The sequence below is a fragment of the Chroicocephalus ridibundus genome, chromosome 11 (genome assembly GCF_963924245.1).
Source record: "Chroicocephalus ridibundus chromosome 11, bChrRid1.1, whole genome shotgun sequence".
NCBI classification, from domain to species: Eukaryota; Metazoa; Chordata; class Aves; order Charadriiformes; family Laridae; genus Chroicocephalus; species Chroicocephalus ridibundus.
This window is the reverse complement of record NC_086294.1, coordinates 2,364,418-2,506,454: the sequence shown is the minus strand read 5'-3', so window position 1 is coordinate 2,506,454 and position 142,037 is coordinate 2,364,418. Positions and strand designations below refer to the sequence as shown.

Genomic DNA, 142,037 nt, shown 5'->3' with positions numbered 1-142,037 from the left:
TTTTCTCTCCTGGGAGCTGGTTGCTGCCATGGGATCCTTCCTATGAATCATGGTGCTGGGCCAAATGGGTCTATGGTTGAAGGAGCTTGCTCTTGTTGTTAAGGAGGGTCCTTTCTTCCCCAGCCCCACAGACACAGCCATTTTCCCCTGCTGTCCTTGAAACTTTAGTGAAACTGTGCCCTTTGGACAGGCAGCAAATAGCTGCAATATCAAGCCATAGGGCTATATGTTTTGGTTGATCATAATTCATTAACGAAAACCAGAGAGACGTGGGCACACGGAAAAAGTTATACGAGCAGGCAGTTGCCTGTTGCCACTTGACTGAGGTTAGCATCACAGTTAAGCTACTGGTTTTATAATAACCTCATTGGGGATTTTCGATGGGAGGAGCGCCTTGCTGGTACACAAATACTGACACATTATGCCGGCAACACCCCTTGCACTGATGAAGCTATCCCAGGGAAGCAGCCGTTTATACCTACCACAGGAAAACCAAACCAAGCGAGCCAACCCACCCAGACCACAGAATGCGCAGCTCTGCCCAGGAATTGCTTCTGCAGGAGGGGCTTCGTGTGATCCCACACCGTCCCCTCTGCCAGCAGCACTCCTGCCTGCAGATGCCTGCAGGGTTTAGCTGCATGAAGAGCAATGCCAGATCTCAGCTGACAAGCTGCAGCATCGTAATTTAACATTCAGGAGAAACACCTTTAGTTTGACAAACCCTGCTCCTGGTGCTTGCTTGTACACTGGGCAATTGCACCAGCTGCAAAGATCCCCGAGAGCCAGGGCTGTGCACAGGCGTGCCTGGATGGCGGGGACAAGACCTGCTGACACCAGCTGCTTGTTCAGCTGCATGAAAGCCCTGGTTGTTACTTGGAGTCGTCAATGGGGAGCATGAAGAAGTCAGCAGGAGGAAGCTGGACACTGCAAACTTGGACAGCCAGTTTTTGAAAGCTGAGAAATGGGAAGTGACAAAAGCTGGGCTCCATTTGTCCAGGGAGGAGATGTTCTTGGCACTAACCTCAGCATTTCTCACAGCTGCAGTTCAGTGCTGGAGGCCCTGCCCTGGAGCTGATGCCACTGCGGCACAGGCAGAATCAGAGAATCCCTTTTTTCCTTCCAGCAGATTTGCTTCTGCAGCCAGTGAGGCACAGCACGTGTGTGTGTGGTAGGAGATCCAGGCATCGCTCGCAGGGAAAGGCAGAACTAGACTGATGACTGTAACAGGTTACATGCTGCTCCAACACGTTTTACCAACCAGGTTGCAGAGGAGTTTCGTGTCTTTAGCCCAGAGCGCATGGTTTAGCCCCAGCACATGGTTGCAAATGCTAGAGGCAACCAAGTCACCTGGAGAAACTCCAGAGATGATCAAGAGGCTGTGTGGGATCTGGACAGAGAGACTGAATTTTCCACCGCTGTCCTGCCCCTCCAGTCACCCTTACTGGTACATACTGGCCCATACCATGCCTCCACCTTCTGTATTTAAGCATGATAGCAGCAAGGAGGAGGAGAAATGGAGGAGAATCCATGTGGGATAGTGGGACACCAGCCCAGTCATGGAGATGTGCTCATGGACCAGGGAGCTCCCCACCAGTAGCCTCCACTTTGGAGCTCTCCGTGATTCTGGGCTTCAGGAGCCAGGGTCTGGTCCAGTTACATGGTATTTCCAAGTTTTTTAGGAATAGTTGGCAAATTCTTAGTGTCTGAAGAGCACATATTAGTGACAGGTGTCCAAAATTCAGGCTCTGGGGAAGCTCCATGAACTCCTTTGACTCTTTCATTCCCTAGTTCAAAGATGTGCAATGTTTCCAGCGCTTCAGGCTGCTTTGGGAACTAACCAAAAATTCCTAGGCTACACCTCATTATATACAATATAATCTGCATCTGAGTTTTGTTGCTAGATAAATGCGGGCTGGCAAGAGGACACAGTTGTTTATAGACCGGAGCTGGTAAGAATAGATCTTTGCAAACACAGAGAAACTTTCTGTGCAGGGTGAAGGGGCTGTCAGGGTGGAAATGTAGCTTCCTGAACCTCTGAAAACAAATGTTTGCTCTTCATTTTCCCCTTGGGTCTGCACAGTGTGGAAAGAGGGTCAGGCAAAGGCGTCCCTTCTTTGGTCACATTCCCATAGGAAGCATCTGCTACTAAACATATGTTGCTGAAAAAATCCCCCATATATACAAACACAGTCTTTTAGTTTGTTTCTGGTTCACAGGCACTTCTGTCAATTCGGGACAGGGTTCTCTGAAGCTGGTAGATGACCTGTCGGTTGTAGCCTGCATGGCAATCTCAGAGTCAAACCTGCTGGGACCTGGGCGCAGCATCAGTGGAATCTCTCCATGGATCCATCAGTTGAAGGTCAGGAGCAAGCTCCGACCAGCTGTAGAAGAGCTGGTGTCTATCCCAGCTGTGTCGGCTTCCCAGGAAAATAGAGCAAGAGAGTGCAGGGAGAAGGGTGAGGGAAATGGAGGAACAGGGGCTGGCATGGTGCAAGCGTGATGGAAGACAAGGGGCTTTCTGAGGGTCTCCAGTCTGAAGTGCATCTTCTGGGCAAAGGGCTTATTATAGCTGCTGCTGCTGCAGACATTTGATGCCCTTATTCAACACTGGGACCTACGAGAGATGGGAACATGTCTTCTACACAAAGCTTGGGCATGAGCCTAGAGGGATGTGATTTTGCACCCCCAGTGTCTATGGCATGGTGCCTCATGGTGTCAGGTAACTTGTGTTTGGGAAGAGACCTAGGCCTGCTGTCTCATTCCTGTCCTTGTGGCGGGACACTCAGTCTGGGCACAGTGGTAGTGTGAGCACCACCTCCAATCACGTGGGATCCTTCAGAATCAAGGTCATGCCACGTCATATGGGGCACATCTGTTATCTTCTCACCCACCCATCACCACCACTATACTGCCTCGTACCAAACCCAAATAGCTGCTTGGGAGTGATTTCCATTCCATCCTGGATGACAGTGCCGGTGGCTCCAGTGCCGATCCTCTCTCACAAAATGCCCACCACCTCTGCCTCTCACTGCTGTACCCACTTGCATTTCAGGGGACCCTTTCCTGATAAAGAGATTAGGAATTTAAAATAATTTTGCTTGTCCTGATTCAGCAGAGAGCCCAGCTTAGTGGAGAGGGGTTTCTAGTTGTTGCTAATAGAAAAGAAAAATTTCCCTTTTCTTAAGCAAAGAAAATCAAGAGCTGGATTAGGAAATAAGGAAAGTGCAAAGTTCAGACGTGGTAATTCCAGAGGTGCTGGTCCCCACAACTCTTTTCCCACCTCTCCAGAGGAAAGCTTTGAGCCCCACAGCAAGGCACAGCACAAGCCTCCCGGGGCATTAATGGGACCTGAGAAAGGCAGAGGGATGGGGAAGCAACAGAAGGTGCTGTAACTCCTCCTGTGTGGACCCCCAGAGTGTGGGACCCTCCCTCCTTGTCCCTGGCAGCAGGGTGACCTGCACAACCCAAAAGGCTCTCTTTCCTAAACAGCGAAAAGGCTCTGAGCCAACCCCTCCCTGCTCCTCTCAGGAGGCTTTTCCACAGCCACCCTGATCTTCTGATGTCTTCAGCAGTTTTTCCAATTTCTACTCAAAATATATTCATGAATAGTTTATCCCATTTGCTCTTGTGCCAGCACTGGCCTATAGTTTAAATAATAAGCTGCCGTGCTGATGTTTACCCTTCCCTCCCTTTCTTTCTCCCCAAAATATTTATAGAGAGCTATCGTATGTCTTTCAGTGATCATTTTTCTGAGTTAAAGATTAGGGGCAGTCCCACGGCTTATACATGAGTTGAGCCAGGAGAAGTGTCCTGCAGGGCCAGCAGCTCGGGTGAACGTGTGCACTAAGCAGCCTGAGGTGCACGAGGAGGAAAGCATCCCACAATGGAAGTGGCTCAACAGCCTCATGAGATGCCAACACAAAGGGGCAGAACAGTGTTACCCACTTTTAAAGAGAAGAATCCTGTGCATCCAGTGCATCCCTGAAACGGTTTCCAGCAGGTGGGAGGCTTGGAGGGGGGTTCAGGCCAGGAGTCTCAGCAGGAAGGGAGGGTAATTTTGTGGTTGTTCCATGTCATGTGCTGCACAAATTGCCCTTGGTTCCTCCTTGCTTGTGTTTCCTGTTTCAGTATACTGCTAACAGTCTCTCTTCTCCAAGCTCTGCAGATGTCCTGGCTGAGCTTTCCTCAGAAGGGATCCATCTGGCTGCTGTCCTTGCAATTGTCCGTGCTTTCTCTTTCCTGGATGTCCATCCATTCTTTTTTTTTTTTTTAAATTTCTTCTCCCTGGGTGTTGAAATCAGAGGCAGAGATGATGTCGGTCCTTTCAGCCTTACTCTGGTGTCATCTGATGACTGATTCTGTCCAACATGCCAAGCTTGTTGGACCAAGCCTTCCGGTGCCCTCTGAAACCTCTAGCACAAAAACATGTCTGCAAATACATGATCTTCGCACGCAACAGCACTAACTGGCACCATCACCTCCGTGGCACTTGTGCTGACCTAGACTGAACTGCCCAGCTCCCCTGTATGGAGATCCTGCTACCTGCACCGTGAGTGGTGGGGAACCACCCCTGGACAAGAGGCTCCATCCTGGGAAGGTTTAGACGTTTACTTGCGGTGGGTGTGTGGGCTTCATGGTTCCCTTGCCCAGACTGCATTTCCAATAATTCCCTTCTTCTAGACCACATCAGTTCTCGTGCCCACGGGAGTCTTTCACTGGGCTGAAGAGGTGGCTGACCAGAAAGAGGAAAAAACAGGATCTGGAGAAAAGGCGACTTGAGACCTGACCTGAGCAATAGGCCAGGCTTTAGAATAGATTTTAAAGGAAATTATAATTAAAAGCATGGAAGTAAATAGAAAACGGGATTAAATACCACATGGATTTACCAAAGGTATACTGTGGCAGGTTGGCTTGATAGCTTTCTTTAAGAAGGTGTCTGCTTTCCCAGACAAAAGGATTGAAGTAGATCTCATCTCCCTGAACCTCAGTAAAGCAGTTGATGTAATGCACATGAGAAATTATTAATTAAACTGGTGAAGATGGGGATTAATGGAGAAATGATAAGGAACAGGGGTAAGATGGGAAATGGCTGGAGGGGAGGCAGCAATGGATAGTGTTAAAACAGCAAGCACTAAGCTGCAGGCAGGCTACTAATGGAGTTTCTCAAATATCCATTTGGGGTCTGATTTTGCTTAATATTTCCACTAATGATCTTTGCACAAAAGGTAGGAGACTGCTGATAAAACCTGCTGATGATTCAAAGGAGGAAGCCAATGCATGGCAGCAGTGGAATATCAAACAGAAGCGATTGGGTGACCTTAAAGACTGGAGTGAGAGACCTGGAAGGAAATTCAATAGTACAAATGTGAGGTCAGGTACTTAGGAACTGATGCAGGAAGTTCAGCTGTAGCTGGAAGTAAATGAAAAGCACAGGGAGCTTGCTGGGGGAGTCAGTCACCTAAAGGCCATAAACTGTCAATTTTGCTCAGCAGTGAAAAAAGGCATGTGTGAGCCATGCTGAAATATTTCCTGGAGAGAGAAACCCATCAGCGCCGCAAACGATGCATTAGTGAGGCTTCATCAGGAAGAGTCTTGCCAGTCCTGCTCACTCCGAGACTCCCAATGTGGCCTCCCTCTCCATCTTTGGAAGGATTTGGCCTGTCTACCTACCAGGATGGCTCAGAGGGCAGCCTACTCCCCAGAAATGCTCCAGGGAAGGTGATGGAGGAGAATCCTTTGCGCTAATGGGTAATGTTGGCACAAAGGAAAATAGGCTTGAACAAGTCACAGGTCCTCTGGGGCTGTTCTGCAATAACCTGCTAGCAGCAGGGGGAGGTGGGGGGACAAGAAAAGTCACAGCAAAGTGTATTGGACGGTTTGTGCGATGGGCAACATACTGCGGTATAAATGCGGGAAGGGGTCTCGGACCCCACAGCTCTGCTGACCCCCACGATATCTCCAGCCCTGTGACCATGTAGAGCTCCATGAATGAGCCAGCTGGTATAATGCTGTTGCCGTCCCATATAACTGCACTTTTCCCTGCCTGCTGTCACAGGGTGCTGTTTGGCACCAAAGCAGGTGAAAAGGACATCTATGAAAATATGTCACCTGCCACGCAGTTGGCTTCTTCTCCCAAACCTGACATGACGAGCCACTATGTGACGTGGTGGCCCAGTCATCTCCTCCATGGCTACTCATTGAGAGCAGGCACATCTTGGCTTTTACTGATGGGTGATAGAACACCAGTGGAGCCGTGCAGGTGTGAAGCCCAGCTGTCACCCATCCCCGCTGAAAACCCCACTTCCCTGTGCCAAGCCGCAGTGACGCCTCCCTTCAAGATGTCATTTCTTTTGGCCTCCCCAAAGCCCATGGGGCCCTGCAGCTGGTGAGAGCGGTACATGCCGCTGCTGACACTCTGTGTTCCCGCCACGACGTGACCTGATGAGGCTGACGTGGCACTTCTCCATCTGACCTGACAGCTCAGGAAATTCAGTCGGGCTGGCAGGACTCACACGCCACTCGCCGAGCACAGCGGGTCCCTGGCACCGGCGCCAGCTGTTTCTGCTTCCACTTCATCACTCCTCTTGGACCAGCTCTTCAGCACTGGCAGCAGCAGCAGCTCCTTGACTCGAGACCTCGCGGACGTCAGCTCTTGGAGAAAGCCTGTGCATCTGTGTCAGGCCGGTGACAGGGATTGCCAGGCATCCCGCAGTGACATGGCACCACTGCGGCACAGCAAAGCGGCTGCCGGGGCGGGATGTGAGCCTGGCTGTGGGATGCCTGGAGAGGAAGCTCTGCTGGGAGAGGGCTCCAGGTGCTTACAGCTCTTGGGGTGCCTGAGTCTGCAAAGCCCAGCCCAGAGAGGATGGGGAGCCCCATGGCGGGTTGGCTGGAGGAACGACCCCTTTTCCAGGGCAGAAGATGGCTGCTAATGCTGCTGCCTCCAGCTGAACTCTTGGAGAAAAGCCACGAGGCAACCGTCATCCCCCCGCCTCCTAGAAGGGTCTCTCACCCGTCTTCTGAAGCATATTTACTCTATGTTTTAGGGATGAAAACACAGCCCCACGCCTCTACTTGTGAGCAGAGAGTGAACCCAAACTGCCACCATCCCTCTTCAAAGCAAAGCACTGTGGACTGCCTGGGTTCTGCTCATGGGAGCAGCCAGAGCAGGCTCTTGGCAGAGAGAAGTGTTTTCAAAACTGCCTGGGCATCTAGTTTGGTCTTGAGAGACACACATCAGCCGGAAGAGGAGCCCCAGATACCTGCTGAGACTCATCCAGTCCAGGCTGTCCACATGAGCTTCCAGCTCCCAGCTCAGCCATGGCACCCATCACCCTGTGGCACAGGGCTGTCTTAGCCAGTGCACCCACCAGGGGTGCAGCATCCGCGCTCAGCCTGCACCCCAAACCGCCTGCCAACGGGCATCTCCCAGCAGCTTGCCCTGCGAGCCACCACCTCTGCTTCCCATGCCGCTTGCGCTGGGGAGAGTTTGGGAATGGGGGAGGGTTGAGGGGTGCTTCTGTCCCCTGGTGCTGAGGGCACGCAGCATCCTTGTTCACTCCTGCAGCCCTCCCCTGGCACCCACCGCCCTGCATCCTCTGCAGGGTGACCCGGCTGCTGCTGCAGGTGCAGCGCTCACTCCTGACACATCAGCGATTCCTCCATGGTATTGCTGTTATGATGATCTCCAGAAACCTGATTTGAGATCCTCGAAGCCTAGCTGGGAAGTCAATCCCACACAATATTGGCTTCATTACTTGCTATATATTCCCAAGTACACGAGAAGAAACAGTCATTCAGCGGCTAAGCAATTCTCTGCCACCTTGACGTGCCTGTAAGTGCTAGAGAAGCAGGTTTGCAGCTGGGGTGAAAGGATGTGCCCTGAGAGCATGCAAGATCTGGGAGCGAGTCCTTTATAGCCTTTACAGCCCATCCTGCAGAGAGGAATGTTTTTCCACAGTGTTAAATATTGATTCATGGGTTAGGAGGCACTGAAACGATGTCTAGCTGCCTGTACCAGGGTAGGGAAGGGCTGCCTGACGTGAGGCACGGCTGGTGACGCAGGTACCTGCCAGCACCCAGGTGGACTGATGTGACACCTGCTTGTCATCACTGTGTGTGCTCACTCCCGCAGACGGGGACATTTGTTCCTTGGGGTCAAGTGAACCGTGAGTCAGCCCAGAGCAGCGTTTGCCTGTTTCTTTTGTCCTCCCGCCTTCCACTCTGCATCTGCCAGTAGAAATATGAATCTTTGCCTGGTTAGATGGCTGCTTTTCTCCTCTCTATAATTAGATCTTCTCATTGTCCGTTTGGTGTTTGTGCGACCATATCTGAGGTTGGCTTCTGCTGTCAGGCAACCACAGGGCATTCCAGTCCAAGTGCTGCTGATTTCTGCTTTTATCCACCCCCCCAAAAAAAAAAAAAAGAAAAAAAAAAGAATAAATACACTGACATGCCAGTCCTGGCACTGGTTCACGCCGCAGCCAGACGCCTGTGGCTCAGCCCTGCTTGGGAGGAGCGCTGGGAGGGGATGAAGCCAAGCTGCCCTTGTGCCGCCCAAGCCAATTCTGCTCACGGTTGTGGGAATTAGAGATGCTGTGTGTTGCGTGGGGTTGTGCATGGGATAAAGTCTTTGCTAGCCTCTCGGTGCCTGTGCTCATCCCTCTCCCATTTCCCTTCCCAGGGTATGCTCTGGGAAAGGGAGCTGGTGTTTCTTCAGCTTCACGAGCATGGCAGGAGATTCTCAAGTGCGTTGACGGCCAGTAATGAAATTACAACGGCTCATGTGGGAGACAGGCTCCCGCCTGGCTTCTGACCAGGATCCTGGCTGCTGCAGGGTGAATGATGCCGTCACCGGCACGGGGCAGGGCAATGCAGGCAGCGGCCAGCAGTGATCAGCAGGCAGGGAAGCACGGGGCTCCTGGCCTGCCTTCCGTATGCAGTCTTGGCTTCCTTTTAGGCAGGGTCTGCATTTTACAGCTGCTGGCAATTTAGATGAAAAGTCTCATCGCTGCAGTCAAAACGCGTTGGCTAAATACCATGCAACTTTGAGTAAAAAAACCCCACCAAAACAACAAAGCCATGTAATGCTTTGGTCGACGGATAGAAAACCTGGGGAGCCTGGAGATAGAGAGACGTAGGAGCTGGAGAGATGGCGATATTTAGTGCTCTGGAGCCAGGAGTTCTTGTGGGGATGGCTGAGCCCAGAGAGGAGTGAAGAGAAGAGCTAGTGGGTGGCAAGGTGTCTCAACCCCAGGGAACAGTCCTGATGGGGAAGGCAGGGATCCTCCGCACCGGGGGAATGGACATTGCAAATACGAGGGGCTGACACGCACATCAAAGTTTGCGGCATGGGGAAGGGCAGCTGCGTCGCAGGGAGAGACCTAAAACCATCCTGAGCGAACAACAGGGGAGAGGATCCCCAGCTGCTGCCGAGGAGACTCCATTTTGCTCATTTCTAACTATCTGGACACACAATTTGTGCTTTGGCAGCTCCAGCTCATGATAATATTTTTTTTTCTCCTAACTTGATTTTGCTCTGAAATGAACTGACACAGAAGTTCATCGGTCTTACAAGACCAGAGTCGTCCTAGAGAGGCAGCACTGGGGTGACATTCCTGCTTTGGGGCAGGTTGCGGGTGTGTAAAGGGTGAAGAATTTATCGGCAGTGCTGGTGAAAATCTGACAGACCTGAGGTGCTCTAAGCAAAACATTCCTTGCTCAACAAATCAGCATTTCATGATGTGTCCCGAAAAGGGATGTTTGTTTTGATTGGATTATTTCAGAGACACTTTAACAGCACAGCGTGCAATGTCCACGCGGTGACGCAGAGCTGCTGCACCCACGGGATGATACCGTGGGTGCACCCAAGACACCGTGGGCAGAGTTGGCACCTCCCAACACAGCATCCTGTGGGAGGTGGGATGGTGGAGCCCCGTAACTGCTTCCCCCCTCCTGACCCGGTCACTGCTACAGCCCCAAATGCCTCCAGCACAGAGTAGGGGTCCCATCATCTTGCTTGGAACACACAATGCTAAATGGCTCTCCCAAAAACTTTGGGTTTTTATCTTTTATGATGGTTTTGCCCAAATCAAAAAATGGAATAAAATGTGTCTATTCCTACCTTATATTATTTTAATAGGATTAATGATTCTGGTGCTATCAAAATGTCTGTTTCAACATTTCCAGGCTGAGGAATTTCTCTCTTTGTTCAAAATGACATTTAGGAACAAATTTAATTTAAGTGTTCTTTCTACTTCTGTTTGAAAAAGTCCAAATTGCAGTGACGTATTTTGGCTTTGTTGACACCGAACTGTTGGACTGATCCAAAAGGAATGCTTCCAGAACTTCATTTCTAGAAAAAATTCAGACTGTGATGGGCCTGTTTCATTTGCAAATGAAGGAGGAAAAAAAAAAAAAGTCACATCCTCAGCATTTCCTGTAAGAATACAGCTCCTTTCCTTCCCCCTGTGGTCTCGGAGGCTGCATGGAGCAGAGGGGAGATGCTGTTTCCTCAGGGTAACCAGCTGCTTCCCGCCTGGGGGTACATTTGCAGCTGGGGATGTTGGTGAGGAGCCCCGTGAGTGGTGAGGAGGGTGGTGGGGATGCAGGTGCAGGCAACTTTAGGGCAGAGCTGAGAGGTTGGGGTACTCCCAGGACCCCCCCAGCACCATGGGACCTCCCGGTCTGATCCAAGTTGCTTTTCAGTAGAAGCCACCCCTGGCAGATGCCACCCATCCTTCTCCCAGCCGACTCTTCGGTAAGGCCCCGTTCCTACAAGCTCGGTCACCAGTGTACCAGTTATTACCATGTTTCAAGGGATGGGGAGCTTTCACCCCCCCACACCCTCCCCCCGGCTAGCCCCTGGAGTTCTTCAGAGGGATTTGCAGCCACTGGGATCTTGTGCCATAGAGGGGACTTCAACTGGTGATGGATTAAGCCTAATATATTTACTGTTGCAGGTCAGTCTCGGCACTTTTCTCCTGCTCTTTAAGTGATGTTTGCTTATCAGCTTACTCCATTTATCATGGGTTAGATGGTGTGTGCTAGCAACTCCAGGTCTTGCCTGCAGAGTACAGTTGATTAGGAGAGATTTCCTCTCAAAGTCTAGGGCTGCCCTCCCAGCTCGGGGAGGGATGGCCCTTTGCTGGGCTGTAATTAATAAACCAGCAAGCTACGGACCCTGCATTGTGCCCGTCACTCCCCTGCCTGCTGGCGAGAGCTGTGAGGAGGAGAAAAAGGTGTTATTTTTTTGGGGTGGCATGGGGGAGAGTCTGACATCCTCCTTCAACAAGGGGGCAACTTCCAGCAAGTCACCTAACAAGAAGCACCACAAAGAGCAGGCAGCAAAAGTGCTGGGAGATCTGCTGGGATGGGACGTGACTGTCCTGGAGACAGGGAGGACAGTGACTGCCTTCAGCCTGCTGGAGACAGGGAGGAAAGACAGAGTGAACTAACGCTGCCAGAGAGGTTAAAGGGAATAAGATGGTTTTTACAAATATACCAGGGGAGTCCTAAATACTGGAGAGAAAGTAGGAGCCATTAATAAATTAAGAAGAAGATTAAATTAATGATGACTCTCAAATGGCTGAACTGCTGCACAGCCTTCTAAAATCTGCCTTTAACCAAAAAAAAAAAAAAGAAAAGCTAAAGAGCATCTACAGACAATAAGAAAACAAAGAAAGCCTTGTCAAATTGTCTAATATAATTCTTGAGCAAAGGCAGGGTGAACCTGTATCGGCTCAGCAGGGCTGGGGGCATGCAGCAGGGAACGGGGTGGGACTGAGCTTATGAAATAAAGCAGGGACCGACAATAGAGTTGTTTAAGTTACAGAGAAGCAGGAAATTACCAGAGGATTTGGAAAAAGGAAGTACACCAGCCTTCATGAAAAGACAGTGATCCCAGCAGCGATAACTTTACGGCTCCATCTTCAACCCAACAATAGAGCCCATAGCTAGGGAGACTTCTGGAAAACAACAAAATTGCAGCAGTGCCCAGTGGGGCCGGGAGGGCAGAGGGGGACAGCAGGCACAGGACCCACAGCGTTTTTGCCCTCATGACTTACCCCTGGCACTCCTGCCCTCTCCCCACCCAGGCTTTTGTGCCAGCGATCAGAGGGCTGGTGCTAAAACACACCCCTGGTAGTTGGGGAGATGTGTTTTCTGCTTTCAGGCCCTCTCCCTGGCAGCCAGAGGAAGGTCCTAATCAGATAGCAAGGTAGAAACAGCCATGGTAGGTACGTCTGTTGGATGACTGTGACAGAAACATTGAATTCTAGGTCATCTGGACAAAATGCCTTATTGCACAGGAATGGGAGAAGAGTCCCCAAAGCCCTGACCGAGAGGGGGAGGACAGGTTCGTGCTCCTTGACCGACAGTCTTGGTCTCTGCAGGATCAGGCAAGCCTCACCAGATCAGTCACACATCCTCACCGTCATGAGATCTTTCTCCACAAGTATGAGAAACATGGCTGGGTTTAGCCTGGAGCAGAGATTTTGGCCCAAACTTTGCAGCGAGAGGACTCAGGAGCAGTGAGTACTTATGAAAGCAGAGCCCTGGGTTTGCCCAGAAGCAGCTCTCCAGTGCCCGGTCCTTGGCTAGAGATGGAGCAGATGCCGGGGCGCACAGAGGGGCTGTGCCAGAGAGGGGATGTTGTGGCACAACAGGCACCAGCATGGAGACCTGTGCGATCACAGCTATGCCGCATGCCTCCTCTCCCTGTCCTGGTGCTGTCGGCTTGGGCAGCTCTTTTCTGCAACACTCATCAAGGAACAAGCGATAAGAAGGGTCTGATGGGGGCGCTGAGGACTGCCCATCGCATGGGAGGGTCTTGGGCTCGGAGCAGCGTTTGCAAAGGAGGCTTCTACAGGCAGAGGGGATAGCCATGAGCAAACAGTGCCTGGCATGCAAGGTGCCCCCAGGCATCCTTAGGGACCCCACAGGGAACATGAGGTGCCCTGGTGCAGCAGTTGTGCCACACGCACCAGGGCTGCCAGGCGTCGCGGTGGCCCCGGCAGCCCCTGCCTGCAGCTCGTATGCCTGGGCACAGCTGGAAGCACTGCTGTCCCAAGGAGATACAGACACAATAGAGAGACACAGGGAAAATGATGAAGGGGCTGAAGGATGGGATTTAGGAGGCAGATTAAATGAACTAAATCTGTCTAGCTTTGCCGATCAATCATGCAGGCAGGAGCCGGATAACTGTCTCTGAGTGCCTGAAGGGTGCAAACACTGAGGGAGAAGGAAATTACTTAGGGGACTTCAGGGTGTCAGAGGGGGAAAAGGAATGCCAGAGCTGCTGACTCAACTCTTCCTGCTGTTCGTGATGGGTCTTCAGGGCCAGGGAATGGGACTGTGCCCCAGCCACAGCATGCCTGGGCTGCAAGAGAAGCTTCTGGCCCATGGTCAAGGAGGTCTGCAGAAATCGTATATGGGATGAGAGGAGGATGATGGAGCAAGGAGAACATGGTGGGATAATGGGGCCGTGCAAGCAGAGCAGCGGGGTGAGGAAGGTGGGATGGGACTGCTAAGCAGCTGCAAAGACTGCATTTTCTGTTGCGTCTGTGTTGTTACAGACCTTTGACAACATGGCTCCATGGGATGCTGCCATCATGCCTGCATGGAGTTTGTCCAAGTCAGCTGTCTGTCCTGGAGATCTCTGGGCAGGAGCTGTAGTGGGAGAGCCTCGCAGAGCCCAGCACAGGGGAAGCTGGTCCTCTGCACAGCAGTAAATACACAGTCCCTGGCCATACCCTCTTCAAATGCTACAGGGATGAAGCTGACCCAAGTCTTCATCATCACGGAGAGACCTTGGCCCAGTTGGTGCTGGGGAGGGATGGATTTGGGTGCCCTCCCAGCAGAGAAGAGCCACCACTCCTCCCCAGTGCCATTCATAAGGCACACCTCCCAGCGCTGTGGACCGAACCTGCTGCCCTCCATGCTGCCTTCCCCAGCTGCAGAGCAGGCAGCAGCGCTGGGTGCGGGATGGATCATTTTAACTTAGCCCGCCCCATGCCAGCCTCCCCTCATCAGCCCAGCCTGCTGGTTTATTAGGGCCTCTGGCGGAGCTCTGCCTCGTTCAGGCTCTTTATCCGTTTTCATTTTCTACGCACACCTCTGGGGCACTGTACAGATATAAAATAATCAAAATGACAGTCCCCAGATAAAGGCCACTTTTGCAAGGAATACACCAAGTTCTCACGTAAAAGCGTACAAATGGCGATTTATTTTCTATCTCAGCACCTTTTGGGTCTTGCAAAGCACTGAATACCTTGTGAGTCCAAAGAAAAATATCCCGGTCAGCTCTTTCACACCCGTGAAACATGGTGCAGTGCATAAAGTTCAGAGCCAGGAGTGAATAACAGCAACTTTCATTAACTGTCAAGTGAAACCAGAGGCAGGCTGAAGTGCTAATTCCAGTTGGGACCCGTTCAATAGCAAATTAACCTGCCAGTGATCTCCCAGTAGGCTACTGAACAGAGCAGAAGGAATAATTTGAAACTAGGTTTGTAGAGGTAGGTAATATCTTTTTTATTAGATCAGCAGATAATTTGTAGCCAGATATTTATTCAATGAGCCTCTGTGTGCGTGAGTGGCCGTCTGCCTCTCCTTCTCCCCCTCACATCTGAACAAACAACGAAGATCTTTTCAGATCTTGCCGTGAACCGTTCGCACATAGGCAAAATCTGAGCGGGAGGTCCGTGATGGACCTCGCGCACAGGGAGACAGGGCTGGCGACCCGCGATGGGAAAGGACCCGAAAGCACTTTTGGTGCCGACGCTGAAGCTGGTTTCTGCAAACCCTTGCTCGCTGCACCCATAGGAGGGGAGGGAGTGCAACGCAGGTTGAGGAAGGCCACAGGAATATCTGTTAGGGGTTTTGAGTTTTTCCCCTCCATCGCTGGCGTGGAGAGACAGGGCTGGCCGGCAATGAGCGGCGCCGGAGGAGCATTACGTCACCGGTGCAGAGCCGCGTTGGCTGCGCAGCGCCCGAGGAGGAGGATGCTGTCTCCTGGCAACCCCCGCGCCTGTCACATACATCAGCATCAGCAGCGGATGCAATGCAGGACTGCTCGTCTCTTGCAGCACCCCTCCGCCAAGAGGGGAGCTCGCTGCCGTAAACCAAGGGTCCTGCGGCTTTGCTGGGTGCTAACGAGGTCTCCCGTCTAATGTGGCTTCCTGGCTGCAACTCGGCTCCCCACCACCCCTTGGAATGGGCTTTTCTGACACTGCGGGCAAGAGTAAAGGCAGCTCTGGGGCTGGGCAGTGACAAGGCTTCCCAGCCAGCAACAGGAGCAAGCGCAGTGTCAGAAATCAGACTCTAGATAGAATGGCTCACTCCCGAAAGTGAGCACCGCACTGGGCCCAGATGCCGAAACGCTGTGATGCCCCAGCTGATGTGTTTAAGGTACCCATCTTTGCTGTCCACACACAGCATAGAGGGGGCTGCAGTGGCATTGAGGGTCTTTCCCACAATACCAGCTCCGATTTTCTCCATGCTGGGAGGCAGGGACAAGGATGCAGAGAACTGCCAGCTGCAGCCAGCACCGGGTCTTGCAGGTACCCTCTTCCTCCAGGGTCAGGGGAGGGCAGCAACTGAGCAGATACCATCTCCACGCAGAGCTGCCATCAGTCTGGGCCGATCGATTCCTCTGGGTGCTTGAGGCACGGAAGCCACTGCCAGCCCATTTCACTTATCTGAGTCCTCCAGCACTCCAGACTTTCACTTTCTGGCCCCCAAAAGGAGGGAGATGAGGCAAAATATTTGTGCCTTCTCTGCTGGGGGATGCAGGTTATGTCTTCATCCATCCTCTCCCTTTAGCCAAAGGTGCCTTCCAGAGCGTCCCTCCATGCTGTGCCTTCTTCCCCTGCCTCAGACCAGATCCACCAGCAGCTCTGCTCGGGGCCGTACCCTTGCTCCGATCTCTCCCATGTGGGGTTGGCGAGTGCAGGGCTGTGCAGGCGGAGGCACCCCGGCAGGAGCAGCACAGACGCTGGGATAAGAGGCAATAAAGGCTGTGAATCGGCCTGGGGCTGTCAGCCAGGGCCTCTTCTGGCAACTGGCAAGCTGCCCTCAGTCTCACAGATGAGTCCTACAGCACCAGCCTATTCAGGGACTTCTACTACTAGCCTGGAAAGGGAATGGGGATGAGGCACAAGATGAGTGCTTTCCCTGCCGGAGAATGCATGCTGGGATGGACTGGAGGAGAAGCAAAGGGATGGGGAAGCGGGAGTAAGGCACGAGCATCCAAGGGGATCTGCTCCCTCTCAAAGGAGATGTCAGCTCCTGAGCTGCTTCGAGCCAAGGGCTTAATTTGCAACCTATTCAGCAGCATCCACACCAGTGGGGGGACCGGAGGCACTCAGCATCCCCAGGCTGCTCCTGGCAGCTGGGAAAATCCCCAGTGCCTGGCAGCCGGGGCAGCGATGGAGACAGAGCGGGAGAGCTTGGAGGGCTGGTGACTGAGCATCCACCAGCTCCTGGAAAAAAGCCACAGTGGCCCCACGCTTCCTGACCACTCCATGCCCAGGGGCTCCCACAGCAGCAGGGGAGATGAGACAGAAGGGAGGAAAGCTGCATGGAGGGGAGACGGAGGGAGAGGAGGAGAGGGAGAGTGGGGGAGGGTGGGAGAGGGAACGCCTGATGAAGAGTACGGGAATGGGAGGCAGACAGAAAAACTAATCGAGGATGATTGAGGGAGAGAAGGAGGATGAGTGAAAGATTGAGACAGAGTGATAAAGAATATGTCAGACGGACAGGAAAACTAATAAAGAATAATAACCGCCCCAGCCGAATGCAGCACACGCACCTGCCTGTGGCTGTGTGTATGAGCCCAGGCAGCGTGCCCCCCCGGCCCTGTGCCCAGGGAGGACACAGAAGGACATGCTCTGTGGCCGGCCACATGCATGGCCCGCCCCCCCAGGACATATGGTCACACATAGAGCATCTCTGCCGGCGCAGGCTTGCCCGCACACAAAGCCCTATTGGTAGCCCCACAGAGTGCTCTCAGCTGCGGGGGGAGGAGGGTGGCACATGTACGCAAATCTGCCAGTAGCCACTGCCCACACACTGGCGCTGGTCACTACCTCCTGGAATGTGCTGTATGCGGAGTACCACGTACCCCCACGGTACCCAGGTTGCTGTGGGCATCCCTTCATCACAGGATAGGGGAAGGATGAGGGTGCTTGGAGGAAGGTTTGCCCTCAAAGCGGTGCCTGGGTTAGTGGGCAAGACCCAGCTGCACAGCCCAGGGTGCAGGACCCCACAAAGCCTGTCCTACCTTGCTGAACAGTCTTTCCTTCAGCAGATCTACACATGCCACCTGGTCTCTGCCCATCTCTTCAGCAGCTACATACACTGGCTGGTCCTGGCATTGCTCCTCTGTTTCTTTTACAACCTGAGATGCTGAAAGAGCATGGGCATGCCCTTTCTGTTCCTCCCTCTTCATAGCCAGCCTCCCTGTGCTTCCCTCCATCCCAGCCCTTGCCTGGCTACCCTTCCTGCCCCAGGGATGCTATGGGCCAAGGGGAGAGAGCTGCTCTGGCTACCCCTCCCTTTGCACAGTGCCAGGCCACAGAGCTGTCCCAAAAAGGGCTGCATGCCATATTTGCTGGAGGGGCAGGCACAGCCTCCCACTCCTTTGCTGTCTCCACTGAGCCTTGCAGGATGCTAGTTTAAATGGGAGCTGACAGGGTAAGTGGAGGATTCCTCCCGGAGCAATGTCTACCCTGCATCGATATCCCCCTGCCACCACTGACCTCTGGCCCTGGAAAACTCCCAGAGAGTGTCCAGCTCCAGACAAGGGAGGAGCTGATTAACTGAGCCCAGCTCTGGCGTGTGTGGGAGCTCTGTTGCCTCTCGTTTGGCTGGGGGTGGTGGGATGCTGATGTCAAACTGGCTGAGAAAAGTCCGGTGCCACAGGATAGGAATGAGGAAGGGCAAACCTCAGGCTGGTCAGGCTCTGGATGGTGACTCATTGTAGGTCACGAGGACTGGGGACAGGCTGATACCTCTCTCCAGGCACTAGGCAGGCTTGGGGGTCCTCAGGGGCTGGGTGCTGGGCAGACCTTGAGGAAGAGGATGGGAGGACAAACACAAGGGATGAAGAGAGACAGGAGGGAGAAAGCCGAACAAAACAGCCCATGATTTCAGTGTGAGAACTGTGGTATTTGGTGTTTCCTGGTACCTCCCAGGCAGGGTGAGGATCTCACGGAGCAAGTGCTCAGCTTTGCCAGGAGTGGGGAAAACCAGCTCCCAGGAGGCTCAGCTGTGGCTGTTTTTATTTCACGTGTGTGACCCATTTGGGATCTCACCATGTCCCAAAGGCTGTTTGACAGGACACATCTGAGAAGGGTTCAAGCGTTGCCTGCGGTGTGCTGCTGCGCTCAGCCGTTGCTGGTGGCTGTGCTGTTGGAGCATATGCCAGCATCGCATCGGGCTGGAGGCGGAGCCCTGGCACAGCAAGTGGGATTTTATCATCTCTTCATCTCCTGCAAATTTGAGTCATGAGCATAATTCAGCAGGTTTCAGGCTATGGAGAGCTACGCAAGGCAGGGGAAAACAGCCTCTCCTTTGTTTTTTGCTCTTTGGAAATGGCCAGTCCTTCCCTACCCGCCTTACCCCTAGCAGAAGCATTTTGGGGTGCAGGCAGTGTCGTCAGCATTTCGGATGAGCTGGTCCACATGGTGAGGGGGCTGTGCCGTGGCAGACCTACTTTGGCAGCCAGAGAGGCCCTGGGAAAGGTGCCATCCTCTCCAGCAAGCTTGCAATGGGCTGGGATGAGCACAGCTTATCCCAGGAAAGGAATGCCGTGCCCTCGCAGCCGTGCTCGGAGGTGGCTTCTGGGCTGCGCGATATAAATAAGGCAGGGGGTGTGGTGCCGCTGGGCCTCCCACACAGGAGTGACGGGTCTGCTCGCAGTAAGCAAGCATGGCGTGTGGGAGCTGCTCAATCTGTATGCCGAGAGTGCACAGAGGAGTCTGACCTGCCAGGGCCGGAGGAGGAGAAGGTCCCCTGCAAAACTGGAGACAGCAGGAACACCGGGCAGCACCAGGAGCAGAGGAGTGAGTGGGATGGGATGGAGAGTATGGGGAAGGCTTTAGTTGGAGATACAATAAAGTAGGGAAAGAAGGCTCCATCCTTCCCAGCACCTTCCCACTCCCCTCACTGCATCACCCTCCTGCCTCGTTGCTTCCCCTGGTCATCCCTTCCCTGCACACAAGCCTGCCCCCTGGGCACGTCCAGCTGTGTCCAGCACCATCCCCACTGTCCTGCCCAGGCTTGGCACAATTACAGCCAGTCACTGCTGGCACACAGCCATTTGCTCCCTTCAAGGATTTCCTCCTGCTTTTGATTTTTGTTGCAGCAAGGCAGTACGTACGCAGGGGTAGGGGGAAGTGGTTTCTCGGAGCGGAGCGCACAGGATGCGCCGTCAGGGTGATGTGTTTAGTGTGTAGGCAAGGCAAATGACCTTTTTTACCCATTTCCTAATGACGGACACCCTCCATTTGCAAACCTCCACTGTGCTTGGGTAGAAAGCACTGAGCTTTGGGGGTTTCCCTGGTTTTGCGAGTGGTTTATGAAGGATGTGCCACTGGGCTGCGACATCGCCATGCAGGCAACAAATTGTGAGTGAGCAGAGCAGCCTGCCCCAGTGGTTTCTCCACATCAGATCCATATATTCATAGGGAAACTGAGGCCTGACCCACTCCAGCTGACTCCACAGATGTTGTCCAAAAGCCACGAAAAATCCTGGGAGAGCCCATCATCTGCTGGACCAGTAATGAAGGACTATCCCAGGTCTGTGAGGTCTTTGGAAAAGCAATTTAAGTCACTCACTCCCTGCTACCTTTCTGAGTCTGGAAAGCAGCCTGCGCAGCCCTTTCCTCAGATCTGGAATTATTTCTTAGGGCTGGGAGACACAGCAGCAAGACATCCGTGAATTTCCCCTGCTGACTGCGAAGAGGCTCAAAGATCATCTCCAATGGGTGCGGACATGCTGCTGCAGCTCACTTCCATGATCTGGCCACGCAGCTGCCCGCAGACACCTTCTCCTGTGTGGTTGGAGACCCAGGAGCAGTTTCTGCAGCAGCATCCCTCCATCCTCTCCAACCTGCAGCAGCCAGCAGAGGGTGGCTGGCACCACACTGCCAGGACACCACCCTGCCCAAGATCGCTTTGTGTGACAATCACTATCAACTTTGCCTAATTGCAGCCATCCTCCAGCTGACAGCTATCTTTGTACCATCTCCAAGGGCTCATCTCAGCTGTAGAGTTACAACCCCTGATGTCCAGGTTCAGCCTACATGTGCAGCATCCTGCTCCCAGCCAGTTGAGCTTCCCAGGCAGGGTAGCTGGTGGGGAAGGTGTCTGCTTGGGGTTGTGGTTGCGTGGGTTGGTAATCTGCCCACACCCCAGCATAAGCATGTTATAAATCACGTCAGTGTGGCAATGCCAGAGAAGCAAACATCTCTGGTCTGTGTTTGCATGGGACTGAGCATAACACCGCAGTGGTTTACCATGGGAGCCTCCATGTTATTGCAACACTAGCTAATCAACAGTAGGTGCTAATGGTCCTCTGGACCCTTCTCATGCTGCCCAGAAAGCAGAGCATTGCGGGGCTCCAGAGCACCCCAGCTTCCTGCAGCACTGGAGCCACGGCAAGGCTGCCGCACAGAGAGAACTGAGGAAGGGCTTTGTGTCCACCCTGACATTGCAAACCTCCATTTTTTGAAGCCTTTGGAAAAACTTCTCTCCAGAGTCAGATCCGGTAGTTTTGCAATTTGGGGCTGTTTCACAAGTGAAAGTGGGACTCAACAGAGTTCTGCAACAGAAGCTGGCTGTCCGTAATGAGATCAGGGTGGAGAGACAGGCTCAGGGAGCTAAGGTATCTGATGCAGCTCATCTGTTAACTTGGAGGAGCCCAGGACTGCGACTTTTAGAAAGCTGCCTTTCCTGAGGAGTATGGGTGCTGAGATAGCTGGTGATTGGCACCCCGCTCGGGGTTGATGGACAGGCGCGGAGGGAAAGGCGAGCTCAGGGAGGAAAGGCAGGCGCGCTTCCCTCTCTGCTGGAGTAGAGCGTGGCTCCCATTTGTGCTAATCCCATTAGGTCTGTTTGCACTAAGCCCCCGCGAGTGCTCCCTTGTCGAGAGAGTCACTGCCTTTGTGTGGGCCAGGCTCAGCTCCACGATGGCCAAGAGCAGATGGGGAAGAGGAGCACGGTCCAACTGACCGTGCCTCCTTGTGTGATTAAATCATGGTGCAAGGCCATCCCAGCATGGGAGCTCGGAGGTTCACGGCAGGCTAAAGTGTGCTTGCAGCACTGCAGAGGGGCTGGGATCAGCTCAAGAAAGGGATGGGAACAGCAATATGGGGTGAAAGCTGCTGGGGGCTGATCAGCTGGCTGTGGAGGAAACTGATAGACTCTCCCTGTCTTGGATGATGCCAGTTCCCTGCTAGCAGAGGGGGGAAAGCTCCTGCTCTTAGATTAGCTGCTGTTAGCGGCACCCCAGCCTTCTCTCTATCAATCTGCCCATGGGAATAAACTGAGCTACGTATTCTGCTGGGGCTTCAATTTGAGACCCCCCCGGAGAGGGGGCTGGTCTTGCTCTAAATCTCCTAATCCCCTTCATCATACTGCCAGACAACCAGAGACACGGCGGCAAAATGCCTGGGGCTGGGCCCCCCTGCCTCCCCTGAGCTGCTTGCAAATCCCAGTCATCCTGCTGGCGATTACAGGGGCTTCTCCTGTAGCACAATATCCAATCTCCCCCAGAGGCCACCGCAGCATATGCGGGGCTGGGGTCCATGTCTGCCGCAAGCAGAGGCAACCCCGCTCATCCTATTAACATCAGTACATGGGAGGGATGAGCGGGGCAGGGGCGACCTCCCCGCCACCCTAGAGCCAGCCGGGGAAGGATGGCTTTGCAGCTTCCCCATACCATGGTCCCGCTCCTCCTGCACGGTGGGTTCTGTTCTTCAGAGTCTCACCGTGGGGTATGGTTACTGAAGCCCATCACCTCCCTCTCCATGGCCAGCCCTGCTCTTGTGGCTCTGCAGCTGCCTGTGGGCATCATGGCATAGAACACATTCCCTGCCAGAAGAGACGGTGTCAGCTCTTAAACTGCTTTCAGCTCTTTTTGACCCTCTACCCCGAGCTGGCACAGCAGGAGCCCAGCGCCCTGCTCCCATGCCAGCAGTGCATCTGTGGCCACCATCACAGCACAAGTGGGCAGCAAAGGCTGTGCTGTCCCATCGCTCACCCAAGCAAGAAAGCTACCCTGGTGGGAACTCATTGTCTGGCCACTCCAGACGTCTCTGTGCAGAGCTCTACTGGCTCACTTAGTCCTCCCACCAGCTCTGCTTGGCCCAGGAACCATCTCAGGGTCCTTTTATTGCTTTAAAGATTCAGTGAAAATAGATCAGGCAGTTCTGAGATTTCCACTTGGTTCCCTGTTTCTGGCTTGCAGAAATGCCCATTACTCTAGAAGTGACGAACTGAGACAAGGAACCAAATAAGCACAGATCTTCTGTGGTTACTGACAACACTGCTTTTAGCTTCATGACTGAGCAAATCCATGCTGGGAAAAAGCCTCAGGAGAGGTAACCTCCATGAGGAAAATGGTCCTGCTGCACCTGGTCACTCCTGATTAGAGCCAGACAGAGATCCCAAATCTTACCCATTTTACTGTGCAAGCACCGAAAATGAATCTGCCAGATCTGTGCAGGCAGCTGGACAGCTGAAGCTGCAAGGTTCAGCTCATGAGACACGAAAATTAAGTTTTCCATCAAAATGGATGTCCCTGGCCTGGCACATTCCCAGTTCCTGCTATAAGCCGAGGACCCTATTAAATCAGATGTACTTGAAAAACCCAGGTCAGAACAAAGCTTATGCAGCAAACGGTTCCTTGCCCAGCCCATCTCCCTTCACATGCTGTCCCCACCTGGCAGCCAGTCAGACCATAGCCCCTCTTTGCAGATGCCCCCACCCTAGGGGAGGTAGCCAAGGAGCAGGTAGGAGGAACAGCTTCCCATCTCTCCACCTTAGGCTAAGAATGATTCTTGTGGAGCCCCAGGCTGTGCAAACCTCCAAGGACCAGTGGACTCGGCAGGGGCACCAAAGCCATGTCAGTTAATTCCATTTCGGTTGCTCATGAGACCAGCCTGGTGGGACCATGAGACCAGCTGCACCTCCACTGGGCACTGAAACGCATCCCGAGGGCAGTACTGACTGGGAACCCTTGTGTCGAAACCCCAAGCCATTCTGGGCAGCCTCAGCATCCTCACCAGCAGCATCCGCGAGGCCCCGTCCCACCCCAGTAATCGATGTGTGCTGCCATGGAAACCAAACAGTTTCCAGACCAGCACATAGCTGTCTGGATGTGATGCTCAGGGCTGTGCCAGAGGACCAGGAAGGTTCACTGCACTGGGGTGGGGCAAGAGGAGGGCAGAGGGTGCCGAGGTGGGAGCACAGTGGAGCAGGGAAGGATAGGCAAGGAGGAACTGGAGGATCTGGGGGAGTCGGTGGGATGGGGCATGCTGGGGGGGCAGAGAAGGGTAGACGAGAGGAGGGGAAGGGGGCACAAATGGGGGGCACAGGGGTTCTGCACAGACTGGGCTCACTGGGGAGGAGGAGGGAGCATGAGGAACAACTGTAGGTCATGGCACAAGGCCAGGCTTATTCAGGAGGGACAGGGATGTCATGGGACTGTGTCTCTGCCTGGAACTGTCACCGTTTGGTGATCCCAGTTATCCCAGGGGCAGGTGAGAACTGACAGCTCTGTGTGGGTGCTACCTGCCCCCCCTGTGCCAGCTGTAGGACTCTGGAACCATCCTCAACATCTGGATCCTCTTTCCCTGGCATGAGCAGGCAGCAAGGCCGCTTGGTTCCCCGGGACCCCTGGAGATACATCCCTGCTGCCCAGCTGTTGTGTGCCTGCACAGAGGGGCAGCTGAGAGCCCCCCACCCCCTAACCTGTGAGGACATGATCCCTTGGCAATGGAGGGCATCAGTTCTCCTCTACATGGCCCAGAGGAGAGCCCAGGGAGAAGGGAATGGTAGAAAAGGAGTCTCTACAAAACCCCCACTGATGGGACAATGGTCTACATCTTCGCTTGGAAACTCTTCCTTCCCAGGGACACTTGCCGGTGTCTTCCGAGCTGAGGGTGAGTCTTGCCTTTGCCTGGTGCTAAGGCCGTGGCAAGCCCAGTGCCTGCAGCTCAGCAAAGACAGAGGTATGGTGTTGTGTGCGAGCCCAACACGGCTGAGACACATACCACCCATACGTAACCCGACTAATGAGGGAAGCATCTCTACCCTGAGCTATTGATCTTGCCTAGCGCAGTCCTGCACAAAGGCGAGCAGGAAAACACAACAGCCACAGCTGAGCAAGATCCCTGCAGCTGCGGTAGGAAGCAGCCACAAATGTGGCCTGGTTTGAAGTGGCCCGGCTGTTTCCAAAGGGTCTAAACTACCTAAAAAAAAATCAACCATGCTTGGTAAAGGAGATGGTGAAATGGTGGGAAATGGCATCGGGTCTCCAAGGAGCAGTGATGGAGGTGGGAGGGAGTCTGGAGCTGGTTGGTGGGTCTTTCCCTGGTTTCCACCTTAGCTGGTGGCAGGCACAAGTGCAGGCAGCTTTGCGGCTGAAGATGTCTTTTCACTGAAACATTTTGGTTTTAAATAAAGGAGACTGGTCAGGGTCAAACTGCTTTGTGAGGTTATCTTACTCCTACCTGTGCAGAAACATCCTTAAGCTGGAAAACAGGAGTGGGGAGACAAGGGCGGCCACACCAGCGCTCCTTGCACCTGAAGGAGGGCAGCAGGAGCAGGTATCTCCCCACACCCACCAAGGCTCTTCACTGCCTCCATGTGCTTTCTTCCCTGAGAAAGCCCCAAGCAGCCCCCAAGGATGCGACACGTAAGAATTCGTTAGGCACAGGCACCCGGGTTTTCACACTTTTATTGTAAAGCTTTAGGAAGGGCTAATTACAATGGAGTTGGTCATCTGACAGCTCAGCAAACAAACAGAACAGGAGAGAACGGAAAGGGGATCACGACGGTGTCATGCTCACTGCTCTGAACAGAAAGAATTACAAGGGAATCAATTGTGCTCACAGCGCCCGGGGAAAACCAAGCCCAAGGCCCAAAGCCTTCCCCGCACAGGGAAATGCATCACACATTGAGAGCAATACAACCTTAGCAAGAGGCATTGCCTTAGACATAGGTCACCATCTGAAAAATAGTTGGGTACTTTACTCTGCCATAGGATTTCTCCTTTAGAAAAGCTACACCTGCATGTACATAAAACTGTACAAAAAACAAGGCATCACAAGCAAGGAAATGAAATCTCGTATAAATAGAACCAACACTGAAGAGCTACAAAGGGGTCACTTAGATCCTTCCCACGCAGCCCGCCTGCTCCCTGGCTTCCACCTTTGGTTTTACCCCTGGCTTGTCCTAGTGCAGTGTGAGATACAGTGAACCCCTCCGCAGAGGCATTGAACCCCCCTCCTCTTCCCTGTGCTTGTCTAGACTGGAGCCCGTGGGGAGCTTCCCCCTCCACGTGCACAGAGGCTTTATCCTTCTGGCTTATAATTGTGCAAATGAGCTTCTTTCCAACAGCACCTCTTCTTCGCCCTCCCCCAGGACTGATCCCCAGTGACACTGTCAACTTCACCCTGGGACAAATCCCCAGCACCCCCTTTCCCAGGACCAATGTCCAACGCCTTCTCCTCCCCAGGGACCCATCCCCGCTGCACCCCACAGAGCCTCCCACCCCTTGGCACCCCACCGAGGACCCAATCCCACTCTGTTCTTCCCCACAGACCCGCCCTCGCCCCCCCCATGCTCCCCCTAGACACCCATACCCTCGCCACCCCCCAGAGACCCTCTCCCCACTGTGCTCCCCTCCAAAGACCCAGCCCCACCATCCCTCTGTGCACCCCCATGAGAATCATCCCCTCAACCCTCCCTCCCCATGGTACGCATCCCTAGCACCATCCCTCCCACCCTTTGGGGACCCCCACTGCACTCACCACCCCCCTTGCGCCACGCTCGCACTGAGAACATCGCCAGGTGCTCCAGGAGACAAGACAGCAACTCCAGCCTCAGGGCTTCGAGCTTCAGGGTTCCTCTGGTGACCCCCAGCAGAAGGTAGGGAGACCACCTGCAGGCGAGGGGCTGGGGGAAGCTGGTCTTGGACAAGCACCCCTCAGATGTAGCTACGTCGATCTCCCAGGGGGTCCCCAAGAGGGGCACTGGACACTGCCGCTGCCTGAGCCAAGGGGAGGCGTGAGCAGTCGAGTTGGCAGTGGAGTCAAAGATCCTGGCCAATGCGGCCAAATTGCACATTCTGCCCAGTTTGGCCCTGAAACTACAGAGCTACAATAAAAACAAGTTCAGGAGCGTGACCTGCTCAGGCAGCCAGGCCAGGGGAATGCGGGCCCTGCCGGGTGGCCACCACGGGCAAGGGTAGAGCAGGAATGCCCGGACGGGCGGGTGGACATCCACCAGGAGCATCATGCCTGCCTTGAGGGACCCCCAGCCGGTCGGTGGGGAGCAGCAGCAGGAGGCTGGGAGGAGGGTCCTGCCTCCTCCCAGTGGCACCCCGAGGTGCAGGGGCTGAGGACGATGCAGTGTGGTGTGGTGCCGCCTGGGGAAGGTGAGGAGCAGGGCTGGGGCACGAGGGAGCAGGCGCGAGCAGGCACCTTCTGCCACCCTTCCCTTATCACCCGGGCTCAGCTTGCACCACATCCCCTCAGGTCAACAGGGAGCTGGCTGCATCTTGCCACTGCCACCGAAGCAAAGGGAGAGGAGCTGCTCAGAGAGAGGGATGCTGGACGGGGGGAGGAGGCTGGGTAGGGGGTACCCCGGCGCACTGCACCCCAACAGGCACTACAGCTATGGCAGGGCAGTCTCTGACCCACAGTGGCTGGGGTGCCCTGTCCCTGCCGTGTTCCCGTGACAGTCGAGCCTGGCAGAGCCATCCGTGAACCCCGCGGTGATGGACCACGTGGACCGAAGATGAACTGCGGGGGAAAGCGTCCTGCAGTTACCACTGGCCTCGCTCCCTAAGGAAGATCCCAGAGATGAAGACGATCGATGCGCGCGCGAGTACGGGAAGAACAATGGTGCAGCACAGTCTCTCCCTGCATCCTGGCGGGGGAGGACCAGGAAGGGCTACCCAGGAATGAGGCGTGAGTCCCCCGGACCCCTCCTGCCAGGGGTGCACATGGAGCCCCCCAAAACAGGATTGTGGCCCAGCTCCCAAGGGAGCAGAAAGGCTCAGGAAAGCACCCAGGCATCCCCTTCTGGGGAGTCCCTTAAGGGGCGAGGGGCCCCTCTCCCCACCGCATGGGCAGCGTTGCCCTGCATGGGTATCCTGCAAGGGAGCTGAGGATGCCGGGGCCACGGGGATCTGCTGGGGAGACCGGTTGACCTTTGACAATGGAAGAGAAAGCTGGATCCCGTGAAAGTGGCCCTGTGGCCTAAGGGCAGCGGGAGTCCAGTGGGCAGGGGCTCGGTGGCCCCCGGTGTGACCCTGAGACAAAGCTCCTCCTCACAAAGGCAATGGTGGCTTACAGGCGGACGGGATGGAGGTCGAAGGCATGGCACAGCCGGCCTCATGGGCATCCCCTGCCCCGGAGGAGGCACAAGGCGATGGGCTGAGACACCACAGCCGATGACGACCTCCCTGCCAGCAGAGTCGGAATGAGGGCTTCTCCGGACCCAGCCGGTCCCTTCACTGGGGGCTTCCCCATCCCTCCTCCACCCGCCGGGTGCAAGGCCACCACCAGGGAACCTCCCCCTGCAAAGCAGACCCCGCCTATGGCACCAGGCAGTCCCTAGGGACCCTGCAGCTTGTGGGCACAGTGACAACGTTCATAAAGAGATCCAGGCTGAAAAACAGCAAAGTCCCTACAGTCCGGCTAGGATGCTGCCCCTCTCCTCCAGCTCCCCAGCTGCTGTTTCAGGGACTGGTCACATCTCTATTTACAATATAGAACATGAGTGCGGGCCGGACGCTGCGCTCCTGCGGGCTCTTCCACGCAGCAAACCATTCAAAGCTGGAACTTGCTCCCTGTGGTTTGTTTGTTTTCTTTTTTTTTTTCCTCTTTTTTTTTGTGTTTTTTTTTCTTTTTGTTTAAATGTCTTTTGTTTCAAGGACAATAAAAAGTTTTGATCAGGCAGGACTTGAATGTCATTCCTAAGATTCGTATTTACAGGAGTCTACAGCAAAGAGACAGGCAGCTTGCTCCCCGTGCGCGGGGACACCCCTCGTCCTATGCCCCAGGAACTCCACCAGCTCTGCATGGACCTTTGGTACGTAAGCCCTTCTCCCCAGCCATGCCCTCCGCACCAGGAGCCTGCCCAGCCCTCCCCGGCGACACAGCAGTTCGGAGACATGCACCCGCAAGTGCTTGGAAATCGGGTTTCGGATGCTTTCATCCTTCCCACCCACCCCCGGCCCCAGGAAACAACAGATTAAAAAGACGCTCCTCTCATCCCTGCCTTGCCCTGCCCTGCTGTCCACCGAGCCCACTGCCTGGAGAATCGGCCGCTGGAGCGATAAAGCATTGAAGTTTAAAATGTTCCTCTGGACACTGGCCTCAGAAGTGTGTCTGCTCCCTGCCCCTCACGCCCAGCCTCACAGGTATATCTCCCTCTTGGTGGTCTGGGACGAGGGGGTGGTGGCTGGCTGGAAGTCCGAGGTCTGGGTGAGAGGAATTTCCTCCATGGGAGAGTCCTTGCAGGGCTCATGGCTACTATTGGAGAAGGCACTGTACGTGGGGAGCAGGCGAAGGTTGGCCATTTTGGTGCTGCGCTCTTCTGAGAGTCTGGGGCTGCCATTCCCGACTTGCTCTTGACTCCCTCTGTCTTGGTAAGGCACAAAAGTGGAGAGTTTGAGGGCGTTCTTGGGCCTGCGGCTGGGGGAGGACTGGCCGGGCATCCAGCAGGTATCGGAGTGGCCGAACTCTGTGCACTCCCGGGTACAGGTCCCAGTCATGGCTACATCGGGCAGAGGCCGGAGGTCTGCAGAGAAGCAAGCGAGAACATTGTTATGCACACCCGGGTATCACCGGCTTGGGATGTCAGGATGAAGCACAGGGAGAAGCAGCAGAGCCTGGACATCTCCATCCTACCCGCACCCTCCCACGGTGGGAGGGGACAGCTGGACCCATGGCCACCCAGGGAGATGGACCCATGGCCACTCAGGGATCCAAGGCAGAGCTGGGAGGGGAACCCAAGGCTCCTGGCAGCCATTGCCTCCCGTCCAAGCTCACAGCCCCAGCTCCCCCTGGACAAGCATCTTCCCTGCAGCAGGTGCGTGCAGAGAAATGGGAGGCAGAGCACGGGGCAGAGCTCACTGAGCCTACCCCCTTTGGAGATGAGCATTGCACACGAGGGGCTCCACAGCCTGGATTTGCACAGCAGGAGACAGGCTGCCACGAGACTTGTCACCCCACAACTGTGGGCACCACCTGGACCCTGCTAGACTCCAGGAACTCCTTTGGTCCAGCACCTTTGGATGTCACTGTCAGCTTCACCATGCAGAGAGAGGGAACAGCCCTAAATGCAGCCAGGGTCTTCTCTGCCCTGAGGTACAACCATATTTCCTGGGCACCATCCTTAGGCAGCCCTGCCCTGCTCACCATCAGGCATGCCAGGCCACCTGCAAGCCTCCCTAAGCATCCATCGGCAGGAGCCCCAAGCCCAGCCAGAAGCCCTCAGACATCATCTGGTCTCCTGTGGAACCTGAAATCCCTGAACACAGCAAAAAACACATGGGCAAATCCATGTCTAATCCCAGAGAGGTTGGACATATCTGATACTCATGAGTCCCTGTCCCAGGAGCATCAAACACCTGCCCCTGAGAGCCAGGTATCTGAGGGCATCAATAGCTCCCTGCTCCCGGCACGGTCAGGAAATTCTGAGCACCAGCTACACCAGTCCCTGGTCTGGTGTCCTCACATACCAGCCACTGCCTACCCCAGACACTACAAGACCTTCTTGAGCCTTGGCCATGCATCCTTTATACATGGAGTACCTGCCACAAGTCTTCAGAGGCCGAAACTTGGTATTTCCACGCAGACATGAGTGTTTCTCTAAGAGCCATCCCAGACACAAGTCATTCCTTAACATCTACCGCAACTTGGGACACAACATAGCCCCCTGTCACTGCCCACTACCATAAGCACCTGCTGGCAGATCAAGCCTGGTGCTGATGCTGGGATGAAAGGGGAGGCTGCTCATGACCTTGAGACTGCTCTGACTTTCAGACATCTGTTCTGGTTCACGGAAGTCCTCTCCAATTCTCCACCCAGCAGCTCACTCACTGCATTGCTGACAAACAGCCCTGCAGGTGGGTGGAGGGAGATACTAAGGAGCTCTGGGGACTTGAGACATATGGGGCTTTCACCAGCTCAGGGGAAGCCCCTTTCCAGCAGATACACGCTGGTATGCCTAATCCCCTCCTCTCGAAAAAGGACAGACCCGCTGGCTTTCCCTCAGCCCTGGGAAGAAGCAAACCAGAGCCATTCACACTGTGCTGGGGGCTCTGCCCTCATCAGCACGTCCCACATGCCACCAGTTCAGAACTCTCAGACACAGGCATCCCCAAGTCACTCTGGCACAATTTTCACACACAGGCAACCCTGGGATGTGAGGAAGGTCTCTGCAGGAGAAGGCTCCATACAATGTCGGGAACGGTTGACAAGGGTCATACAAGACAGCTAAAGAGACGGGCGTGGAAGAAGGGGCAAAGTGAGCAGTAAACCGGTGCGTGAGCATATCTTGCCCTGAAGCAACCCCCAGTGACTGTATCACAAATTCTCAGCTCAGCTTTGGGGGCTGAGGCACCCCAGTTTTTCCCCTCTGGTTCCTGTGGAGGCTCTTGCATCCATGCTGCTCCCCGTGCTGGGAGCCGCCTCCCGTGTCCCATCCCCTGGCACACAGGTAAGCTGTGATATCCTGGCAGAAGCCATAAGGACATACCTCAGCGCAGACCCCCTTCACAGCCTGCTCCGCTCAGGGGACTCTAATGAGGAGCAGAAAAAGGACGAGAGGTTCACATCATTGCACAGTCCCCATCCTCCACACCCACCCTTAGGATCCTTCTGGACCCTTCAGCCTCTGCCAGCCCTCCCCATAGCATTGCATCGAGCCCCACAGCATCCCTCTGGTACCCACTGCCTTCAGGAGTCCCTTGGCCTCTCCCGGCCCTGCTCCAGCCTCCTTGAGGCTGCTTGGCCACCACTGCCGATCTCTCACTAGTTTCTCCAGCCTTATCCTGGCCTCCCTGGAGCCCACTGGCCCTTGCAGGATTCACACGGGAACCTGAGGCAAAGCTTGAAGCCACCTGGCTTGTGGCACCCCAAGCCCCTGCGTGCAAAGGGACTGGGTCTGTGTGCCACATGGCAATGTGCACACACGCACACGGATACAGCCCAGTTGGATGCACGCTGACGTGCTCATGCACCACAGACGGGCACACTCAGATGAATTCGTGCGCAGGGGACAGCCATGCTCACGTTGCAGGGTTCAAAAGCAGGAGCATCACAAGGGACAAGATGCCCACACAGGCCAGTGTGAGGGCACAGCTTGCCTGAGCAGGTCTTTGGGGTCATTCTCAGGGCTGGCCACAGACCAACTGTCCTGTTTCCTGAGCATGGTGAGGGAAAGTTGCCTCATTTCTTTCTCCTAGCTACAGATAGAAAGCAAGATACAAAACCAGAGGCAAGACAGCTCAGTTTTCATCACTACTCTGTGCAAGTTAAAGCAGAGACCGGAGCCCATGTCCTAGTGATCCACCAGGTCTTCCTCTCAGGTCAACAGGATGCCCCAGTGGCCACTGGCCTTGTCATTTTAAGGTTGTGTTATGTTGTCTTTCACTTCTGTTCAAGAGGCAATATCGCTGTCTCTCTCTCTCATCTACTTTCCGGCCAGACAAACAGGAGGGCTCATCATCATTTCCACTTCCAGAAATGCCTTGGTGCTCTGCGCTCCCAGGTTGGGGAGTAGACAAGGGCCACCTCTTCTTGCCCTGGTGGAAGGTGCTTTGCGGAGGGTACTGGCGGGACCGAAATAAAAGCTACCTCTCCAGTGAACAAAGCTATGGTGATTTCCTCGTGCCAATGGCGGCTTAGAAATCGCAGGATCAAGCAGGAACGCTGTGTTCAGAGTCTTTTATTCTGCTTTTCCCATTGTCTGTTTCTGGCACTAAAGTCTTTTTCCAGCGTCGTCCCTTCGCTTGCAGTGAGATGCTGGCATGGGAGCTCTGCCACTAAAGGAGCGTATTATGTGCCATGAACACAACCCGCTCTGCTTTAAGAGCTCGGGAACGGGGCAGGGTGTAATTCCTGAATAGCTGTGATTTAGAGCAAACACGACCCTACAGCCTAATTCTCAGCACACGCTGGTGGTTCAGAGACTTCAATGTGCCTCCGCAGACAAGCAGAAATCTTCCTTTGAGGATAAACTCTGGTGGAAATTTTACCCACAAAATGCTGATTCTGGATGCCCTGCAGTGTGGTGAGGAGGCAGAGCCCAAACCTCACCTCGGGATCAAGGTGCCCACTTCACCTTACGAAGTGTACTCGGTGTGTCAGATCCCTCCCCCACCCCAGGAATGCAGTTTTGTGGCCCTGAACTCCTGAAATCTGACAAAGTTCCCAGGTGATGAAGAGTATGGTCATGCCTCTCCAGCATCTCATTCCTCCACAGCATCCTGGCCATGCAAAGTAAAAATCTATGCCTGAGCAGCTGCCATGTTTTCCTGAGCTTTGCCCTCTTGCTGTGCTCCTTCAGAGGGCTGGCTGTTCCTGTTATCGGCATTTCCATGCCACAAGGCTGTACTTCACTGCCAGGAGGGTTGGGTGGTTGTTTGGACATTCACAGTCCTCACAGTCTTCTGGCTCCCCACTTTCTACAGCTTTGCATTTCTCTGGCATCCTCTTGTTAGCTGCCTCCGGGCTGCTCTGCCTCGGCACATTGCATAGGAATGAATCCAGGGTAGTAAAAGTCGCATCGCTTTGAACTCTTCAGATGAAAAGGGGGCACGGTTGGGGCTTTACACCAGGACGAACCCTGGGCCCTCCTTCTGGCTGGAAGGAGGGGGAAGTTCTCTGGAGCCACGGCTCTATTCTGGATGCTGGCATGGTTGTTCTCGTCTCCTGACATCCAGGGCACCTCTGCTCTTTGTGAAGGAGACTGTGCCAGGCTGTCTCCTCTGGGAAGAGGCACATATTGGTGCCACTGCTAATTATTTCTCTCTATATATCCCCATGCAGGGCAGGAACACATCTTGTTGCAGCCACTTGCAAGGGCTCCTCTAATAGTATTATTGCTCTTAGTGGGGAATTTCAACAGTGCACTTAAGTACTGTTAGACAGGAGACAAAAGCAGGCTGCCTCATTCAGCACGCACTTCTGTCTCCTGCAGTAGATGTGCAGAGGTTCACTCGCCCACTACAAGCCAGGTAGCTTCAAGCAGAGGCCGAGAGCCAGCCTCAATCACTTTTTTTTTTTTTTTTTTTTGCCACCATCTGCAACATCCGCAGTCTGGTTTGGTTCTCCTTGTCTTCCGTTCGCGTCAGACATCAGCACCGTATGCGTGGTGTACAGCGGTGGGCGAGCAGGGATGATGCGGCACAGGGGGCCAAACCTTGCGGGTGAGGGGATGTAGTGCAGACGCTCTGGGAGGGAGGACAGTGGGACTGTGGGGATGTGACACAGCAGAGCACGGCAGAGGACGCAGAGAAGCCCGGGAAGGGAGGAGGAGGGAAGCGCAGCATGCTAGGAGGGGCTGGAGAGGTTCAGCACTATGGAGAAATGGGGAATATGAGAGTGTGGGGAGAGCAGCTTGGAGGCAAAGCAGGATGCTTTCCTGAAGCGTAAGATCAGAAAGACTCCTCTTCCCTATCTGGTGGCACGGGGCACATCGGCCACTAATGTCAACCAGCTACCCCTGTTCAGAGACAAAAGCACTGTACCTCTTTTAGCCTTGGTCAGGGGGTAGGAGGGTGGAGCACGCCCCACGCTGCAAAATGAGGGCTGGGGTGCAAGGCGCTTCTTTCAAAATGTCTGCCTTTCAGCCAGGGAAGGATGCAGCGTTTCCAGCACAGGCAGCTTTACCACCTCTGTTGCCCTGGTGTGGACACCTGAAAACATCCCTTCTCCCACACTGAGCCCTCAGGGCTCTGCAGATCACTCCTGGGACACCCTTTACAGTGGTGACCTCCCAATGACATCATATCCCAGCAGCACTGTTCTCCCTGCCTGTTCCTACAGCATCTGTGTGATGGGAACAGCCTCCCTGGCGCTGCTCTTTCCAATTGTTCCCTTCCTACAGCACTGCTCCTGAGAGCAGGCACCATTCCCCAACTCCACCATAGCTTACTGGTGCCATTCTCCTGCACCATCGCTCCCTCCAGGTACCACTCCCTGGAGTGCTCACACCTACAGGTACCGTCGTCTACAGCGCTGTTCCCTACAGGCACCATTCCCCTACCGCGGTACTGCTGACAGGTACCATTCTCTCCCATGCCACTCTTCTCTATAGGTACCACTCCCCTACAGCGCGACTACCTACAGGTATCGTTCCCCTACAGCGCTCTTCCCTACAGGTACTGTCCCCCATGGCGCGGTTACCGAAGGTACCACTCTCCCGTGGTGTTGTTCTCTACAGGTGCCGTTCCCCCGCAGCGCCGTTCTTGGGAAGCACCATTCCCCCACGGCGCTGCTGCCTACAGGTACTGGTCCCCCATGGTGCCACGTCCTCCAGGTGCCATGTTCTGTGCTGCTGCTCCCTCCAGGTATTGCCTCCCCCCGCTGCTGTCTTCCCTCCAGGCACCGCTGCTCTAATGGTGCCATTTCCTCCAGGTACCATGTTTTACAGCGCTGTTCCTTCCAGATACCACCCTCCTGTGGTGCTGCTTCCTCCAGGCACCACTGCTTCATGGGCTGCTCCCTCTTCACTACGCCCTAACAGTACAGCTATTTGGATAGTGTTACCCCAATATCCCATTTTCTTATACTGGCAGCCCCATTGCTTTGCTATTCTATTCTATTCTATTCTATTCTATTCTATTCTATTCTATTCTATTCTATTCTATTCTATTCTACTCTACTCTACTCTACTCTACTCTACTCTACTCTACTCTACTCTACTCTACTCTACTCTTCACGTCTTTGCAACCTGGCAGTGCTAGGATGACTCCCTTGTACCATCCCACCCCTTAACTCACCCCTCTGTGCCTTTCCCCTACAGCAGCACGCTGGACCCAGTAGCCCGGAGGAGTTCCCCTACATCGGCAGCAAGAGATGCTCAACAGCCCGTCCCCAGCTAGCCAGCTCAGCGTGGGCTTCCTTTGGTGTGCAGGAGCTCGGTGGCTCCTTCCCAACATATCTTCCCCTCGCTTTTGGGAGAGGGGAGCTGTGCTGTAGGTGGCTGCAGAGCCATGATCTCCTTTGCAAAGCCCAGAGACAAGGTCCCCCTTCGTGGTCCACAAATGAGGTGGGCACAACCAGTGTGTTATCCCCAGCAGGGAATGCCCACCCTCCAGACACAGGGGACCAGAGCGGGCAAGCTCACCTTCTGCAGCTCCTCAGTCCATCTCCTTTCTGGCCCCTGATTCCCACATCACATGTGGACGTGACCAGAGCCCTCTACCTCCAGAGCAGCACAAGCACAACACCAATTTCACTTTCCAGGCCTTGGGGAAGGCTGTTGGACTGCTGCCCATTTCCACAGCAATGCTCCAGAGATCAATGAGTACAGAAATATCGGAAGCTGAAAGCACAAGCAGAGAGCTCCCCGCAGTCCACGTTAGTCCCTATTTTTCCTAGACTGAGCTAACACCATCCCTACAACACCCAGGCAGACGGTTTGCAGGACCATTCCTAGCACTACAACACCCAGACAGACGGCTTCGGGGACCAATTCTAGCACTACAACACACAGACAGATGGCTTTCCAAACTTAACACCGTCACTACAGCACGCAGACAGATGGCTTCTGGTATCTGAGACCGACCCGACACTGCCCATAAAGGTGGTTACTGCAGTTCAACGCCACACCTACAGCTCTCAGGGCAATAATGAGCAACACCCGCTCTTACAATAAATACCGAGAAAGATCCTCAGACTCGTGCCAGCACACAGATGGATTTCTCCTAGGCACCAAAGTCAAGAGATATAATGTGCACAGCCATTTCCTCCAGACCCTACAGCACTAAGCATCTCTCCCCTCATGCTAAACAATAGTATCTAAACACCAGTACAGACAGCTTGCTCCAAAGTTAATGGCCTGTCAGCCCCCAGATGCATGCGCGGATCAAACCATGGCCTCTGGAGTATATTACAACAGCACACACTAACTGCAGCACGGAAGCAAGTGACTTCCCAGATTCCGCCGAGGGTATCACAGCAGAACCAGCATGTAACTAATGTGGACAGATGCACCCACCAGCCTCACCGGCACAGGTAGCGCTAAACCACTTTGTCGGCAGCGAGGGCCTGAGCCCAGGCTCCCAGGGGACGTGTTCTTCCCTCGCTCGCCGTAGCTGGAGCTGGAGGGACCACCTCCCCGCTGCCACTATGCCTGCAAACTGCAGGCGGCTGCACGACGGCGGCTGGCTGGGAAGCACAGGCATCCCACAGCCAGATCGCCACAGCAACGGGAGGTGATCCGATCTGTACCAGCAGCAGGAGCACCCAGATGGATGGCTCTGGACATTGACGGTGTTCCTGTAGGGACCAGGCAGGGCTCAGCGACAGACTATGGCACCCGCAGGACTCCCAAAAGCACCATCTGCCCCCCCCACCCCGGCTTCGCTGCAATCCCTGTGAGACCCAGTGAAACAAATTCAATCCCACTCTAACAGATTTTGTGCTTGTGGTGCCACTTACATGATCTCCCACCCTGGCACAGTGGGGCTTCAACCTTCGCTGGACTATAAAAAGCAGAATTATTACATTAAATTACTGAATAATTATGTTAAGTACTACCTTAATAGGATTACGGGGTTCAAAGGTCAGGAAATGCCAAAATTAGGATTGTCCGTGCTGTCTTAATGCACTTCGTGAAAAGTCTGCTTTGTGATGCAGACCAGAATTATGCTCTGGTGGAAATTATTTTCCCTGGGGTCCCTTTGTGCCACTGGGGAAGAGGACAGAGCCACCTGGGAGATATACCAGGCTTTTCGGGAATAATAGGCTTTGCCAATGAGACTCTACCCCACAGGCTGCAGAAATTGGGGAAGGTACAATGAAAGGCTCAAGAGACCAGAGAAAATTACTTCTCTAAAGCATGGGGCTGGAGGAAAGGGGGGTTGCTTTACTATTGAGAAAACAACTAGCAATTTCCTTTCCTACTTCCTTCTGGAAGTGAAATATCTGGACAGATTTTAACTGCCACTTTTTTAAATATCTGTTAAGTGGCATATGTCCACTATGAAAAATTGTGTCCTTGCAGTTAAAGTTTGCCAAAACTTCAAGCAACTGAAAACAGTCAGGTAATGAGCATTACCGGGCAATCCTCTTCACCCACTTTGTATTAAACACAGCAACAAGTCTAGCTCTACAATGAAATCCTGTTTCCTGTAATATCCAAACACTGTCCTCTGGCCAACCAAGAACTTCTCGTGACACCTACAGACAGCAGATATTCAAAAAATAACCACCAGAAAGGACAAGGAGTCACACAATAACCAAACCAAACCGTGCAATAGCCGAACCATCCTCCAAGGTGTGTGATTTTTTCCTGCAATATCCAGCCCAGGTGAGCAACTATTTCTCTAGTACCTTCAGGAGCGCATGAAGGTCTTGACAAGAAGTTGTGGGCAGCGGAGCAGCCACCTTTCTTCCTGCCCTGGCAAGGGGGAGGGGCAGGTAGGAGCACAGGGCTCTTCTGGCTTTTGAGTCCTCTCTTGCAAGGGCTAATGATGGTTATGTAAATTAGCAGAGGAACACCACCTGCTATCCCCAGGGGCTGTCAGCTCATGCATGCCTTGTATGCGCATTCCTGCTACGCAAATACCTACACAATTGCTCCTTCCACATTCCCACCTTGCCTTTGCTGATGCCTCCAGTGCATAGGATTTCTCCCAGCCCCTCCCATTGGGTCTCCCAGCCTGGGTCTGTGGGGCTGGCCTGTCCCCCTGTCCAGCCAGAGCTCCCCAGGACACAGGGATGCATGGCCCAGAGCCTCCTGGCATGCCCCAGGTACTGGTATGCTGCCAGACGATGGGAGGGGGGTGACCAGAAGGGGCTGGGCCACAAGGGCAGAAGCAGTGACACCCATGCCAGTGAGAGCTCTGGCTACCCACCGACCCGGCTACTGGGTTTCTACAGCTGAGGCACCCTTGCCCAGCCCGCCGGTGCATTGCATTCTCCAGCTGGGGTCTACTGCACCTGGGGGAATGGCAGGAGAGCTGAGGTTGTGGCCTTTGGGGCACCAGGTCCTGGGGAGCTCCTGGTCCATATTATTATGGGTTGCTGACACACTGTGGTCCTTTTACCCCACCTCCCTCCTCCCCTCCCAGAGCATCACTGAGACACATAGAATCATGGAATCATTGGGGTTGGAAGGGACCTTTGAGATCATCAAGTCCAACCATTAACCTAACACTGCCAAAACCACCACTAAACCATGTCCGTAAGCACCACGTCTGCCCGTATTTTAAATACCTCCAGGGATGGTAATTCAACCACTTCCCTGGGCAGCCTGTTCTGATGTTTGATAACCTTCCTGTGAAGAAATTTTTCCTAATATCTATCCTTAACCTCCCTGGCACAACTTGAGGCCATTTCCTTTTGTTCTAATGCTTATCACTTTGGAGAAGAGACTCACCCTCATCTCGCTACAACCTCCTTTTCAGGTAGTTCGTGGCTTCTGTAGGGGACCGGAGACTTGTCCTATGGCTCCTGCAGGAGGATTGTGCCCTGCGCTCCTGCCACTGCTCGAGAGGCTGGTGATACAGGTCTGCTTGCAGTGAAGGCCTTGGGGCAGCAGCGAGGACATGTGCAGCAACCCACACGCCCCAGGTCACCCCACAGCTGCCAGGCACAGGATGTGATAAAGCAGCAAAACGCTTCTTAGGGAAGGAACTTGAGCTTTACCTTGTGCCTGAGCCTTGGAAAGGCACGGATCTGATCCTCTCTGACCCAGCCCCTCTGCTCAGGCACAGGGTTTGGGGGGAGCGCACGGAGGGGTCCCCTCCAGCCCACATCCCACACATGCTTCCAGGGGAATTGCAGCCCCCCATCTCTGAGGCTGGCCTCCACACCCTCCATCTGCTGCAGCCCACCGCTCCAGCCAGCCTCCCTCCAAGGGTTAATCTTCCTCTCTAGAGCTTCTCAAAGCTAATTAGAAAGAGCCTGGGCAAGTGTGGTGGCAGACACCGCTGCTGCACTTATCTCTCCACTTCCGGGGCTCTGTCCTTATCATTTAATTAAAGCTGCAGCCGTGCTTCCCTTCCTGGCAGCAGCTAATCAGGGAGGGCACTGGAGCTTGAGGCAGCCTTTGCCAGTTCGCCAGGGAAGAAGCAGGAGAAGGGCAGGGAACATGCCCCAGGAAGGACAATAAAAGGGAGAAGAAGATAAAGAAAGAGTCCCTTTGTGGTGGCAGCCGGGGGACTGGGAGGGCAGTGAGGGACCAAGCCTCAGCCTCAGTGCTAGTCTGCCAGCCACGGTGCTGTGCAGGGGGGAAGACGCAGGGCCCGCTCGGCTCTGGATGGACTTCTGCCATGTCAGCCTAGGAGTGAGCCAAGAAAGCTGCCTCCACCACAAGCTGGCTCCATCTCCCAGCAGGAACAGGACCCTGGACCCTCCGCTCCAACCCAAAGAAGCTCTCCCAGCAAGGCACACTGAGATGCACCCTGACACCAGAGCCCATGCATGCCACAATGCCCCAGCAGCAGAGCAAGCCACACTCAATGCTCCCATAGGCAAGGAACAACCCGTGCCATGCAGTACCCAGCATCCCAAAGAAACGTGGGGACCCCCAGAGTGCTGGGGAAGGACCATGTCCAGGAGGGATGCCACCAAGGAACAAGAGTCATGTCCATGAAGCAACAGGAGAGATGTCCAAGACGCAACAGGAGAGATGTTCAACAAGCAACAGCAACTGCAGCGAGCTCCTGCACCAGGTCTCTGAGGGAAAGCAAGGATGCATAAGCCCCAAGAAATGCTGTTGTTTGAAGGCCACACAATGGTGTGTGGGCGCAGCTACACAGGGATATGTGCTGGCATACATTCAATGAAAGACTCAGTCATTTTGGGGCAAACAACCCCCCACCGACAGCTTCCGTGCCAAATTCCACACCTCTCTTCCAAAGCATGGTTAGGCTAATGGGTCTTGAAAAGAAACTCATAACCAGTTTGTTAGCTGGGCTGAGACAGCATGTCATGTTCTCAAAAAACAGCTGGAACACCTCTGCTAAAACTTAAGAAAAAAAGAAAAAGAAATCATCCTGAGGGAAACCCAGCATGGAAAATTGAAGTTTTAGTGTTGGAAATCTGCTGAAGTGACAAGCAATCGAGAATAAGTCTGTATAATACAAAATGTCAAGCAGCCTAAGGCTGCACAGTCTATATAATGATCTTCATTGCAGGTTCCAAAAGCTGCTCTGAAGGCGCAGCCTGGTTGAGATGTATGCGTGTTCTTGGCATGCTCTGAGTGGGAGGAACAGTGCAATTGTTTTCAGCCTTATGCCAACAATGTCCTGTCCTTGCACTGATCCTGCAAAGGGTGGTCTTCTCCCACCGTTGCTCACCTGCTAGCTCCTCGGTCGTCCTACTGTCCTAATCGTATGAGCAAGCATTAACGCGTGATATTTTGACTTTTTTTTTTAATTAGTTTTCAGCAAGACCAGTTTTCTCGCCTCACCTACAGGCTTGTGTCGGAGCGGGCAGTCATATGCGCAGCCTAGGAGTGCATTGCAAGGTGCGCCAGTTCATGTGCATGGGGACTCAGGAATACGGGTCCGGTTTTATGAGCACTCTCTGTGTTTCCTCCTTGGTGGCTGCCTTTCATTGTACGCTTGTATTAAAGCTCTTGTGTCAAGGAGAATGGACTGGCATACGCATGTCTGCCTTTGAACAAAACCATTGTTAAGCTCCATCAACAATTTAATAATCTTTCACTAGCAGGACAATGGATCAGGGGAAATTATTCTTGCAGGGGGGCCAGTAGCCACACAGCAAAGCGTTGTTCGAGGCCTTTGAAGTCACATAGGTGTTTAACTGACAAAAGAAATCACAACTTTATGAAAAGGGCTTGCCTCAACAAGGGGATTGGGAAACAAAGAAAACCAAGACCACTCGGAGAGAAGCAGAGCAGGGGAGAAGGAAGAGCCCTTGGAAGAGAGTCAAGCCAAACCCCAAGGAAACTGGGAGAGGAAATGACAGTATGGATTTGCATGCATACGCTTTGTTTTCTTTCCACAGATCTTTCCTGGGCTGTTTAAGAGTAAAGTGAGCACATTCACTTGTCATTTCAGCTTTTTTACAGTCTGTTCTGACTGTAGAAACATGCTGGTTGCCTGAAACATAATGCAGACATTGAGGAGGAAGAAGACAGATCCTTGCCAGAATTTGTGGTGAATATTTGAAGGATCAGGGAACGGGCACTAAATCCAGGACTGATGGTCTTGGGCTGCCCTGAGGAGGAAATGGCTGTCTGCTGATGGAGAATGCACACACAGACCCGGACACCACACCCAGGCACAGAGAACCAGATGCACATGAAATCCAACGTACAGCAGTTTTGCGAGCATTAGACCGGGGGGTATGGTCATGAAAATTTGGAGGAATGATCCAACAATCTGACACCAAATGAAGGTGCCTGACTGCTGATTGCTTGAAGATCAAGAGCAGCCCACGCAGGAGAGCCTGAACTGCTGAACTACCCAGCCCATTTCTCTGCAGTGAAGAGACATGCCATAAACCCAGCTGAAAATGCACGTTATTGACACCTCAAACACCCACAGACTCAGAGGCTGAAAATCTGCAGTGGAAGCTAAATGGGGAGAGATTTTTGTGGCTGGCACGTGGCAGAAGCAGCATATGCACTGGTCAAATCCTCCTGTGGTGCAGCCAAAAATACGTGCCAAGAAATCAACCCAGGTGGTTAACATTTCAGAATTGAACCTCTTGCCATCTTGCTGGCCTGATTCCCCACTGAGGCATTGAAAGGATTTGAAGTGCTGATGGCCATGGCTGGGGAGGAGTCACCTTCTCATGTAAAAGTAGGAGGTATCGATGCCAATGCGGCTTGCTAAAGGTGCAGCTCTGAGCAAACGGGAGGATATCTGTGTGCTGGATGCAAATGGTGAGGTTTGGGAATGGGGCAGACTGGTTATGGTTTGTTTGGGGAGACACAGGAAAAAAAAAACAGATCCTAGTGAATACTGCTCTGCCCTATATTTGTTATTAGGGTGGCAGAAAGGCGTTCCTGTGGGAGAGTGGAAAAAAGAAGGATAATCGCTTCCGATAGGGAATATCAACCTCCAGCTACCCCTGGGTGCTGCAGTTTACAGACTGCTGGAGGTTAGATGCAATAAAGTTTGCACCACTCAAGGGAGACCTGCCAACAGCAGTCCTAAAGGCGCAGAATGAATAAAACATGCTTTAAAGAACAAGCGAGGATTAAACCTGCTGCCTAACATCCTGGCAGGACAACGGGGATACATCATCACCTTGCATTAGAGGCAGGTTGGCAAAGGGGATTTGCCAGCTCTGTCACCCCCAAAGCACAGCACAAGGGAACAGCAGGATGATCACGAGAAGATTTTGATTTCATGGTCCAACAGAGATGTATGAAAACTTCCAGAATCAATCCAAGGGCATAATTTTTACAGATAATTTTTCGAAGGGGAGAAGACGGTAATAGCAGGTCTGCTCCTTGTGCATAGTCCATAGCAATAGAAAATTTGCGTGTGGCATTGAGTAAAGCAGCGGTGTACCTGTTTGAAAGAGCAGCTCAGAACAGAACAGGTAGAGAGCTCAAAAGGACCTGTGATTTGAGAGGTCTAGAATCAGCAATTGACCCTCTGAAGGAAGCCATTAATCATCATTAAGGAGGTTTATGTCCCAACGGACCAAGAGGCACAACAACACCGGTCTCGTGTCCTATGATGTGGGTTAGCAAAGATAAAAAACAGGGCTTGGAGAATGAAAAATAAAATGCATGTGGGCAGCAGGGTTTACCTGCAGCAGGGAACTGCCTGAACACGGGAAGGGTTCGGGATCCAGCTGCTGAGGGAAACTGATAGGGCGAACAATACCTTCGAAGCAGCATTGTTTTCAGGAAAAGGCAAGATATTTGCCTTCTCTCGCTGATTTATCTGCATCTCTGTGGGTGCCCCTTCTGTGTGGCTAATAAGCGGTAAGACGCTAGACATGGAATACACAATTTCTTTTGCTTTTATTCATTTTCTTTCTCAATATAATAAGTCTTGCTTTTGTCAAGGTCCCTGTTGTCTGGGTAATTTCATCTAGAGATCCTCAAGGAACAGAGATCTCCATATCCCTCAAAGTTTAATATCTTGGTTTTAGCTGGCATATTTTCAAGCAATAACTTATACAGCTGAAGAAGAAAAAAAAAAGATTACTTATGTCTAATTGGCGTTATACTAATTACCAGCAAAATACATCAGGCAAATATCACATCTACTCACTCTCTGTCATTTTACATTCCCTACTCCATCTTCTCTTTCCTCGGCAGCTATAAAACAACACGACATGCTGTTCTGACACTTCCCTGAACAAAGATCGTATCCTAACCCTCTCCTCCTTTCTCTCGCTGCCTCCTTGTTTTTTCATTTCCAAGCAAGGTCGTTTTAAAGCAGACACAGACATATAACTGATTGAGAACTGATGGCTTTATGAACTTGTGCCCATTTACTCCAGCATCCTGTTCCTCTCTCCCTGATCCCTTCCCCAGCCTCTCCCAATGTTTCTTGTACAGACGGTTTATGTCTGTTTTACTTTTACCTTACCTTAAGAACGTTTTACCTTTTATATCTGAATGAGTATATGACTACAGATAGACTAAAACAGGGACACACATCCTCTCACACATGGGCCATCTGAGCCAATTTATTCCTGATGCATAACAGTTTTGCTGGTTTACCCTAAATGATTTTAAAAGTTAAATAAGTTAAACCTGATAATGCCCATCTCATGCTAAACTAAGGGTCCTGAATGTAAGTCTAAGCATCTCTGGGGCCCACCAAGAGCACTGTCCTCATCATGCACCTCATTTTGAGGTTAGCCTGCTTTTGCCCAGTGCAGAGCACCTCTCTGACAGACAGAGCCCTGGCACAGTTTGGGGGTCAACACTGCGGAGGAACCCTTCCCAATGGGCAGGAAGGATGAAGCAACCCCGACTGAAAGAATTTAGCCCAGTGGACATGAGCTGTGCTGGGGCAGTTGGCCTCAAAGCCCAAGAACAAGCTCTGGCTCTTTGTATTTAGTGATACAACAGTGGGAAGAGCACCCATGTAGGACTCGGTATCCATCAGACTCTGGGCAGTCCCGTTCTTCCATCAGTGAGGTGCAGCCCTCTTTTCCCATGAGGAGCACAGCTGAAGCCCATCACAGAGATTATCTGGGAATTCTGGTACCCAGTGCAAAGACAGAGCCCCTTCTCCATGCCCCTGTGGTCTCCAGTAACAACAAACATGGACAACTTGTCTCTGCATGCCTCTGAGACCTGTCTAGATGTGCCTGCCTGGGAAAATGGAGCCCACCAGCTACAAAGCACATAATTTTCCCCCATTTCTGCTTGTTGAAAGCCTGTCGTCCTGCTGAGAGAGAAGAGAGGGCTGAGGTGTTGGAAAGGGAGCCCAGGTCCAACCACTCTGCCCGGGGAAGAAGGAGCTGACCACCATGTGACTTCTCTATACTGCTGTTATGTTGGCCCTGAGCAGACTGCATGGTTGCATCTGCTCACATGAAATGAGCCCTGGTTCCTGCAGGGGAACCTCAGCTCTCCGAAAGGAAAGGCACATGCAGGGGCTGATACGGTTAGATAACCTCTGAGTCAAAGCAGCCTATCGTCGGTATCTCTCGCCAGATGCCATGACTAATGTTAGATTTATGGAGTGTCCTCTCTGCAAGTAAAGCAAAGAGCTAGCGTTACAACCACTTAATGGAGGTGACTTCAAATCAGGATGGATGAGAGCTTGTGGGAAGGAGACAGGAGGAGAGATTCATTGATAGTGAGAGCACAAAGGATAAAATCCTGGGGAAGAGCGAACAACTGAGACTGACATTTGACCTGTCTCAATAGCAAAGCCCACATTGATTTCACTGAGGACAGGAATGAATCCCTTATCCTCTATCTCATGCCTAAGAGAGGGATTTTCCACCTGAGGGATCTACACCTGACCAATCCTTCAAACTCAGGCACATGCTATTTTTATGAGAAAGAAAATGCAGTGCGAAGTCCTCAAGAAGCTCAAATAGGAGACTTCATAAGCTTCCCTAGCATTAAGTTTGAATCCCACACTAATGCAGGTCCCTTTACATGGGAAGAGGTACTGCCAAGCAGGAAGGTTTATAGAGACATTCAGGAGCATTCAGAGACAGATGAAGGGGAAATAACTGAGTTAGATCACACAGGAGCTGGAAATGGCATGTCAAATTACTTCAAAAGGAGCTTTCTAAGGAAGCAGGTCTTTGAAAACAACAAATAGTCTGGGACTGCTGAGGGATCCTAGTTGTCTGTTGCTTTTACACTGGGTTGCTTTTTCTGGCTTAGACGTATTCTAAACCTGAACGCCAACCTCACCCGGCTGCTCACTGCCCCTCTGCAAAATCCCTGCTTTCTGCAAGTTCAGCTCTTTGTGGAGCCACCGAGTAGTCAGGTTAGGAAAATTGCTCTGACTGAAGAGTAATATGGCAAAAAAAAAAAGATCTAGCAAAGCTTCAGTCTTACCAGCTCGTCAATCCAGTTTGCCATGCAAGCAGACAAACAGCTGTGTTGGCACAACAGAGCACATGGCACAGGGACAGTGATGAGCAAACCAAGACAGCGAGGAGGGGAGCTGCTGATTTTGGCACTCTTGCTAACAAAACACGGAGGGTGCTGGCTGTGGTTAACAGGTTCATCAACAGAAATGCTCATAACTCAGCTGCTGGCCCTTCCCCATGGATGTCACATGGGCCATCTGCAACTACTCCAGAGCACCTGTCCAAAGGCAGGACACTGGGTCTCAAGCCCTGTTCAAATGCATATTTTAAAGTGTTATAGGAAACTCAAAAGAAGAATCTGAAGGAGCTTCATCCAACCCCTCCTCATTCTGAGGAAGTGTCCTCTCTGGAGAGCAACATGGTACAAATGAAGAAGGAACCCCCACTCTTGTTCCTCTGGAGGATCTAATTAGTGAACTTGAGTTGAACCCATGACTAGTTTGAGGATGACATAAACTACTCTTTGGAAAATAGACTTTATACCAAAGAAGGGGTGTTTAGGTTTGGTCCTGATAAGAATAGCTGTGCATGACCATTTGCATGGGCATTTGCATGGGCATTTGCAACCATTGCCAGGCAAAAACAAAAAACGAAAGTCCTGTGCAGACTGAGTGGCAGCAACCTATATCTCATCTTGTAGCCACCTTGTGAAGGCAATGAGTTCCCTGTTTTAATGCCACTAGGGCTGCAGGAGCGCATGTCCTGCCAGGTGAGAGCTACAACCCAGCCCTGGGCTTGCTGAGATGAAATGGTGGTGGAAAGCGTGCCTGCCCTGGACTGGAGGAGGTACGTGACAATGCTTGGTCTCCCTAGTCTGGAAGACTGGGAAATCGTCCTTCCCCTGTGAGAGTAGAAGTCATCTTGCCTGCATAGGCTCATTTATAATTCTTAGATAAAAATTACATGCTTCTTCCTGTTTGCAGTTGGTTCCTATAAGTCTCGAAGTCTGCTGTGGAGCTGACAAAGCCTAGTGAACAGGGGAGAGTGATTCCAAAAAGCAAGGTGACTTTTGGGCTAATTCTCAGCACGTTTTCCAAGCCTGTGTTCTCTGCAGTATTGCCCAGTAAATCAGCAAATTTAGAGCAGGGTCACCTCCCTGAGGTGTGCACTCACAATAGTGCAGGGATAGGCTCGTGTTGGGTAGGGCTTCCAAATGGAAGAAAGAATAAAGATTAAGAAAAATGACAGGATTTTCTCCATCCAGTAAGTTCAGAGCAGGAAGAATGTGAAGGACATAAAAGAAGGGAGATGACATTCACTAATTTTCATCGTCTTGCCACAGACAGCAAGAGAGAATGGAAGATGTTACAGCCCAGACCAAAATCACAAGGAATAGCAGAAAATTCAAAAAATTCAAACTCGAATGCAGGAGGTACACATACAGCCATAGGGACCTATACATTCTCCAAGAGAAGGCACGTTCCAACCGAAATATGAAGCTTTTTATCTCTTGAGCATTAACTCAGAACAATTGTCCTGCCTAGATTTTTCATAATCACATAATGCAACTACAGTTCAGGGACAGAAAGGGTGAAAAAAGTCATCAGAATCCAACAGAGAAATTTGGGTCCTTCAAATAACTCCTTTAGAGATGCGCAGGATCTGCCAAGGATCTTTGGAGAACTTGAGGACAATCTTACATGTGCACTACCACATAATCCTGTGAGACAAGAAAGACACTGTCAAATAAATTATTAAAGCTATTTTGGACAACCTCTGAAGCAAGTAGCATCCTTCTTAGAAGGTCTTGAGAGGATTAAAGGCATTCTCTGTAGCTAGTGGCAATGTACTTGTTACTCAGCCTGGGGAAGAAAAAAGACCTGTACCCTGTTTACCCTGGGATCCTCGGTACCATTAAAGAAGGTGACCTGGTTGATGTGTCATGCCACAACAGCTCTGACCTAAATGGCTCTTTTGTAAAAGAGTTTACCCAGAAACGGGTACTGGAAAATAAGGAAAAGAAGAAATAGGGTGAGAACAAGTTTGAAATTACAGCTCGGACAGAAGTGGCATGTTGAAACCAAGATGGTGTAATCCATGACTATTTGCAATCTGTCGGATGTTGTCCCTCGTGATAAGAATCTTTTCCCACATCTCTCTTCAGTAGCGATTAGGAAAATCAGAAGCTGTCTTTGGGGATGAACCAACATTAAGTGAAGAAATAGAGAAGCTTGTGATTTCTTATGAAGAAATAGAGATGCATGTAGAGCTGAAGATCACCGAGAAACCCAGACATAATTCGTAGAGGTAGATGAGATGCAGAAGACGGTCACAGAGAGTACGCATAACCTTAATAAGGGCAGGATTTGGAAACTACTGGTAATGACAAAACATCTGCAATAAGTAATTCCAGCCCTGATGTCAATAGTCAGTGTTAAAACGGAAAGGGCTGCAAATCAGTTAAAAAAATCCCACAATGTCTCAGCTAGAGAGGAGTCCAAGCACCAGTCAGACCCAAGCCAATGGTCCTCAGCTGGTCAGACGTGTGACCTGCTGGTTCAAGGAGGAGAGTGGCGCACAGTGCCAGACAGAGACCATCTTCCTTTATTCCACACACAGCAGCACTTACCCTCTCCTACACCATACCTTCAGGTTTCTCCCACAAGGTGTGAGACCTTTCAGTAACAGAAGAGGTCTGTGTACCAGACATCCTATCTGGGCTCACTGGAGTTTGACCGGGAATGGCACAGAGCTAGCTCGAATCCCACATCCCAGACAGCAGCCCAGTCAGAAGCATTCCTCAGCACTCTACAACAAAGCAAAAATGCTGCAGGGTACAGTTGAAAAAAAAATCCCCAGACTGAACATGTGCCTGGAACACTTTCTGCAAGACAAAAGGGACATTTAAAGATAATGCAAAAAAGAAGAATAGGTTTTAAGATTTAGAGACTTCACTCTGCCAGAGGAGGAGGCAGAAAGTAATTTTTTTGTCCCATCTGCTGGCTGGAAGGAACTGAACAACAATAGCAGTGAGAACCTTAAAAAGAAGCTCATGACAAGACTGACACTAGGCAGAAGACAGGAGATAGTGGCTGCCCAGTGCTGCAAATCCATCTCAACAGCATGAGCAGTGAGAAGGAACCATTGGCCTGGCAGTCCTCTTCTGGGCCACCCGCCTTCTCAAGGTGCTGTGAAATTGCAGGGTGGACACGCAGCCCAGTCCTAGCCAGAAGCAGCTCTGTTTCATGCGATGGACACACATGCCTGTCGTGAGACTATGAAGACAAAGACTAGCAGTCACATTATCTCTGTGCCTGGTGCTGCTATGGATGCCACTGAGTGCTGCGGGCTATCTTCTGGACACACCACACTGCTAAAAGGTTGTTGGCAAACTGGCAATCATGCAGAGAAAAAATGCTATGAAGGAATGGCAGACTTGAACTATAATCAGAAGTGTAGCGAAGGGGAGCAGGAGGAAAAAAGTCTCCCCAGGCTGCCTTTGCAAGGGTTGCCAAAAAGCAGCACAAAGATCCAAGATGTGCCAGATGTTGCCACTGCCCAGGAATGGGGCTGCAGGTCTGTGGTGGCGTCACGAGCAGATGGCAATGTCTGGGAGGAGCCCAAGGAAAGGTAGGAGGAAAGGAAGTGAGACCCAGCTGCCAAAACGTCTTGCCTTGGCTCACAGTAAGGAACTTGATTCGGTTTCTGAGTGTATCAAAGAGAACTTTAAATGTTGACTTGCTTGCATGTGATCTACAAGCACACATGAAGTGCGGTGTCTTCTAAGATTATAAAATTCAATGGAAAGAAATAGGAGCTAGAGCAGCATAAGCAGAATTTAAGTGTAGGCTTGTGAAACTGGGGGCAGAGAGGATCTACTACTGGAAGGGCTCACCAGGGATCTCACACACTTGCCACAATTTGCAATTTGCTATCAAAATGGGATCTTTCCAAAGGAGTGCTCCTTATCAGCCATGGTGAGATGCAGAAATCACAGGGTGAAATTTTATGGCCTGTGTCACACAGGGGTTAGACAAGCTGTTTCTTCTGGCTTTACAATGCATCAATCTAACAGCCTTTCTGGAAATAAAGAAAAATCTGGACTCAAAAGGGTTTTATTAAGTCCAGCAGCCAAACCCTGGAAATGGTATCTCAGTTCATTTGGTCAAGCTGTTCTGAGGTGTACAGAGCAGATAGGAGACCACAAGAAAAAAGGCTGGTCTTGTCAGAAAAGCCTATGGCTATGAACCCGGTGAGAGGGTTTTACATCCAGCTCCGCCACAAAGTCCCAAAGTCATGCTGCTCGCTCCTCGTACGTCAGCAGCTGCCCGGAGGTGGCCGATGCAGCCTTGGCTTCACCGTCCAAGAGCAGCTGGAGACCTGCCTCGTGGCTCAGGAGCACTGGGATCCTACAGCAGCTTCCTTCCGAAAAAGAGCAGACCTTTTCCTTCCGAAAAGAGCAGACCGAAGAGCTGCCAGCTCATCTGGGGGTCACACAAAGCTAGCAGACATCTCAGAAATGCAGATTATAATTTTCTATTTCATTCCCCACCTATGGTGGAATTTCTTCTCTGGAAGGGGAGCTGTGACGATAAACTCATTAACATCTGTGAAGTACAGATACAACTGCACTAAGTGCATTGCGAAAGCTCAGGAGATGATTGTTAATTACATATTCAGTGCGGGGTTTTAATGGCATGCATTAAAAATGGCATGGGGTCCTCACTTTAAATAATGGGGATAAAGCAGATTAAATATTTGCCCCTGTTCTGTGGGCTGAAGAATGCCATTCAGAAATACTTCATCCAATATATTGTCATCTCAGGTACCTTTGTACTACAGAGGGACAGAGTGAAGCAGCTGTAACGTTTCCTAAATTGAACATATTTGGTCCTGTAATCTTACTAAATTCTCTCCACCGTCAATGGAGAGAGACTGGCACTTTCATAATCCAAGCTCCGCGTGCATTATGGCAGGGCAGATCCTCTGCAGAGCAGAATCACTCCCAGGCTCCTTCCAACTAAAGCAAATCTGTGATACTGGGGGAGCAGATGTCGTTAGTGAAAGCAACGGGTGGCCAAGTGGGAGACTAAGCTCAGTTCCCAGCTCAGTGTACCCCACAGAAGCAGATAACAGCATGGCAAAATGTTGGGGAGGAAACAGTGGGCAGCTAGGTAAAATACCAGGGATGACAAATGCCTGGGATGACTGAAGAGCTGACACATCAGTGCCAAGATACTGGAGAAGTCTTCATCAGAAACATCGTTAATTCCTCCTGAAAAGGACCTGGCTCAGCCCCTGCAATACAGTGTTTTACTGCAGTCTGCACTGTAAAAGGTGTCCAAAAAAGGAGGACACTGATATGTGTGTTAATCAAGTGAAGAACCATCTACAAAGAAAAGGCATGGATCTGTCTTCCAGTTGAAAAGCTATAAATAGCCTTGCATACTTGCTTATCAGATTGGTTCGGCTGCAGGGATAATCTCCTGCAGAAAGCAATGGAAGCCGTGTTATGTTGGATATTTATAACTAGATGAAAGCCTAGAAAATGCACAGTCGTGTCAGTCTTGTGCTCGTGCCGCGAGATAGGGTGCGCAGGATCCAATTAGTCTCTTCAGTTTAATATAAGGTCAAGAATGGCTTAGTCTTCCCAGCTCCACGAAAAAAACAAAATCTGATCTCTGAGGGGCTGGTGCTGCTTGAGCAGTTACAGAAGCCAAGACAAGGCCATGGTGAGACAGTCCCCCAAAAGGTCATGGTAGTCCCACATCACTAGATACTCTTTCCAAGGAAGCAAGACATGACCCTTCTTTGGACAAACAAGACAGAGAGGTCTTGTTTGCACCACAGAGCGGTTTGATGTGCCACGTCTCGGGCAGGCGGACCATGGGAAACACAGCTCTGATGAACTGATCTAACGCGACTCATCACCTCCAAATCACCTGGCCCAGTGCCAGGGTCCCCTAATAGTCTGCTTAACAGATCACAACCCTGACCCCAGCCCCTCAAGTTCATTGAACTGCCTTTGTCAGATTATCTGCAGAGCATGAGGACCAACCAGAGTTAATGCTAGTGAATTCCCCAGAGCCTTGGCCTGCTGTGGCCTCTGCACTGAACTGGGTTTATCCAGGTCAGGACAGCTGCTGAAGGCACCAGAGCCTGATTCCAAACCACTGCCACGTGAAAGGAGCCACGCCAGGACAGGCTGGGGGATGGCGAGCAGAACAGGGTTACGGCTGTCCCCTGGGAGCCTCTGCACATGTCTCTGTCACACGTGGATTTGTTAGTGGACAGGTCTGTGGTGATTTCTGTCCTCCTGGGCTGGGAATGTACACAGAGACTCTTGTGCAAAGGGAGGGAGCTGCCTCATTTATAGGAGAGGTTGGGTTTTGTGATGCTGTGGGCAGGGAGCCATGCCCAGGTGCTCTGTCCCTGTGAGAACCACTGCTCCAGGCAGTTTCAAGGTTTCTCCTAGCCTTCCTCGAGTCTGCTCATCCCCATCGGGCAGACAACAAACGTCCCAAGGACAACAGGATCCAACAAGCCCTCCGTCTCCCGCTGCAGACCCTCCAGGTCCTCCTCTTTCTCTCTCCTCTTTCTACTTTTAGCCCTGCTCCTCCCTCATCATCTCTGGGTTGCCTGTCACCTTCAGGGGCTCAAACTTTCCTCTTCCAGACCTGTCACCACCACTGCCCTGCTATAACCTTCAACATAGCCATGCGGCATGTCCCTGCCCACATGTCCTTCAAGCCTCTTTTGCAGGCTGGTACTCAAGGGCACTTTGAGAAGTCCAGTACTGTTGTCCTGTGCCAGGACTCCAGGAATCTCTCCATACTGCTCTTCCCAGTTGACTGGCTGGTACTTCTGGGCAGAAAGTGATCTGTACGACTCTCCTAGACAGGAGTGTGCCTCGTATTACAAGAGCAAGGAATGGATTTGGGAACCCTGCCAGACCTGGCACCGCCATGCTTTGCTTCAATGATTGTAGCGTAGCAAACTGCAGCATTACTCCAGGAACTAATCTGGGAAGAAGGGAGAGATCTTCCACTAGACCTTTGAGACCACAAATTACCCTGGGCCCCATGTGCTCTTAATAGGGGGGACCCAGCAGGTTTGCAGCTCCCTAGATGAGCTGAACACACTCTTAGCCATTTCCCCACCACATACAGCCCTTTTCCAAAGTCCAGGATGCTCCCAGAAGTAGGAGGAGACTTCAGAAGAACCCTTTGCACCTCCTCTTTTTCCCTGCCAGAAGTTCCTTTGAACTTGCCAGCTCCACTACAACCTCCCCTCAGTACAAGAGCACAGAAGGCAGCAGATACAGGAAAGTAGATGTTATGTGCACAGCCAGAGCCAAGTCCAAGGAAGCAACTGAAGCTGGCCAGAGAAGATAGCTTGGGGAGTGGGTTCATTGAGGGTAGTCAGGCAGGCAGCACAGAGGCAGCACGAGGAGCAGAACTGGGACTGAAGCTGCGCCAGGGCAGGGGAAAGCCAGCTCTGCCGCAGTGAGATTGCAGACACCTCTGGTGGGGTTCTCAGGTAAAGGTGGACCCGAGCAAGAGGTGACCTAAAGGGCCAAATGAAGGCAGGACACATCGCTCCAGGGTTTGCCACCACCACGCTCTCTGATCCTCCACTCCACGTATCTCCCCATCCCAGTTTGTGCCACTAAACCTGCACTCCCCCTCTGCTTGCTGGGAAACTCCCACAGCTCCAACACCCACCATAGCATGGAGAGCTACATCACACCCCAACCACCCCTACACCTCTGCCCTGCCAAGGGGACAGGCACCCATGGGACCACCTGACTGCGGCACACAAGCTCACCATGGGCTGGGCTACATCCCATTCTGTATGCTGCCTTTACTGCTATCTCAGACCATCCTGTTGGGCCCCCTGTCTACATCATGCCAAACCCATCTGCCTCCTGCCAAACCCATCTGCTTCCTTGGCTCTTCCCACTCCCACATATCCTGGCTTCCCCCAAACCTCCTCCCCCTCATCCATCTCTCCCCTCCCCACCATGTCCTTGTTGCTCTCTTGCTTTGAACCTCAGCTCCTCTCCAGCCTCCCAGCCCCACCAGACTTGAGCGTGGCAAGCCTGTCCCAACCGAGCTCCTTGCCCCATCTCACCCACACCAGGGGAGGGTCGGCATTGAGGATGAAGAGCCTCAGGTGCAGGGTACTTGGGAGGGGGCAGCCACGCGTGCCGCGAGCACATACCATTCTCAGGGTGCTCCATCTCCCCGATGCTGCCATCAGGCGTGGTGCGTTCGTAGTGATCCTCAGGCAGGGCTAGTGGCCCAATGCGGGGCCCAGATGACGATTTGCTGCTTGGGGTCTCTGATTCCTCCAGCCCACTGTCATAGTAGCTGTGCTGGGAGGGATCTTGCAGGTCCTGAGCCTGGCTGGCTGCAGAGAACGTCACTCGGCGATGAGGTAACTGGGAGAGAAGAGAAGAGAAAAGCTATTGCCACCCAGCAGACGAAGGCAAAGGGGGGTGGTCATCAAACCTGACCCATAAACAGAGGCAGAGTGCTCCTGCCACTGCTCCCAACACCAGCAGGGTCCATCATCAGCCCCCTGCAGACAGCCTGACAGACACAGCACCAGGCTCCACCTTAGACAAGAGCAGCCCATCAGACACCACCCCATGCAGGGAGCACACCTTGCACAGTCCCTGTGCACCCCTGACCCCACAGCTCATGCCCCAGCCTCCTCTTCCACCCAGAGACAACCCTGGGCAGATGCCCTCTCCATGACAGGTAGGCTCCAGAAAAATCTCCCATTAGCACAGCATCCTGAATCATTGGCCCCCACCCTTCACCTGGGGTCTCCACTTTGCACTCAAACCCTGCATGCACCTTTAGTGCTCTCAGAGACCCACCTGTCCAAGTCCACCTCACCTGAGAGCCTCTCTAATACCATCACTGCCTAGCACAGAGCTATGATGACATCATCTCTCACCTTCCAGCCTCTGACCTGACTCCATCTCTCATTCTAAGAGGTTCTTCATCAAGGGTCACCATCGTTTCTTTTGTCTGCTTGTTAAACATTTCAAAGACCTTACTTCACACTTTCTCTCCCCAGCTTTGCCTCATGCTTGGGAGGAGCTCCCTGCAAACAGCCATTAAGCTACATCGTTATCCTCCTTCAAATCCTTCCATAAAATCCTTCTTTGTTGTGATTACCAAGGAGTGGAAAGGGTAGTACAAGTTCATAGGGCAAGAGCAGGATGATGAGTGCAGCGAATGAAACACAAACACCACAAGAGAGAAAAAGACAAAATCACCCATAAATGTAGGAAGGAGCCTAAGAAAGCAGCTATTTGATGGCGATCTGAAGGCGATCAGGAGGGAGAGGAACCAACACACCATTTAGGCTGAATATTTTTTTTGCTGATGTCTTTACTACAACTGAGTGGCAATCAGGTGTCCCACACAGCTAGCACCAACGAGGAAGGGGAAGGAATTGAGACTAGCAGAGGGAAGGAACACACAGGGAGCATTTAGATGAGCTAGCTGCTTTTAGGTTGGTTGGACCTGATTAAATTCACCCCAGGTGCTTAGAGACCTGATTTAAGTAACTTCAGAGCTGTTAGGCCTTTTTTTTTTTTTTGCTTCTTTTTTTTTTTTAATACTTTTTTTTTAAAGAATTTGTAGAGAATCAGGGAGCTTCCAGAAGACTGGAAGTGAGCTAAAATAGCGCCTGTCTATAAAGATGAGAAAAAAGAAGAGCTGGAGAATTATAAAACAGTTAGCTTAATTTCAGTTCCTGGAAAAATACTGAAACAGATAAAAGAACTCTTTGTAAGTACCTACAAGATAACAAGGAAATGAGTAACAGCCACTGTAGGTTTGTCACAAACAAACATGTCAAGCCATTGAACTTCTTCCTTTGAAAAGACATCAGGCCTTGTGGATGGAGGAGGAGCAATAAATGTTATATCTTGACTTTAGGAAGTTTTTTGACACTATTTTAGACGATATTCTCATAAGTAATGCAGGAAAACAGTGTAGGTGCAGCATAGTACTTCTATGCTAGGTAATATAGTGCAGTTCACTGCAGGGTGGATGCAAAGCATTTACAAAGTTGTATTTGGAAGGTAATTATTGAAGACAGGCCTTTTAGCTGGGACGATGTATCAAATGAAATTCTACGAGTTGTGTCCCAAGTCCATCGCTAGCCTGTATTTTCATTAACTGCTTGGATGACAGATGTGGAATATATCTGTCACATTTGCACACTTGGGAAAAATAATCACTGCTCAAGCAGCAGGCTGGCTGAAGGATTGGGGGTTACAACAGATCTTGGGTTGACTATCCGTCAACGGTGTCAATCTCTCACCAAAAAATGCATCTAAATTGGGATGCGTAAACAGGCGCTTTGTCTTTAAGTCACACAAGGATCTGTTTGCTCTGCTCTGCCCAAGTAGGACTTCAGAGGCAGAGCTGTGTCCAGGCAAAGGCAGCAGTCTTCAAGCTCATCAAAGCCTTCTGCAAAGAGAAAGATGCTTCTTTTGACCATGAACACACAAGAAATGGCATTCATCTGCAGCGAGGAAGACTGAGGTTAGCCATTTGGGAAAAAACACAGTGGTAGGTTTAGCCAAGTGCAATAGGTTGCCTAAGCAGATGGTGCAATCTTTGTCATGAAAGGATAGGCAAGCACCTCTCGGGAGGTCTTCATGCAAACTTCTGGAAGAGCTGGGGTCACGCAGTCCTGCCTGCAGCAGAATTGTGCGCAGGCCTCCAGAGGACATCTCCCAGCCCACTTTGTAGGCTGTGCAGCTGTGTAAAGCCTGCAAAAGTCTTCACTGCATGGACTCCACTGTCCACCATGCCAGGCAATGCTGTCCTACAGCCTCGTCCTACACCCCGACTGCCTGCCTGAAACTGTTTTCCTCCATCACCATGGCTCATCCCCAGCTCAAAGCTTCTGCTTTCACTCTGTGCTTATAAAACCCCAGACAAGCAACCAGGGCTCCTTGGGGTGCCAGCAATAATACAAACAAACAGCCTCAGAAACCCAGCCTGTGACAGCTAGTATCTCTCCCCTGAGTGGTCTCCTTCCAAATAGCATCACTTTTACCTAAAAAACACCTCCTTTAAATGTCAGAACCTGCCTGGCAGCCCTTGAAAGGGCTCGTCTCTTCGCTGCAGGGCAAAGACAATCCACACTCAAGCCCACTCACCACCAATCCCGCACGGCAGCGTGGCACCAACGGGGGTTAGTGTCCCCCTCGTACACTGCGCAGTCCCCACGATGCTGTGACCAATGCACTTCAAAAATAATAGTAGCTTGTGTCTGGCTGAAGCTCTCCACCCGGAGAGCCTTGCTCTGGAGTCAAGGAAAGACACTGAATCCATTTGTCTGGCAGTGACTTGCAGAAATTGGGTTTTGTTTGACCTTTCTCTGCTAGGTTAAAGAGCCTTTCAGCACGCAATGTTTTCTACACAAGAAGTTGCTTGTACAGTGCAATCAAGGCACGCCTCAATGTCCTTTTTGAGGAGTTAAACAAACCGGGTTCCTTAAACCTGAACCTGCAAGCCAGGAAAGAAGTTTTTTGGCCCTCTTCTTTACTTGCTCTGGTTTTCCCCCACTCGGTTTTCCGGGATCAGAGGCAATCCCTGCAGGACTGCTGGTGCCATCTCACCAGGTCTTTCTACAGAGACCTGCTACTCCTCCTGCCTCTCAGGTTTTTTCATCTGAGGACTGCGTTAGCCCTTTGGTGGGAGCACCACGAGCACTCACACTGAGCTACTCCTGCAGTGTGACCCTTAAATCCATTTTAAAGTCAGTGCTTTCCAGGATATAAACCAGCATTCCCTACTTCTCTATGTACAGCTTTGCATTTGGCTGTGTTAAAATGCACTTTGTTTAAATAGGCCCAGTTTACCAAGCAATCTGGATTGCTCTGCATGACTGCTCTATCCTCATCATGATCTCCCACTCCACCAATCTCCGTGTCAGCTGCAAATTTTATCAGCGGTGATTTTGTATTTACTTCCAGATCGTTGATTACAACGTTGAATGGCAGCAGGCACAGTACTGCTGCCGAAGAGCTCCTCCAGGAGAACCTCCTTCTACAAGGACTCCCAACCAACACCTGCTTTCCTTCACCAAGCTGTTGATAAACCAGATCTTCATCTATCTAACAATGCTTTACTTATAATGAGTAGTGTTGATTCAAAATAATAATAGTAATAACATAACGCATTATCAGCTCGGCGTCTTCATCAAACTCCAAGCTGATCAGCCGCGCGCTGTAATCTCACATCAACATAAAACCAGTTCTTCTGCTTCAGACCCGCAGGTATGCCTAGAGCAGGTCCTGTTTCTCCTGGTGGCCAAGAGCAGATGCCTAAGGAAAGGTTTAAGAGCTGGACCTGTCATGTAATGACACTGCCCAGTATCCTTTCCCTTCAAACTGCGTTGACTGACGTCAATGCTATTTCCATCATTGAGTTTCCTGCCTTAGCTATTAATCCAGTTGTTCCCTGGGGCTGGTGAGGACAGTGTGTGGTGCGCACAGCATCCCCATCATCACTGTTCCGGCTGGTTCACGGCATCCCTGCCCTCCCACTCCTCCTGGCCCATCCTGGGGTCCCCAGCTCCATTGTCACTCCCAGAGCAGAGAGCTCCTACTTCAGACCGTTGAAGGCTCTTTGGTGCAAATTATTTTATTAGATTTTTTTCAAATATCACTGTTTCAAGGGGATGATATTTTGAATGTCTTTGCTGGTTATCAACACATTGGCAGGTACTGCATCCTACGTTGTTATGTCTCAGTCCAAATTACTAGAACTATTTGTTGAATACTTTTGCATTTTTCTACATAATTAACAATTTTGCAATCTCTGTTTGGAAATGACAATTACCGGATTCCACCTCTTCCTAGCACATTTTTTAAAGTATTCCTTATTGCGTTTAGCTTGTCAGAATTGATTTTCCCCCAATGTTTTTGGCTTTCCTTGTCAATTTTCTACACTCCATAACTACTCATTTCTACTAATTGCTACACACTCCCTCCCTTCCCCCCTTGCCCCCCCCACCCCGCCCACCCAGTATTTATTGTTTTTCTATTTCTAACTGCTGTTTCCACTTTGCTGCTGTGCTAGAAATGGGATTTGGGGCAAAGCCGTCTATTTTCTTAGCTGAGGAATTGTGGCTCTGAAAAAAAACTCCTTTCAAGGTTTTCCCCAGTGCTCGCTCTTATATTCCTGATGGGGAGACCTGCCCGTGCCAGCCTACACATCTGAGGAGCAAACGGAGCCCCCGTCCCCCACTTTCCGCAGGGAGCAGCAGCATCAGCAGCTGCCTCCAGCAACAGCGGATGCTCTGATGAAGACATTCATCCCCCGGTAAATCCTGCGGGTTTCTATTGTGCTGCAGATCAGTTTTGGGTTTTTTTCTTGAGCAAGGAATCATTTGCAGCTTATACATTTAATGACCCCCATCCTCTGTCAAGTGCTCTCATGCCTTTTTTGAGTCCACGCCTGCTTTTGGCCTCCGTGGCATTCTGCAGCAGTGAACTCTCTGCCCATGTGCTACGCGGAGCAGCGCTTCCCTTTGGCTTTACATCTGCTGCCTGGTAATTTTTCCTTGAACTTCTCCTACCTGCGGGGTTATGAGAAAACATGAGTAATTGCTCCTCGCTCTACCCCTTTCCAATTTCACAGATCTGTGCCGCATCCTGCTCCGCTAGGTTCTCTGCAAGCTGCAGCAGGCGGGTACGTGCAGCCTGTCCTCCTGCAGATGCCGGGCAGGTTGGGCCAGCTCTGCTGCCCTTCTCAGTGCCTGTCCCACCTCTGCCGCAGCCTTTCCACCACGGGGAAGCCAGGGTCACACCCACAGTGCCAGTTTTGGGGCTTATCTGACAGTAGCAGGGACTTGTTTTGATGACAAATTTTCTCAGGCTCTACCTGATAGCCTTCCCCAGCCTGCTTGCCCACCCCAAAAAACCCCAACACCAGTCCCTGCCAAGGGCCTTCTCTGTCCTGATACCCTCTGCCATGAGGGTCCCCACCCAGGGATGCTGGAGGGGGACTAAAGGGACCCCCTCCCTCCTGCCTCTTCCCTTCATCGCAAACACCTCCAGCTCTCGTCAGGACCTGCACCAAGCTGATTCTCCTTGCTAAACCCGGGGAAAACGAATTCAGCTGAAATGAGAGCAGTGCTACGAGGGAACAGGGCTGGGGGGTGTCACACCAGCTCCCCAAAATGCACAGCATCACCCCCTGCGCAGGCGGCATGGACCGAGTGGCAGGAGATGAAGCCCTGTCTAAGGGACCAGAAATTGCGCTGTTCACAAAGGAAACCTTAAAATCCGCCCCGGGCTCCCTTTTCCTGCCAACAGGAATGGTGCGGTGCAACATCCCCCACAGAGGCGAGCCGCCCTGCTCCTCCCCCCGAGCGCCGATTAACGCTGGAGTGGTGGAAATATCAAAATTGTTAACTACCTCACTGCTGATCCGAAAGCAGGATCCACGGCTAATGGGCTCATCTGGCAGCCTCCAATTGCTCCTGCGCCTCCCCACATGCCAGAAGCCTCAACGGCCTTTCAGCCAGCTGCCAAAGGAGCTTGCTTCCCCAACAGCCGCCACAATGCAGCAACTCACAGGGCTGAAAGCGAAAGGCAATGTCAGACCCAATGCCCAGAATATAAAAATAAGTGACAAGGGAGCCATTGTAGCACATGAGTTAGTCAACTTCAGATTAATTCATGAACCCCTCTCTTTTACAAACCAACCTGGAGCTATGCAACATCCCCGGTTACCAAAAAAAAATAATAAATAAGCCCAGGGACCATGCCCCAAGCTACACAGATCCAACTTTTCACGTATGGAGGCTTTGCTGCATGTGAGAATTATTTGATTTGCTAGTGTCATGTCTGGAGAGGAGCAGGGCTCCGGCTCTCCGCAACACGGGCTTCGGAGCAGGAGGCTGAGGGGAATATTATGCCTGTGGAAATCAGGGCAAGCCTCAAGGAAAGCTGGACCTGAATTGCCAAGAACCATCCGGGGAAACACTCCAGCTGTAGGAAACAGGACACAGGCTCAGCCTGGGCCACAAGCAGTCGACCATTTTACAGTCCGTCTGAACAACAGCATGTGCTTCTGCTAGTGTTTTGGGGTGAGAACAGAGTCAGAGCAGCTAGGTCTTCCCATCCTTTCCCGTGCTACCCCAGCAGCACACTGTGGAGCCGCTGCACCGACTTTTGGAGAAGAAACACCCCAAGAGCATCCCTCACTCCTCCTGCACTCACCCTCACGCCTGGGGCTGCCGTACCTCCATGTGGTGTGAAGAGCTCGAAACGCTACGTGGCACCAGGCAAAGCAGCGCAATGAAGGAGGGTGTTTGTATATGAGCAGCAAAGGCAAATGCTGCCCTGGCTTGGTGTCAGCCTCCTGGCACCTATGGTAACCTTCTGCTCTTCAAGGACTGCGCTCCTCCCTGCCCTCTGGTCCCCTTCATTCATGGTCCGGGGATCCTGATCCCAGAGGTTCCTCCCTGCCCTGCCACAGCGTCTCCAGGTCCAGATTTTCAGAAGCACAAGGGCTAACTATCACATTGTAAAGTGGACCAAACCACGCCAGAGCCGCAGTTCTCAGCAGTACTGGATTACTCCCTTTTAGCACAACATGAGGGAATTGAGGAAAGAGATGGTGCAGAGCAAGGGAACAGGTCCTGGGGGTTCTGCCTGCTTTGGAAAAGGGAGGGATGGAGCAACCAGGCAGGACAACTGCCTTCCTGGAGCTCCAGCCAGCACGAACAAGGGAGGGAGATAGATGAACCCAGCTCTAAGCAAAGGTGTGGTCTACACACGCCCGTGAGACCCCTCCTGCATTCAAAAAAAAATGTTCAGGCTTTCCAAAAGATTTGTCATTGAAGGCAGTGGCTCCAAAGGAGCACTGACAATTCTGGACAGGACTACTAGCAGACTTAAAAGCCCAGTTTTCTGATCTATCAGTCTGACGATCTGCTGGGGTAGCCTCCAGTACAGCCACTGTGGTTGCACAAGGCACATTAGCATCAGGGCTGAACAGTTCTGGTCCATCTGATGTTCAGGAGGTCAGTTTGATGGCTGTGCTCTGCACCCAAATCCTTGTGACCATCCCCATCCCAGTGTCTGAAGTGAGGGATGGCCCCAACAATATTTTAGCTCTTTAACTCTTGACAAATGAAGCTACAGAAGGAATCCACAACTGGAGGAAAGACATACAGGAACCCATGCGAATCACACCTCCCAAAGCCAGGCATTATCTGAAAAGCAACTCTCCTGAGTGGCTGTTCGCATGGCTTCCATTACTGACAATTAGCAAGTGCTGACCTTGCAGTCAGAAGAGAGGTGCTACAAGTCCTGCAGAAATAATGATAGCAGAAAAGCCATCCTAAAATGGACATCAGATCCCAAGGCACTATTTAATGAATAAATCTGGGTAAAATGTGGGCTGACTCCACATAGGTGCCCTGAAGCTTCCTGAAATTTGCATGATGCTCAAAGAAGCCGCCAAAGCCCGGTGCCAACCTGCCTGGTCAGATCGAATTTATCTAACTCATAGCAAGATCTAATGCAATTAGAAACCCATTTAGACAGCCCCGGGACAGAGATTGCCTAACCTCTCAGCCTATCAGAGCTCTGAGCCCTTCAAGGATGTGCAATTTGGCTTTTCTTTGGTTGAAATGAAGACTGGAAAGGAAAATATGGAAATAAATCATCTAAAGAGTGAATCATAAAATCTAAAGGGGTCATAATCTTTATGGAATAATGTCTAAATTGGACTGACCGTGGTGTCCTGAAATGTCTATCACCTTCAAGCTGATAATAGAGCCATTTTGTAGATAGTTGGTACAGAGCGGAAATTGCTCGGGACACAGAAGGAGGTCTCACAATCATGTTAAAACCATCTGAAGATCCCGGGGAGAAAAAGGTTCTAGGACTGGGAGTAACACTTGAATAAAGCCCTCGAGGAATCCAACAGCTGTAGAGTGGGAAAATAATGCTGGGAAAATAATGAGCTAATCTGGCTCCCAGTTGCACCCAGTGGGGCTGACAGATAGCATTGAAAGCTCTGGGGAGAGCAGGGGGCTCCAAGCTGTAGGCTCGGGACTCTAAAAAAAAGCGAGATAACCAGGAATGCTTCAACAGAAGACTTTGCATGGAAAAAAATGTCAATTTGTTGAAATCAGATCATTTTTCAAGTGAGTTTCCTGCTTCAAAGTTGGGGCAGGGGGGATATCTTTGCTGACACGCAGAAATGAAAAAATGATGCTCTCGCAAAGGTAACTTTCCCTTCAGAGTTCAATCCAAGTATCAATTATGAAGATGAATTCAAAAAAGGTCAGTCAGAATCGTGTCCTTAGAAATTATTAGGGAAAATATCTATATTTATCCATCTATATCCGTTCATTGACTTGAGCCAAAATAGAAAAAAACCTTGTCAATTCTTGCTGATTTCTTTTCAAATTGAAAATTTTCCTCTGATGGCAACCCTGTCTTCTAACCATCTCTATGTCCACAGGCAAAGGGCGGAAGCTTTTCCTGCTCGGTCAAGGAATTCTGTCTATTCTGTAAGTCTGTGCAACAACATGCTCTACACATCGTCAGAGCCCTCACTCTAGTGGTCTACAACCAACCTGTGCCTAATGATGAATGATGATACTGGGTAAGACAAGCCTTCATTTGGGGAGATCAAACAGGTAAGACAAGTCATATTGTAAGACTTGTTAAGGCCACTTATCTTGCCTGCGCTGATCTGGCATCACCAATTCTACTGGCATGGGACCCCGGTATGGATGAGCTGAGGAAGGCTTTCTTTTACCCTGTCCTCAAATCCTGGGGGAGCTGTCAAGTCCTTGGGCCAGACCTTGCAGATCGTGACTCAAGAAAAATTTTCCTGAACATTAAAGAATGTTTCTGAGCTCTCTTCTCTGGGCTAAGAGACATCCTGATAGCCCTTAATAAGCTGTGATCTACTTGAAATCCTTAGAAAAAAAAAACCCAAGCTCCTCCAGGCACTTCCAGGGCCTTGAATCACAATACCCCAAAAGGTCTTGCCCAGCCTGAATAATAACGAAGGGCTCTTCAAACATCTGAAATACTGATTTTGCTTTCTGCTGGGCTTGAGTGCTTTTGATGAAGAAGCAGAAAGATTAACAGATTAGTGTAAGAGGAACATCAGACATCACATTAGCAAGACATTTAGAGTGCGATCTCAGTCCGGAGCTCAGACAAGAAGTTCCCCCCCCAGCAGGGACGGGATATCTGTCAGAGTCTTCCTGGCAGCAGCTTTGCAGCTGCTCAAGAGCATCGGGGAGTTTGGAGCATGTGAAAACCAGGCCATGTGGGAGCTAAATAGCTCCAGGCTTTCAGGTTGCTCAGGCCTTTAGAGAAGTCTTGGAGGAGCAGAATCAGGGCACTCTGCTCCGACAGCTTCGCTAAGGAGCAGGATCAGTTCCAAGGGAGACGTGGTGATTTGTTGCCCTCCCAAATTGATGGCTCTAATGACAGCTTTGATGAAACCTGCCAAGACTGGTGGCTGCCCAGCCATGCCCTGTTTAGACAGCAGATCAGGAGGGGGTTATTTTGCAAGTGAAGAGGTGCTCAGAAGGATGTTTACCTCCCGGTGCAGGGGCATCTTTAGGGATCTTTGGGCAGGATCCACAGGGCATGGCTGTGAAAGCCAAAATGGCTGTAAATGGTGAGATAACACACAAGCTTTCTCCTGCCCTCCTAGCAGGTCACAAACCTACTCTCCCACACACTCTTTCCTGTGAGCATCTGAAGGACTGAGGCAGTAAACAGCTCACACCATGGGAACACATCAATGCAAAACAACTAGGAGATATTTTTAAGGGATGTTAGGGAGTTGTTTTCTTTGTCTGATCTCCTTTTCCTCTTGTGCTCTCAACCACAGGGTTGAGTCCGGAACCCCACTAGGAAAAGAAACCGCTGTTACTGGTGGGATACGGAAAGCAGGTCCTCAAGGGTGCGGATTGAGACCTGCAGAAAAGTCCAGAAAGTCAGAGAGAAAACAACGTCAATGGGGACCTACTTGAGGGAGACTGAGTGGGTCTGAGTCACGGGTGACTCTGGGTCCCAGAGGTGAAACCAAGACTGAGATTCATCCAGGTTGGACAGATGGATGCTGCAGCTAATATCAGAGGTGACAAGAAGAGGGGGATGGGACCATGATGCCAGAGGTGGCCTATGCCCCTGCAGCCGTGCTCCTCCTCACCCATGTTCAATCCTCCTCCGCCTTAGCCGAGCAGACTGTGTGCTTCCTGGGGCACTGAAGGAGCAAGGGACTGTGGGAAGAGTCCCTTTTGGAATAATCTCCATTGACCATCTTGGTTTCTCCCAAGAGCAGAGCTTGGGTTGTGCAACTGCATCTTGCAGGGCAGTATGTAGGAGCACAGCTCTCCCGTGGACCTGGGCTGTGCCCAGGGTTTCATGGGCTCTCACACGACAGGTATGTGTGGCGATGGAGGGCGGAGGGGGAGGAAGGTGCTTTGGGCTTGGCACAGGGCTCAGCTCTAGGGGCAGCTTTCAAAAAAACATGCCGGCAAGAGAGAGATTTGGCAAGGTACCACAGGGGCTGAGTGTCCAAGACCCCATGAAGGGGACTTCCTGCTCTTTGCAACTCACCCCAGCACAGCTCCACATGAGTAAGCCCATGCCCAGCTGCGCGGCTCTTGCACACGATTGACACCAGGGGTCCGGGGTGGACATTAGCTCTGGGGACTCAGACACACAGCATCCACCTCTTCACTGCTGCCCCGCGCCCTCCTGGGGCTGCCCTTCCCACCAGGAGCTGACACAGTTCCCAGGCACAGAGCCACTCCGTGCTCCTTCACTCCACGCATCCTTTAGCCTTTGCTCTCCCCCGCAACACCCCACCCCATCCTGCCCTACATCACGCACCCTCTCATTACCCCAGCCTCCTCTCCGCCCCGTCCCAGAACATCCCAGCTCTGGAGCACCCCACCCTCCACCCCCTTCAGCTGCATCCCACCCTTCATCCTTCATCCATAGCTGCTCTCTGGGCAGAGGGACCACAAAGTGCCCGGAGAACACTCCCCGTTGCGGCACCGCATTTTGCCCCAGGACTTGGGTGACTGTTTAAGGAGGCTGCAGGGCTGGGCCCCACTCCAGGCTGGTCTGAGCACAGGGAACAGCACTGCAGCTGAGAGCCCGGCCGAGCGGGCAGAGCAGTGCTGGGAATATCAATCAGCACGGCTTGGACCGGGCGGCTGCCCACACAGCCAGCGCTTTCATCGCACAGAGGATGCACAGCTCGGCTGTTGGAGCCAGCCGAGGATTCAGTCCTGCGCTGAGGAGGGCTCAGCATCCCTCTGTACCTGGGCCAGCAGACAGCCGGTCAGGAGAAACTGATGGGGAGGGGAAAGTGACAGGGAAGGGGGAGGTCACTGCCTGCGCAGAGCAGTGGTAGAGACCAGGGGAGAGGGATGGAGAGGAGGAGGTACAATTATGAAAGAAAAGAGGGTAGGATGGGGGGAAAAAAAGGAGAAGTCCCCCTGACCCGAGCTAGGGAAGCCCATGTTCACCACAGACCAACACTGGCTCCAAGGACATCAGGCAGGGGAGAGCCTGAGGGTCTGAGAGGTGAGAAGAAGAGGAGGGCAGGGAGGAATGAACAGCATCTGGCTCAGCAGGGTGGGAAGAGGGGAGCTGGCCAGAGCTGCGAGCCATGCAGGCGGCACAGCCTGACGTGAGGATCCCCAAGCAGGTAGCACAGGCTGGGCGAGCCTTCAAGGGAGCAAAAGACGAGATCCCAAGGGCTGGTGGGGCCAGGGACTGTCAGGCAGGAGAGACCTGACACTCTCCTTGATGAAATAAGAGCCACTGCCTCCTTGCAGACATGCTGCTTACGGAGGAGTCACCTGCCCAAGGCTGCACGCTACGAACACCCCGCTGCCACCTCCCGCCACGCACAGGCTGAGTACACCCCACTGCCACTGCTCCACACAGCACGGCTTGCGTAAAGCCCTGTGCCACCTCTCCCTGTGGTACTGGCTGGGGACACCCTGTGCCTCCTGCCGCAGCACGCACCCCTCTGCCACCTCGTCGGGGGACGAGGGTTGTACCCCTCCCTGTGCCACCTCCTCCCAGAGGAGGTGCCCCCCCCTGCATCACCTACCCCTGCCACACAGCCTGCACAAATCCCTCCATCACCCCCTGCCACGGAGACTCCCGTGCCACCCTTCCATGCGGTGCAGGCTGTGAGCACCCCGCTGCCACCTCCCACACACGGAGCACCCCGCTGCCACCTCCCCCTGCAGCAGAGCCTGCGCCCACCCATGCCCTCTCTGGCTGCACAGCCCAGGCTGTACCACGGTGTTGCTCTTCTCCCTTGGCTGAAGCTCTTCGTTTTGAGCCCCCACGGGGCTCTCCCAGTGCAGCCCTCCCCACCATAAACCCAAGTCACCCAGCACAGACATGCCAGGAGCCACCGCACAATCCCACCTGGCTCGTGGGGCTTGCAGCGTCCTCACCAATTCCCCAGAAGCCAGCACAGCGTACACCCCACTCCTCGCCCTCCCCTTGTCCTCCCCCAGCTCCCACCAGCACCCCATTGATGCTCACAAGCCGCTGGGCATTCCCAGTTGTTTTATAAAGCCCAGACAGTCTTCCCAGCACAGCTGGGGCTCAGCCCCCGGGACCTCATTGCCACGCTCCCGCATTCGGTCTCTGCATGCCAGAGCGAACTCGGAACCAAGCGCAACCAATCCCCGGAGCAGGATCTGATTTGCAGTGCCTGGGAACTGCTCCCAGCACAGTGTCTTCCTGAAAGTGGGGAAAAACAGGGCAGGTCCCCCATGAACCCTCAGCTCCATCTGCAGCTCGTTTCTGGATCCGTTTATCAGCTCATTCCACGTGAACGACCTTGAGAAAACCCACTGACCCAGGACAGTAGGAGACTTTCCCAGACATCTGCCAACACCTAAACCTGCAATTTATGGAGACTCTAAGCTAAATTCTAAAACAAGACAATTTCATTCTGTCCATTACAGTTACAAAATTAGTCTTCACCCCCCCCACAGAGAGTAATTAATACTGTGCCGTGCTCCTGAGCCTGCAGGCAGGTACAGGCGCCTCTGCTGAGCTCGCAGTAGCTCGCTGAAGTTAACACCACTCCAGCCAGCTTCTCAGATGGTAGGGGGCTGTAAGGACCTGGGGCAGACTGGGGTTTGTGCAGCTGGGAAAGGAGGTAGCATACACCACCCCCCCGCCCCCGGGTATAAAAAAGCCCCAAAGGGTGGAGCTTGGGAGACAGGTAAAAGAAAAAAGAGAGACGTTCCCCACGCCAGCATCTGAGAGGTTGCGTTCTCACCCCAGGTTCATCAAAGAGCTGCCGAGGACAAGGAAAGAAGAGAAACCTCTCTCAGAAAGTTCCCAAAGGGAAGCAGATGGTGAGGCTGAGCCAAGACCCCAGACTGCCCTGCCCAGCCCTGCAGGGACTAGTTATTTAAGTGGTTGCTGGTGTCTCCTTTCTTCCTCTGCAGCCATCGCATCTCCCCGCAGGTCCCAGCACTGCCTGCCTAGGAGGCCCAGACACTTCCTGGACGGTTCAAGATAAAACCTTATGCTGTTAGCAAAACAAACTAGGAAGCTGTGAGAGCCAAGGCTGGCACAGGGCTGAAACCACCGAAGCCAGAACCACTGGTTTCCCCAGATGATCTAATCTCTCCCAGCGCCAGGGCTCCTCTTCTGCGGCAGCCTGGTGTGGCCGGTTGGAGTCCCCAGGGAAGAGGTGAAGCTGGTGTGACGGGCGCAGGGATGTCTGCCCCAGTTTGAAAGAAAAACCGTGAGAAAGATGAAGGGGTGGGCGGGGAGGGGGTCCCTGGGATGTGATGCTTGGCTGGAGGGATGGGAGTGTAGGATGGCCCCATCCAGGGCCTGGGGAAGGGGTGCTGTGCAGCTCCTGACTACCAGGACCCATCCTCTCTCCAACCCGCTGGAGGCAAGAGCCTGAGGAAACCCCACGGCATCAGCATCGCCCCCAACCTGCCCGCCAGGTGGGGTAGAGCCATCTTTATGGGTCGCGTGGCCGCCTGTCTCCACCGCCCTCCCGCAGCCCCACTGCCGCCAGCAAGCCTGCCTGGGAGGACCTCTCCTTTGCTGCAAGGGTGCCCATCGCATCCCGGGGTGGGGGGAGCACCTTGCTTCGGGTGCTTCCCCCTGGCGCTGCTGACGCACCCAGGCTCCATCTGCAACCGTGTGCGTCCTCATTCCAGCACTGCGGCGGGCGAGAGGCAGGCGTCTTCCAGCCCTCGCCAGCAGGATTTGGGTCATGCTAGCCAGGTACCGCGTGGCAGGGATCTGCTCCTCCCTGTGCTGGCTTTGGGACATGGCTGGGTATCAGAAGGATATGGGGATGAACCAGGAGAAGCTATGCAGGGGGACGTTAGGGTGGAAGAAAGCTGGTCTGTGGCACAGATGTACATGTGTGTGTATGTACATGCATGTGCTGTGGACCATGTGCTGGAGGAAGCTGTCTCCTTAGAGGGCCAAACAGTGACTGGAGATGGGAGATGTCAATCTGGGGAGGCAGCGGGGGGCTATACCATGAGGTCTCTGGACTTGCCACGCTGGGGCACGGTGGAGGACTTGTGGAGCCTGGGTGGTCCGGTGACTGAGGACATGGAAAATATGCCTGGGAAATTGCTGGGAGCAAGAGTATCTTCAGGGGGCAGCAGGGAAAATAAGGCACAACTGGTCAAAAATAGAAAACTTTATTGAAGTCAAATCCAACAGGGCAGCTGAGCTCAGCCCCACGGCAGGAGCCCAGCCTGCCGCTTACTGGGGTACAAAGAAGGGAGCAGGGGTCTCCATAGGGCACAGAGGGTACAGCACGGTGGGGGAGTGGGTGGTCCTCACCCACGGGGCCCCAGGAAGGAGGCAAAGCCACAGGCACTCGTCCCCCCTCTCCTTCCCTAGCTATTTAAGGATAGACCCGACAGGCGCCAAAGCAGAAATGTGATGCAAGTTAACTGGCCAGATAGCCTGAGGAAAGAGGGTCCTGCAAGCTCCGGGCTCATCCCACGACCTCCTGGGACAGCTCCAAGCTCCAGTGCACACCAGCGAGCAGCCCTTCCCAGTCCACAGCCAAGACCTACCTCCACCCTGCCCCGCACACAGCAGAAACCCCTGGTTAGACCAAGAGCAGTGACCCGACCGCAGCACGCAGCAGAGACCCGCAGTGCCCCGTTCATCCAGCCCTGAGCACGAGACCCAGCCCCCGTCCCAGCACACAGCCGGACCCATGCCACCCAGAGGGAGCACCCTGGCCACCGGGATCCGCTCTCCTCCTCCGCAATGGCTGCAGCACGGCTCCCACAGAGCCGTAGCTCCGGGCCCTGATGCTCACACTAAGGGAAGCCCGGTTTTCACCGCGCTGGCTATGGCAGAGGGCCCAAGCCTGGGGGAAGCCTGAGCCTAAGCCTGGGAAAAAGGCAGAGCTTTGCTCCTCCACCCAGCCCCACCTGCCCGGGCAGCCACAGCGGGTGCAAAACTCCCTTTTTGGGTGGCTTTGAGCAGGGATGGTGAAAGGTTCAGCCGCACTAGCAGAGCCGGGCTGGCAATAGCAAGGCTAGAGCCTTCCTCACTGCTCCCCAGACAGGGGCAGGGCTAGAAAACGGCTGCCCAGAGCTGTGGCAGGAGTAGGACCAGTCTCCCCTCCCCACCAGTCAGCCCAAGCAGAGGGATGGATGGGAGGGTGGACATCATTGCCCTCTTCCCTGCTCTTAGAGCCAGTCCCCAAAGGGGACCAAGGCTGGTGGGATTCCCTCCCCAGAGCTCCACATGCAGAGGCACATGCACGCAGCGCCCTTCGCATTACCGTCACCCAAGCAGCGCCACCAGGACCCAGCCCCGGGTGCTCTGACAAGGGCTCCGACAGTCTTTGGCCTCCCCTCCACCGCCACCACCCCCATTCCCTCCCCACCCCATGACCAGGCTTCGTGGCTCGGCTCCGGGGTAGTCCTCCGCCAGCCCCCCAGGGCCACGCATGCAGGGCTGGGGGCCAGTCCATGCTCACTCCCACACCTCTGTCCAGATGGCTCCCCGGTGCAGGGGGGGGGCCGCTGCCGGCCTCAGGATGAGCTCTCCTACCTGCTTGTTGGTGTATTTCTGGGGATTGGTGCGGTAGCTGTAGTCCGAGTACTGCTCGGAGCCCGTCGAGTTGTTGTCCCCGGTGCCAACAAAGGTGTTGGTGGCCGGCAGGTCCTGCACCACTTGGTGCTTCTTGGAGGCAGAGGGCGACTGAGGCTGCAGCTGGATGGAGGGCAGTGGCGAGTTGGAGCGGTAGTGACGACCCAGGTCTGGGCTGCCCGGCGGGTAGTTGAGGGGCAGGTGGATGCGGGGGCTGTCACTGACAGAGTCATTCATGAGGTTGAACTTGAGCGATTTCTGCAGCCCCGTCTCCTCCTCATCCTCTGTGGGCTTGGGTGGCTTTGGGGACTTGCTCTTCTTCACCTTGCTCTTGCTCTTACCACTCTTGCTGGCCTGCTTGGGTGCATACAGGTCTTTGGTCTCCTTCTTGCCTGCCTGGTAGCCACTTTTGGCCTCCCGCTGCCGGCAGTAGCGCACCAGGACGACCAGCACGATGACCAGAGTGACAGCCACAATGCCAGCGATGACTCCAAAGAGGATGTTGCTTCGCTGCTTGCTACGCTCGTATTCAGGGTCTCCGGCGATGTCTATGTCGAGTGGTGTGTCCAGGCTGTGCCCCACCAGCGTGTCCAGCAGTGTGCGGTTGGCCAGCGTCTCGTTGACATAGAAGTGCACCAGCGCCGTGCCGTGCCGTGAGGGCTTGCCCTTGTCATTGACGCGCACTACCAAGCGGTGCAGGCCATGGTGCTTGCGCAGGATTTCCTTCTCCAGGGTGATGTCTCCACTGTGCGGGGAGATCTGGAAGAGCTCGAAGGGGTTGCCTCCTGTGATGCTGTAGGTCAGCTCTGCGTTGACACCAGAGTCAATGTCCTCCGCCTTGACCTTGCTCACCTGCTGGCCAGGGCTGGTGTGGGGCAGGATGTGTTTGTAGGTGGCATTGGAGGGTGAAGTGATGAAGGGGGCATTATCATTCTCATCCAAGACATTGATGGTCACCCCAACATAGGCAGACCTGGGAGGATCCCCGCCATCCACCGCCTTGAGTCGGAAAGTGTACGTGCTCTGCTGCTCCCGGTCAAAAGAGATGCTGGAGAGGATGGTGCCAGTACCATTCTGGATGACAAAATCTCCGTTGTCTTGCTCCACCGACAGCTGGATGCGGGCGTTTTCTCCTTTGTCAGCATCGATCACCGTCACCATGCCCACAGGGCTGAGGGGTGGCATGTTCTCCATCACTGAGAAGTTGTAGCCGCTCAGCATGAACTTGGGGTCGTTGTCATTCCTGTCCATGACGTTGATGGCCACAGATGCTGTGCCCTTGAGGCTGGGGCTGCCCTTGTCTGCTGCCACCACCAAGAACTCATAGCGCTCCCGTTGCTCTCGGTCCAACACTGCCTTCACCCGGATCTCCCCAGAGTCGGGGTCAATGGTGAAGGAGCCCTTGGAAGAGGGGTCCGTCACCAGGGAGTAAACCAGCTTGGCATTGGAGCCACTGTCAGCATCGGTGGCACTCACCTCCATCACCAGGTCATCAGGCTCGTTGTTTTCGGGGAATGCCACCTCAGTGAAACTCTGGCTGAAGACAGGCGCGTTGTCATTCACATCCATCACCTGCACCTTCAAAGAGTTGGTGCTGGAGAGGGGTGGGTTCCCCGAGTCCACCGCCACAATCTCAATGGTGTACTCCTTCACTGACTCGTAGTCTAGTGGTGTGGTGGTCTGTAGGAAGTATTTCTTCTTGCTGTCACTCCCCGTTTCACTAGCCTGACGCAGCTGGAACGGGACGTCACCAGCCACCACGCAGGTCACCACAGCATTTTCACCCTCATCTCGGTCGGACACCTGCACCAGAGCCACTGCTGTCTCTACTGGCACGTCCTCCGAGATGTTCGCCATGCCGTCCTGATGAGTGACAAGCCCAATGCCCCGGATCTCTATGGAGGGCGCGTTGTCATTCATGTCCTTGATGGTGACCACGACCTGGGTGCGGGCGCTCTTGGGGTTGGCCCCCTTGTCCTTGGCCATGACGGAGAACTTGAGGATGTTGACGTCCTCACGGTCAATGGGCCCCTGCACGGTGATGAGCCCCGTGGTGCGGTCCAGGCGCAGCAGCCGGCGCACCATGTCCGATGCTTGGTGGAAGGAGTAGTCGATTTCGGCGTTGGCACCCTGGTCTGAGTCGTTGGCTTTCACCTATGGGATAGAGGGAGAAACAGTGAGCAGGAGGGCAAGGTGTGAGCCCCTCTGCAAACCACATCACTGCCTGCCGCGGCCTTCTCTGGGGAAGGGGGGAAAAACCAGGATTTCCTCTTTTGGGGCCAAGGACTATGGGGCAAAGAGCCTGGGACCGGCAGAGCAGCTGGGAGTGGCCCTCCGGCAGGGAGGCTTTTCCTTGCTCTTCCAGCGAAACCGGCTGGGCCGGTCAGCCACGCTCCCCTCCTGGCCAGCTGCAGCACGCAGGGAATCCTCCAGGAACCCTTGCCAAGCTTTGCCGCCACAACCCAGGCAGCAGCGTGGAGGGACTGCTCTGGCTGCACCCACTCCTCAAAACCCTCCCCAAAGAGGGGCTCGATCAACTACTGGCTGAGGTGAGGATGAGGAGGAGGGAAGGGATGATGTGCGGAGCCGCAGCAGCTCCATTCTGGCATTCAGGGATGCAGCCAAGCGGGGACCGAGGCTGCCTAAGCTCTGCACAGCATCAGCCATCCCTGCCCGCCCGCCAGGAGCTCTGCATTCGCATAAACCTGCCTCTATGCCTATTATTTGCTTTCTAAAGAAGATGAGGTTTGTCTAACATTTGCCTCCCTAATCGGCTCTCCAAGCTGCCTCTTCTCTGCACCATTTGCTGCTCCGCCGTTATCTTGCTCAGCAGATTTGGATGGAGAACGAAAGTTGTTAAATGTAAATTCCACCTTTTACCTCCACTCACAAAAAAAGCGGAAGTCATTTTCCCCCTGAAAGATAAAAGCTGAGCAATGGCAGCAGCGGCGGCATCTCAGCCCATTCTCCTCCTGGCCGTGCGGCTCCCTTATCTGCTTCCAACTTCCATTCTCTTAACAGTGAAAAATGAATTCTTAAAAAATTCACATCAGAATTAGCAAGCAGATGAGAGCTGGCCGCGCTCCGCTTATTAAGATGGCAGCTGCAGATAAACAGATGTCGGCTACTATCATCTCAATGCCCCCTCCAAGCCAAATCCACCGAGATCCATCCCCTCGGGCTCCCTTGGCCAGTTTGCGCCACTGCCAGAGATGGAGCAGAGCTGCTGGACTCCGCAGACAGCAAAGCACCCCCAGGGTCGTGGGCAGCACCCCCCGGATGGGCAGCAGGGATGCTGCCTGCCCCCCACCTCCTGCGAGAGACGGAGTTTCCATGGAGTGGCCAAGGGAATGCAACTTATGAAAGGGTCTATGTATTGTCTGCGGGCAGCATTGAGGCCGGTCTGGCATGAAGTCAGGCTCCCCGTGGACCTCGGGTCCCAGCCCTCCCTGTAACCCAGCGCCAGGCTCCCGCACACCCGCCAGCGCTGCTGCTGCCCCACAGTCACGTCCCACAGCCCCCGCTACTGCTGCACCTTCCTGCCCATCCTTTCCAACCTCATTTTAGTGGATGTGGCGTCCTAGGGACCTGCCCACCCGGTGGCCCTGGGTGACACTATGGGCTCCTATGGCTTGCTTCTAGACTCTCTCCTCCCCTGAAGCGCTGTGGCAGCAAGCAACCATATAAATGCTTCCCGAGCTGTCCCTGCTCCAGCCAGGCAGGAAAGAAGCCCCTGCACTCACCTGGAGGACAGAGTGTCCCACGGGGCTGTTTTCGGAGAGCTCGGCCTCGTACAGAGCCTTCTCAAACTTGGGTGCGTTGTCGTTCATGTCCAGGATGGTGATGCGAAGCAGGGCGCTGCTCGCTCGTGGCGGGTTGCCTCCATCCTGCACCTTGATGGTCAGGTCATAGGAGTCCCACTGCTCCCGGTCCAGGTTCCCCATGACAATCAGCTGCGGCTGCTTCTCATCCTGATCCTCTGCCACCTGCAGCCCAAAGAGCTCCTGGGCCTCAGGACCAGCCATCAGCTCGTAGGAGGCAACACCGTTGGGGCCTGAGTCCCGGTCCATGGCCAGGGGGATAGGGAAGAGCGTCCCGATGTTGGTGTTTTCAGGGATGGACAGAGTGAGAACAGGTGAGGCAAAGTTGGGGGTGTTGTCATTGATATCGAGCACCTCTATCTGCCCCTCGAGCAGACGTGGGCTGCTGTTCAAGATCAGGTCAGTGATGGACACTTCAAACTCCAGGTAGCAGGGGTCTCCGGGCAGGAGGTGCTGGCAGTCACGCAAGCTCTCCCGGTCAATGGAGGTCTCTGTGGTGTAAATGTCCCCAGTCTTGCCATCCACGCGTAGGTATGGGGCCCCCACTTCCAGCTTGTAGAGATGTCCCACATCTGGGAAGCCGTAGTCGGAAGCCAGGCTCCCTATGAGGGTGTTGGGGGGTTGCTCCTCCTGTACTTTGTAGACCACACGCGTCCCAGAGACCAGGGCAGGGAGCTGGAAGAGGAGCCACAGGCCCAGGCAGGGTGCCAGGGGGTTCATCCTGCACTGTAGGGGAGCTGGAAGGAGACACAGACACCGGAGGTTAGGCAGCTCCAGGCCCTGGGGACTGCTCCGCCCCAGCCCGCTTCCCCGGCGTATCCTTTCGGGTGCATCCCCTGTGCCATGCAGGACTGCGTGAGGTGCCAAAGCAGCCCCCACAAAGGGAAGGGACTTCAAGGGCTCGCCTGGCAGAGCTGGCCCCAGCCCTGGTCTCCTGGCAGCCTCCGCAAGCGAGTGCCCGGGAGGACCGGTCCCGGCTTGCAAAGTTCCTGCAACGCCCTGCTGGAATGAGCCACCCAGTCATTGAAACCTCAGCCCTGGCTTCCTGTCACTTGCAGGAAGCTACTCCTGCCACTGTCCACCCTCTTTGTCACCACGCAAACTGTAATTAGACCCAACGAGGCACACTAACAGGGTGGACGGCACACAGCCTGCTGCCAGCAACCCGATGGGAGCCGGCCAGGCTCCGAGACAGCTTCTCACCACAGAAACACAGGAGCATTGTGTGCCACGCACTACGGGGGCACTGCCTGCCACGCACGGCGGGGACACAGCGGCACTGCATGTGTCTGCCAGCCCTGCAGAAACAGGAGCACCAAAAGGAGGGCAGGGGCTCTGCCTGCTTTGCCGGGATGCGGGGTTGCCACCCATCCAGTGCTGCAGGGACATGGCGCACTGCAGGGATGCAGGGCTGCCTCCCATCCAGCGCTGCAGGGACACGGGGCACCGCAGGGACGCAGGGATGCCACCCGTCAGGCACTGCAGGGACATGGGGCACTGCAGGGCTGCAACCCATCCAGCACTGCAGGGACACAGGGCACTGAAGGGATGCAGGGCTGTCACCCAGCAGGCACTGCAGGGACATGGGGCACGGCAGGGACGCAGGGCTGCTGCCCATCCAGCACTGCAGGGACACGGGGCAGTGCCAGGATACAGAGCTACCTGCCATCCATCACTGCAGGGATTCAGGGCTCTGCCTGCAGTGCAGGAATACAGCCCATCCATCACTGCGGGGACCCAGGGCTCTGCCACAGCAGGGACAGAGCAGCACTGCCCTCCCTGCACTGCCAACACAGCAGCGCTGCCAGCCTCGCACTGCGAGATGCGAAGGCACCACCCATCCGGCACTGCAGGGATGCAGGAGCCCCGAGCATCATCCGTCCTGCACTGCACGCAGGGCACTGCCATCCACCTGTGCCCCTCGCAGAAAGAGGGGTGCTGCCCAGCCCTGTATTGGGGGAACGCAGACTCACTGCCCACCCTGCATGGCAGCGCAGATGTACCCCGCCGGGCAGAGCCCCCGCCTCCCCAAGGAGCAGCTGCACTGCACAGCCCCGGCACACTGCGATGGGAGGCACAGCATCTCCCCTCTGCTGCACAGTCACTAGGCAACCCCACACCCTGCGCCAGCAAATACTGTTCCCTTCCCTCACTGCAGACGCACTGTTCCTTCCCGCTGCCTCCCACTCCAGGCTGGGACACTGCACGCACGCAGTGGGTGCCCACCCAGTGCCAGCGTCCACCCCACCCGCTGCAGAGGCAGTGCCAGCAGCACTGCCCCCCTGCATTGCAGAGACACACACTGCACACGCTGCACCGCAGGCACCCGGCCACTGGAAACCTCCTCCCAGTATGCACACACTGCAGAGGCAGTGCCAGGCGCATCGCCAGCCCCATTGAGACCATCCCCTTCTGCTCCCTGTCACCAAGACCCTGCCTGGTGCTGTGCTTGGCCACCAGATTTCCCGTCACCCACTTCCCGTTCTGGGAACACACCTTATTTCTCCGGCGGCCAGGCGCACCCACGCAGCTTCTGCCGAGCCGTGAGGGTGAAGGGGAACAGCCCAGGTCACTGGCACTCAGGAAGCCCAGTGGCTGGATGCCCTAAAATTACCAGGCAGAAGCATCTGCCATGGCCCCACAGCAGCAGCAGCCCTCTCTTGCCAACACCATCGTTCCCTCTCTCCGTACTCTGCACCCAGCCTGTGGGATGGGAGAGGGCTCCAGCACCATCTGTGGTGCCACATAGCAAATGCCTAATTCCTGGTTATCCCAGCATTGTACAGATCCTCAACAAGTGGAGCATCCTGCACTGTCCACCCTTGGTACTTCCCACAAGCCAGCAGCTCCCAGTCCCACCACCCCTCCCGCTTCTCCATGGCCAATTGCCTCATTGGTGGCATGGAGAGAAGAGCTCTCCCTCCGCAGGTGAAAATACATCTCTGTGCCTGGAGATGGAACTATGGTCCTGAAGCCTGGCTTGACTCTGCTTCCTTGTCCCGCAAGCAGCCTTCATGCGGAGAAGAGGTATTTCCACCTTGCCGAGGACATGCGTAACTGTCCAAACCGGCGCTGTGTGCAGATACCTCTGAGCTGTACGTCCCCAGGAGGAAGGGAAGAAACAAACAAGACTTATTCCATCCCACCAACGCATCTCTGCATCAATACAGGCAAAACACAGCCAGGCGTGAACACGCACACGCGTGTGTCCGCATATCCATCTGTGCACCGTGTACGTGCACCTGCCCAGAGCACGACTGTGCGTCTGTAGGAAGAAGCGTACGTGTGCACGCATGTCCCTTAGCAGGGCAAGCAGGCATGCCACACGTGTGGGCACTGCGAGGAGCACATCCCTGCCTGTGCCAAGACAGGCACCAGGACATAACTTTGCCTCCCTGCCCCAAGCGCACGTGTGTGTGCACCCAGCAACGCGTGTACATGCGCTGGTGGGGGGGAATGCGCGCATGCCCCTGTCGCCACTGGCTGTGCATGTGCATGATGTCACCCCCTGCGTGTGCCGGGACACGCGTGTGTCTGCCCGCCGTGGGCGAGTGCGCTCACACTGGACCCCCCCCGGCCCCGACACACATCCACCTGCTTTCACGGGGTGCCCGAACCCGCACTGAGCTTCGTCACCCTGTTGCCCTGCGGTCCCTTTGGAAATGGACAGGGAGCAGGGGGAGCCCCGGGAAGGTGCTCCCAGAGGATGCCCCAGACGGGAGAGGCACCCATGCCCGCCGCCCGTCTGTTTGCACAAGGCTGTTTGCACTGGGCTGGGCCATGACTGCCAATGACGTAGCGCCGTCCTGACTAAGCCTTGATGTGAGGTGGAAGATGGCAGGTAAAGGTGAAAGTCCCAATGCGGGGCAATGACTCGCATGGCCCTGACTGAGCCGGGAGGGAGCTGGAAACGCCAGGAGCCCTGTGCCAGCCTGGAGGAGGAAGGGAGTCACCCAAGGGTGCCCAGCACCCATGCGTTCTGCTCCGATAAAGGGGCTGGAGCCTGAACCCAAGCCCCATTCCCACAGGTGAAGGAAACCTCCAAAGGAGGGAGGCTGGAGGAAGAGAGGGGCTGGGAAGCCGAGCGGGACCATCGCCCCATAAGGGATTGCCGGCGGGCACGAGGGGCCCCGAGTTCACGGGGGTGAGGAATCCTGCTTGGCGCCTAGGGGTGCGAATGACACAGCGCAGACGTGAGAGCCCAGAGCTGGGTGTGAGGAGGAGGAGGAGGAGGAGGATAAGGAGGAGGAGGAGGCGGCGGCGGCGGAAGCCTCCACCACTGGGGAAAAGCACGTCTGTGCAGGAGACAGAGGCTTCCCAGGGGCCAGTCCAAGGCATCAGGGCTATTTTCCCATGGGATCTAAGGATCATCCCACACTTTCTTCTCCGGTGCCAGGCACCTTTTTCCGACCTGCTGGCAGAGCACAGAGCGCTTAAAAATAAAAACCCCTCCCAAAACAACTATTCCTCCACACACACAATTCTCCCTACGGGGAGAGTGTGAGAGAGACTGAACCACATGAGAGAGGCGTTAGTCACGCTGCTTAATGCATGACTGGGAAGCTCTTGGAGGACAGTGGCATGCAAAATCCTACAGAATCTAGCCACCCCCACCCCCCAAAAAAAACCCCAACACCCAAATGAGAGAGGTTATAAAGCGCCGCGAATTTAAGCAACTGCTTGAACAAGCCTTTGCTCCCTGTGATTCCCACAGCCCCTTGGCCCCGTTCCACGGAAGGCAGCACCGCTCCGGGAATGGGCACCAAAGTCCACCCTCTTATTGCTCCCAACGGCTGATTGCGTGGCTTGGAGCCATGCTTACAAGTCTATCCAAACCCTGCACTGAGCACACAAGTACTAATCCCCCCCCCCCGCCAGACGCCTCCCCCAAGCTCTGCTCTGACGCTGGGAGCTGGAGCAACATCCCAGCAAGCAGCAAATGCTAATCACAGCTCCACTCCGCGCAAGGGGCTGAGATCAAGGACCATATTGTCCAAAAAACGGCCACTGATGTTCAGTCCGGCATCAAAGGCACGGATGGGGCTGAATCCTGGGCATTTTATGGCATGTCCCACAGTTTCCTTTGGCTCTGGCTGCCACTGTGGCTGTGTGGCATTTATCGAGCCTGGGCCCAAACTCCCCGAGCCAGAGCACCCGACAAGGAGGAACCCCACTCGCTTGTGAAGAGCTTTACCCGCAAAATCATCCTCTAGGAGCTACATGGTGATGAGAAGAGGGTGAAGCCTGGGGCCCTCCCTTCTTCTCCACATCCTTTCCAACTCCGGCAGCCAGTGAGGCAGAGACCTGTCAGAGCCTCCCCAGGGCGGCAGCCCCCATCCTCCCACCACGGGGGTCCCCCACAGCCCCTCTGGGATCCTGCAGGCTCCTGTCCCGCCCCTTGCCACTATCCCGCTCGCCATCCCGGCCTGGAGGAAGGTAAAAATGCCACGGGCCTGAAACACCCAGCCAGGGCCGCAGGGAGCCGGCAGCAGCGAGAGCGGCTCTTCTCCAGGACCGCAGCCCGGAGGGGCCGGGGGGGAGCTTGGGGAGGGGGAATAAGGGACCCCCTACCTTGCAGGGTGCCGGGGAGAGCCGCGGCTCCCGGCCCCAACCCGCCCCCGCCGGCTGGGAGGGAGGATGGAGGCCGGGCTCCGCTGCCCGGGCTGAGGCTCCGGCAGCACCCGGCAGCGCCGGCTTCGGCCACCGGAGCTCCCCGGCGAGCCCCGGGGGGATGGACGAGGAGCCTGCCGCCTCCTCGCACACACACACAGACACAGACACACACACTGCACACACACACACACACACACAGGCACCCACGCACCCACCCGCGGAAAACAGACGGGAGCCGCTCTCCCGGCACCGGCTTCACACTCGCGTCCAGGCAGGGAAAGGGGCATTTTCTGAGACACAGGCACGCACCCTCCGCTGACACACGCACACACACCCCCTCTGTAACACACGCCGACACACACTCCCGGCACACACACGCAACCGGCACCTCGACACGCACGCCGCTCCTGTAACCCACAGCCCGCTGGCACACGCAGGGACAACCCCCGCCACGGACACGCAGGGGTGTTACACCTGCCAGACCCCCTTCACTCCGCTCCTCTCACGCACACACGCACACAAACGCACACAAACACACGCACACAGCCCGGCTCCGAGCCCCCAGCGCTCGCCCCGGCTCCCGGCTCACCCGCAACTTCCCCCGCTCCCACGCACCAGCGCACCCGGAGCCGCGCTCCCACCCCGGCTGCGCACACCCAGGGCTGGATGGGGGGACGGGCACCCCCCCACCGCCACCCCACCCCCGACGGCGAAAAATCAAAAAAAACACCCTCACCCCAACACAGCCGCGCACCCACGGCCACCCCCCGCCATCCACCGCCAAAGCACGCAGCCCACCGCCACCCCCCGCCGCCCACCCTGCCCCGCTCCGTTCCGCACAACAAGTGGCAGCGCCGGGCGGGACCGGTAACCGGCAACCGCCGCTGCCCGCGGAGCTCCGCGCCTCGCGGAGAAGAGCGGAGCTCGGCGGGGATGCTCGCCAGCGCCGCTCCCCGCCGCCGCCCGGCCCCGCGCTCCCGCACAGCGGCGGGTTCCCACCCGGGGCATCCCGCACCGCTCCGCAGCTCTCCGCGGCCGCGGGGCGGGGGCTCCCGGCCCTGCCGCAGCTCTTACTTGGATGCGGACGGCGTTGCGCTCCGTGCCGGCCCCTTGCGCGCTGATCCAGCGGCGTCTGCATCGCCTCCTCCCCGCCGGGACCGGGCTCCCCCCACCCCACCCCCCCGGCTCCTCTGGATCGTTATCCACGGATGAAAAGCAAATTTAAAAAAAAAAAAAAATTAAAAAAGAAAAAGATAAAATAAAAAAGGGGGGGAGGGCAAAAATGAAAAGTCCCGTGGGAACCGCCCCCCCCCTCCCCCGGGCCGGGGCTGCGGCTCCTCCGGCGGAGCGGCGGCGGCAGGGCTGGCGGCAGCCCCGGTGGGCAGCTCCGTCCGTGCCCGCCTCCGTCCCTCGGTGTGTGTGAGGATGTGCAAGGGAAGCGCAGCGCAGGCACGGCCCCTTCCCACCCCCCCCCCGCTTTTTCCCCGCTGCCTCCGCCTCTCGCCGCCACCACGGGGAGGTGGAGCTCCGGCTCCTTATCAGATCCCCAGCCCCAGCCGGGACGAACGGGCACCGGTAACCGGGCAGAGCCGCCCGCCCGGCTCCGGGCTGCGGGCACCGCGCTAAGCCCCATAGCGGTGGAGGGGGGGGGGGGCTGTCCCCGCAGCCCCCCGGGACCCCCTCACTCCAGGGACCCTTTTGCTCAAGTGTGGGACGGGTCTCCCCTTTTGCTCCCCTCCCAATGCTCTTATTCATTCATTCATTCGTTCATTCATTCATTTCTTTTTACACCTGGTAAAAAGAAATTTCTTCACGCCCCCCCAGCCCCTGCATGCGGAAAGGGGGCCCGCCCGGCAGCGCACCCCGCTGCGCTAAGGTAAGCACCCCTCCACGTGAGTGAGCCCACCGGGGGGTTCAGATCCCCCCACATCCAAGGAGGGCTCCTGGCAGGCTGCAAGCAATGGCTCTGGCAGCCCTGCCTGGGTGAGGTGTTGGGGACAGGAAAAGCAACTGTCACCTCCTGCCACACCTGGGTGAATCATGCTTTTATTGCAGGGTGTCAGGAGACAGAGAGCACCTATGAGCTCCCAAAAGCACCTGCAAGCTCCTGGCTTGCCCTTGCCGTGCTGTCACAAGCTCCGCCACCTCAGCTGGGTCCTCACTTGCCCCGTGGGACCTCGGATGGGCAAGCGCAAGTCCCAGGGGGACTGGGGACAGCGTGTTCCAGGGGTGTCCCTTCCCTCGGTGCCTTCACTAGCCCCTGTGTTCCTGCCAGGAGACCAGTGCTCCCTGCCAGCGGGCTGGATCTGCAGCCTGGCCTCGCCAAAGGCCTCAAACGCTCCCAGCTGGAGACGATGGGGTGGCTGTCAGCACCCCGTGAGGGGCCGGGCACCCCACAGGGGCCGCAGGACCCCTCCCCAAGCAGCACCCTCCTTCTCGGTGGGTTGCAGTGCGGATTTCTCGCCAGGATGCTGGAAAGTCCTTTCTGCTTCGCCGCCGCAGCGTGAGGATGGGAGCGTTGCTTCCCGCTGAGCTACGCCAACCTGTTGCGCAGCTCCCTTCGCCGCACACATGCTCGGCTCGGCTGACATGACTGCACCATCTAGAGGCTGCGCTGGCCTGCTCGGAGCAGCCCTGGCTCCAGCTCACCCCAAATCCCCCCGCTTTTCCCCCACAAGAAAGGAGCTTAGCCCCTGGCAGGGCTTCCTCCTGCTGGGCAGGAGAAAGGGGCTGGAGAGTCGTCCCCTCTGGGTGGAAAACCCTGCCCTCCTCCGAGGATTTCCTGAAGCGGAGCCATCTCTCCTGCTACAGAGGCGTCAGCTTCTCTGTGGCTGTGTGTTGGTTGGTTGTTTGGTTTGTTTTTTTTCTGGGTGTCAATTCTCATGAAGCCAGTTTAGCAGAAGATGCGAAGCGAGAATCTGGGGAAGGTCAAAACCCACTGTGGAAGGGCAGGGAAAGGAGCTGTGGGGTTTTGTCAGGGTTTACCCTGCTGATATAGCGTGAGCTGGGGATCTGGACAGAGAGAGTGGAATGAAACTCTCTGGGGACAAGATGAGATTTAATTTATCAGTCACTGGCAGCCCTCCTTGGAGGGCTGGAGAGCTGTAGCAAAGGGGAGAGCTGAGGAAGTGACCCTGCGGGTCCAAGGCCGGCTGTGGAGCGGTGAAGGCAAACTTAAGAGATCGCAGGAGACCAAAGGTTTCCATTTCGCAAGAGGCACAGGTAGTCGATAGACAGGCTGCGCAGGGAGCCGCCGGGGAAGTTGTCCGTGCAGGCACTTTACTGGATGCCACCTATTTGCTGGGGACCAGTGCCTGCCATCTGCAGCCTCTGCTCAGGCGTGTTTCTTAGAGATGGGTCCAGACTCTAAGATTGTGATGGGAAAAAGTGTCCCAGCCTCAGGACCCACCTCTTTCCAGCCCAAGGGAGCTGCCGGGCAGGAGTAATTAGTCTGTCTCTACCTTCTTCCTCCGCCCGCTGCCTCTGAAAGTGGCCAGGCTCCTCCCCGAGCGCTCCTTGCCCTCTGACAGCAAGGAAAAGCCCGATGCTGGCTTTGTCGCTCCCTGCCCTCCCTTTGCTTGGGCGTTATAATGTGAGTCACCGGTCCTCACCTTGCCTTCATCATTTCCCAAAAAACAAAGCCAGTCTAAGCTACGGGAAATGATCAAACTGCTGCTTTGGCCACTGAGTTATTTCATGAGACCTTCCGGGTCCTTCCCACCCACCTGCCCCAGTGCTGGCAGTGCCACCATCCCTGGAGATGCTGCTGGAGGCGCTGGCTGGCCCGGTGAAGCGGGTACCCGGTGCTGGGATGCTCCGGCGTCACACAGAGACAGCTGCTTCGTGGTGCCGGTGGGGCCCTGTCAAAAGAACAAAGCCTGCGAGGGAAGAGCATCCAGCTAAATCTCTGGGAAAGCGAGAAGAAAGGGAAACACGGAGAGCAAATGAACCTTACAAGAGAATAAATACCCCCTCCCCAACACACACACGCAGCAACCTGGCTGCCGTCTGCTGCAAGGAGTTCAAAGGCTCTTCTGTTCTCTCTCTCATCAGCTCTGGGCTCCGCAGGAGAAGCAGCAGCGCGGATTTGGGCAGCAAATGCTAATAACACAGATGTTCTGACAATTTGCTTGTTTCTACAATTAAAAACAAAAAGATCCTCAAAACCCAAATGCAAGGAAATGAGCACATTAAAGAACTTCTCCTCCGTGTGCCTACCGCTTAATGAAGGGCTGCAGGTTTGCCGTGGCGGGGGGGGGAAGGGGCTGGATCCGGAGCCCAATCCAGAGCGGGATGCTGCGGGAGAGTCACAGCCCTCGGACCGCACCGTGCCGGTGAGCGCAAGCTGGGAGACGCGCTGGCCACGGGCCGCAGGCAGCCGAGTCCCATGCCGGCATCCATGGAGGGGCCGGAAGGCTCGGATGGTCGCTGTCTGCCTGGCCTGTGGGATGCTTGCTGCCGAATTATTGGGAGATTGTTTTTATTACTGTTTTAACTCTTTTTTTAACCTTGTTTTTCTCTCGGCTGCACTTTCACTCACTCATTAATTTTGGTATTTTTCTCACGGTATATAACCCCTGTCACGGCTGCCATGGCAACAGGAGGGAATGTGCTCAGCGCTAAAATATCCTCTCAAAAATAACAAAAATAAGACAACAGAGGCAGCTTCTGTGGGCTGCTGCAAATGCAGATCTGGCCCGGCTTTGTGCTGACGGAGGATGAAAGATCCTGCAAGCCGGGGAAGCCCCTGAGCTCTAGTCCTCCCACAGTGCTCAGCCCAACCTCCCATCTCGGGGCCACACGAGCTCCACCATTGCCATGCTGGAAACTCCTCCTGGGATGGACCCCTGAGGCTGAGGACCACAGACCTCATCGTCCAGCCTCCAAAACTCATCCCTGGGGACCAGTTTCCCCAAAATACCACTGCAAAAGAGGAGGACACATGGATATGAGCTAGGAGAAGAGGGTGAAGGTACTGCTCATGGGGGTTTGCTGGTCTCTGGTGGGTTCTCGGTCCACATGTGGATCCGTGGGTGGAGAAACAAATGGTGATGTGACGTCCCTGAAATCAGGAGCTGCAGCCAGTGTGGTAACACGGATGGTGGGGGTTCTTACACAAACCTGTTGTCCTTTTCTGACAGGATTACCGGTCTGGTTGAGAAAGGCAATTGTGTTGATATAGTACACTCGGATCTCTCCGAGGCATTTGACTTACTTCCACCTGACATTTTGATTAAAACTTGCATTATAAGGAATTAACAGGGCACATATTAGATGGATTAAAAATGCTTCCCTGGCAGATCTCAGAGGTAGTTGCTAATGGGTAGATATCGGTAAGTAGCGCTATTTCTACCTACCTCCCCCCGGGGAACCCTGCTTCGTCCACCGCTATTAAACATTTTTATCAATGATGTAGATGAAGATACGAAATCTTTGCTGGTAAAGCTTGAAAATGACACCGAGAGCGATGAGATAGAAAGGAAGGAGGACGGTTTCATGCAGAATCAGCTGGTTAAATGGTCAGGGTGCATTTGAATACAGATAAACGCAGGAATATATCTGGAAATGAAGCTTGCATGTTAAGCCTGCAGGCTAGATCTGGGAAAGCAATGACTCTAGGCATGCCTATACAGGGTGGAGATATCAACACTGGCTTTTAACCAACAACCAAAGGAGCTCATTTGAAGCCCTCCCAGGAGCATCTGCCTCATCCAGCGATGCAGATTTGTCCCTGCAAGAGGAATTAGGGATCAGGGGGAACAAATACCCCAAAATGAACTTGGTGCGCCCTGTTGCGGGTGTCTGGAAGGGGAGAGCTGGTGAATGGCTCGCTGCTGGAGCACTGCACCTGGCACCCACACTTGGGGGGAAGGCAGGGAAATACCAGAGAGCTTGAAGGAGCACCACAGACCCAACCACAATGTGGAAAGGCCTAATGAAGTGATGCTCGTTAAATAGTATGTTGTCAGGTGATCAGAGGACCCGGCCCGTGTCCTCCCACGTGGAAAAGGTAGTGGGGAACTGTTAAATCCCACAGAAAGGTGTAACAAGAGCAGGGCTGGAGTTGAAGAGAGGCAAATTCAGCCTTGAATTGAAAGCCAGTGTCCCACTGGTGAAAGCATTTGAAGGTTGGAAGAGCTTTTCTCAGGGAGATGATGGGCTCGCAGCATTGCTCAAGCTTTTGTAAAGAGATTAGATCTCTTTTTTAAAAAGAAACCATTTAATCCACCTTCTGGAAGCCACTCTGAAGCTGATGTGAGAATGGGCTGGCATGAGTGACCTCCCGTGGCCTCCCAGGGGTGAAATCGTCCACCTCATCCCTTCCCTTCACAGGCTGTTGGGAACAGATTGTCTGCAGTGCCCTGCAATTATTCAAGCAATGATTAATCGGTCTCTTGCTTCAGGGTTCAGGTGGACTTTTGCAGAGAACAGGAAGGTATCTCCACCCATCCTCTGTGGCACCGGACATTTCTTCAAGTAGAAAGAGCAGAGCACCAAAACTGAAACCCTGCTGGCAAACTGAGCTTTGGTGCTCAAAGCCTGAGCTCATCTTGGGATTCAGACTTGAGAAGAGCTTCCCAGAGACTCTCAGACTATTGGAAGCCTGTGGGAATGCTCAGCTTCCCCAGGCTGGGAGCCACCCCCAAGGGGCGGCTCCTGCTGGTCCCAGAACAATGCCCATGCCAGGGACTTGGGCTGTGGTGGTCTCCATCCCATCCCCTGCCTCTGCCACTCTGTTTATTCCCCTACAGACTCCAATTCTTGCTCACGGGCCTTAACACAAGGGGCTCCTGGGTAGGAATCAGTGATCTGTGGTATGCATGAGGTGTCTGGGGGTCCTCTGGCACCCTTCACTGCCTCTCCACCTCTAGACCCCTGGACCTGACAGGGTGCAGGTCTAGGAACAGTCATCTTGTTGGACTCGATGATCTTAAAGGTCCCTTCCAACCTCAACAATTCTATGTTTCTATGATTCTATGATCTTCAGCCATGCTCTGGCCAGGACACTGGTGGGTTCATGTCCTGCTGGTGCAGGAGTGGCTGAGCTCTCCCAAAGGGAGGAGAGGCTGGAGAGGAGCAGGAAGAGGGAAGCTGTCTGGAAGCACAGCTTTGCAAGGAATCAGCTGAAGCTACCACATCCCTGCTGCTTTCTAAGCTGGCCTCACCTCCTCTGGGGGATCTGCTATTCATACTTCCTCCGCAAGGAGAATTACACCCATTTCCTGCTTTTATTAAGGTCCAACGGTCTCCTGCTTGTAAACCCACCTCCAGCCAGCCTCCAGCTGCTGCTGGGAGATGGTCCAGCCCTGGAGACAGTCTCTGCAAGCAGGCACTGGTGAAAGGAGGTTTCCACATCATCTGAAAAGGGGTTGTTGGCTGTCGGGGCAGCCGTGACCTCTCCTCACAAGATCCTGCCTTCTGGTTGCAGTCTAAGGGAGGTAGGAGGAAACTCGAGGCGGGAAGACCAGATCAGACCTGCCCTGCCCAGCGTGACTTACACGGGGGACGGGAGACACAACAGCAGGAAACTCATCTCACGCTCTGACTTGCCCACGGAGTCTGGGCTGGGCAGGAGAAGAGGTGCTCTGTGTGTGGAGAAAGAGAGAGGCTGGGCTCCCCTCACCCCTGCTCCTGGCAGGACAGACATGTCTTGGGGAGCCCTGGCCAGCTCTGCTGTCAAGCTCAGGGTTGCATCAGGGGCAGGCATCACTGCAGGGAAGGCGCTGGGTACCGACTGTGGGGCAGGGACCATGGTGGGGACAGAAAAACTATGCACATGGACACCAGAAGATGGAGAGCTCAGGGTCAGCATGGACTTAGCAGGACATGACAGGGACAGACTGAGAGGTGGGGGCCCAAGGCAAAGTTAGTAGATGGAGACAGCACAGGAGAAGGGAGATGGAGGACAGGGACCCTAAGGTGCCATGAGCACCAGCAGGGTAGAAACAAGTTCGATGTGGATGCGGAGGGCAGAATCAGGCAGCCCTGGCACTGGGACATCATGGATGTGGGAGAACCAGGACCGGGAGTGGAGAAGCACTGAGGCCAAGCAGGCAGCATCTGGTGGGAGGTCAGTGTGCTGCACGTGGCCTCCCTGTACCACCAGGCAGGAGCAGAGGCAAAGTCTTGGGGCCAGCAAGGGGCTGGGGTGGGAGGTGACGGCAGCGGTGGACCTGCATGGCCTTTGCAGTCGCTGGGATGGAGGTTGGAGAGTTGTGTTTGCTCTGGTAGGATAATGTTATCCCTTTATCTCTGCTCTTTGTTTGCTCTGCAATATCCCAGAGCCAGCACTCTCCAGGGCAAAATCCAGAGACATTTCAGTGAGACTCCAAGGGGAATGCAGTGCTAAACAAGTGACAAACAAACTGGGTTCTGCTGAAAAAGTCTAACCGAGACCCTCTCACATGGGACATGGTTCCCAGCAGTGGGAGCCTTGCACGGCAAGACTGGCCACAATGGGCCTGAGCCAGTCCTATGCAGAAATAGCATATCCCTAAGGGAGAGAACGAGCCTCAACTGGTCTACAGGTCTGGAGTGTGGGATCCTCGCGTCAGGATCTTCACATGGGGATGACGGATGTGCCAGGGTGCCTGGGCTGGTGTGGGGGATCAGCTGGACCTGGGATGCAGAGCGTGGCATACTGGGGGTGGGATGCATGTGGTTGAGCATCGCTATGCTCTGTACCGGGACCCACAATTTACACCCCCTGCTTGTTCCCAGGTGCCAGGATGATGGAGGCATCGCTGACACCGAGCACACAGCATGTGCCCATCCTGCTTCCCCTTGTCCCTCAGCATCACAGCCCCAGGCTGACATCCAGCGTGGCCCTTCGCCCCTCGACAAACTACTTCTGTCCCCAAAGCCCGGGAGACCCCCTGTCCCATGCGGCAGCATGTCAGCCTGTTTGCTTGGTGCCACGGAGGTGGGTGTGCTCTCCCCACAAGCAGGGAGGCCAGGAAGGCAGAGGAGAAGTGGCAGGGCTGTGTGGACAGGGTGGCAAGATAACTTTGGGGCAGGCTTGTGAGGAGCTGTGAGCAAGATGTGTCCAGGGAGACTAGACTTTGCCCATCCTGGTAAACAAATAGCATCGATTGCTCCAAAGCAATAACTGACTCAGTCATCCGTTTCTCCTGCTAACAGACACAACCTGCAGGGCCCTGAACTTTTGTATATTTATTTTAGGACAAAAGCATTAAAGGGAAAATATCAAACAACAAATAATCTACATGCATACTGGATTCCCAGGCTTTCTCTACTCCCCAGGGCATGCTGGTAGGTACAGCCTGTGCTGGTGAGTTCCAGAACACATAAGCATGTCTGCTTGTCCCCAAGACCACACCAAGATTGTCTCTAGTCCCTCAATATCCACCATTCATCCAGGATCTCAAAGCAGAGCAACCCAGTCTAAGCAGTTTCCTCCAGGAGGTGAGTTTGTCTTCAGACTCGTTTGCTGCACAGGGACTTGCATTTATTTTTCCCTTCCAGATGGGCCCTGTGGGTCCTGGGGACTTGAGGATTTACGCAGCCCCTTATTGCACAGGGTGCCCTTTGAACATCTATAGCATCTCCACATAATCCTCTACAAAGGTCCTTTGTTGGTTGTCTTTCATGTCACACAATTGCCAGCGTGCAGCCAGTTAGAAATGAGTTAGAAAAGCCCTGTGTTGGTGGGCTTCGTCTGAGGGGGTGAAGTTTCAGGTGGCTCCTTTGGCTTCAAGCCTGCTGAGGTCACCAAAGTCCCCAGCCTGGGGTAGCCCCAGGACCAGTGACCTGGTCCAGTGCTCACCGGCAGCCCAGTCACTGTCCCATCTGGAGCTCCAGCTTCAGCAGCAATCACTCATGCTTGCAAACAGCCTTATTTCATCTCCAGAGAAAACTCTTCAAAGCCACCCAAGCACTTTGATTTGGGAAAGGTTTTCATTCCTGTGAAGATAAGAAAAGCTCCCTTGGCACGGTGCAAAGGCCTCCAAGAGGCACCAAAGCCTGTGTGCGTGTGAGCCTGGCAAGCAAGGGGATGACAGACCAAGGTAGGCAAACAAGTCCATGGCCACCGCCTGCAGTGTGCATCACTGGTGGCCTGCTGCAGGACAGGAGCTGGCCCTGCACTGCTGGAACTGGACCCTGCCAGGGCCAGCGATGATGTGGGGTGACCCAGAGATAGGCTGTCTCAGCCCCTGGGAAATGGAGTGGCCACCTCCAGGCACTTGGGTGATGTGCAGGCCCAGGTGATGGACACGTGTCTCCTTGCCAGGGTCTGGGAGGGAGGTGAGCAGCATGTCCAGCGTGGCCTCTCACAGGGATGATGGTGTGGTTGCCCAGGTGCTGTACCTACCTCTCAGTTCCACTGCCCAAGGGCTTGTTTTGGAAGTGGGTGGAGTGTGTCTGCATTTTAGAGCTGTGAAATGACAAAGTGCAAGAGGGACAGATTGAAGGAATAGGCTGAGAGCGAGGTGTGAAAAGCCACGTGGGGACTGGAGAGGATAGGGACCCGGCCCATGGTCCTCGGGGAAGTCTTTCTCTAGGGAATGATGGGAACAGTCACCACCACAGGGGCGGCGTTCTTCCTGTTACCCCTCCAGTGACCAGAGCCTTGCCCTGGCCCTCCAGCCCTGCCCTGGAGCTCAAAGCCTTTAGTCACAAGAGGCTTTGAGCTGCAGGATCTAGGGGCCAAGAAGAAAAAGCAATCTTGGTGTCCAGGTCTTCTCTGTAGCAAGAAGTAGAACTACTGTCCTTAGACAACTTGGAAGGGAGGTTTGGATAAAAAGATCCCATCCATCCAGCCGAGGTCCCTGGCAAAACCACCATGACCCAACCAACAGGGAGCAAGGAAAGCCTTTTGGAAATGAAGACATCCCAAACCTGAATATGAAGACGGCTCTGTGAGTTGGAGGGATGTCACAGGGAGCTGCAGCCTTTGGTAAGAGCTGGAGGCAAGGGAATTCATTGCTGCATGGCAAGAAATTTGGTCTCTGTCTGGTCTCGCCCACCCAGCAAATTCAATGGCGCTGTGCATGAGACGTGAAAGCAACGCAAGTGGAGCCAAGCGTGGGAAGTGCCACTGGGGTTAGAGAGGGCTGTGCGTGCCAGATACACGTTTTCAAGAAAAGGGGTAGATGAGCAGAGAAAGGAAAAACACTAGAGGGTGTTGGCCTGGCTCGCAGCGAGACATTTTGAGTGAACCTGATCACATTACGTTTTGCTCACAAAATTAAGTCTCTTGGCCTGATTACAGCAGTGTCATTTGGACCTGGAGTGGGCTGAAGAGCCACACGCAAAGGGCATTGTGAAGCGGTGCTAGGGGCTGGTCGGCCCCTCATAAGTGGTGAGGAAGGTGAAGGGGGCAGCTGGTGTCAACGGGGTGCTCCGTGGTGGGAGGTGGCAGCATGGGGAGGGAGGATGCAAGGCACAGCCAGTGCACAGGCTGGTGAAATGCGAGTGGGAAGGGGACCCTGTGTTACTCTCCTGCTGCACGCATGGGCTGCCCTGTGGGTTCAGAGCCCGTCAGGCTGAAGCGGGGCTGGTCCCAAGTGAAAGTTGGGTTGTTGGCCCTTGTGCAAAACCCCCTCCACCTCAGTGCGGCCCCGCAGAGAGTTGTGATGGTGCAACTACAGAAGGCATAGGAGATACAGGGAGGACAGGGCAATTGTAACACCATCGCTCTGCTGTGTCAGCCCAGCAAGGTCACCAGCACGCAGATCCCCTGGTAACGTGCGTGGTGCTTATCACTTTCTGGTCCATCGAGTGCCTCATCGAGCACCAAGTGGCTCCTGAGCTGCCTGCAGTGGTAATTTTAACTGGGCTGAAGGGGCAGTTCCCAGTCTGGGCAACGTGTTCCTCTACCCTGCCCTTCTTTTGCTCTTTGTGACTCTATGCCTGCAGAATTAGTGTCCTGTGAGACACCAGACAGGCCCTGCTCAAAGGGGGTGCAGTTAAATCGGGGACACTGTTGAGTTTGAGGATTACATTGGTGGAGCAAGAGAGGGCAGGGTTAGGAACGAGTGAACTGGAGAGATGCTGGGAGTGATGGAAGGAGCACAGGAGAGCCTGGGAGACCTGTCCTACTTTTTCAACAGTTAAGAGAAGGGAGGGGGGGTCCCTCCTGATTTCTTGTCCTCAGGCCCCTTGGCATATGCTGTGGGAAGCTGCAGTGGGGATTTACAGACCAGCGTCCCTCCAGACCAGCCTGCGGTCTCTGTGGTGCCCCGTGCAAATGCTCTAGAGAAAGGTGCAGGAACGCCCTGGGGCACAAGGCAGGCAGAGGAGGCCCTTGAGGGAGGCGCTTGCTCTTCTTTTTGCCAAGAAAAGCCCAGGGCAGAAACGTTCATCTGCCCCAGCTGCCTGCCTGTACACCCACCTCATAACAACGGGGGGCTCAGGGCGGCTGGTTTGGGGGCACAGTTGAGCTCCAAAGGACTGGAGCAGGCAAAAAGGTACTCTTTGAGCATCAGGACCTCTGCTGATGGGTCCCAAGGGCTTGAGGTTCCTTGCGGGGTGCTTTGTCACAAAAGGTTTTGTAGAAAAGTCTTTCTCAGAGGTTTTCTTAGTTGTTTTTTTTTTTTTTTTCAGTCTGAGTCAGGTATTTAAAGCCCCATGGACTTTTCCATGCCTCTCCACCTATTTCAGAAAGTGGGAGGGGAGGAAGTGATAAAACAGGTCCCGTAATACATTTTTGTTTTGCAATCCTATTGTTAGCACTGAAAAAATATAAACCAAAATGGCATCAATGGAAGGTAGCACACCCAATCCCTGCTGGTGAAACCAGCCCACTTGGAGACGCCCTGGCTGTTTGGTCATTTGGGTGTTTGGTTTATGTTCCTTGTATTTCAACCCGATTTTCTAAGAAAATGAGGTGACTTCAGCTCTTGGCTGATTCCACCAATGGGGGTGAGCAGTGCAGGATTTACCTTCCTTGAGGTGTCCCCAGAATCAGTGGCTGGATATGGGGAAGTGCAAAAAGTGTCCCAAAGGAGGAAAAGACATAACATGAGCAAATGGCAACCTCCTGCATGGCTGCCAGCATCTTCCCAGCACTATGGTACCCCTGCACCACGGTGCTGGCAGCAGGGGCCAATTCTCAGTCAGGGGCCGGACCCTGATGCGCAGACGTGCGGAAACACGGGGGATGGAGCTGCTTACTGCTCCCACAGCGTCTTCCTTGTCTGTGCATGAACAGCAGGTTGCCCTCTGTGCTTGAATGTGCTCCTTCCTCCCAGCAAACACTCCCTTGTTTGTGCAGAGCACCTGCACTGGGCGCAGCATCTTGGGGGAAATGAAGAGGGAAGGAAAACCCGCACACCCTGGGTTGTTCTGGGTCCGACCTGCAGCTAGCAGGCATGGGTGCCAAAAGCTTGGCAGAGTCTAAACCCCTCTGTCTGATAAGGGTCCTGCTGGCCCCGAAGCCCTGGCATCTGCTCACAGCTTCGGTGGCAGCTCTACCTGCTGCCAGCCCATCTATCATGGCCTCAACCTGTGCCTCCTGTTGCATGGGCACTACTTGTGTGTCCACAAGGGGACCAGACTTACGAATAACCTGGCCTAGAAAAGAGGAGCTGCTCGGGCGATGTGCGCTCGTTTGAAGTGGCTGGATACGGCAGCTCAGGAATCCCTGCTCTCCGAGATTTCTAATTACGCTTCTGCATAATTGTTTCAACCATTTCCTTGCGCTGAAGCAAAGCTTATTGGTTTGTAATCCCTAGCACACCCCGGGGCCTTCTTTAAAATGTAGGCCCAGCATTTACTGCCCCCGGTCCAATAGTTGGAGGATGTGAATTTGTGTGTTATTGCTAAGAGCTTAGTCACTTGGTTTTCAGCTCTTTGAGGACTCCAGATGTGTCATCCAGGCTTGGGGATTTGCTACCTTTTGTGCATTCCAGCACTGTGGCTTTGAATCCTCCATCTCTGCCTTTTGCTTCCCTGCCTGAGGAGGACGAGTTTGGGAACATGGTCCCCCGCTCCTGCACGAGGACTTCATTTCGGGATGTCCCCCTCTTTGGCCAGTTGGTCCTGCATCTCCACCACGTTTCCTCCATGCCCCCGTCCCCAGTAGGCTTCCCTCTGCACAAGTTGCATTGGCTGTGTGTGCTCTCAGTCATCTCTGCCTCGCAATTTCCATCCCATGTTTTACCCACTGCATTTTCTCCTTCTTTCCGTTAGCTCTCTGGAGGTTAATATCTATTTTCTCAACAGCATTTGGCTCAAACAATCTCATGCATCTGCCAATAAGAGCAATAAAAACCTTCCCTGTTTCTCTTCCCAGTTGCCCCCAAAGCACTGCCAGGCAGGCTCGAGCCCCACTCCCATCACATTGCACGCTGCCACGTTCGGGTCTCTGCCTTTCCCACAGCTCTGTGGGGCCAGGTTTGAGCCTCCTTCATCTCCATCCACCCCTCCTAGGAGATGTGTCGCAGTGAGAACTGTCCTTCCTTCAATCCCAGGCATGGCAGCTTTAATCCCCTGCCTCCCTGTCTCCGGGAACGCTTTGTGGGAGTCACAGCATTCCTCAGAGGCAGTATTGGAGGCAAAGTCATGAGCAGGGACTAAGGTTAAACCCGGCTCTGGCTGGTGAGAGACCCACCGGGGGAGGACAGCTTAAATGGGAACCTGTATGGGAAGGGAAAGGGCATGCCACCCTGCTCAGAGAGAGGGCTTAGGCTCATGCTGATGCTAGGGGATGCATAAATGACATGCCCTGTGTGGCCTTCCAGCTGAGGTAGGACAGCGAGGCTTGGGAATTGGGTGCACAGGGGTGCACAGGCACGGAAGGTGGTATCAACCGGCATGGACAGTACTGGAACTTGAAGCTGATACCCCGGTAGGAACAACTCCTGCAGTTGCTGTTTCCTCCCACCTCCACCTGCAGCCTCCTCTCATTTCAGCCTGCCTGCCTCCTGCTCCATGTGCCCCTCTGCAGACACCATGCCCTGTGCCCAGGGGACTGCTCCCAGTAGGATTTTGCAATCTTTCCCCATGACTTTCTCATTTCCATAAGCCTTTGTGGAGGGATGGGAAGTGCTGAGCTTCAGGATGGCCTGCCAGCAGGCAGGAACCTGGGCAGGGTGGAGGCTGACCGTGTTCAGCACAGATTGCTTGCAGACCAGCGTCTTCAGCCAGAGGAGAGAGACGTTGAGGACCTTCAGTGTCTTGCCATGATTTCTGCTGATGAGCACCTGGGGGCCTGGCCCCTCAGTCCAGGTCAGCGGTGAGCTGTTGAACACATGAGCTTCCTGCACCCTCCCAGACAGACAGAAGTTAGGAAAGCATTCCTGGCAGCACTCCTTGCCCTGTGGGGTCATGCCTGGGGAGACACCATATGCGATGGAATAACAGATACTGGGAACGTGTCTCTACGAAAGTCCCAATAAAGCTTGGGAATGTGGTGCCAAGAAGCCACCTGTGAAGCCCTGCACACTTGGGACCACTGGGAGCATAGTCAAGTGGCTTCTTCCACAAGCCTCAAATCCTGGTGCTACTGTCCACGTTGGGATGAAGAGAAGTTACCTTGTGTTAGACCTGCTGCAGCTCCTGAGAAAACAGGAGGGACCAATTTTGGGTTCCAAGCAGCAGCAGATCTGATGGAGCAGCAGCACTAAGGGGAGATGTGTGCCACCAGCAACAGCAACAGCTTCTCACTGCTACAGAGATGCTTCATCCTGCCTGATCTGGGGATCCAAGGCCCTGCTGGCCTCCTCTCAACAGCACCCTGCTGTCCAGCTGCCTCCCCACGGCAAACTCAGCCCTGCTCTATGCTGATCTCTCAAGCAGGAGGAGGGATCAGGCCAAGGCAGGTTCCCAGGGCTCCCAGGTTTGGCACCCCGATGGCCTCTCCCAGGTCCCCCCCATCCCTGGCCACCAGCCGCTGTGGGAACAGGAGGCTCCATCCCCGGCCTCTGCCCCAGCTACCTCCGTCCCTTTGCAGCTGTGAGCTGGATGGTGCTGCTGATGGATGCTTGGATGGGCTGAGCCACCTACCCAGGCTGGAGCTCCCAGTGCTCTCCTCCACAGACAAAGCCTCTTGAGTGTCTCCGAAGTTGCTGATTTCCCCAGAGGAACCCTGAACACCCTGGCCAGGACACAGCCTTCCTTTGGTTGTGCATCTCCAGACAGGGTTCTCTTCTAAGAGACAAGGCCACCACCGGGTCTCTTGAGAGCTCCCAGGGCAGGACACACACGGCTGTGCTGTGATGTTGCCCAGGCAGAGAAGTATAGCAGCAGCAGGCCTGCGCACAGTTATGCAGTAATATCCAAATCTGCTTACTGTCTGCCGCTGTGATTGAAGGAGTTTCTGTAATAATGTATTAGCTAAAGCTTCCAGATTATCCCAAAAACATCAGCTTTAACAAAGGGGTAATGCCTCTTTAATCCCCGCATGATCCCGGTTCCCAGTCTCTGCAGGACATTAATTCACGGCTAATACACAGACTCCAGGCAGGCTGCTAATGTGGGCTGCATCTGAGGCCAGGGCCAGCCGGCCCCACACTGCTCCTGCCTTGGCCAGGCCACCGCTTTGTTCTCCCAGTTCCCTGGGATCCCTGAGTTCTCCAGCTTGGCCCCAGTTTCTGAGCAGGGCTCCTGGCTTTGGCCAGCTGCGGTAGGTCTCAGGGCAATACAGGATGCTCCCCTCTTCCCTATGCTGGGAGACAGGCAGGCTCCCAATGCTGGGTGTTGGACACTTGTTCCTCACCCCAACGTGTTCCTCACATACGTGTTCCTCACCCCCCAAGATGGTATCATCGGCTGCGGCTGGTTTTGTTGCACTCGGCAACAAAGAGCTTCCTTGAGGTTTGCTGGCTGGAAATGGCACGGCCAGGGCTGACAGGGGTTGCGGGGTGAGCGTGGAAAGCTGCATCCCTTGCAAGCACCAAGACCTCAGGGGGGGCTTCAACCTGGCCCCATCCCTTTTGCCAGAGAAGCTGTTGTCTGTCTGCTCCTGGGAACTGTTTTTTGGAAAAGGCCGGCGCAGGCTGTTGGAGGACAACAGACTCCTGAGGGCCCAGCAAAAGCAGGGCTGCAGGTCCAAAACCGAGTGTGTGTGGAGATCATCCAGGAAACAAGACAGGACAGGAGCTGGATGGACAAACCTAACAGCAGATGGGGACCACGAGATGCGTGTCCCCTTCAGCAGGGTCTCAAGAGCCAGTCTGCCCCACTGACAGGTTGTAAAACACCATGGAAAGTGCTGCTGTCATCCTGGGACCTGCTGAGCCTCCACTTCCGCACCATTACCAGCCCAGCCATGTACAGGATGAAAACAGTTCAAGGAGAGGTCCCTTGTGAAACAGCTTCTCAGCCTTCTCCTTCTACTCTCCATTCTTTTTCTCCTCTAGGCCCAACTCTGTGAATAGAAGAAAGGGCTATAACTGAAACTGATGATTGTGATGGTCCAAAATCTGCTTTATCAGACAAGATATTTTGCCCTGCAAAACTGTGGTCATCTGGTGGCAACATCTGGTTGATTCCAGCAAACCCTTCAGAAAGTTTTTTTTGCCACAGCACAGAAAGCAATCCTCCTCCATCCTGATCTGCTAGGGATGTGCACATGGTGCCAGCTCTCTTGGTGGAAGGGCAAAAGAGGAACCATGAGATTTAGTAGGTATGAGCACTCTGAGTGGGGAATGCCCCTTCCACTGCCCATCCCTCTGTGAAGCCTGGGACAAGGCTGCAGCACAAGGCAGAAGGCAAAAGGCTGAGGAAAACCACCCCTACCATGGCAGCTAAGGCATCAGGGTTGGTGGCTGTCCAGCCACACATGTGTGGGATCCCTGGCCATGAAAACTTCATAGTGGTGCTTTCCATCCCACTAGTCATTCCCTCATATAACCAAACCCTGGAATCTGTGTCCACGGGCTGCTCCAGAAGCAGTTGAGAGACGAGAGACCTGTCTTGGAGCTACCTCAGAACGTCACAAATTGTCTTCCAGAGGTGTCCATCTCTCCCACAGCCTATAAAGGGACAGCTCAGAGCAGACTCAACGGGGAGGCAGTTTCAGCTGGGAGGGATGCGTCCTACCCCATCTGCTGAGGCCAGTAGCCATCTGGGTGAGGACCTGAGCACAGTTCAGCTGCAACCTTTGGGCAGGCTTTCTCAGTTTCCTCTTTTGATGTGTAAATCGGCAGCTACCTCAAAGAGCTTCGTGATGGCTGAATTCAGCAGCAGGTGCCTCTTTCAGATTTTTCCTTTCTCACCAATTACCTTTCTGGTATCCACGGTTACTGCATCATCCTCATTGGGAAGGTTTTCTCTGCCTGCTCGTCCATCACCCGGCACCTGTGGGGCATTGCTCCAGACCCAGTGCTGCAGACACCCAGCTGCAACAAGATCAGGAGGCTTGAGGGTCCCCAGGAAGAGGATCTTCCCAGGTTACCCGTGATGTCTGACTGCCCTGAGAAGCAGCCTGGCTTGCTGGGAACAGGCAGGCACCTGCCCTGACCATGCCTTCACTGTGTGCACATAGATACCAGTGTTGCTGAGGCACAGGCATTGGCTGAGCTCCTGAAGAAACACGCACATGGATCCATATGAAGGCTCCCACCCATGTGGGGATACTGTTTGGACATGCAGAGGCCAAATGCACTACAGTTTTGCAGGAATTTCGCCCTCAATTCTTCCTAGGCAACGTGAAGGCTCTTAGGTGGAGCCACATGCAAGCAGTGAGACTGTGCGACACCACCTTTGAACCTGGGTTCCTGGGGATGTAGGCACAAGCCAGGAGCTATCACTGGTCATACTGGGAGCCTGGTGGAGCCAGGACCTGAAACCAACCCTCCCACGGTGTCTGGACCTGCAGTGAGTCAAGTCACCTCCTGTCTGCTCTCTGCCACGCAGGCACTGGAGAGGCTGCTGCAACAGGTCCTTTTTAAGGTGGTTGCCCACACCTGGGCATTCCCCAGAGCTGTGTCACTGCAGGGAAGATACCCATGAGCTCGCACACACACACCCATGCGTGCACAGAGTATGTGCAAGCACATGTCTTATCATGGGGTAAGCGACAGAGGGTACAGGGCAGCAAAACAGCCAGAGCATCCTCCTGTTCAGCTCTGGGAGATGTCTCCAAAGTTCGTTTTGGCATCTGCTTTCCCAGGCTCTGTTTTCTTCCCCAGCGCTGAATTCCCACACAGTTCCCGCAGCCGGTACTCTTGTGAACGCCGGTTAATGCTCCCCCTGCCTCTGATCTGGGTTTCTAATGCCAGCACAAGGCGCTGCAGCAGCAAAGCTGGGCCAGTGCCAGCTTCTGAAAGTCTGGCTCTGACATACGGCACCCCAGCGCGCTTCCAGGGAATCAGCGCCCTCAGGTTGGGGGAGAGGGGATGGAGGGGGAGCAGCACATGTTGATCCAGGCAGTGGAGCCAGAGGTGTGACACCCGCGCAAGAAGGAGCCCAAGGCTGTCAGAGAGGCTGGACTCACCCTCCTCACCACGCTGCGGAGTGTGGGGCTTGCATGCAGCCTGGCCCTGCACCAGGATGGGGCACGCACTCCACGTGCAGTGCTCCTCATTCGGGTTTCCAGCAAGACTGACACTACGCCTGGCCCCGTGCCCCAGAGCTGCCTCCAGCAGGGTTCTCCCCCAATGCCAGGGAATGTGTGATCCTTGCAGTGAGGACTTCACGTGCCAGGGAGGCTCCGTCAGCCTGCGGGGGTTTGGGAAAAGAGAGCTACCCCAACAGGTTGGATAGCATTTTCCTGCAGGGCACCGTTTCGCAGCTACAAGGTGTTTTCTCCCCAGACACGTGTGCAGGAGGTGCATGAGCAGGCAGGGAGGAGCAGGACAGGCAGGCAGGGAGCTTGGATACAGGCCTGGGAATACCAGGAGCCGAGCCAAGGGGCTGGCATGAGAAAAAGTGGGTCCAAACTGGACATGGACACATGGAGGCTGGAGAGAGAATGCAGCTCTTGCCTGACAAGAGATGGCATCTACCAGGGGTGCACTGAAATGCTTTCACACAGAACCTGAGCATGGCCTCGATGGTGGTGCCTGTGCTAAATGGGGATGGGTTTATGACCCTGGAAGTTGCCCTGTGCTTCTCACAACAGCTCATGACCATCTGGCTTGGGTGTCTCGCATTTCTAACCAAGCCATGCAGCTCCCCTTTGACATGGGGAGAGTCAACAGGACCTTTGGGCATGGGACCAGGGAGTGCCTGCAGGACCCAGGGCCTCAGGGGTTAGTGATGGTACCTTTAGCACGTTTCAGCTCTGTGCCATCACTCCTGCCACGTAAGCAGCCTGCCACCCTAATTACAAATACTTTAACGACAAATAAACGCCACATGCCGCCCACAGCAAGAGGGAGTGGAAAGCTAAAAATACCCTCCCCTTACGGCTGCCAGCAAACCCCAGCGGGCCACCTGCTAGTGGAGAGCCAGAACCACCCCGAGCAGAGACAGCCACCCACCGCACGCTGAGGAATAGAAATGAGTCTTGCAGCGTGACCTGGTGCTGCCCGCGTGGGTTGCGCGGCCCTCGCAGCGGAGATGGGTGCTCAGGCAGCTCAGCCCAGCTGGCAGCTCCCCACACTGCCTCCAGACGCAGTGGGAGGTGCAGCTCCTGCGGAGACAGGCTTGGAAGACAGGCTTGGAAAATACCAGGGGGGTTATATCCTTCCCTGCCTTCTCCCCAGGGTGGCAGAGAGGAACCTCCAGGCCACAGGGGAAATGCCTCAGTGAGGGCGTCGGGGCTCATGGCAGAGGGGCTGGGGAGCTGGCGAGGACACTGCTCTAGTCGGGGGACATTGCTGGTGGGGTAGGGGCGTTGCACTGGAGGCTCCAGCAAAGGCATTAAGGGATACCAAGATGATGAGGGGACTGGAACACCTCTCTTATGAAGAAAGGCTGAGGGATTTGGGTCTCTTCAGTCTGGAAAAAAGACAGCTGAGGGGGGACCTTATCAACCCTTATCAATACTTAAAGGGCGGGTGTCAGGAGGATGGGGCCAGGCTCTTTTCAGTGGTTCCCAGTGACAGGACAAGAGGTAACGGGCACAAACTTGACCATAGGAAGTTCCATGTCAACATGAGGAGGAACTTCTTTGCTGTGAGGGTGGCAGAGCCCTGGCACAGGCTGCCCAGAGAGGTGGGGGAGTCTCCGTCTTTGGAGACATTCCAAACCCACCTGGAGGCGTTCCTGTGCCACCTGCTGTGGGTGACCCTGCTCTTGCAGGGGGTTGGACTAGATGATCTCGAGGTCCCTTCCATCCCTATGATTCTATGATTCTATGATTGCTGTAGGGCTGGAGGGGTGTTTGCTCTGTTGGTGTAGCCTGTTCTGCACTGGAGGCAGATAAACACAGCACCAGCAGTGATGGAGGTATAGGGATGAGGATGATGAGGAGATACCCCTGAGCCTGCAGCACCCTGGGCAATGTATCCCCAGTTCTAGATGGTGGAGGTGGTACGTTCCCAACAGTGGCTGCAGGGAAGGATGTCAGCGACCTGTGGAGACCCATGAAGCAGGGAGGAGAGCATGGGGAGACATGGAAATGCATGGAGGTGCAGATCATAGAATAGAATCACAGAATCGTTTAGGTTGGAAAAGACCTTTGGGATCATCGAGTCCAACCATCAACCCCCCTTCACAAAGTTCTCCCCTGCACCATATCCCCTAACACATCTAAACGACTCAAACACATCCAGGGATGGTGACTCCATCACCTCCCTGGGCAGCCTATTCCAGTGTCTGACCACTCCTTCTGTGAAGAATTGTTTCCTAATGTCCAGTCTAAACCTACCCTGATGCAGCTTGAACCCATTCCCTCTTGTTCTATCACTAATCACCTGCGAGAAGAGACCAGCACCAACCTCTCTACAACGTCCTTTCAAGTAGTTGTAGAGAGTGATGATGTCTCCCCTCAGCCTCCTCTTCCTCAAACTAAACTGTCCCAGCTCCTTCAATCGCTCCTCATAAGATTTATTCTCCAGGCCCTTCACCGGCTTCGTTGCCCTCCTCTGCACTCTCTCCAGCACCTCGAGATCTCTCTCATATTGAGGTGCCCAGAACTGGACACGATACTCAAGGTGTGGCCTCACCAGTGCTGAGTACAGATGGAGTGGGAACTGCTGGTTCCAGCCCTGTATGGCACTCCCATCCCCAGAAAGATCCTGCAAATCCCTCCCCGCCCTCCTCTGACCAGCACTCATCAAAGTGCCCATAAAGAGCAATGTTTGCTCCCCGCTTTAAAAGCTCCTGGGCTCTCAGGGATGGTCAACTCAGACTGCAATTCCTCTGATCTCTGGGTAGGCAGCACCTCGGGAGCTGCGGGAAGCACAGGGGCTGGGTAGCTGGAGCAGATCCCTTCAGCTCCCCTTGCTCAGGTAAACACCTGGGACCCCAGGGAACAGATCTGAAGGGGAGCAGTGGGCCACACGCTGCCTCTCATCCAACAAAATGGAAACAAGAGGTCCTGGAGGACACATCACAGTGTAAAGAGCATGAAACTAGAAAACATCTTCTCGCAGCTCCCTGCCTGCCTAGCTCTGGAGAGATCTGCCCACTCAGCCTGGCTGACGAGAAATGGAAAAGGAGCAAACCAGAAGAGCTTTGTCTCTGTTCCAACCCATCGGAGATTTGAAACTTGACAACAATGCAGGAGAGATTTTCACCCTATTGTTACAGATTACCAGTGCATGAAAACGCCTGCCGCACTTCGCACCGGGCCCACGGAGAAAACCTGCTCTGAGCTGAGAAAATGCAATCGAGCCCCAGCGAGCAGCGTTGTGTCCCATCAGCACCAGAAAGCCCATGGCTTCCTGCAGCGGCACCAGACCACCAGATGAGCAGGACCCAGAGCTCCTCGGAAAGCTGCTCAAGATGGCTTTGCTCAGGCTGCATTTCACTCCCCAAATGTGACCCCCTCTTCCCCCGTACATCCTCCGTGGATTCAGGATTTCGTGTGCTGCCACCTGCGTTTGTGAGACCTGGGGGCCCACGCAAGCTCACCCCGTCCTCCAGCAGGACAGGCAATTTGCCCAGGGGAAGTCGAGCCTGGAGGACCCCGCGTTTCCCACGGAAGAGGAATTTAGAGAAAACTGATGTAGCGACCCTCAGCCAGTGGCTGTCCTCCTTGAGACACAGGAAGCTATAGTTGAGCTGCATTGCAAAGATCTGAGTCATGCAGCCTTTCTTGCTGTCTCATGTCGAATATAATGGACATTAAAAAAAAAAAAAAAGCAAAAAAAAGCAAAAAAAAGCAAGGACTAGGTTTTCCTTTCTTTCACACAGCAGTGATGCTGAAGCGTGTGCTGGTGGCACGGTGGGGACCAGTCTGACTTCTTCTGCGGCAAGACCCAAACCAGTAAAGCCCGTAAGAGTCTCACCTTGCTGTCCGGCGGTTTTCTCACCTGCACAGAGTTTCCTCACCAGGTACAGAGGAGGCGAGATGCTTTCTGCCGGTATCTGCTCCGGAATCAGAGCACCCGCACATAATGGGTGCCACTTTACAGGTTATGAGCTGTTATTATGACATGTTTATTCAATCAATCAGTAGTTGAATAGCCAGGGTTAGGAAAGGCTCTGATTCACCACCTGGGTGGGCTAATTTGAGGGCAGTGTTTTCTGTCCCTGTTACCTGCTCCACCCTCTGCCTGCGCTGCCAGACCAGTTGCTTTGCTGGTGAAGCAGCCATTGAACCTCCACGGCAGAAGACAACCATCACAAACAAATCTCAGGTCTCCTGGGCACGCTGGGCAGTGATTTATGGCCATGCAGCACCTCAGCACAGGCAGCGGGGTCACCCCTGGGACCAAGGAGGGTACCCACCAGCCCAAGGCTGTCCCCTCCACTCGTGAGTCCGCACCTGCTCCCTGAAACGCTCACGCTTGAGACTTCCCCAGAGGATGCAGAGACCAGCAAAAGTGCTGTTCATTGCTATGCCACATTTTCACCAGTGGTCTGGAAGTAAATCTAAAATCTTACTGCTAATATTTGCAGCTGACACACGAGCCTGGCAGAGCAGTAAATAGTGATGAAGAGACGGCAATCTTCAGCCCAGCACAGGCCGATCCAACCATCCTATTTAATACAACCAGCTGAGAGTTATAACTGGGGACAAGCAGTGCAGGCTGTTCCTGCCAAACTGAGGTTGGTGTTTTGAGAAGAAATATGCGGGAGCCATAGCAAGCGAGCATTAGCATCCCTGCAAAGACTGGGGAGAGGACAGCTGTGGTCCTGAGCAGAGGAGGGGACAGCAGCTACAGGTGGCTTACGGTGTGTGCTAAGAAACACTGAGCCTCAGCACCTGTCTGAGGTGTCGTGTGACGTTAGCAGCGTTAGCTCTTGGCTTTCCCAAAGGTCACCCAGCTCCACACCAATGAACCCTCAGCCTGGGGAGGAGATACACAGAGAGAGACAAGGTAGATGTTCACAGGAGCACCTGCCCCGGCAGCACAGCCCTGGCCAAGTGGTATCCACAGTCTCACAACCTGCTGATGAGCCAGGCATGGCAGAGAAGGGGCACAGATCATGCCAAGAAGGTTGTGCGAGATGCAGTGCCCTCTAGCAGACCATGGATTTCCCTCTCAGCTCCCTGGCATCCTGGGCAGGAGGCTCCTGCACTCCCTGAGGCTGGAGCACCGGCCAGGCCCTGGCTGCCAAGATGGGTTTAAGTTCCCATGAAGTGGGACACAGTAAACGTGCTCTGAAGCACAAGAAAGGAATGGGAGCAACGCAGGGGGTATTGCTGTTTGATACAGCCCTAGGGGAAAAGGCTGCAGAAATATTCCCATCTGCAGGGAATGCCCATTTCCCTTGAGAACAAACAGTCTTGCTCCCTCCTTGTGCTGGCACTGGCCACAGGGATGCTGTGGAGCAGACAGCTCAGCCAGCAAGCTATCCATCTAGGAAGTGATACAGCAAAGGAAAAAAAGGAAAAAGGAGCATTTTTTTTTCACCAAATCAACTCGTGTCTGCGTGGTGATGAGTTGAGGTAGCAGGACCATGCAGCTGGGGAGGGGGTGGCAGAGCAGCTCTGCCCCATCTGGTGCTCCGGCTGGCTCCGGCGGGGCTGCAGCCTGGTGTAAGTGCCTCTGGGAGGTGACCCTGTGTCCTGCAGTGCGCACGACCTGCATTGGCACCGATGCCAGCTCAGGGTCTCCCATGCCATTTCCCCTCACTCTTGCCCCAGTGCCGCCCAGCACTTCTGTCACAGCCGTGAGGACTGCCAGGGGACGTCAGATCCAGGAACTAATGCAGGGTAAAAATAGCCCTTTCTTTTGCCATATATATCCATGTATTTTAACCTGGCTCGGTTCTGCGAGCTAGTTCCCTGCATGACTCCCAGACAAGCAGGCTGGCATGCTCTGGGGGCACACAACCAGGAGCAGGAGACCCCAACACAACGCTGTCCCGCCACGGCCCCAGTTGCCCCACTGCCCCAGTATGCCACCACTGCTGGTGGGATGAGCAAAGCTGGCAGTGGAGAGAGACCCCTTCAACACTGGGGGGACAAAAAATCATCAAGCCATTGTAGCCAAAGCAGGAATCCCCCTTGCAGTCAGTTGCTGGGTCTCCTCCAGCCAGCACTCTGTGATGGAGGCGAGCCACGTTCAGCCCAGGAGCACGTCCCCACGCTCACTTGCACACAGGTTTAAAGAGGGTGACAAACAGCCTCTGCTTTCTCACATTTGCCTTTGGGAGAGCAGGCGTGTGCACAGAGCCATGTAGGAGAGCTAAGCAGAGCGGGTGAACAGGGCTGGAGCAATTTGCATCTAACGCGCCGGAGCTCTCCACAGCCTCCCGAGGCGGACTGCATCCCTGCGGCGAGCAGGGCTCCCACCTCACCCACTGCCCCTGCCTGGCACCCTTCCTTGCTTTTCCACCCTCCTTTCTGCCCTCTCCCGCTCCAGCCGGCTCCCAGGGCTGCATCCCTGCAAGAGCATCCTCCTCCCCGCACCCCAGCCCCCGGCTGGCCGCCTGCCGAGCCGCGGCAGCTCCCCACCCCACTACCAGTAAAGCGGAGAGTGCTGGGATCCCTGCCAGAGCCCCGTCTCCTGCACTTCAGCTTCCAGCTAAATGCCAGAAACGTGATCTCTAGAGCCTGCCGGGTTATGGGGAGGGATGTTTTCTCTTGCAACCCCATGCCACCGCCCACAGCTAGGGTGGTGGGGCGGCGCCAGTGGTCCCACTGCCATGAGCGCCTGGACGACCCCTCTCCTCCTGCCTGGGAACTTTCTGGTACACCAAAACCCACCAGAGACTGCTGAGTTTCAGCGCTGCTTGCAAGAAAACCCCTTGATGGGCACCAGCAGGTCAGGGATGCAGAGGCAGGCAGCTCACGCTTTAGAGGTGTTAGGGGGAACGGGGCAGGACCCTAAAAAGTCTGAAGAGAGCTGAGATCACACCCAAGCCAGGACAGTCTCTTGCTCCTTGTGTAACCCTTCTCTGGGCAAATTCATGGTGGCCATGCCCCTCCTTGGAAAATCACCAGCTGGACAAGTAACACTGAGGACATGGGCGATTTGGCTGGCTGCATGAGGCACAGGCAACACGGGGTGCTCGGGTCCCCACATCCCCACAGCTTCACAGTCCCACATCCCCACTGCCTGCCTACTGCCTCCTGGATCCAGTGTGGACCCAACGGGAAGCCAGATGCAGTATGGACCTGGGGACAGAGCACAGCGGCACCAGTGACTCCCACCACAGCACCCACACGCTCTGGGGCACCATGGGGACACCTGTGGGAGCTCCTGCCACTGGCATCTTCTTCCTCAGCCAACAGACAAGAGGCAGTAGCACAAAACAGAGGACCAGTTGTCATCAGCCACGCTCTGGTGGGGAGCTCCATCAGGCTTTGTCATGGAAACCTTCACCGAAGGGGCTTCTCTTCCTCTCACAAACCTGACATACCCTGCTGTGACAAGAGTTTTTCTTTATTTTCCCTTTTTTTTTGCCCAAACCTGCACAAACCACCCCAAAGGCAAACCCTTCTGTGCCTCATGTGCTCCCACTGTCTGGGCAGTGCCGTGTTCTGCAGCTCAACAGGGTTTGACAAGCCTCCAGAGGTGTTTTGCCGTTGTCTCCTCCCAATCCTGCCACTGTCTGACACCAGCACACCCAAGAGCAAGGAAGTAGGACAACTGTTGCAGGTAGGCTGTGTGTATAGAATCATAGAATTGTCTAGGCTGGAAGGGACCTTTCAGATCATGGAGTCCAACCATTAACCTAACACTGCCAAAACTACCACTAACCCATGTCCCTCAGCACCACGACTGCCCGGCTTTTAAATACCCCCAGGGATAGTGATTCTACCACTGCCCTGGGCAGCCTGTTCCAATGCTTAATAACCCTTTCAGTGGATAAATTTTTCCCAATATCCATCCTAAACCTCCCCTGGTGCAACTTGAGGACATTTCCTCTTGTCCCATCGCCTGTTCCTTGGGAGAAGAGACTGACCCCTCCTGGCTACCCCCTCCTTTCAGGAAGCTGTAGAGAGCGAGAAGGTCTCCCCTCAGCCTCCTCTTCTCCAGGCTGAACACCCCCAGCTCCCTCAGCCGCTCCTCACAGGACTTGTGCTCCAGACCCCTCACCAGCTCTGTTGCCCTTCTCTGGACACACTCCAGCACCTCAAGGTCTTTTTTGTGGTGAGGGGCCCAAAACTGGACACAGTATTCGAGGAACTGCTGGTGCTGCTGGTTTTGCAATGTGGTGCTCACACAGCAGTGGGATCCAGCATCACTGCCAAACGCTGCATCTTCCTCTGCCTGATGAAGGACACAAAGTCCACATGAGCCCCAGTCAGCTCCCCACAGCACATGGCCCTTGATCCCCTTAGTTCATGGCCAGCAGAGCTGGAGCTGCCAGGGGTGACAGTGGCATTACCCAAACACCGAGGTGGCGTTGGCAGCACTCGCTGAGTCCCCAGAACACTCAGTCCCCAGCTCTGCTTGCGGGAGAGGACACATTACCTCCGACATGCTCGGCCACCCTGCTCTGCACGGCCACGCCAGGCGGGTCTGGGTTGTGGGATGCAGGGGCCCGAGTATTTTTATCCTCTGCATGTGTGCGTGAGTCACTCATTTGTCTCTCTTCAATATTAAACCATTCCAGCACAGCGCGAGCTCGGGGGGAGCGAGCAGCGGAAAAGGATTTAAAATAAAGCTCTCCTTACAGGCTGGAGGAGGGGAAAGGATGAAAACCATCTCTGCTTCCCCCAGCCCCCAGGCAGTAGACGTTTCCCCCAGCTCCTTAACTCACCCAACCCACACTCCTCTGCAGATCCTCTCCAGATCAACCCCGGACCTGCAAAACTCCTTTCTCCAGGCACGGCCGGTTCTCAGCAGAGCCCAGTCCCCTCCTGAAGAAGTGGCTGGGGATGATGGGCTGGCCCTTGGTGGGAGGGTCTGCCTTCAGGGTCCAAGTGTGACCATGCCCAAAGCAGCATTTACACCTTTTGTTTGGGAAGGAGAAATTTTTCCCAAGTGCAACTTCGCCCTCTGCAAAATGCCAGTGGTCGGGAGAGTCACGTCGAAGTGACACGTCGGCAATTTCTCACGTGTCTCCCAGTGTGTGTGCCTCCCCCTTGGCATGTAAAACTGTGTCTCTGCGAGTGCACCTGTGCGCTGGAGGTGGGCGGTCCTATTGCCAGCAGCGGAGGTAAGGTCAGCGCTGGCTCTGCCCGGCCAAACCTCCAAAGAGGCAAATCCTCCCTCCCCTCTAACAACCTGCACCAGGGGAAGAAATTTTTCCTTCCATCCAGGCACAAGCTGCTGAGGTGCAACTTCTGGCCACTTAGGCTACCATCTGCTGCCATGGAGATGTTCATCTCCAACATCTTTGCCACATCTCTTCAGATGGTTGCATGCTGCTGTTAGCTACCTCCTGTCCAGCTAAACCAGCCCAAATCCCACAGCCTCACCTCGTGTAACATGGGGCATGGGCCAGTAAGAGCTTGTCACTCCCTCGCAGGGGGTTACCTGGGAGAGAAGAGGGTGGTGGGACCTGAGCAAAGAGCTTTGTGTCCATCTGAGATGGTGAAGACAGATGTGACTTTGGGATCTTGGTTGCAGGCAAGGAGCAGAGGTCTTGGGGATGCCCTGCTCCCTGCAGTCCCGCAAGCTCAGGTGATGCTGGCTTAGGACCATCAGCCGTCAGGAGCTGAATGGTGGGGGTCCCGCCGCCCCCTCCTTGCTCATCACAGCCTCTTGCCTGCCCGCAGCCGTGCCGCTGGTGGGGCTTCACTGGGAACGGAGCCAAGTCCTTCGTATCTGGATCAATTCAGTGATCTGGGCTGCAGCATAACTCAGCGAGCAGATATATATTGGCAGAGGATGAGGGTTGAGACATGGGAGACCAGAAGCTGTCCCTGGCACTGCCACCGCAGCACAGGGCTGCCTGCCGTTGCACCGAGTTACATGGAGCATCGCACCCAGCCGGAGACCTGGGGCCAAAGTCTCCAGCTGCCATTCCTTGTCTTTTCCAGCTTCTAACCTTGGGTAGGGTTTACAATTTTAGCTTCACTCCTGCACTGATAAGCTGGGGAAGAGCTGCCCACCCAGGTCCTGCTTCCAGCCCCACTGAGCTCCTTGTGCTGGGCTCCAGCTGTGCCTACCCCAGAGCCGTGTTTTGGAGAAGGAGCTGGGGTCCTAGGGACAGATTGGGGAGCAAGGGACACGCAGAAGCACCTCAGCTCACTGGGAAACCAGGCAGAGAGAGTGCTTCGTGTTCCCAGCAGCCTTGATTGGCGGGAGGTGAGGATGGGATGCAGGCACCAGCTCTGCCCGCTGCAGCATCCTCGCTGTGGAGGGCTGTGTGGGGCCAGGAGATGCTGCACTGACACACAGCCTGGACCCCAGGTCTGCTGGTTTGTGATGCCAAGGCGGTCCCAGGGCCAGAAGTTGCTGGCCAATGTGTCAGGGATGAGAGGTCCCCGTTGGGCGTGGGGACTGGGGGACAGCTCGTGATGGTTTTATCACGTCTCCCTGCTCTCTGAGGGCTTCCTACACATTGCCTCCACTCTCTGTCTGCCACATGGGTTGCTGGGCTGAGGTTGTGCGGGAATGGAGTAACCCCACACCCCTTAGGACTTGTGGATGGGGAAGACGGGGTCAGGACGGCTTTGGGCTCAATACAGGGTGGGTTTGCATCCCACCGATGGGGCTAGGCAGAGTGTGTCTTCCGCAGCTCCCTGCATGGCCCTGATTCCTTGGACAAGGACCCACGAGGGGTCCGTCAGCCCTCAGAGATGGGAGCATGTGTTTAGGGCATCTCCGGAGCCAGTCAAGGGACTGAGTCCTTTTGGCTCAGTGCACGCTTGCCATGTGGCACCAGTAAGCAACCCTGCATCCCCCCGGCACCCCCCACAACACTCCTAATCGCCCTAATCCTTTGAAACAAAGTATTAATCCCGCGGAGCTCAGGAAAGCGGAGCGGGGTTACTGCGCTGTGCTATGGCTAAACAGTGCTCTAATCCCAGAACAAACTGCTCTAATCCTGGCGCAAGGCTCCCTGCCCCCCGCCTGTCTGAGGATCTGTAAGCGATCTGCTCCTGGGGGTCAGGGATGCGGTGTGGGGCGCCGATGGACCAGGGCCACCCTCCGCCGGTCACCCCAGGCTGCTGCATCCTGGGATGCTGTGGCCGGGAGGGAGGAGGTGGGGGTGACAGGGTGTCCCCATGCAGCTGTGCGGATGCTCTGGCTGAGGGGAATGGGCTTGGGGACATCTGAGGTGACGCTGCTGGGGCGGTTGCTGAGGCAGCCGGGCACCAGAGCCCCTCCATGCCGGACAGCTCTTGGCAAGGACCGCGCTGGGCTCCTGCCCACCCCATCGATTGGCTTCAGCAATATTTAAAGCTCCCGTTTAATTTCCAAATGGAGAGGAGTGGTTTCCACTCGTCTGGCTGGCTGCAAGCATTTCCAGGTCTGCTGGGCTCCAGCACGTGTGCCTGCACCAGCACCCATGGGGAGGCGGGCAGGGAGGGGGGACAGAGTGCCCGCTGCGGGGTGACAGGGGTGTCAAGGTGCCCAAAACAAGATCTTTTGTGCTTTTGTGGCGCAGACGGCTGTGCTTTGCTGGGACGAGGCTGCTGGGAGCTGCGCAGGGCGTGAGCGATGCCGGGAGCTGCAGAGCCCGAGCTGGCCAAGCCACGCATGCCTGGCAGCCGGCCCGTGGGGCCATTTCAGTGCACAGGCGGACGGGGAGGGCTCTGCGAGCGGTAATTGCCTCCTTCTCCCCACCAGGCAGGAGGAAGATCATTCCTCTGGGACTTCGCGCCCTCCCCTGCCACTGCTTAGCTCATTTCTGCAGCGGGTCCTGGCCCTCCCACTGCCTCAGCTACACACACCCCCCTGCCCCACAGCAGCACCCATCACTTGGCGGCAGGTCCCTACACAGCCTGCAGAGACGTGGGTCACATCAGCTTTCCCAGAGCAAGGCAGCAGTGGGGCTTGCACCCCGTGTTACAAATCCCCAGTTCAGCATCCTCCCCAGTGAATGGTGTTACAGTCCCACGTCTCATCCCTACCAGTTTGCAGGAGAAGTTACTTTATCCAAACTGGGCAGCGGCAAGAACAGCTCCCCCTGGGAGCAGTGTCCACACCTTGGTCCATAATGTGCTCTGGCCAGCGAGATTCGGTGCCTGTTTGTATAAATCTGTTCCCCTAATAGCCTTTGAAGCCCGTGCATGCAGTTAAAATACTGGCTGAAATATTTATTGAGTCAATTTTCCACTAACATAAACTCCGTGCTTACTAAGTTAAAAAAATAAATATATAAATAAAAAAGAAATCACTCTCGTTTTCCGTGAATACCAGAAATATAAATGCAACAGCCAGTGCCAGGCAGGCTGGGCTGCCATCTGCCCCAGGGCTGCTGCAGCCAGCCCCACAGCCACCACCCCATCCCTTGGGCTCTGGGGAACAAAGGGGAGATGCTCCACACTTTTCCCCTGCCTCCGCCAGCTCCTGGCGCCCGCCGGTGCCTGTGGCCTCGATGGGCTGTGTGTGCTCTCCCCCGTCCCCGCTTTCTGCCTGGGTACATCTGCTCCTTGCACAAGGGAGCTTTGTTCGCTTCCCCCAGTGCTGGTTTAGCAGCTGCTTTGGACCTTTCCTTTGCAAATATCCAGGCCATGTGTCTGCAGCCTGCTCCTCCTGGGCTCGGCCCCTGGCAGGGCTGGTGGTCTCTGGGAGATGGGCTACTTCAGCCAGAGCGGCTTTGCTGGGACTCCGCAGTGAGGAGCCTTTGTCTTCCTCACAGGGGGAGCAGGGAAGGCGGGGACAGGGCGGGGAGGGGGGGAAGATTTGCAATGAAAATGGAGTGGTTGCTATTTGAATATCCCCAGCAAAAGAGCCATTAGCGCTAATAACAGCTTTCAGCACAGTGCAGAGGGCACTTCCCATCCGCAGCCTCAGAGCACTTTGCGCCGAGCCATTTCCCCATCACGAGAGACGAGGAGCGCAGAAGCACCTCGCCCCGGAGCGCTGGCTGGTGCGGGGATGCCAAGGCTGCCCCTTCCACTGCCCTCCCAGAGCTGCCAGGGGCTGAAACGGGAGGGCACAGGGGCTGGGACCCAGTTCCCTGCCCCGCGGCCATGGCTCTGGGGCAGCCAGTGCTCCAGCGCAGGTGGCATTTCACTTGTCCCCTCTACCGGGGACTTTCCGTCACCCCTTGAAGGTCTCTCAGGGACTCTGAGGTTGGAGATGGGTTGCAGAGTTCATCCTGCAAGGGCTTCTCCCAGCTCTTAGAGGTGACCTGGCCTCTGGACAGAGAGGGTGCAATGAGCTGAGCAGAAGGACACCTGCCAGCCCAGAGATACTAACAGAGCCTGGCAGGGCCAGGACCTCATCCCTCCCAGTGCCAAGGGACGCAAGGTGTAGGAGAGGGACAGGCAGGGAGCTGACGTGGTGTGAACTTCCCTCGCCACAGTGCAAACTGGGACAGGGGCTTGTGGGGAGATTTTTCCAGGCAAAAAGCACAGGTCTGAAGCTGAGATCTTCCTGTAGCGGAGCTGAGCTGAGAGCACCGCACCGAGAGGGGCCGGGGAGACAAGCTCCGACAGGCTCCAGTGATAAGCAGGAATTAGAAATGCATTAGAAGGCGCTTCAAAGCCCTCCAGATCGGAGCAGCACATCTGATGCCGCAAATGCTCGCTGCTGAAAGGCGGGGAAAGCAGGCAGTCACATGGGTGCTCCCAGCTCTGTGTCCCCAGGGTGACATGGGCTCACGGGCCTCCACGCTGCTGGCTGGTACCAGGACTGCACGTCCACTCTGGTCCCTGGGTTCCCCGGTACAAGTGCCGCGTCCTGGGAAAGAGCCATGCTTGCCAGCACCCATGGGCACACTGAGGGTGCCAGGGGATCAGACCCACCTCTGCACCCAGCTCCCTGCAGGTCCCCATCCCTGGCATGGTTACTTGGATGCGGATCCAGTGTGGATGCTCCTGGTAAGTCATCCCTGGGTGCTGGGGGCAGATCAGCTCTGGGGGCTGCACCCAAAGTTTGTGACTTGAGGCTGCAGATAGGAGCAGGTCCGTTCTCCTGGGGATGTTGCTGTCAGGGCACTGGGACCCTAATGGGGAGGTGACAGATGATGCTGCTGCCATCCTGCCCTGAGTGGCTGGTGCTGGCCCCTCTCCATACAAAGCTGGACTTGCTCGTGGGGTTGGGTTTCTGTCTGACTTTCCGACATGTAGGGTGCGTAGAGAACAGCTCTGCTGGGCTTGTCTCTCCAGCCCCACTCTTCCACCCAGATGTTGATGGACATTAATGCTCCTTGTTGCACTGTCCCTGGGAGAGGATGGGTTCAGCTGGGATGTGGCCCCTCTCCAGAGCAGACATCCCAGCTCTGTGTAGGAATCACACTCCCCCTCACTCCTCAGAGCAGGATGTTTACCCTGGGTCTATTTTATAAACCTTGCCAGGGAAGCAAATATGCCAGCTTTGAGTCCCACGGGGCAATGCAGAGGCCCAGGCACCATGGTGGGATCCCAGCCAAAGACGTTTCCACCGGAGAATCTCGCAGGGGGGAAAAGCCAGCCCTCGGGCCCCATCCTGCACAGGGCTGAGCCCTCCTTTATGTAAGGGGACCAAGGATGCTCAGCCCTGTGAAGCACAGAGCCCCAGCCCCGAGGGTGAAGGCAGGGTGCTGTGTTGGGGTGCAGAGGTTAACGCCAGGGTCCTGCTCCTCCCGCCAGCCCCGGGGCCCGTTTGCTGTTTATTTTTATCCTGCGCTTGATGGATCGGTGCATGGCTTCGATGTTGCCAGCTGATTTTCCACCAGTTCCATCACATAGCAATTTAAGGTTAGTCCTGCCTGCCAGAATGAGTCAAAAGCTTTTAAAAAGCCTATAAAACAGGCATCTATCTTGCCCTGGTTTTATTCTGCTTCTTTGTTTATTGCTGAGGTCACCGGATCGTGGCTCAGAGAGGAATCCAGGTCGCCGGTGGTGGTGACGTGGGGCGAGGGAGGTGCTCCCTGCCTGGCTCTTGGTGGAGCTGGGACACCTCTGCCTTTGCGTACGAGTCCACGTGATGGCCGCTCACCTCTCGATGCAGGCAGCGCTGGGCTGCACGCCTAGGAACGGACCCTGCAGGACACACGACTGGAAGGGACCTGTGTTTTCTGAGAGCAGAGGCACTGAAAGGCTGTGAGCGCCAGGAAACTGCGGGAGCCAGGCCTAAAAATACCTCTTGGAGAGGAGGTTTCTCCTTGCTGCGATCAGTAGGTGATGGCGAGACCCAAGCAGTGGCTGAGAAAGATTCAAGGGAGCAGGAGGCTTATCCCCATCAGGGCAGGGGCTAATCTTGGGGGGCACCAGCTACAGGATGCTAGAGATGTTCTGCTTGTTAAATTTTGGGAGGCAGTGGGTCTTTTTTCCCCAAAATCACCCATATCTCTGCTATCAGATCAGATGGTGGTGGGCCCCCCTGCTAAGCAGCAGCTGGATGCCCCTCTGGACCACTGTTGGAAGCACTCCGGAGGACACAGGGCAGCACAGGGACACCCATTGTGCTTCACAGATGTTCAGGCAATAGCTTAGGATCAGAATGGCCAAAAAGCATCCCTTAATCCTCCTCCCAGCCCTCCCTCCTCCGGCTCCTGCAGTTGCCATGGAGAACGCCACAGAGCACTTCTCACCCCCTGCCCTGGGTGAGACCCTCCTCCCAGACCTCTCTCTCTCCGTTTTCCCATTCCAGGTGTAAATCCTGCTGGTTTTCCCAGCACAGTACCTCTGTGAAAGCCCTCAGACTTTTCCAGCCTGGCTTTCATCATCCTTTTCCTTTCCTCCTGGCTGGGACAGTCCTCATCTGTCCATGGGGACACCCAAACCTGTCACAGCCATTCCCACCCAGCCAGCACCCTCAGCCAGCTCTCCCTGCGCAGACACCCGCCTCACTGCTCCCACATCCCACCTCCTGCCAGGCTGGCACGTGCCCTTTCTGCTTTTCCCCTGGGATGGGGACCATGGTCCCTTGGGATAAGTGTCACCCTGGCACCGATGTGGCTACATGTCCCCAGTGCCAGCCCTGCGGGAAGGGAATGGCAGCTCCAAGACTGTGGTGGTGCAGAAAGCTCAGGCTATATATAAGTGCATAGTTATACGGGTGAGTGCACACACCCATCCGGGCAGCCAAGCGGGCAGAGGGGCTCAAGAGGCTGCCGCTCGCTGAGCTGCGTCCCGGCTCCTTCTGCTCACTCCCAGCCCCAGGCTGTGCCTGTGCCAAGCCAAGCTGGGGTTTTCAGTGAGTTATTTTTAAGACGGCTGATTTTGGGATGTGGCTGACAGCGAGGATCCGTGGGGCAATTTAAGGGACAGCAGAGAGCAGTTTGGAGAGGGGAAGGAGCAGGCGAATGGCCAAGATCTCTGATATTTCCAGGGGATCCCAACTCGCTTTGCAGTCAGAGGAGGGCAATAGGGAATGGGAGAGCACCCAGGCTACATCAGGAGGAGAGGACACATGCCCACACACCGCCTCTGCTCACCTCCAGTGAACCCCAGGCTGCAAAGGAGCTCTGGCTGTACTTTGCTTGGTGGTCCCTGGGGAGGATGCAGCTGAGTGGTGCCAGCAGCACGCTCAGCCCTGACAAGGAGGAGGAGGAGGAGATGCTCTCCAAGGTCTGCATGATGAATGTGGCTAGTAGCTTCCTAGGCTGGGGTGCCATGGGTGTTTAGGGGTGTGAGGTGGGAAAGTTGCTGTAACTCCCTCCTGGCCTCACAGGCCACAGAGCGGGTGATTTATGCCCTCATATTGTGCACGGACTCCTGAAATCCAGCCCAGTCCCAAGACATTTGTCCCTCTGTGGCCACCAGTTTGGTCTCTCTGGGGGCCGTGCAGCACAGAGGTGCCCAAACTACCTGTGAATGAGCCAGTTCTTCCTTGCAATGCTGCACAGAACCCAGCCTGCCTCCTCCACCCCACATCCCAGCCTGCATTAGCTGCCCAGGATGTACTGGGATGGGAAGGCTGGTGCCAGAGTGAGCAGGGTATCCTAGAATCATAGAATGGTTTAGGTTGGAAGAAACCTTAAAGGCCACCTAGTTCCACCCCCCTGCCCTGGTCAGGGACACCTCTCACCACACCAGGTTGCTCCAAGCCCCGTCCAACCAGGCCTTGAACCCCTCCAGGGATGGGGCAGCCACAGCTTCTCTGGGCAACCTGGGCCAGGGGCTCACCGCCCTCACAGCAAACAATTTCTTCCTCACATCTCATCTACATCTCTCATCTTTCAGTGTAAAACTGTTCCCCCTCGTCCCATGGCTCCCCTCCCTGATCCAGAGTCCCTCCCCAGCTTTCCTGGAGGCCCTTTAGGGACTGGAAGGGGCTTGAAGGTCTCCCCGGAGCCTTCTCTTCTCCAGGCTGAACCCCCCCGGCTCTCTCAGCCTGTCCTCATAGCAGAGGGCCTCCAGCCCTCTCAGTATCTTCATGGCCTCCTTTGGATCCACTCCCAACAGGTCCATGTCCTTATCGCGCTGAGGACTCCAAAGGTGGACACAGTACTTCAGGTACTCTTATGAGAGCTGAGTAGAGGGGTAGAATCCCCTCCCTCTCCCTCCTGGCCACACTTCTTTTGATGCAGCTCAGGATGCAGTTGGCTTTCTGGGCTGCGAGCATCCTTTCATCTCCCTGGAAGGCTGCTGCTTGCTGCCTGCCGCCCACCTCAGGAGGGGCATTTTGTGGCTGGGATGGGATTGCCGGTAACTCCGGTAGCTGACAAATAGCTTTTGATAAAAGCTTTGCAGGAAGAGACATTATAACCTGCTGTTGCCCAGCTGCCTCCCTGGGGAAGCACCCGCCTGGGAGCAGCAGCCTGTGCAGGGAAGGGCCCTGGCGCAGCTGCGGTTGCCGGTGCCAGCTGTCTGCTGTCCCTGCATCAGTGCACCTTACCCCCCACCCCCAGCCTGAGCACCACTTAAATAGCCTCCAAATCATCCAAAGGTTATGTGCAGAATGCCTGCACGCCCCTCTCCACCCTCCCTCGAGCACACAAGTGGCCCCATGGGAAAGCAAGTGAGAAATCATCAGCCGTTAGTTGCTTGCAAAAGCAAACCTGCACAAGATTGCCTTCAAAAAGTGTTGCTCCAGAGCAGACCCTGCCCGCGAGGGGCTGGCAAGCTGGCTGATGTCCCAGGGCTCAGAGGTGAACCCTGGAGGACAATAGCTGCTTTCTAAACCAGACCAGCATCAGAAACCAGGGCCTGGAGCTCAGGCGGTTTCCTTGTGTGATGGAAAGAGTGATCGACATATCTGCCCGTGCCCCAGGCCAAACTGCTGCCCTGGGAACATGCTTGACACCAGGATCAGAGAAGGGGAGGTCTGTGCCGGCTCCAGCAGCACTGGAATAAAGCTGGTCTGTGCCTGAGGGGTCCCCGTCCAGCTGCCCTACTGGTTTCCCCCCCAAGGATGCCTGGCTGCAGGCTGTGGGCCAACCTAAAGCTGCCATCCCCACCTCATGAGGTGTCTCAGCACCGTCCCTGGCACCCACCTGCACAGTTCTCCCTCCAAGGATGCAGATTTTACACCCTCTCCCTCCTGCTCCTCTCTGTGCAGCCAGCCGGTGGGACCTGGCTGCCCATCTCACCACAGATGGGCAGCTCCGGGCTCTGGAAATGCATGGGCACTGGGATGCTGGAGTGTCCAGTTTGGACCAACACCTCTGATTTGGATGATCAGTGGCCATCTGTCTACACGATGACCTTCAAGCCCATGCAGCTGCCTCCCCCTTGGCATACTGGGAAGAACAGGGTCTGTCCTGGGATCCTTTGGTTTGAGCTTTGTCACCTTTCCTTCTCCCTTTGTCACCTTTCCTTCTCCCTTTGTCACCATGAGCTGCAGGACCCCAAGGAGTGGCAAAGGGGGTCAAGGATGGCTGTGGTCCATGGCTGTGGTCCAGCAAGCATTTAAGGAAGACATGGAGGCTTGAACACCTTGAAGCAGGGTCTAGGAGCCTCCAGGGGAAGGAGTGTGGGGCTCCATCTGTGTCACCTCATGTCCTCACAAGGGCTGACCCAACCCGCCAAGACGCCACCCTTAGAAGTGAGGATGGGGCTTCTATACCCAGCTCCATACCACCTCCAGCTGGCGATGCCAGGGATGCATCTCTGCTGCTGGAAGGTCCCTGTATACCCCACTAGGTGCCCACTACCCCCAGTCTCCCCCCTGTCCCCACTGCCCTGGGACCCCCCACAGTTCAGGCAGCCCCAGCCTGGCCATGGGCTCCTCTGGAGGTGAGGCAGAGCTGGACTGGCAGGAAGCACCGGGAGCTGGTAATGACAACGTGTCCACCCATTTGTCTGTAATTAAAAGTTGTGTGTAGAGATTTCCTGTGACATGTCCCGTGAGTCCAGCTGCAGACACGGCGCCGCTGAAACCAGGAGATGCTAATGAGTGCTTCTGCATATTAAATACCTTGTTTACACTAAGACAACAGCCGGTGTAGCTGGGGGAGGGAGAAGAGGTGGCTGTAATCTTCACTCATACATTCTGCCCCGGCAGCTTGCTGCCTGCCAGCCCCTCAGGAAGCTGCTGAACCTGGGTTTGGCCAGGCTCTGGCTGTGGGGATGGTCCAGGGCTCTCAGCAATGGTGCTACCACCCTGTCCCAAGTCTTTCTGTGTTGGCTTCATCATCTCATCTCTACTGTGGTCATCCTCCATTTCTGCTGTGGTCTTCCTCTCTGCTGTGGGCCAGGGAGGGCAGGATGCTCTGCAGCACTCAAGTCTGCCCAAGAGTCCCCTGCACGGTGCTGAGGCTAGGGGACTCTGGGGTGGCAAGGGGGTCAGCTGCCCACCCTGCCCTAAGCTTATTGGTGTCCACTCTGCAACAGAGCTGGTCTCGACTGGTCCCTGGGCGTTAGGGTGCTGGAGGGAAGCAGTAAAGCAGAATCTCTACCCAGGAGAAGGATGCAGGATCAGGGCCACAGTGGGACTCACCATGCCCAAGACCTGGCCACAACGCTGTTCCCTACTGCCCATCACCTCCTGTTCACAAGAGATGCAGGAAAGGTGCACGGCCCTTCACTGCCCCATGTCCCGGGGCCAGAGAAACCACTGCACCTTGGGCACAAGACAGGCAGGATCTCACCTTACCAAGAGCTGGCACTGGGATGCAGCTGGGGTGGGGGAATCGCTAGGACAACTGGCCCTTCCCCACCAGCTTGGGGCTGCAGGGTCTGTCCTGGTTAATGGTGGCCTTGGGCTGACGTGGAGACACAGCCCTTGTCCCCTTCCCACCCCACTGCCCCTCGTTGCACTGCTGTGACAACAGGTACTCAATGGCCCCTTTACGGCCTCTTGTGTCCCTGCCCAACAACTGGCAAGGCAGGCACAAGGGAAACAGCTCCAGCCCTCGTGACCCCTGGGCTTGCCAGTCTGGAGGAAAGCTCTCAGCAGGGCAGGACACAGGCAGCTCCTTCCATCAGCAAGCAGAGAGCTGGACAACCCTGGAGGGAAACAGCTCCAAGAACATCAAACAGCCTCAGGACCGCAGTCCTGTCCCCAGTCTGACAAGGTCCCTGCCCAGGCTGTGGGTCACCCTTCCCCTGCTGCCACATCCCCTGCCAGCAGCCAGTTCCATCCTGCACCCTGCAAGTTCCTGGACCCTGTGGCAGCCCAGCTACCAGGACATCTTGGGATGGAGGAGTCCTGGCTGCTCCCCCACTGCTGGAACACCCTCAGGGGACTGCTGAGTCCCCATTGCCCTGAAACTGCAGCTTCAGCTCTGCTGCTCATTTCTGCTGCCTTCAGGAGAGCATCTCGTTGCCCTGCTGCTGGGGCAACACGCACGCGGGCCTCGCATGTGCTGCTCGACATCCTTGCCCAGCATTATTCCAGATCCTCCTGCTAAACACGTCCCGTGAGGCCAGGCTCGGCTGAATGATTGATGTGATCACTGACAGGTTGCCTGAGCTGGGCACTGTGGAAGTGTTTCTTCCTCCAGCTTCCTCCAGGGACAGGCGAGCACCAGCCTGAGAAGGGCTCCACTTCGCAAAGGCAGACCTGGTGTCGAGGGAAAGCTGAGCCCAGGATCCTAGGGGACACACAACCCACCTCCCAGAGGTAGCAGCTGGACCAAAGCATCATTGATGTTGTCTTTTCCCCTTGTTCCCTGTAGTGCCTGGAGCAACTTCTTGGAGTGTGGTCCCCTGCCGCACATGCCTGAGCAAGCCAAGCAAGGGTAATGCCCACGAACGGGGCCACAGATGCCTCCAGTGGAGGAAAGATGGGAGGCAGATGCAAAAGCAGTAGGAACGTGGGGCTGTGTTAGCTCATGCCGGGCTGATGAGGAGTCAGGGCAATCAGGCAGTCCTCCGCTGTGCAGAGGAAAAGGTGCATGACAGGATGACAGCAGCAGGTCATGTCTGCAGCTGTGTTTAACCCTGCTCTGCTCCCAGTGCCTCTGAAGCCCCAGACCTGTGCTATCCATACCTAAGCCCCTGCAGGAGCCTGCCCAGAGCCCCCGACCCCTTACCCTGCCGGCTGTGTCTGTACCTTGGGTGAGAAGGACCCTTGGAGACAGCAATGCACACACAGGTGAGCTTGGAGGGGCTGGGTCAGAAAGGCTTGCTGATCCAGGGAGCATTCCTCATGTGTGCCCACAGGTGATGGATGATCTGCACATAGACCACACCACCCAGAGCCTGCTCAACCTGGCTCTGCACTCCAGCACACTGTCTCTTCCTACCCTCATAAAAAATTCCCTTTATCTACCTTTAGGGCACCACCACTTCTTCCCCAGTCAGTCTTACACCTTAGGTGAGAGAGGGATGTGTTTGCAACTGTCCCTGGTCCCCTCCAAGGTTTCCCCATCTTCTGCAGGGCTGCTTGGGCAGAGCTGTGCTGGGGCTGATCAGGGCTGCCTGGAGGGAGAAGCACTGGGAGCTGCTGTGGGGCAAATGGTTGGGTGTAGGACTGAGACAGGCTTAACCCCAATGCTCGTGGTCTTCAGATGCTGTGGTGCAGTGGGACATCTGTATCAAAGCTTTTTTGGTGAGCAGAGGTTTTCTGGGGTTCAAGAGAGTCCTGGGGAAGTGGGGTGAGTCTCTGGGACATGTCCCCTTCTCCTGGTCTCCTGTGTGCATGGCATGGGGCATGGTGACCTGCTGTGTTGGGCATGTAGGTGCCCCTGCTTGGAGGTGCATCGCTGCCTGGGTGATGGGTATCCCCCAACCTGGGTATGCCTGCCCACGCAGGTCCCCAGAGGCTGCAGCTCACATGCCACTGCAAACAGGCTAGGTGCCACCAAACACCAGGATCTGGTCCCTGCCCACGCTCACCGAAGTGCCTGGGTGATGCATTTCCCTGCCACCCACCCCCGTGATGGGTTGGGGGATAGCTGGAATGGAGCAGAAGATCTCAGGGCCACGGTGTGTGAGTATGTGGCCTTGCCCCCTTCTTGTGGGTTCCTCCATCCCACCTGCACCCCTGAGCCCTGCCTGCCCCTCCCACAGCTCCCCCCAGCCCATCCAGGCCTTGCTTTATACGGATTTGCCAATCGCAAGCGTTTTAAATGTTAATGACGACGTTTCAGATTTGTAGTGGAAACTAATTAAAATTGTTATTGTTAGCGGGTTTGAATTGCCCAGGTGTGAATCATTATCCTCATTAAAATAATCAGGGAGATGGGGATGTGACAGGAGAGCAGATGGATGAGAAACAGCCTGAGCCAGCAACCCGGGCGGCTGGGGAGCCCCGATGCCCATGGGGAGCAGGGGCAACCCTGCCCGGGGTGGCATGGTCCCTTGGGTCCAGTCAAGCCCAGCATCCCCTGAAAGGAGGATATCCCATGGAAGGTGCTCCACTCACAACCCTAGGGGCTGCAGGGTGCTGGAAGTGGGGTGCTGGGATTTGTCAGAGCAGGAGCATTGGCGAGGAGAAGCCACAGGACAGGACGGGGTCATCACTGCATCAACCCCCCAGCATCCGTCCTGCTTCCCCCTGAGCCAGCCTGCAGCACTTCCTCACTGGGCTGCTCCATGTCCGCCCAGCATGGTGTGTGCCAGGAGAAGGGGACAGTCCCTGTTTCCCTGGATTCAATGGAGCAGCGGGTTCCGGACCCTGCCCAGTGCATCGGGAATGATGTCCTAGCACAGCCTGCCCCAGCCTCGGAAGACGAGTGGCAGCTGGAGGCTGTGGAGCCCTGCCTGCACCCCTGCCCGCACCCCTGCCCGCGGCTGCCAGAAGTGGGAAACACCATGGCGTAGCTCATCGGCCAGCCCTGCTGGAGCCAGCCAGGCTGTGAAGCGCCCGGGGCTGCTTCTGCCCTGGGTGGACCCGCATCGCCGCAGCTGGTCCGGCCCCTGCAGCCTGTCTGCAGGGAACAAGGGCCCCTTTCTGGCGGATGAATGGGCTCAGTGTGTGCGGCCCCCCGCGAGACCCTCCAGCCCCAGACTGGCCGTTGCTGGGCAGCAGAGCTGGGGTCAGGGGTACCCTGTGGGCATGGTGCGTCAGGGCAGCTATTCAGGGAAAGAGCATGGCCCTCCCAGTGCTCAAGGTCGCCTTTGTGCCATGCATCCCAGAGCAGGGGCTGCCCTGGGGACGGCGGTGACACCAAACGGAGGAATGATGGCACATGGCCAGCGCTGGGGCTCTTTACCCCCAGCCTCTCCCCCCTGCCGATGATTGTGCCCCATCCCTTGTCCCCTGTGGAGCCAGCTGTGTGGAGTGGCTAGATGCTCTTGATGGTCCCCTGCCACTGGCTACCAGGACTCCAGCCCAGAGAGGTGGCACTTGGAGCTATGGGGCAGCTGTTTTGCCAGGGCAGGATGGAGCCCATCCCTCAGGGCATTTGCCATGGATGACTGCGGGGATGTGCTGGCCAGGTGGCACTCAAGGCTAGCTTATCTGATGATGTTTTCATCTATTGACAAATCTATTATTGATGATACACTTTCCTGGACTTGGCAGAGCTCTGTCCATGCTCCAATCATATCCATCAAATAAATCTCAGCCGGGCTTTGCCATCGCTGCTGAATTAATTATCCTCAGATTGTTTTTTCATAAATATTTGACAAGCACTAACAATGCAAGGCGTGAAGCCCCCTGGTAATTCTATGTCTCCGAATTACCCTTAAAAGGTAGCTGTCACCTCCAACACTGCAGGGGGGAGGTGTAAAGGCTGGGACAGGACCTCGACTGAGGACTGGCTGCTCCCCCCTGGGCTTTAGGGATTCCACACAATTAGGTGCAAATGGGGCACAGCACTGAGACCCATCTAATTCATGTATCAAAGGCAGCCTGAAGCAATAAGGACAACAAACTGGTCCCAAATGGATGGATGAGCGTTGCAACGGACAAGGATCCTTCCTGCAAGGGTGCACAGCTGCCGTGGCTCTGCACAGAGGTGATGCTCAACCCTCTCTGCGATAGCACAGCCCTGGGACGTTCAGATGTTATTCAGCAGAAAGTCTTGGCACGACTTGGTGTCTTTGAGCTGTGATCAGGCACGGAATGGAGACCCTGAAATGTGTAACTCAGTACGGGGTGATCTGTGGGGGGTGTGTGCCTCTTCCCCCCAAGCCTCTCTTCACACTGATGCCTTTCAAACTGTCCCTGCCCTTTCTGGAGGCCCCACAAACTCTATTCAGGGCACAGAGACAACCACCTCCATGCCAGGCCGCTGAAAAAGCTGCGGGGCTCAGCCTTGTGGCTGAGATTCAGGCATCCAACCTGGTTGGAGGGCTTGCTGCAGGTTTTTGGGGATGGGCACCTGGGAGCAACCCTGTGCCAGGAGGCTGGCAGCCTGCCGAAGGAGGGCCAGGCTGTGTGCCCCAACACGTGCCCACCGTGTGCACCCACCTTCAGCAGTGGTTCTGAGGCACTGGGAGGGAGTTGGCACCCAAAAGTAGTCCCACAAATTGCCAGAGGCCAGAAGGCTGTCAGAACTGAAACAAAACCAGAGCAATAACTGGAGGCACTACAAATTCTGGCTAAAATTGATTATAGGAGCAAAGCTGGAAGCTTCCCAGAAAAGCTTGCGAAGCAGCCTGCAGTCAGGAGGGAAATCTTTGCTGGAGCAGAACCCACCATGAAGCAGCCCGAGCAGCCGGTCTGCAGATCTCCCTGCTGGGCCAGACTGAGGACGCAACCAGCAGCCAGGATGCTGTTGGCTCAGCAGTGTAGGACAGCAGATACCAAAAGAGTCATCAGAGACCTCTGAATAGCTCAAAGAAATGAGTAAGCACCAGGACTTCAGGAGCTAAAGTGAAAAATGGTCTCATAGTGTTGCGCTCTGGTCCAGGAGCAGTTGTCAGCCTCAGAGCAGAGGCTGGAGCACTCTTCTGGAAGGACCAGGTTGTCCCAACACAACAGCATCCTTCTTCCTCTCCCTTACTCACCTCACAGCCCAAATGCAGGCGCAGACCTACCCCTGCCAGAGGCTGTTCATACCTGGCAGAAGTCCTGGCATCTGCTTTGGGACAGGCATGAGCTGAGAAGGACACAGCTCAGAGCAAACGTCTGCAGGATAATGCTGCCTTCGCTGGCAGGAGGAAGACCTCCGGGCGGACCCACGCACAATGCAAGGACTCTCAAGATAAACTGGAAACGGACCAAAGTATGGATGCTGAGCTAGGATGGGGCTGGCAAATTAAAATGAGAGAAAGGAGGCCAAAAGCACCCGAGAGATGCTGAGACTGGCGCGCAGGCTGGAGTCTTCTTTGTAGATATGTGCTGGGAGGGGACTTAAGACATGTGCTGGGGATGGGAGCATGAAGCCTGCACGTAGGGAATGGGGCCGGAATAGGGAAGGGTGACTCTAAGCTGGTTCTAGGAGTTATCAAACAATTAAAGATGTGATAAATTTAGTCTGTGGAACAGGAAATTGGCAATAATGCAGAAATGAAAGGAAGCAGTTGAGCTAACTGCTGGGCACTCTACAAAATTGGCTATAAAAAAGAAGGACTGCCATAAATATAAGGGCAGCCAGGAGAGGACATTGCTGGTAATAAAACCCCCGCTCCCCATGCGGGAAATGGGGAGACACAGAGCTGAAGCTATGAAGATATCAACCGTGGCTGTTCTCATTCGGGATGCACAGCTGAACAGCGATTAATGGAAGGCCAGAAGCAACACGTGTGCTGGGTTAGCTCTCCCCTGCTCTGAATTGATGGTATTAGACCAAGGTGCTTCAAAAACTAAAAAAAAACCAAAAAAATCCATCCCACCATGCTAAGGGTGCTGACCGGAGTGTTGGCCTGAGCTCCCATGGAAAGAGGTACCCGTGCACAAGCTGGAAAAGTGCCACTCTGGTGTTTGGACAGGCATCAGGATAAAGGGTGAGCTAATTGCCTTGGATTGCATTGCATCAAACGAGCACATAATAAATGCCAGGATTGGGGTCAGGCAAGTGCAGCCCATGGAAATTGCCTTTGAAGCTAGAGCCCCAGCGAGCAGCAGTCTGTAGGGATGCTGTCGGCAGCAAACGCGGTGCTCTGCCACCGCTGGAGCCATTCGCCTCCTGTGCAAGCAAAAGCAACAACAGCTTCATGACAAAACCGAGCTAATGAATTGTTAAGATTGACTGGAGCTATTTTCAGCTGATCCAGGACAAAACATTCAGCAAAAATCCAGCTATAGGAGGGGAAAAAACCCAGCTGCTCTGTGTTCAAGAGGCAGGAAACAAGACTCTCATTGGGACACAAGCACATGAAGGGCCCCTTGGGCTGGTGCCCGCGACCCCTGCTTTCCTTCTGCCTTTGTATGGAGATGGCTGGGGGGGATTTGCTCTGCTCTGCTGCTGCTAACCGCTGAGCCTGGGGGGTGGTTGGCTTTCCTGGGCTACCAACAGCTCCTCCATGCTGGTGGCCATCCCTAGCAGGGCACAGCTAAGCATCCTCTGCAGCTCCGCATTTGCTGATGGCTGGGAGCTTGAGCCTGACCAAACTGTGCTCCACGGAGGAACTTCACAGCGAAGGACATGGCTTTGGTCACCATGGATGTCCTTGTGTCTTTCATTAAGGCGTGGTGACTTCTTCTGAGGATGTGACCCAAGCAAAAAAGCTGGTCTGGGGAAGTGCTTTGCAATGTCCACTGTAGAGAGGTGGTCTCTCTCACCACAGCCACTGGGCTGTCCTACAGCTGCCCCCCAAGCCCTAAACAAGGGTGATGTGGATGCAAATGTTGCATGTGCATGGCAGACGAGGATTCGGGGAGGGTGTCTGGGTAAACACAGGGAGTTCATGGGTCTCCAGACACACCGGCTCTGGGCAGATGCTGTAGCAGACCTGCTCACGACCCTGCATAGTGCACTTCTGGTTAATCCCCTGGACAGTGGCACGGGTGCCAGCCCGCACCCACTGCCTGTCTGTCCTGCTGCCCTGCAGCCATCCTTCAGCCCTTCCCTGACCTGCAGCACCCAGGCAGTGGGTCTGCCCACCTCTGTAACAAACGGAGCTTCTAAAGTTCCATGTCAGGCTTTGTTTCAACAGAAACGAAGTTGGCTTCAGGCACAGAGACCTCAGGAAGAGGCAGAACAAAGGACGTACTATTTTATAAAGCCCCCCTATTCTGTCTGCTGTGGTCCTGTCTTAAAACTGTCACTTCTCCTGCACCAAGGCAGCCCCCCCTCAGCTCTCTGATGTCTCCTTGCCCCTCCAAGCAGCCCACAGCCCCTCTGTGCACAGGTTCCCCAAGGCTGAGCCATCCTGCCTCATCCCTTCCCTATACCCAGCCCACCCCCTCTGATCTGGGTGCTTAGCAGAGACCACGGGCTGCTGCAGGCTGGATGGTTGAAGAGGGGCTGATGTGACCCTGGCAGTGCCCAGACCTCCCACAGCATCTCTGCAGCCACCTGCACTGTGCCTTGTCCTGTGCTCCTCCATGAAACAACAGGATGAGCATGGTGGGGGTATGGACTATGGGGCAAAGCCCTGAGCACCCTTGGAGCAGCAGCTTACAAACTCCTGATGGTTGCAGGGCTCAGAAAGGGTGTTGATTTGGGGACCTCCCCAGGCCCCAACACCTCAACACAGCCCAGGGAGAGCCCCAACAATGGCAGAGTGATGTGGTCCTATAGGAGACACACAGCACGGTATGGTGCCTTTGCGGAAAATTGGTCCAAGGCTAAAAATACTCTCACCTTTCACTGCAGGCTCAGGCAGCAAAGCAACAGGCTTATCATGTGGTAGGAGCCAGAGCTGGGAAGGGAATTTGCATCAGGCACTTACCATAGCGTGGTCCGCAGGAGAGTGGTGGGCACGTGCAAGCTGCTCTGCAGAGGTTCCCCAGGTGCAGGGGGGTGGCTGAGGCTAACGGAGCTACGGCAGAAAGTCTGCGGCGAAGAAGAGGGGATGGATGAGTCACCTCGTCTGCAGAGAGCTGGAGCTCACACTCACCCCATCTCCCACCACTAATTAATGCCAACACTAAATACAAACACATCCAAGTTACTCACTAATGGGACGTGGACAGGCTGAAATGCAGAGTCTTCACCAGCACTCGCTTTAAAAATGAAGCAAACTCCCACGTGGAAACCTCCAGCTCCACTTGAAGCTGCTAATTTATTCCCCTTCCTCTGCTCAGCCTCCAGACATACCCCAGTGTGTGTGATGAGCCCCAGCAGCCGGCTCCAGAGCTGCCCGTGCCCACCCTTAACTCCGCTGCGCACCATGAAAAACGCAGCCCTGATGCCAGGAGAGCATGGTTAGAAGGGGCAGGGAAAGAGCTGAAGACCTGTGATGGGATGCGGGGCAGAACGCAGGTCTAGGACACGGGGTTATCTGATGGAGAGGCACCTGGAGAAGGTCCATGGAAGACAGACTCCTGGCTAAACCATGCAGGATTTAACTGTGGCCCTTTCTTGGCTCATGAACCCAGCCATGGCACCCACGGGGTTTTTTACGGAGCGCGGGTCTACGCTCTCGCAGCAGGGAGCCGGCTGGCCACGTTTCATTAATGCTCAGTGCTTAATGCAGCTGGTCGCCGTGACCCCTGCAGTCCGCAGGCGCTGGAAATCAATATCTTCTCACAAGGCACTGTATAATCTGTGTGATAACATGTGCGCTGCTGACTTACTGGAAAGACCATCCTGCTCTGCCAGGGTCAGCCTGGGACAGGGCAGCACAGACCATTTGCCCCCACTGTTCTCATGGGGCTGGGTATCAGCATTGGCTGGTGGTAATTGGTTATTTTGGGGGAGTGTTCCCCATAGTTTAATTTAAATAATGAGGCTGGATCCCGACTTTGAACTTGAATGGGGTCTGTGAAGCCCTGAGACCAGCATCCTGGGATGAGTGGCGGTGGCCGGCCACTGGCCACTGAGTACCACCCTGGTGCTCTGGTGCAGGGGATGCCTGTGGACTGTGCTCCTGCTCTCCGACAGGGCTCTTCTTGCCATCTCCAGGCCAAGCTCTGCCTTGTGCAGAAGCAAAGAAGGAGAAAACTGCACTGCAGCATGGACCCAGCTGGCCCAAATGGAGCCACACTCAAGCCATGGGGCAACGAAGCCCAGCAATCTGCCCCACTGTGACTCTCTGCAATGGGGAACCCCCTCTTGCTGACTGTTCACTCGACCACCAAGGGCTTGAGAGAGATCCTGGTACCAGCGTCGCCGCCACAGGCTGCTGCTCTGGGTGCATGGGCAAGGACAGGGTGCCCCAAGATCCCTCTATCCCGGGGGGTCCAGCAAAGCCCCTACCAGTAACGTGGGGCCATGGGACAACAGGGAGCAGCGGGTGATGTGTCTGCCTTGCTGGTAGCCCCCACGCACCCCTCTATCAGCTGGGCCCAGCTGTCTGGGCACCTATGGGTAATCCATCTGCTGAACATGCTACAGGCCATTAGCTTTAACTAGAGGGAGTTGTGGGTAGAATCATTAAAGGAAAAGTTCACAACGCAATTAATAAAGCACCTCATTAGGTCTCCTTCCTATACAAGCATGCAGCTCCTGCTACCGGCTCTGGCAGGTCTGGTGCTCTTGCTCCCCATAAGGAGACAGTTATTTTCTTCTCAGGAGGCAGCTGATGGCTGGGGATGGCACAAGCAGGGTGCTGCTCTGGGACCGTGACTTGTGGCTAGATGGTATTTATCCCACCGCTGTCCTGCCCACGAGTCCTGCAGCCCTGGGCTACTGCAGGACAGCTCTCCATGCCCAGGGCAAACAGAGAGGGTAAGCATGATGAAAACCTACCATTGTGTGGCGGGGATGCAGAAGACATCTGCCCTGATGTGGGCACCGGCACCAGTAGTAGCCCCTGCCAATCACCTACCCTGCTTTGCCTGCGCGGTCCCACTTGCTGTGTGGGAACCAGCAGCATCTTCAGGGCTGCTGGCACTTTGATATTTTATTCCTGGGGCTTAATTACAACTAAAAATGGACTCTTTACCACCTCTGGCTCTCTTTGTGCTCCTCCAAACACTCATGAGAGCCCTGCTGCCAGGCAGTGCCAGTGCACCAGGGCAAGGGGGTTCGCCACCCTCCAGGGGCCATAGGGTGTCCATAGGGAGGCCAAGGGCTGCACTTAGGGATTTACCACCCAGAGCCTCCTATAGTGGCACACTGGGGTCTCCCATGTTGGTTCCTGCCTCTCCAGAGAGTTTGCAAGGGTGAGTCCAGGGTCCAGGCCGTCTCCTGGTTGTGCTTGACTGGAGGTGGTGGCCACATGCAGGGCTGTGTTTGCCACCCTTGGCCACTGCCAGGCACGGGGATTGCTATCAGAGACAAATTTTGCGTCACCTTTTCCAGGCTGCCTCTTGCAGCTACACAAGGTCCTTTTGCTTTCCTCTCCCAGCACCCACTGGAAGCTGCTGTGTGCGTTGAGTTCCTGGGACCCACTCCCAGAAGTGTCTGCACAGCAGCCTGGGGGGACACTCCTTGGATGCGCCATAGAAAAGAAAGTGCCAGAAGGTGTTGTCATTACTGACTGCTCTTTTTGCTGCCAGCGGATGTTTCATATCACTGGCTCTTTTTAGGTTTCCTTCATCCTATCCTCACCCTTGAAACTCTCCAAGGTCTTGCGACTCATTGGCACGGAGGGCACCCACCAGACCCGTCTCTGCTCAGAAGGTGGCAGGGGTCCATGCTATGTCCCATCAGTCAAATGCCAAGGCACACAGGTGTGTGTTGCAAGCACTCAGGTCCCAGCAGACATCCCATGTCAGGGCAAGTGTAGCGCTGCGGGGCTGAGGGCTTCAGAAGCAACCGCTGGCTATGCAACCAGGCAAGAGGAGAGCAGAGGTCCTGGAAAACAGTGGCAACCCTGGACAGCAGAGCATCTCTGTGGGACCGAGGGCTCCTGGCTGGATTCAGCGCTGCCTGTCCTTGCAGACAGGCAGTACTTCAAGGCAAGAAGTGGACTGGACCCCATCGGAGCAGGGAAACATCCTGGGCAAGAGGGAGGCAGGCATGGAGGTGACCTTTTCTTGTACAGGACTGGAGATGTAAAAAAGAAAGCTGTGATGCTACCGGTGATGGATCCCCGTGGGAAAGAGAAGCAGTAAATGCCTATTATTTGCATCTCCCTCCATCTGCAGGCTTAGCAAGGGGCTTGTCCAGAGGAGAGAGAGGCAGGGCAGAGGGGAGGCAGGACTCAACGGACAGGCATGGAGACTGATGCTGTATCAGAGAAGGGATCATTGAGGATGGTAGTAGGGGCAGGGACCACTTCAAACCACTCATGGGGAGCCCTGGTGAGGGCAGGGAAGAGCCTCCAGGTCCCACTCCTGCCCTTTGAGATATATTATTTTGGGACAAGCTGTCACCCTCCTGTCCCACGAGATGCTGGAGTGTGTGGGTAGGGCTCAGAGGAGGTGGCAGCAGATTTCGCATCTAAATCAGACTCCTTCTCTGTCTAATCTCAGCCAGTACAAGTGGCTTAACCCATCGGACCAGTTCCAAATCCTCCTCTCCTCCTCCTGATCCCACCTAAGCCCCGAGTTTTCCCCCCTTGATAATCTCTGATTCACTGGGATCATGAGATTGCTCTGCCAACTGCACAAATCCAGACACTTTGCTGCTGCGCGGGGACCCAAATGGGAATGGATGCAAATGGTGAATCTTAACGATGTTTTCCTCCTCTCCACCACTGTCCCAGTCCTGCCGCTCCCCTCCCATGAACCTGAGAGCCCAGCAGAGAGCCCAGCAAAGCAAAGACATGGCACTACAAGGGAGACATGCCCACATCCCATAAAACCCCCAGGCTCCCAAGGCAGAGCACAGGGCTCAGACATTCCTCTGAGGACCAGGATGGAATGCAGGGCCTCCTGGGCAGAGCTGGTCCTCACTGCTGTGTGTTAAGGGGATGGGGTACACATGGACACAGGCTGTGTGCAGGCTCCAGGACACCCCCAGCCGTGGGGTGCCCTGTCTGTGGGATGGGAAACACGGTCAGGCAGCTCCACCGAGCCCCAGCCCCAACACCAAGGGCAAGGGATGCTCTGCTCTGCTAGCCACGTCCTTCAGGGGCTGTGCAACACCCTGTATTCATGGCATCTTGCTTCTGAGATGGCTTCACCCATGCAGCTGTGGGCACCAGAGGGGCAGGCAAGGAGCTGGAAGCATGTCCAGGCTGCTGGAAGCTGTACCTATGGCATACGGCTTCCGCAGTGGGGTGCCCTGACCCCAGCCAACACACTAGTCCCACTTCAGACCCCTTCTCTGCTCCTACCCAAGGGTTTACAAGACGGGACATGTCTTTGCACAAAAGCAGGTGACAGACTGGAAAGCCCCTGCCTAGCTCGTAACGTTATCTGAGTCACGTCTTCCCTCTCTGGACACTTTGTCCAAGGGGAAAATCCTGACATCAGCAGTCGGGCTGCTTGCCTCGGTCCCCACGTGCCACGTGAGGAGCCAGCAGTGCCCCAAACACCCAGCCTGGCCACGGCAGCAGCACACATCCCCACACCACCCCTTCTTGTAGGGAAACATACTTGTTGTTGCCACTGTCCCCAGTTTTCCTCTATAAAATCTCCTCTAAGCTGTGAAATCCCTGCCTGCCAGGAATTAGTCTTAGCATTGCTATCTTGCAGCCATTTTGAAGACATTTCCTTCACATCCTTCTATTTGCCTTTTTTTTAAATCTTGGATTCCCTATAACATTTTTCACCCCCAGGAGTGAGCTCTGTGTGCTTTTTATCTTTGGAAACGTGGGCAAAGTGCCCCATAGCATCACATTTAAGGAGGGATGGAGGAATAAGTGATTGCTGTTGGAGCGCAGTGGGCTTGGCTCTGATTTCACATAGGGGTTTCCTTCATCCCTCCTACAATAGCCTTATGTCTAATGATATTTGTCTAATTAGAAACATGCCCAATTGTTTTACACAGTAGGAAAATGGGCTGTTTGGCAATGCTGATGTATATCACGGTGATGAGGGGTATGCAGAGCCCTGAAATAGATGGGATTTAGATGAGAGAGAAAGATTATATTCAGGTGCTCTGTTCTGTCAGAGAGCCTTTGATTTGGTGGATTGTGTAGCATGAAAGGCCAGGCTTGTTACAGCCTTTGTGTGACTAAGAGTAAGATATTAAAGTTTGATGCACTGCTCTGGGAGACGCTACGTGATGGATAGAGGAGACTTGCTAGGCATTGTAGGAGCTGTGTAGGGCCTTTAGGATCTTTGGGGGCTGTTTGTTATGTATTTCCTTGCCTAATGGTTTGCGCGTGAGCAGAGTGCTAAGGTCGGAGTCCAGATTGCTTGTGTGACCTTGGCATATGATTTTCATAGGCAGGAACATTTGGTTCTGCGCAGTGAGCGGCTTCTCATGAATTGCATGCAGTGACCCTGGGTGTCAGCAAGCAACCTCAGTTATTTCATTTCTTACACTTTAGAAAGAGTTATGGCTTATATTACCAGGATGTTTTCTCTGCACAGAATTCTACAGCGGTGGGTGGGAAGGTTCCTTGGAGGTCCCTGGTCCTCTCTTGGGACTATATCCAACACTAACACGAGCTCAGGCCACGGTTACACCTAGCTAATCCTTGAAAGTCTCCAAGGACAGAGACACCTTCAAATCTCCCAGTGAACTACTGTGTCTGGGGAGGACATGCAGCAGACCTGGACTGGGTTTGCAACAGCTCATCTCGCCTGAGAGCCCCCTGCCCATTTGGCACATCTCCCCTTCCTTTCCCCACAGATGGGACAGATGGAGTAGGACTGTGGCCAGCTGTGACAGGATCCCAATGTTGCGCACCCACAAGTCCTTTGTCCTGTGGAGCCATGCACAGTTGTGAGCAGGGCACTGGTCCCCATGGAAAAGCCAGTGAGCCCATGATGTTGAAGACACCTGAGGCTTCCTGAATGATGGATCCTGGACAACTGTAAGTCAAACGTAGCCAGAGATGCCACTTCAGGCAAATTCTGGGGGCTCGGACCCTACTGGGCAGTGTGTCCTTCCCGGAACTGTCTCATTTGCATCCCTGGAGCATCCAGGCTTTGTTGTTGCAGGTAGGTGCTTGCATTTGGTTGTCAGTGCATGGGGCCAAGCTTCTTCCCCAGCCCCTTACCGGTGCAGGGCAGAGGGAATAGGTGTAGTTCAGCTGCTTTTGCTGGTGTTCCCACTGTGAGCATCACACCTGCATGGGGGAGTCTTTCCAACACCAAGCACCGTGGCAGGTCAATACCAAGGATGCTCCAAGAACTGCAGGCTCCAGACCTAGAGCCAGCTGGGCTGTAGGGACGAAGCGATCAGTCCCGAGGACAGCTGGGCTGTGACACATTTCCTAGGACTAAGCCTTCCATTCTTGCTTTAACCTTTTCTGGTGACTTGTGGTGACTGTGTTAAACAATGATATGCCTGCAACATGACAGTGATTTGTTTAAAGAGCCCACACTTGTCCTTGTTAGCGCTCACTCGGTGCTCTGACAGTCCTGTCAAAAGCTTCTGCACATTTTTCAGTTCTCTCCCTCATTTGCTGCTGTCACCATTGGGAAATATCCAGACAACAGCGGCCCTGGTGGCATTTGAGCAGCTCAGGGGCCTTGGCTCGGCTGCATTGTCCCTGCTTGGCATGCCGAGCAGTCACTGGTGAGCCCAGGCATGTACGTTTGCATCCTCAGCCCAGTGCAGACCACCTGGCTGCCCCACTGCCCGGGCCTGGCCCTGTGCAGCAACATCACCAATGAGCCTGTGGGTACCAAAGGGTTGCCCAGTGCTCTAGACCAGAGCACGACGCTGGTCCTGTGCCCTAGTGCCACCTCGCAGCCTAGACTTTGTGTGGCTGGATCCTGGGAATGGTCTGGGCAAGGACCGAGTGCTGGTTCCTGTCCAGCAGTAGGCATTTGCTGGAGCTGGTAGTTTGGGCATTTGACAGCTGTCCAAAAAAGAGGGTTTTCCAGCTAAAAAAGAAGGGCAAGGAGCTCAGGTCCCCCCTGTCCTCTCACCAGAAGATGACTGTGCAGAAAGGGGATGCTGCTGTCACCAGCTCTGGCTGCCAGGCTTCAGACTGAACGTAACCACTGTAGGCAGAGCATTAGGCATGCAGAGACTGGTCCTCTCTGGGGACGTGGCTGGGAGCGAGGTGCCTTTCAGAACATTTAAGAGCTAATGCTTCAGTGTCCAGGGAACTCCCACATGGATGAACCTCAGGGCTGAGCAGGGCACCAGAGAGAGTAGGTAGATTTATGCTGAGGTTTGGGTAAATTGTAGTGAGCTTGAAGGTTGTTTGACAGGGCTGGGAGCACCCGGCAGCAGACTCAGTATGCAAACGGAGCAGCCTGCTCCAAGAGCTAAGCCCTGCCTGAGAGTTTCTGGCCTGGACCATGCAGTTAACGTTGGGCAATTCAAGTAGTTCCTCTGCCGTAATGTCTGTGGATACCCCAGAGGAGGGAACAGGCAGGGAGGCGGTGGAAATTAAACTCAAGGACAGGTACCCGTGACTATCTGCAACCCTGGGCTGGGCTAAGCAGTCCTTCACAACCCATGCAATCTCCTCCCCTCTGGTACGAGCAACACGTGGCTTCTTCATCTCAGCCTCCTTGCACACAGATATTCCCTGCACACTTCCTGGGGGGTGTCCTGGCCACTCTGCTCTCCCCGTGCACCAATAAGGGTGCATGGGTGCCATCTCCAACACCACTGTCTCGCCCAGGACCCAGCCATCCCACCCTGCCCCTTCTGCGATGCCTGCCTGCCCCAGCACATCAGATACTGGCCCGGATCCACTGAGCTGCAGGGAGATGACGAGCCCAGAGAAACCCATTTTCCAGAGATAATGTTATATTTTCAGAGTGTATGTAGACAAATACGGCCAAATGTTCCCCTCCCTGAAGCCATCAAAGCACCAATGACTCCGTAATATTTAATGGCTTGTTTTGCTCCCTAAATGATACAATGAAAAGGATTATTAATGTTAATAGCATTCTTATCATATTTTAATAGCATCATGTATAACCGAAATGTCATCTCAGCACATATTTCTCTTGCTCTCACCCAGGGCGCGGAGTAATCATACTCCAGAGATGCGGTGAAGGAAGAGACATTGGGCAACAGGGTGGAAATGGGGGCTGGGGCCTGAGGCTGAGCTGGACTCAGCGGGCTGGAGAGAAGGGATGCAAAACCACATGAAGAATCATTCCCTGCAGGTAGAGGAAGGAGGGGAAACTGAAGGGCCAAGAGGAGTGATGGGCAGGGGAAGGAAGCACAAGGCAGCTCCAGCCAGGCCCCAGAAATCCTGGGCACTGAAGGGGCCACTTGTATGGAAGGTGTGAAAATGGTACTGGCCCCCTGCAGCCACCAGGTCCAGTCGATCTGTCAGGCCAGGAAAGGGATGGGCACCCCAGACAAGGCAGGTCAGGCCATCACTCTCCCAGGAGCAGGGCAGGATCCCCCAGGACCTGCCAAACATGCTCCTACTGCCGCTTCTTTTCTTGACACATCAGACTCCATCAAGAGCAACTGTCAGTGATATACTCCAATTTTCAGCGTATCATTTCACAGTCCACTGAGCATTTTTCTTTTTTTTCTCCCCCTCGTCCAATCCATCTTATAGATTAGTTTAACTAGGCCGAAAACCCACATTTTTCATGTGGGGTTTGGTTTCCCTTGCATTCATCCCTCATGTCCTTGCCAGGCAGGGACTGTGGTGAGCGGAGGCTGAGTGCACAGGGGCCCCTTTGGGTAGAGCCAAGCTCAAGGACAATGACATTCAAAACCCTCCTGGACGCGTTCCTGTGCAACCTGCTCTAGGTGAACCTGTTCTGGCAGGGAGGTTGGACTAGATGATCTCCAGAGGTCCCTTCCAACCCCTATCATTCTGTGGTTCTGTGATTCTGTGTCGTTTCATGTTCCCAATGTCATTGCATTTCCATAAGGGAACTGCAAAAAGAAGACCCAGAAAGGTTCAAGGAGCAGCCAAAAGCTGCTAAAGCTTCCGCAAAAGCTCTGCACCTGTAAGATCTTTGCATCTGTGAAAGCTAGCACAATGATACGTATGGGTATGGATCTTCCTCATTGTCCCACGGCCAAGTGTTTTGCACAGCCCGACCTCTGCGCTTGTCCACGTGCGGCATCCTGCCTTCACTGACACCCGTGCACCCACACTTACTCCTCATCCTCTCCTGCAGGCACGTGGGCACTGCTTGTGTACAATCCCATATGCATCTGCCCTCAGGACCTGGGAACCTTCTCCACAGATGTGTGAGCACGCATGCACACACGTGCATGGACACCCCTCCCCAAGCCAGCTTGCTTTTGTGCTGTGAGATGAAAGGGGGCAGCTCGACTCTGACCTGCTCATATTTCACTAAAATGTTATTTTAACACTTAAAAGGGTAGAAAATACCATCGGCGGCTCTTCATTTATCAGATCGATGCACGGGGAGCAGGGCACGCATGCTCTCCACATTAATGAGCCCAGGAGCCGGCTGCAGCTTCCCAGCACTGCCCTGGCACTCAGGCTGCAGGGGTGCAGGGAATCAGGGATGGGGTGCTGGCACCCCAGAGGACAGATCCCCCTATTTTCCCCTTTATGGAAGGCTGTGGGTGCTCAGTGACTCCCATGGTGGCTGGGGGACCTGAGCGGGGAAGGGAGGGCAAACCCATCAGGAGGACAACGACGGTGGAGACCTGATGGAGGCCTGCAGCCTTCAGCCCACAGCAAATGCACCAGGAATGTGGAACAACAAGCACATCCTGGATTTCCCCTCCTGCCCCCAAGGTCACAGCTGATTGCTGGAGCCAGGGACTCATGCAGAGAGCTACTGCCTGGGATGGGGAGGTGCTGGATCTCCTTCCCAGCTGGGAAAGGTCCTACCAGCCAGCCTAGCCAGGGACAGCCCCATCAGGCTGCAGCTGGATTTATCTCCCAGCTGGGTTTCTCTTCTGGTGCAATATTGCAGCCACTTGACTTCTCTCAGTGCTGGCAGGACCTCAAGCTTGGTCCCTCTCTGCCCCAGAGCTGCTGTGGAAAGCAGCCTTCACTTCTCCTCACGTTCTGCCCTGCTCTGTGCGGCACCACCTCCCAATGTCCTGCACGATGCATGTGGAGGAAGGGCATACGTAGGGCTTGTCTTCCCACAGGACACGGTGATGCGATGGCTCCACTCACCAGTGGGATCCAGAAAGCTGCCATGTGGACACTGTTCTATAGAAAATGACAGTACAAGGCAGCGCTCTCATCCAGACAGTCCCAAGGACAGAGACATTGGTACAGGGACAGTCATCCTACCCAGCAAAGCCACGGTCACAGCAGGAATTTTGCCCATATTGGAGCAATAAAATCTGCATCTCCACCGGGAAGTCTTTGCTCAAGAACTTGCCGGTACCTCTGTGTTGGCAAGGAGCTCTAACCATCCTCAAGGCTGAGGACAAAGGACAATTATAAAAATCAGGCGGTGTCAGGGGAACTACAGGGACCAGTGCTGGGTTTGCTTGTTTAACACCTTCGTTAATAATCTTGGCAGGGAGGGTAAACAGAAGAACCAACTGTGAGGGATTCACAGGTACTTTCCAGTGTGAAAGTAATATTTTGCTGGGGTTGAATTTTTCATAGCCCTCAGGGTATTGCAAAAATGGCTTTGAGTCCTAAAGGTCTCAGAATTTTAGGACAACGATTTTACTCCTTACTTTTTCTTCTCTGACTTAGAAGACATCACCAGAAGGCTTCCTGAAGGGTCCTCCAGGGCCATGGACACACGTAAAGGTCAGGCCTCCCCTGCACATGAGGATCAGCTCCCGTTGCCGACAGACTCCTCACACAAAGGGCTGCTCTGCAAACACCCAGATGGGCACATCCACGCTGAGCTTAACCTGCCTGAAACCAGACCTGCACCAGGGATGGGATTATCTCTGTGTTTGCAGCATCCCAGACCACCGAGCCCACACCTGATATGTGCTGTGAAACTACAAGAGGTGCCGTGTCCCGTCTGCTTTCATACAGCGAGTCATAAAATAAAGAAAAAACCTTTTACATGAGATCTCCCACAATGCTTTCAGTGGATGTTGGATATCGAAGCATCCCATGATGGAGCAAAGCAAAATCACCCCCCGAACTGCTGGTTCACGCAACACGCACTATGACTAATGCCATATGAAATGTGTTCTCCCAGTTTAGCTGAAAAAATAATCAGAAAAAAAATCAGGAGTTTTGCAGAAAACTAGAGAAAATTATTTTAAAATGGAAACAAGAACAATATTACCAAGCAGTATTCATTGAAAAGAGTAAGAGACACAGCTCTCCTAAATAACACATTCCTGAAATTTGCAGATGAAACTAAATTGGAGAAGAGATCAAAATACCAAAGAGGATAGAGGACACACGGAGCGGGTCCCGCTGAGACTGCAGGCAGTCGGAGGCAGAATGCGATCCACTTGGAAAAACACAGCCAGGCCATTTAGGAGAAAATGATCCGAATCACGGTCTGTCGCTGGGAGGGGGAGCCCTGTGGTGCAGTGAGGCTGAGCAAGACTTATCACCACAATTGAGGGGGGTCTTGCCACACCACTGTTTTCTTTTCTCACCTTCCATCCTATTTTTTCAGAGGATCAGAGTCTGGCTGGAAAATCTGTCTGCTGTTCGCAGAGTATTTTAAGGCAGGCTGGCTCCCCACAAGCCCTGGGGATGCTGCCACCCCAGGGGAGGGTGACAACTGCTTGCAGGAAGATAAGCAAGGATGAATGCCTAACCAGGAGCTTTATTAAGCACACACAGCCCAAAATACAGCTTCTATCCCAATGCCTTGGGCTCCCAGCACTGTGTCAGGGCTCTGGGTGCACATCAGCAGCCCCAGACACCCGGTCATGGCACCGGGCATATCCTTGATGCATCGATCCCAGTCTCCGAACCGTGTACCCCGCTGCTGGACCATCCACCCATAGGCTGCTGCTCAGTCTTGGTCTCCCTCGAGAGGCTCTGGATGGCTTTTCTGCCCGCTCGGGCAGGGATTTCCCACAGCAAACCACCGTACCGGTCAGTAATGGGGGCTGAATGTGGAGGAGGCCTGGACAGGGCGACTGGAGGTCTCCTCAAACAGCAGCTCTGACATGATCCGTGTTATAGCTGCATCGCTCAGTCAGTGGGCATATGGCAAGCCATTCACTAAATAAAAAAATTAAATTACCCAAGACTATAAAACAGTCAATTTAGAGAGATATCCTGGCTGTAATAGGGCAATAACATTTCATTTACTGCTACAACGGCCATCTTACACAGGAACGGGTGTTTCGGGGGGGTGGCACAGGGCACCCTAAACACGTGTGTGTTTAGGAGGGGGGTGATGCTGCCACAGCTGGGGGGTGTCCCTAGGCTGGCCAGCTGGCAGCTCAACAGCTCACATCGATGAGCAAGGGCTGCTGTGGCAGTCCCTCCTCTCGGCCTCGCTGCTCTCAGGTTGCACGCTCACCGCGGGCACTCCAGCCTCGGCGACGTGGAGCATTAATGTCACATTAGCCTAATGGGCAGTTTTCTCATTTCCAGGTTCCACATCCTCATTTTCCAGGCACGGATAAGATGTTTGTGCCACAGACGGCGTCGCCTATCAGCATGAAATGCTGTTGCTCTCTCCTCTCCTTGTCGGAGTGTGGAAAACGGAAGAATACTTTGCAATCTGGTTATATGTAGCCCACACATCTTACATCCTCTACTGTTTTGTAGCTGCTGATTCTACTCATGAAAATGGGTTGAAACGTGGCCTAGATGGGAGGGATGGGAGGCCTGGGGTCATTTGCACCCTCTTGTTTCTCCAGGAGCGTCATTCCTCCAGCATCCTGCCGCAGCATCCCTGCAGGAGCCACTTTTCTGACGGTGTGGAGGTACCAAACACCAGACTTGAGCATTTAGCTATGAACTCCCTGGAGTGATGGACCAAAAAGCTGTTTAAAAAGAGACATGGAGAAGGGGACAATGCTCATCCCCGAGGCACCAAAACTAGCTAGGCAGGACAGAGAGGGAGAAGAGAGGAACTTAGGCCACCCTTTGATGCTGCAAAGTACTCAGCAGCCTTAATTGTCTCTCTTCAGCCCTTTTTTCCTTCAAACCAGGTCAACTCAGCAGTTCAGCTTGCAGCCCCGTTGTAGGGCTGCGGGAACCATGCACTGGTGCCGTGGGTGACCTGGGGAAGCCATGTTAACAGCAGGAGGGGAGCAGCACCCCTCGGGTGCAGACCCGGAGCACCCTTGCTGCCTGCGTGCCACCGTCTCTCCCTGATCCAGTTGGACCTGCTTGCCCCGCCTCGCTCCATAAGCCTGGCAGGGCAGAGTTGACGACTCACCATGTGTCCCCTTTGGACACTTGGGCTGCTTGACTGCCTTCATGGCCTCCGGCTGCCCTGCTGTGAGGACGTGAGCCTCGGCGGGTGCCGGCAGAGCTGTGGGGGCATCCTCGGGCTCCTCTTCTCAGCTGCTTATATTGCAGGGCATGGGCAGGAGTTGGGGGCTGAGCCTCTCTAGCAACCTGTTTATAAGGCAAAGGATAAATAGAGGTGTCCTTCAGTACCCGTAAATGCAAGTGTAACCTAGGGCGGTTAGAGAAGATCCATCCCCACCCATGTCCTGCAATTCTGGCTCTTTCTGTCCTACGTGTGCTGGCTTTCCAGTGCGGTCTGCCGAGCAGGTGGCTTGGGGAGGGAACAGGAGAGACGTGCTGGTTCTGTAGTGCTCCGGGGATTAAGTTACCTTGGGGTAAGTGATTTGGAAACCGGCTGGCCTGGTCACACAGAATTGCTCCGA

At 54.5% G+C, this 142,037-nt stretch overlaps 1 protein-coding gene across 2 annotated transcripts; it reads right to left on the bottom strand.

Annotated features, from left to right (window-relative positions):
• Window positions 1-26,000: 26,000 nt before the first annotated feature.
• PCDH1 (protocadherin 1) lies at window positions 26,001-81,932 on the bottom strand. Of its 2 annotated transcripts, XM_063348972.1 has the most exons (6): window positions 81,603-81,932; window positions 74,838-75,652; window positions 71,056-73,248; window positions 54,141-54,360; window positions 30,997-31,039; window positions 28,897-29,034 (listed from the first exon to the last, which is right to left on the bottom strand). In XM_063348972.1, exons 1-5 carry the CDS (start codon window positions 81,664-81,666, stop codon window positions 31,014-31,016), a joined length of 3,318 nt encoding a protein of 1,105 aa, XP_063205042.1. In that variant the 5' UTR covers window positions 81,667-81,932; the 3' UTR covers window positions 28,897-29,034; window positions 30,997-31,013. The 2 variants fall into 2 exon arrangements, with proteins under 2 accessions (XP_063205041.1, XP_063205042.1); XM_063348971.1 differs by lacking the exon at window positions 30,997-31,039 and having other exon boundaries at window positions 26,001-29,034.
• Window positions 81,933-142,037: the final 60,105 nt, after the last annotated feature.

Coding starts and splice junctions, on each gene's coding strand:
- PCDH1 (XM_063348971.1), bottom strand. CDS start 81,666: ATGCAGACGCCGCTGGATCAGCGCGCAAGGGGCCGGCACGGAGCGCAA. Junction 73,249..74,837: donor TGGGACACTCTGTCCTCCAG/GTGAGTGCAGGG, acceptor TCTATCCCATAG/GTGAAAGCCAACGACTCAGA. Junction 54,361..71,055: donor AGAAATACACCAACAAGCAG/GTAGGAGAGCTC, acceptor CTTCTCTCCCAG/TTACCTCATCGCCGAGTGAC.